Source organism: Vigna unguiculata, chromosome 2 (assembly GCF_037176805.1).
Source record: "Vigna unguiculata cultivar grain cowpea cultivar isolate G323 ecotype 2 chromosome 2, ASM3717680v1, whole genome shotgun sequence".
Taxonomy (NCBI): domain Eukaryota; kingdom Viridiplantae; phylum Streptophyta; class Magnoliopsida; order Fabales; family Fabaceae; genus Vigna; species Vigna unguiculata.
Window position 1 is genome coordinate 32,750,576 of NC_140793.1, and position 131,894 is coordinate 32,882,469.

Below are 131,894 nucleotides of genomic sequence, written 5' to 3' on the forward strand. Positions count from 1 at the left end.
AATATTACACTTCTTTCATTTTTCTTTACTTTTCACTATTTTTTTCTCAAGATAAACAATTCTAAGTTTTACCATTACTCCACATTTAAAAGAATATTATTGTCTGTTATTTTATGAAAAATACAAGTGTTTAATATATATATATATATATATATATATATATATATATATATATATATTATGGAAAAATAAGACAATAAGTAAGAAGTAATTAATATATTTCTGATTAATGGGTGGTTTGATATTTTTAATTTATTACTTCTAAGTATTTATGAGTATTCGTAGGGATTCATTTAAGAAAATTTGTAAACATTGTGTATTTAGTTTTAGTGATATATGATCATTTGTAAGGAAAGTTTTGTAAAAGAAGATGGAGTGTGAAATAAGAAAAAAGTAATAAATTTATGGATTTTCTTTTAATTACTAATTTATCTTTGTGTCTTGCATTTAATTTAAAATAATATATTATAGAATCTCTGTCTCCGTATATATATATATATATATATATATATATATATATATATATATATTTTACGCATATTAAATAAAACATATATTTCCTGATACTAACATTTAATTTTTAATATACCTACAACACAATTCTTGACATGGGAGTTAAATTTTTGTTTTCTTTTCATAATGGGCCAACAATGTTCTAGTCGACACAGCAAACTGTAAAAGGCCCGTTCATTACTTTAAACTTATCTCCTTAGTTTATTCAGAATTGCATTGCTTACACCTTCCGAATTTATTAGTACACCCCCTTTTTTTTTATTCATCTATCCTCTTTTGGAAATTGAACCCTTCAAGGATTATTCGAATGCAGAAACAGGCACGGACAGGACGTTTCCTAAACGAAAACAAGGATTTTTAAAATTTTTTTAGGCACGATAGGCTATGCCATGAACAAAAATATTTTAATATCCATGCATATAACGGCTTTGAAATCAAATTTCTTTTATATATTTTAATTGTTATGCATTAAGTTATAACTTTATTTTAATTCAAAAAACATATAAAAACAATAAATAAATTAGTAAACAAACTTAAGAGCCGGCAATACTAGAAATACAGGAGAAAAAAATATTTTTATCTTGTTGCAATCTTGTGAATTTATTTTAATATAAAATTAGAATCGAAATGTTTGTGAATGCAGGAGAATGAAATTTAATTCTGACAATCGTAAATATTCTATGTTAAATTTTTTATCCACAAAAACTATTTGATAAAAATATCAATTTTTTTTTTTGTGTTTCTGTAAACTTTATTTTCTAATTGAATAATGAATTGCGAAAGTTGTCATATGTTGCGTAATTTTATATGTAAAGAACGATATTTATTACTTGTTATGTGCGATCAGTGCACTTACTATTTTTCACTAACATCTTAACCGGTAGAATTGTATTATATAAGTGCTTCTTAATATTTCTCTTTACTAATTCTAGTTGTATTGGAATTGACGGTAAACTCTTAATCATCTTCTCTTACATTGTCTTGTCGAGATACTTGGATATTTTTATCTTGCATCGCCTATGTGGGCTTTTAAAATTTGACATTTTCCTTACTTGAGTAAGCAACTTACATGTTGTTACTACGCTTTTTTTTAGGCTTGTAAATGTAAAATTAGAAGCTTTTTGTATTTGATTTCCATCTTTCCTGGCATATGTTTTGAATTCACAATTTTCTTATTCCTACACATTCTCTTTATCTTTTATATATATTTGCTAACTTTGACTTGCAATAATCATGACTTGCAATAATCAATCAATATTTTCATTAATGAGTCATCTTAATGAAACATATATTTTTCAAGATTACTGCGCACTTAAAAAATCTACATGAAGTGGACTAAAGATTAATTTGGTTAAAAAAATTATATGGTCACTTGTTTGTCTTATAGAAATTTACTAAGTTTTATGTAGTTGATTTTTCTTTTATTAACTTTGATAAGGAAATAGCTGAAGTTAAAGCACTACTTTTGTCAAATCTAGTTCCCAGTACAATCAATAAGAGGACAACGGACAACTAGAAGACGACCAAGAACAACCACAACACAATCAAGATCAACATTTGCCTCATCAGTACAATATTATTAGTTTCTTTAGGATTTTTTTGTATCAATACTTATATCTTTAACTTTGATATTGTTATTTGGATTTGTTAAATATGGTGAAATTTCTTTTATTACGTTTTTCTATATTATCTTTATACTTTTATTTAATTGTTGTCCATCCATTATTTAAATTATTTACTTTAATGACCGATTCTTTTATATATATATATATATATATATATATATATATATATTTTATATAAATTCTCTGTAATGTAGTAAGATTTTAAACTTTTATCATAAACTTCAATTTTTAAGAATGCATAAGTATTGTAAACTTTTATAATAAATTTCAATGTTTAAGAATGCATAAGTATTGCAGAAAAAAAAATATTATTATCAAAGTAGACAAACACATTACTTACAGATTATTTATAGTAATTACTTATGAACAAATTATAAATTTGTATATAATTACATACTTACGGATTCATATGTAAGTAATTACTTACTAATAAAATTGTAGTTATGATTTTTTTTTTAGGTTAAACTTTACTTACGAATTTTTGGAAGTTACCTACAAAATTTCGATAGATAATAGTAATTTTTTTTTTTGTAGTGAAAAGGTGGATAAGAAAGAGTTTGAGTGTTAATTTTGAGAAGAATGTTGTACTCAAGAGTTCCATGGCATGTTTTCAGTTAGGATTAGCAAGAGCAACTTAATTGACCACTAATAGGGATAGAATCACTAACAATAACATTCGAAACTTTATTAGTTTTTAAGATTCCAGGTTCGTAAATTAAATTTGTGAAAAAATCAACATGTTTTTTCACATATTTATTTGATCACTAGTAACAACAACACAAAACAACCAAAAATATTAAAAATATTTCTTCCAAACTTGTAAGAAACAACAACATAACAACTAAATACGTCAAAATATAAAGCTAAAATAATTTTTCATACTTTCAAAAATTATGAGAAGCAACAATAAATATAAAATGATAGTACAAAAGATAAACAATATTTTTAATGTGAAAATTTTTTGTAAATGTGAGAAGTAAAAACTTATGTACAACTAATCAGTCAAATTCAATAGGATCAAATAACCAGAGAATTAAATCAAAAAGTACAAGTGAGAACAACCACTGAATATTCAAAATAATATTATTTTCAAAATTTATTTCTCTAACCATAAATCTTAAATTGACAGTCCCAAAATGGTCGAAATAAAAAATCATGTTTCATGAACCTATTGTCAAAATTTAGTCTTACCGTAGAGTTGTCAAAACGGATCACTCGACCTAATCTGGTTCGGCTCGCGACGGGTTGGTCATTTAGTGGGTCAATCCAATCCGGCTCAGTTATTAGCAACCCAACAAAATTAGAAACCGACCCAACCCACCACGGATTGACGGGTTAAACGGGTTGGCTCACTTAATTAAAAAAAAAAAAACACAATTTTTTTTCTTCAATCTCAAGAAAACTAAATTATAATTTCGATTAAAATCTAAATAAGATTCAATACAATCTAAATAAAATCCCAAATTATGTTAAACTCCAAATACAAACCAAAATCACAAAAAAATTACTATCTAACATCAAATCATTATTGTCACTTATCAAACTATAGTATTAAAATCTTGAATAAATAAATCAACAACATTTTCATCTCTTGAAACATCTTCTTTATCCCCATCTACAATATATATATATATATATATATATATATATATATATATATATATATTAAATATTTAAAATTTATTGGCGGGTTGGTGAGGCAACCCGGCTCATCACGGGTTCAATCCAAATGAGCCGGGTTCTTAGTGAGTTTGGTTCATTTTTAACTCGTACTGAAATTTATAATTTTTTTTCAACCCAACTCGACCCGAACCCGTGATGAACCGGGTTGGATCGCAGGTTATAACCCATTTTGACGGCTATAGTCTTACCAAATGATAAATAAAACGAAAATGACAATGGACAAATCGGTAAATGTGTCAACAATTATTTTAAAGACTTCAACTTTTTCACATTCTCCTCACCTAGAGGATCTTTTCCACTTAAATTAAACTAGATGAAATAGACTTAACTAATTTAAACTTTTTAAATACATAATTACAAATATATACTATACTACTACCACGATAAAACTATAGACGAAGATAAATACTAACATTTTAAATCTCTTGTACATAATTTCGCACCACCGATCTTTTGTACAGAGAGACACCTCGATTACGATAACCAAATAGAAAGATAGAAAGAAGAGAGGAAATTATATACTTTTAAGAACAAAATATTGGACAAAGTGAGCAGGAAAAGAAAATCATGCAGCTAGAATCTATGAAGTCAACATTTTCTCTACGCCACTCAGACTCAATCAAATCCGAATTTTGTTTCTATTTCCTTTCACTGTATATTGACCCTGGATCTTATTATTCAGCAAAATTTTCAAATCTAAGTCCAGATACTTTTTTTTTTCTTTTTTTCCCTAACAGCAACTTGTTATTTCGTCAAATTAAATGTCTTAATCATAGCAAAAACAACTAAATTCTATAATGATTTATAAACCCCACCTTTCCTCACAAGAAATATGATCATCCTCATAAATTTCATGTTTATTTATATTTTACATTTTTACTTTCTTCTATTAAAACTGTCACAAAATATAATAGTTGGACCAGATTTCATTAATTTAAAATACATGTTACCGAGACATTTGGATTTAAGAGACTAAGATAGATAAGAAAAATTTGTTCAAGTAATATTTAAGTTAAGTAAAAGTTATATCCAAAGGCTTGTATAGTTTGTAAAGTAAAAACATAGGTGGTATATATTCTGATATTTCTGGTGTCTCATAATGAATACATGGGAATTCAATCATTGTTCCTCCATCATTTATTCCTTCTTATTCTCTATCACCTGCATGTACTTTTTCACCAACAACTGTTACTCCATTATCATGCTCGTGACATCTGAATTACATCTGCGCAGTTAATATTAGGTCAAATATATATAACCCGATAAAGAACACTTCAACATAACGCAAAGCTTTTTAAAATAATTTCAATTTTGAAAAAGATGTACTCTTTTTAAATTTGAGAGTTGTAACAGGGTAATTTTTCATTTTAATTATACTCTGCTATTCTATCACTATTAAGCATACCATTATGAAGTTCAACAACTGGTCGCTGTCATAGAGAATAAAATAATATAATATCCAAATGGATAGATAGATAGATAAGGAAATAAATGCTGCAGTCCCTGTCTCTGAAATTTCCTTGCGTTTTTCACCATTGTTCACCACAGTTGGCTACAAATTTTGAATGTATTCTCACTGGCCTTTTCTTTTCCTTTTTTTTCTTCTGTTTTTACGTGTTTTTTGACCAATAAATACAAGAACGTATTCAGTGCAATGTCGGTGCAGATATGAGAAATGATGAATGAAGCTTATCCCATTTTCCATCGATCTAGGGCAATATCTGCAGGTGAAATATTAGAGATAGGGCTAGTGTAAGTTTGTGAAACAATTATTGATTAAGTGATTAAAATATTATTAAAAGGAAATATGCAGAATGGTGTATAAAAAACAAAAGAAAAGTGAAAGAAAAGATGAAAGAATACGATAAGGAATGTGTCAGAGGAGGATACAATGCACTATAGAGAAGGTGGGAAGGTGCAGAGATAATGCATATGCTGATAGCAAGGTGCCCCCTGGTGCTTTAGTTCTTATTCACCAACACATAACAAAAATAATAATTAAAAACCCTATCTCGTTGCTTGCATGGGACCCTATTAGTCTATTTCACATGGCCTCATTTCACTATATTTTTCTCACCTTTTCTTTTTCTTTCACTTCCATTTTTTTTTTTGTAATGCAGACTTTGATCGCATATATAGGGTGAGAAAAAAAAAAGACATTTGTGAAGCATGATCCTTGAGACACGAACAACCAAATTATTCGACCTTGCCGTGGGGGGCAACCTACTTCGTTTAACCCTAGGGGCCCTTTCTTCTTCTAGAATACCTGAAATGGATGATTAGGTATAGACAAATTATTAGCTGTTCCATGAAGGTCTATTCATATCTATATAATATATGTAGTTAAGTCTTCAAATGTTATTAGGGCATAATTTTTTAATAAAAAAAACTTCTTCATTAAATGTAAAATTTTTCTTTGCTCCACTATCTGACATTTTTATTGTGTCTTCTTGATGGATAAAAATAATATATCATTAATAATTTTATGTATGGTTCCAACGTAAAATAGGTTAATATATCTGATTTAGTCGCACGAACTTCACAATTTGTTATTAAATTAAACAATGTTTTACTGCATTAAGAAAAATATTCACAAATTATCTTTAGTTTCAACTATAAGTAAAATATAATAAAATATTCATGGGCATTAAATATTCTCGGCACTCATGATTGTGAACTAAACTTTAATTCCAACAACAATATTTTAAACCTAAATCTGTTATTGCCACTTACAATAGTAATTTTTCTCGAGACACCTTAAAGAAATCACACTGTTTCCTTTAGAGAAATTGTATGTATAAGAAAAAAAAGTGTTGCAACTAAAAAATAAATTGAAAGATGAGAAAGAAGTGCATGTGAAATACGAGTGTCAATGTGATTAAGATTAGGAAAAAGCTATTTGACACCACTGTTTATAAATAACAACCATGACAGTTTTTCTTTTAGTAAAATATTTTATTTAAGTGTAGGATGGGAGTAGAAAAAACTGAGTGTCAACGTATCTATGCTCTTCAAATTATTAGAAACTGTATTGGTTAAATCGATAAAATTAATACAACTCTTTTCTTTGATATCCATGGTTTCTTTCTTTCATTGCGACAGCTTTTCACGTAGTTTTCCCTATATTCACAATAAAACAAAATACAGTGAGGTCATTTTATTCTATAATGAGAAATTAGATTTAAAAAAAAATGTACATTTTTTTGTGTAACAAAGAAACAAGGAAAAAGAAGAAATAAGATGAGTCATATAATAGAATAATATAGAGATATGAAAAATAATATCATAAAATCTATTTTAATAATTACTATGAGAAATAAACAATAATTATGCATGCATGCATGCATGCTGGTTGCGCCGTGTATTGAAGTGTCGTGGATCAGCACGGTTAATCTAAACCGCTATATATGCCATTGCATGTGACCCCTCATAAAGATACACATAGATGGCCAAAAAACCGAAAATGGCCCATTAGAGTTGGGCATTTAGAAGACCAAAACAAGATCGGTCAAACTTTTGTTTTATATATTTATATTATATTATATTATATTTTATATCTCAGTGATTGCCGCAAGAGTCTAGATCATTCGTAAGATTTGCTTGTTATTATTCAAACATTTTTCTGACATTCATTCTTATTAGATAGAAACGAAATTAACTAAGGAGATTGATTATAAAAACATAAAAATGAACAATGAAGAAAATGATATTCATTCATATCAGTTTTATTGATTGCTTTCCCCGTTTAGGTATGAAAAGAGAAAAAGAAATTCTTGAAAACAACGACAATTACACTGGCGAACACTGTCTTTATAACCATGCACCATCGATGACAAAAAAACCTATCATGAAGATCAATATACAGCTCATATATAATTCATTGATTTTCCTTTTTCATGCATGTATGAAGCAAACACTTCTTCTGAACTAAACTCAATTCAACTCAACTCAGCATGTGTTTAGAAGGTGCAGAACCCAGCATATGACACGGTTGGCAACTCTTCATGAAGGAAGCATAATTAACGTTATTGGTGGCGTTTGACACAGTACCAGGGAAGCCAAAAACACTCAAGGGTCTGGTTGCTCCGGCTTGTTCCAGCGTCTGCACTTGTTTCTTCAAGAACTTTACGTAGTGTATGGCTTCATCCAACATAGAAGCCGTGTCCATTTTGGTCCCACCAGGAACTAATCTCTGGAGGATCCTTATTCGCTCGCTAATCCTTTCCCTTCTGTGCCTCGCCGCCACACTCTGCGGATCCTTCGAAATCTTCACGTTCCTTCTCTTCGGGGGCTTGATAGATTCAGGGTCTATATGAATAGGTTGCATGACCGCTACGCGGAAAATCATCTCCCTCATGGCCGCCACGGAATTCTTCTTCTCCGGGTTGGGTTCAAGAGGAGGTGTCATGGGTGGTTGGATAACGAAATTAGAGGAAGGTGGAGGCGGTGGATTGATCAGAGTGGGTGGTGGGGTTATGACGTTTTGGTTAACGTTGGAGAAGACAGGTAGTGTGGTGTTGGTGGTGGAGGTTAAGAACTCGTTTTCCGGGTAGAGAGGAGTGGTGGTGGTGTTGTTATAAAAAGGTTCACATAACTCAGGGAACTTTTCCATTTGCATCATCATGATCATGTCCATGCTGGTATCACTCGTGGGGGTTTTGAGTATGTCCACGTCCATGAGTTTGAAACTGCGAGAGACACGGAGGAATGGAAGAAAGGGGAGAAGGGAGAAAAGTTGGGAGCAGAGTATGGGAAGGGAGAGAGAGAGAGAAAGAGAGAGGAAGAAGTAGGGTTTGCACTTTGCAGAAGAGAGATAGAGAATAATATAAAAGAGCGCAGAGATTGCAGAAAGTGGTGCAGGATTATTATCTCTGTAACCGACCAATGCAGCAGGTAATGGAAGGGCTTTTTATAGCAAGTTGAGAGCAATGTGTTTTTAAATTGATCTAAGAATGGAAAGGGAAGAAAATCTATGATGGACTTGACATTTTTATTAATTGGAGACCGCCCATGATGTGTGGGGCTGGCTTTAGGAATAAGGGTTGATTTCTGGAGAGCCGTTGATGTTTATCTTTGTGAATTGTCAAAGGTGGAGGCATTTAAGATCAAGGGTTGACGATGAGAGGGTGAGGGACCACAGGCATTGCGGTAGGGTTGGGGTGGAGGATATAATGGTTGAAGGTGCATGAACCAGTGCTTGAAATATGCCATGGATGCATCCTTTTTACTGAAATGTAGGTTGGTGTTGTTTGGGTTGAATATTAATATAATTGTATTTTAGCAGTTAGTGAGATAATAAAGGCAGGGATTGGTAGCCCCACTGTCACATGACAGTGGTCAGAAGAACATTGGGAGATAAAATTTAGGGTTAATCTCAGAGTGGCGAATTGATGAAGGAGATAAGAGCGTGGGGATAGTGGTCCCAGGTATATATAGAGTGAGAGATATGCTTTATTGGTTCGCGGAAAGATAGGGTTAATGGAAAGAAAAGGAAAAACAGTGGAAAAAGAAACGATGGAATTATGAACTCAACTCAACTCATTTATCTTTGGGAACGCCTTTCGAGGTGGATTCAGAAGGGTAGTAACTCCTCTGCTTGATGCTTCTCCACTTCATCACTCAACTCACTCAAAGGTTGCATTGCATGCTCTGTTTATCTTTTTCTCTTTAACCATTTCAGCTGTCGTTTTCCAATACATGAACTGTTCTTGCCCAGTGGCAGGTGCTGTTCTATATTTACTTTTGTTGATATTTGTTTTTATGTCAGGTAATTTGTGTTTATTGTAAAAATATGCTGCTACACAGCAAATTCATTAACCTGTTTAATGTTGGACTAAACATGCGTGAATTAACTGCACAATATAAAATCATGTAAAGGGTACCTCATCAGACTGACTTCAGTATGTAGCTCTTCAAATATCTAATTTTGTTTTTTGGATTTACACTTGTACTAGTTTTTCTTTGATCACATACATTGTTAATTTAGTCGAGTTTAGATAGACATGATGAGGAAGATAATTGTTCAATGCAAGAAGCAATAAAGATAGTTTAAGAGTGGAACTAAATTCAATCCACAAAATTTGAGAAAGGCAAAAATAAGAGAGGAAATTGTCTCATTAGTGTAATTCAAGCCGAACCAGAAATAATTGAATACGAAGTCTTATATCGATTAAAGATAAAATAAATTTATAGTGTATAAGTGAATACAAACATTACATTTTTATTTAACTAATCGAATTTTGTAAGATTGAGTTATGCTTAAAATTCATTTCTTAATATAAAATCTGAAGATATATTAAATCTTACCTCGATCAAAAATAATATCAATTTATAATATATATATATATATATATATATATATATATATATATATATAAAAGTGAGTATAAATTTATTATTTAATTTTATAAGGTTGAGTTATAATTACACTTTAATATCATGACTTCGTGCCCTTCTCTCCAATTTAATATTTGAACTTAATAACATTAAACCGTGTTCAGATTTCAGATTATATAATTTGAACTTAATAACATTAAACCGTGTTCAGATTTTAGATTATATAAGAATTATACGAGGATTAAATTTTGGTTCAATAATTATAAACTAAATTAAAATGAATGATATTTGATTTGATTCAAAATTTTGGTTGAATGACGTTTTTCAATTGAATTAATTGATTGAACTAATTAATTGTTTAAAGGTTTTTCTTTCTTTCAATAACTATTATGATAAATTATACAAATCTTCATGAGAATTTAACTCTCTTTTCGTTTTCAATTTTTAATTGGGTTTTATATCTAAATCTCTAAATTCATAGTATAAAAAATAATATTAAACATTGAATATAATATACATGTCTGAAGATAAAAAAATGTTTTATTTAATAATCAATTTAAGTTGGGTTTTATGTTACAGAATTTTATATAAAAAATAAATGTTTCCATTTCACTTATGACAATGAAAATCATAATGTTTTGGAGCTTATTAGAATTAAGCTCTTATTTATTTATTACGGGGTGATATATTTATTTTCATTGACTAAGTTTTTATTCCAAGAAGGAATTTATTTTTAACAAGACGAATTTTCAAAACAATTCGGCTTCTAATGTTGGATAAAAGCTTTGGACTTGTTTATATTGGCTAAAAATCCCATACAATAAAAGGTCAAATAAAATGTTTTGACCAATCCAAATTGGCTAAGAGTTCCAAATAAAATTTACTTAAGTCAAACCAATATGTTTGGCTACATTACAAGGTTGGATAATAGTTTTTGAACTACGAGTTTTCAATTGAATTAGTAGACTATACCATAAGGTCAAATAGTTTTCAATCTAAAATTGTCTAAATCATACAACATTGAATAATAATTTTCAATCTAAAATTATTTAAGTCATGCAAAATTGTTCCATCACATTACAATATGTTTGATTTATTTATTTATTATTATTAAATATCATATTGTAATATAGTATGATGCAACCCAAACAGTGTTACTAAAGCCATAAGACCTAGCTTTCATAAGATTCGCGTATCAAATGATACTGTGTAGAAAAAACAATAATCTCAGCTTGTGTTTCAGGGACCCATTTCATAGTGGGAGACGTATATTGCTGGGAAAGGAAATTTTGGAAACTCAAAAAAGAGAACCTGCTAAAATTTATCAGATTGTAGCAGCATGTTACGTATAAAAATATAAAAAATAAATAAATAACAGATAAGAAGATAAGATGTATATAACTAAATTCCACGGAAAAATGTGGTCCTTTTTATCATATTTGCATGGATTTTTTAATGATGTCTAACTATGTCACGTGGTAGGTTTATAGAGGGAGTTTCACTAAGAGATACAATTCAATGAGACATGAGCTCAATCACATAAGTCATTGACACTACTCTCAATCCAAAACTTTAAAACAATGAGTTTATGAATATTTATCCTTAATATAGTACTTTACTTTCTCATTTATAGTAACGTGAAACTTAGATTCACACTTAAATTCCTAATCACGTTCATCATTTGGTTCATCATTTGGTTGTAGAGTTAGAACAGGTTTTTATTTCAGAAAAAGTTTACCCTTTCTAAGATTTCCAAATAACCAGAACATTTTGCTTATATGCATTGGAAGAATCTGTTTATTTCTAAACCCTAAACAATTCTATACACAGATAACCTCGACTAATGAAAGACGAGTACACGTGGCAAAAAATATTGTAACTCTCAGAATACTAAATATGAATGTTTTAGATGGATATTCTAATGAATAATAGATAAAAATATTTAATTATTTGTTTGTTGATATAATATTATGATATTGTGGATCCTCGATATCTATTAACAATTATTATTAATTTTTATATGATTAATTATTTTTCAACGTGTGATGTTTATGGATAAAATTTGTTATATTTTTTAGAATAAATCTTCACAAATAAAATGAAAGGATAGGTTATGACTTGTGGTAAACATTTTATAGTCTTATATTTTTAAAATGAAAAAAATGATACATTAATATTAAACTCTCAGTATTTTATATTTCTCTTAATTAAAAAAATACCGTTTCCTTGTTGTATTGAATTTAAGATTCATTTTGAGATATTATCTTATTTTTTAAGCAAACATGTGTATTTTAAAATCGTATAAGCTTGTGAGGCAAAATATGAACAGAAGAAAAGTTCATGATTCTGACAAGGATTTTTGTATCACAAAAACATGGATTCCATGTTTTATTTTGACTATTGTAGTTTCAGGACCCCCAATTTGTTTCATGTTGAACGTGCGTGCTTGAATAGTTGGTACTTATAGGTTGGGCTTTTCTAAGTACAATTAAATATTTTCCATGAATAGTGCTTTCAACAAAAACAACTACTATGGGCCTTCTTTCAACAATTAAAGGGTTGCTATTTGGGCTTCAGGAATGAAGTGTTTGTGTATGCAAATTGGCAAAACACTAATTTTAACAGTCCTCTTTTCCTTATATTTAGAATTGTCCATTTTTGTATTTTCAATCCATGATCCACTTTTTCATAAGGAGTAATGTCTCAACCCAAAAATGTATTTTTGTGTTTCTGAAACAAATATTTTCTCACATATTCTGTTTAGTAAGAAACAAGAAATAGGGGGAGTGTAAAGAAAATAACAAAGGTAAAAGGTGAGAGAAATATAAGTCTTTTGTTGAAAAGAATATTTTTTTTATTAATATTGTTTTTAACTATTTGTTATTATTGCAATAACAGAGAAAAAAATACATTTTATTAATGATCAAGAAATTTAAAAAGAGGAAGAAATTGGACTGAAGTGTGAAATTGCTAAATTTAAATTCTTTTTGCTTTAATATTTATAATTAAATTTGTTTGTTTTTGACGAGTGTGACTATAATTTAGTAGGAGTTATGATGCACCGTCGTAGTTTTTTTAGGTTAGGCATTGCAGGTGATTGAGCTACCCAGATTTAGTTAAGAACAATGGAGCAGGTGATCCACATTTAATTCAAAATCACCGTTCGTCGGCACCACCGCATCGCCTTTACTACGTACCGTTGCACAGTGTAACACGACACGACAAGACACATATTCTAGCGTGCTTTTGATTAAAAGCTCATCAACACGTTCCCCACCGTCAGATGGAATCTAACGCATCGCATCGAAGCAAAACGAGGTGGGGGCGCACGATAATAGAGGAGGGACACGCGTAAATTGAGGCATTGATGAGGAACAGCTGTAAACCAGTAAGGTACCAGCTTTGGCGCTTACACCATGTGACTCTGTGTCTTCTGTCCCCTCTCTAACACCAAATTATAACTCTTTCTTCACTCTCCACACTTCACTCTCCCTTCTCTCTTCTCTCTTCCCATGGCTTCTTCTCTTCCTCTTCTCACCCTCTCATTCTCCCTCGCTCTCTTCCTATGCTTTCTCTTCACCCACCACGGTGCCGTCCACGCGCAGATCGACGACACTGGCCTCAACCTCATGTCCGACGCCTTGGACTGGCCGACCACAATGTCACTCTACGATGATCTTGACGAAGACGAGGAAGAAGATGTCGAGAGTGGTTTTAGCCGGAGATCATTATTCTGGCGTCGAATGAAGTACTACATCTCCTACGGTGCTCTTTCTGCTAACAGAATCCCGTGTCCTCCTCGTTCTGGAAGATCTTACTACACTCACAACTGCTACAAGGCGCGTGGACCCGTCCATCCCTACTCCAGAGGCTGCTCTGTCATCACGCGCTGCCGGAGATGACTTCGGATCTCATCACACGCGCCTCAGATCGCAAATAAAAACCGCTCTTTAGGATGCTCTTTGTTTAGTCTAGTAAGCTTGGTTAGTTGTGTAAGCAAGTCATTTGTTGTCGTGTTTGAGTAACGGTTGGGATTTTGGGGTTTTGCATCATCTCGTTGCGTCGCGCTAAAGGATCTGCTTGCATTGCATGCTCTTTTTATTGCTTCTTTCTATTTATTCGTTTGTATAAACCCTAAAGTAATGAGAATATTGCTACTCTACACGTGGTGGATCCCCAATTGTGTTTTCCTTTTATTTCTATCTTTTTTATTTATCCCATCGTTAATCAAACTCCATTGCGTTGCCAATTCTGTATCCTGTTTCCCTTTCTCCTTGTTGCTTTTGTTTAATTTAATTTTAGAAATTTGTTGTATTTTGATTTCTTTTAATTCATTGCTTTTAATAAACATTATTCAGGCACTAGAAAGTTAACTGTTTTAAAACAGTTTTAGAAATGATCCCAAAGTTTGATATTGTAATTTAATCCTAATGACACGTACCAACTCTACCATTTATTAAACTTAATTGATATTTATAATTTTATAATTAATATTCAATTACATATATATTTTTTTGTATTCGAGTCTGGAAAAATAAATATATTAAAAGAAAACACATTATTGTTTTTTGTCTTGCAATAATTCATTGGATAGTGGATAACAACAGTAGTGTAGTGTGGATAAAGAAAGTGTAATGAAGAGGATGATTGAAGTCTATCCAATAGCAATCTGGTACAGTTGGTCACTTTTCTAGAATTGCAGTTAAGGGACCAAGAAATTTAAATTCTTTGGCAACAGCTTCCCTAACATTTATCAATTCACCGGAATTGTCCATAACCCCACTAGTCCTCATAAATGCCACATTTTTTTTTCCCTTCATTTAACTGTCTGACCACTCTTTTTGGTGTTAGTTAGGTCTAATCTAAGAGTATGGTCTGCTTCATTTAACAAATCAAGAAAATAAATGTAGTTTATATAATTATTTAAAAGGTTCACTGGGTAGTGTCTTGATACAGCGTTTCAATTTCACAATTAAAAGCATATTTATTTGAAGACATTAATCGATGAATGGATAATTAAAAAAGGGGAATCAAACTTCTATAAGTAACATTTTTTTTTCTTTCATAATTTTGATTTTGTAAGACTCAAATCACGTAAATGTTATGTTGAAAGGATGATTGTTACATCCCAATAGAGTAGTCTACTAAAAATTAAGCATCACGTAATTATAATGTAAAAGAGTACATATCATGAAGCATACATGTACTGACTATTACAGTTATCCATAGTATACTTAGAATAAAAGATTAGGCACACCACAATTGCCATAAAAAGGACACAAGGGTACTATTGTTTTACAAAAGATTGCTCATAGAGCAAGGAATCTAAATAAACAAGAGATCTTCAAAAAGTGGCTCAATAGTGAGCCATAACCCAGACTAAGGGGACCATTCTACACAGCAGCATCTTCACCATCCTGAGTTCTACCAAGGATTTCCACATCTGCTCACACCAATAAATTGGTGATCATTGAAAAGAGAAAGCAAAGCAAGGAATAGACAAAAGTGAAACGGTAAGCTAGAGTAAAATATTTTAACATGTTATCAAGCAACCAAATGATAAAACAGGTTATAATCAAACAAAGCAGTAGGCACCCAAATCATGTGAAAGCAAACAATTGCAAGACTCTATGACTCAATATCCGGATCATACTCTTGATATAGAATTCTAAAGGAAGTATGCACCTGTGTTGGTTTCTAAACTCTGCAGAGTTTAGACGCAAGGGATTATCACCCAACCACACACAGGGTTAATCCTCTAATGTCTTAGGCCCAATATGTCCCAAGACTAGGACCTCCTACCACTCTCACCACATAAATCATTATGCTCTATGTGAGTGTGAACGATTATTAGAGTTCAGGATACCTTCCTTTATCTAGACATCTCCTATATCAAGGTATACACTAACTACCATTACTAGAGATGGCAAATAAACCCGTGCCCATGGGTATCACCCGAACCCGTCCCCGTTTTGACGGGGAATCCCCGCTTTGACTGGGTATGGGTATGGGTATGGGTAATACCCGAAATTTTCAACTGGGGATGGGGATGAGGATGGGGATATATATATACCCGCCCAAATACCCGTTCCCGCTTAAATTACTAAACTATTTATAATTTATTAAATAATCTAAAAAATATACATAAATAAATAATATATTTACACATAAAATATAATATAATATAATATAATATAGTATATATACATATAAATAAAATATACTTATATATATATATATATATATATATATATATATATATATATTTACACATATACATGTAATATAATATAATATAATATAATATAATATACATATAATATATATACATAATAATATAATATAATATATATAATATATACGTATAAAACAAATTAATCATTTAACTAGTGAGATCTTTTATAAACAAATTTATAACATTACAAATTTATAAAAATTTAAAAGAAATATATATATATATATATATATATATATATATATATATATATATATATATATATATATATAAAAGCATAAAATATCTACGCATATACATATAATATATATACATAATAATATAATATATATTATTATATTTATATTATTATATAATATAATATAATATATACTTAAAATAAATATATATCTATAAAAATATATATATATATATATATATATATATATATATATAAACATAACATATCCACACATATAATATATATACATAGTAATAATAATATAATATATAATATAATATAATATATATAAATAATTATATATATATATATAAACATAAGATATCCACACATATAATATATATACATAGTAATATAATATATAATATAATATAATATAATATATATATATATATATATATATATATATATAACATATTTCTCATTCTCTTTGTTTTTTGTTATACACTTTGTTTACTCTCTCAATTGTCTGGTTTGTTTTTCAAGATTTAATTTTGAAGGTAATTTTTCTTCTTCTTATTACATAATTTTTACTCTCTGTACATAGTTATGTTCAAATAGGTGTTCCTCAATTTCATTCTATGAAATAATTTTTAGGTTACACATTTGATTATCTTTATTTATTTATTTATTTTCATGAAAATGTTTGACTCTTATTTTGTACCTCTTCTTTTTGTTACTTTGGTTATACACTTTTTTACTCTCTTTTAATTGTTTGGCTTGTTCTTTAAGGTTTAAGCAGATCTTCAAGGTACTTTTCCTTTTATCATAATCTTAATTATACATTTTTTTTTCCGTTATGTTATGTTCAAATGGATATTCTCAAATTTGGGTTACACATTTAATTATCTTTACTCATTTATGATAATTTTATTTATTATTTATTTTTTGTTTCATGATAATGTTTAATTCTCAATTTTAAGTGCTCAATTGCATAAATCCTTAATTTAATTCAAGATCAAAAGATGAAGAATCTATGTTTAAATTTGAATTATTATTAATTTAATTTTGTTATTTGTGCTATTTCGTTTAAGTGGTATAATATAAATTTTTAATAGTATAAAAAATATTTGAAATATTTTTAAACTTGATTATTGGTTTTCCTTTTATATTTTGTTAAAAAAGAAATTAACCTTTTTACTTTGTTTGATTTTTTTTTGTTACGTATGTTAGTTTCTAGAGAAAATGAGCACAAGAGATCAAGATTTGCAGGTACCAAGTCCACCACAGTGTTCACAACAACCAACTCCCTTTCAAAGTTCCAATAATGACAGTCAATCTCCATTGAATCCATCTACGCAAACACCTTCAGAAGTTCATGATGAAATACATTCAACAACACAAGTAGAGCCTGAGAAAGGGAAATTGAAAAGTGTTGTGTGGGAACACTTTGAAAAGATAAAAGTTGATGGAAAATACAAAGCTAAATGTAACTATTGCAAGAAACTGCTTGGTGGAGAAACAAAGAATGGAACAAAGCACTTGCACCATCATACAAACATATGTATTCAAAAGAAGGCTTTAGCAAAAGGAAAAGGGGGACAAAAAACACTTTTTTCTAAGATTTCAAGTGGCAAAAAGGAATTGGCTTGTGGAGCTTATAATGAAGAAAATGCCAAGAGGGAACTTGCAACAATGATTATATTGCATGAATATCCATTGTCAATAGTGGACCATATTGGTTTTATTAGATTCGTGATAACAATTCAACCATTATTTCAACTTCCTTCACGAAATACGATAAAGAAAGAGATACTCGGCATCTATGAACATGAAAAACAAGTTGTTATGAAGTTGATAGATACAAATAAAGGAAGAATAGCAATTACATCGGATATGTGGACTGCAAGCAATCAAAAGAAAGGGTATATGTCTATCACAGCTCACTATATTGATGACAATTGGACATTGCAAAATATAATTTTGAGGTACACCTTTTTTAATTTATAAATTTTCCAGTAATTTTTTTTATGCACCTCTAGAAAGATTATATGTCTTACAAAATATTGCTTAATTTATAGGTATGTTCCCGCACCTCACACAGCTGATCGACTTTGCAATGTATTAGTTGATTGTTTGTTCGATTAGAATATTGATACAAAATTGTCTACTATCACTTTAGACAACTGCAGCACAAATGATAGCATGATTGAAAAAATTAAGGATAAGTTGAAGTTGGACACACTCATTAAGAAATGGTCTTTGCTTCATATGCGTTGTTCAGCACATATCCTTAATTTGATTGTGAAAGAAGGGTTAGCCGTCCTAAAAGAAGGGGTGGAAAAAATTCGAGAAAGTGTAGCATATTGGACAGCAACTCCTAAAAGAATGGAAAAATTTGAGGAAACAGCTAGACAATTGCGAATTTCTTTCACTAAAAAGTTAAGTTTGAATTGCCCAACTAGATGGAATTCTACTTACAAGATGCTTGATATTGCCATATGTTATAAGGATGTGTTTTTTAGGTTAAAGCAACGTGAAGCTCAATACACTTCTTTGCCAACTGATATGCAGTGAGAATTTGCAAAGGATGTTTGTCGAAGGCTAAAATTATTTAATGACATCACAAAAATCATTTCTGGCTCCAAATACCCAACTGCCAACATCTTTTTCCCAAAGATTTGTGAGATCAAGATTGCAATAAATGATTGGGTTAAATCTCCTGAGATAACCATTCAAAATATGGCAATACAAATGTTAAAGAAATTTGAAAGTTACTGGAGTGTTATTCATGATATATTGGCAATTGCTTCAGTTTTAGATCCAAGGTACAAGATGGACATGTTAGAATATTATTTTTATAAATTGTATGGTAATGATTTTGATCTGAAACTTAGTAGGATTCGTCAAATGTGCTATGATTTGGTTTTGGAATATCAATCAAAAAAGAATGAAACTTCTTCTTATAGAGCTACATCATTGGAGTTGGGAAAGGATGTTGATAATGATGCGAATGAATTTTTAGAGTTTATGGCAAAAAAGAAAAAATCTAGAACTACAGTTATGAAAACAGAGTTGGATTATTACTTGGAAGAAGATAATTTGCCGGTTACACAAGAATTTGATATCCTATCATGGTGGAAAACAAATGGGTTAAAGTTTCCAACCCTTCAAGCAATTGCAAGGGATGTTTTAGCTATTTCAATAACAACTGTAGCTTCTGAATCTGCTTTTAGTACTGGTGGTCAGATATTAACTTCTCACCGTAGTCGACTTCATCATATTACTATAGAGGCTTTGATGTGTACAAGAAGTTGGATATGGAACTCAAACCATCTAGGTAAGTTACTCAAATTTATTAATATTTTTTGTTAGTATTTTTTGTGAATTCTCATCTAATATTCTACATTTGGTGTTTGTAGGTGTTAAAAAATTAAAAGGAAAAGATGTTCTCATGAGTGAAAATGAATCTGATGAAGAAGGTACATTATATTCTAGTAATTAAAATTTTCAATTTCAATTATTATATCATATCTAATTTTTCATTTTTTTTCTATGTGTAGGTGGATCGAATGCAAATGAAACCACTGATCATTTGTAAAATTAATAAATATTTTGGTTATTATAAAATTTTAGTAATGTGTAATTTTTTAGCTTTTATATAATTATTTGAATTTTATTTAGTTGTTATTTGATACTTTAATTTGAGATTTATACTATTATAATATTTTTCTTAATATTTGACATCATGAAAATCAAAAAGAGTATGTTATTTTAATATTGAATATTTTGATAGTATCATGATTCCGTTGGTGTGATTTTTAAATTTTTTTTATAAAAAATATTTAATTGATATATGGAACAATAAAAAAATGGGTATGGGTATGGGTATAAGAAAATACCCGTTACCCGGTGGGGATGGGGATGGGTCAAAAGTTGTATACCTGTTGGGTTTGGGGATGGGGATGTGGATGAATTTTTATTATGGGGATGGGGATGGGATCATGATACCCGTACCCGCCCCGCCCCGTTGCCATCCCTAACCATTACCAAGAGTTTCCCTTAAAACTCTTTTACCAACAAATTTTCACATGCCATCTCAAGAATTCAATTTTCATGCCATTCCACCACCAACCACAAAACAAGTCATGCTTTCCATACCAACATTTTCATTATCAATCTCATTAAAGCATACAAACAGGCATGATCATCTATATTGAGTAAGGGAAAATTAAAGAAAACCACCATGAAACAAACAACAGTCAACACAGCGTCTCCTACCTGAGTTTCATAGGAATGACTTAAAAAAAACATGTATTATCATTGAAAATCTCACATTTGTTTTAAACTTACAAATATATAAATAGTTTTAATAATATTTGACAGTAGCATATAAAATTAAAACCCATTGTTAAACTTGCATGTGAAAGACTTTGAACAAATTATGTTAAATTGGTAATTGGTAATTAATGCATTTAAAAATAAACATTTTTCTTTTATAATAATGAGAATAAAAATTATTGTCATTTATTCTTATACACGGATCAAAGATATTGGTATTCTAAAATGTAACAAAATGATTAAAATTTTATCAGAAAACTAAAAGAATATTTATTATTTATTATATATATATATATATTGACCTTTACTAGGAGAGGAAAGACATTACTAATTATGAGATGAAGGAAAAAGTAACAGGTCTGAAAATCAATACATGTATGGATGCATGATAACACTTGCAACAAAATAATGTCTTTTACAATAGTATATTATGTTCTCATCAAACTAGTTTACTCTGGTGAAAATAGTTACATATATAATAATTTAAAATTTTTTTAACCAAAATATAATTTACCCAGAAGGGAATACTCCTCACATTTATACTTTTATCTAGATTTTTAATTTTTACAAAATATAAAATGTACTCGATGCAATATGAAAATTGTCAAGGGACATGCCATTTTTAATGTAACCATCAATACCTTAAATTATTTTCTACAAATCCTGCACAGGGGAAATTTTCAATAAAGAATAATTTAAACAAGATATCAATCCACAAATGTTTTTTTAAAAAAACAATTTTACTTTCATACTTCAACATAAACCCAAGTCTTCAGAGATTGAGACCAAAGGCAAACTATTTTCATGAATAAAATCTTAACAAATAAATAAAAGTATCTAATGCCAATGATTCAATGCGGGCAACAATCAACATCTAAAATTTCAACCAAGGAAACTATGTACAGAAAACAACATACCCTTAAAAGGATAAATATTAAATACAGTCAGATACTATACCAATAAAAGTACAGAAATGATGCACCTTGTCCAGCAACAGTTAAATTACAAGGTGCTTTCTGTCACATAAATCTGATGCCTATATAGAAAGCATAATAACTTTAAAAAAAAACTTAAACTCTAACTTCCCTTACCTCGAATGGAGCTAAACGTTCTTAAAGGACTCTTGGTGGAAGAGAACCAGGACCAAGAACAGCTTAATGAGCTGAAAACAAACGCACGAGCACGAAAAAAAGCTTAGATTTGATAGAGATTAAGGTAAGACCAGAACTTAGGAGCTGAAAACAAAAGGAAGCAAGGGAAGGAATCAACTTACGTGGTAGAAAGATGTTTCAGCTATGGAAATCAAGGAACTTGTTCAAGCCCTAGCAGAGCTTTCTGCTTCAGCACCATAGACACAAAGAGGACTATTTTCTGTAAAAGTGGCAGAATGAAGGGTAAGTGACTATGATGGGGGTCTTGGAGGTCCAAAGTGAGCTGAACTTGAATCCTTAAATGGCTAGGCCCAACCCTCTTTAGGACAGAGTTTAAAATAGAGAAAGGGATCTCACAATGATAAATAACCAATTTAAAAATCGGAATTCCTTTTGGCCAATTCACTATTTTCAAATGAAAAAAAAAATGTGTAATAGACATAACAGACATTTGACAACAGAAAAATATTTAATTTTTAAAAATCTAAATATCTCACGATTTGTATTTCATATGTATTTTACTTTTCAAATCAGAAAACACTGTTAAAAACAATATTTTTTTGGAAATATTTTTATTAATGGTTTTACAAAAATGTATTTATGTGGCGGTGAGAATTCTGAAGCTAGAGAAAAATTACCGCCTAAAATAACCCGTTATGCTTATTAAATAGTTCAATATAATAAATGATTAAATTTTTCAATAAAAGCCTCGTTACTTTTTATTTTAAGAAAGTAATATAAATACTTTTGTAATTATTTATGACTAAGCACACAGAGTGATGGAGCTTCTTAGTGTAGAAGTGAAAGGAGATATAATGAGAATGCAAAGAAAGAGTTGAATCAAAATGAAGGAATGAAGTGCAACAAGCTCTCGGCAATGGAGGTTTGATAAAGACGAAGTGTATAACTGGTGTTATCTTATAGAAGGTGGTTAGAAGAAATGTTGGAAAATCCTAACCTAGTGTGTTCTCAAATAAGCATAGAAGAAATTGAGTGCTTTCAACAACTATGCTTCTACAATGCAAATTCAAAAGTAACCCTTACATGTGCATAAGAATCTATCATTTATAGTAGATTAGCTTCCTTAATGCATTTCAAATTAAGCACAAATGAAATGGAGATGTAGTTTGAAGAGCAAGTTTTATTGGAGGTCATGTGATGTAGGAGATGATATATGGTGGCGCCAAGTGGCATGTCACACTCTCCTTGCTTTAGTCATGCTTTGCTTGCTTGTCTCCAATGTAGCACATGTCAGGATTCTTGATAAAGAACTATGGTCTTCCATGCATCAACTCATATTTTAGAGATTTCTTTAGCCTATTTGAATAAAGTGAAAAACCCATAATTGACTTGATCATCTTGTGAGAGGTCAATTTGAATATTCTTCATCATGTTTCTAGTTATTGGACCTCTAGATGAACTTGGACTTATTGATGGTGGGCTTATTGATGCATTGGGGCTTAGGCCCGGGATCACATCACAAAGTATATATTTCTAAAAGTCATGATTTTTAGGAGATATATTTTCTGAATATGAATTTTTGTTCTCTTGAAACAAACAGTGTACACAGGTAGTTTTGTGCAATCATATTTGCTGTGTAAACTTTTACAGGCCGAAGAGGTTTTTATTTTATTTTATTATGATCAGAGTTTTTCCTGGGCTATGCAGTCCAGCTAAACAAACACAAGTCAGTTTTTCACTTCCTGCACCTTCACAATTTTTTCGCCCAACACCTATAATTTTCAAAACGATAATGTTACCCTCCATTGAATTTTGGAATACATATTTTGAAAACTTTATGAAACAAGCATTTCAAACTTTTCGAAACAAGATTTTCGGAACATATTTTTGGAATAAAATTTCTAAAATGTAATTTTCGGAAGAAAAAAAATCCAAAACGTATAAAAAATATGTTCTAGGAATTAGTTTTTTTTTGAAATAGGATTTATGGAATAAATTTTTCGAAACGTATACGAGTTTTCATAATATTCCTACATGAAATATGTTCCGGAATTTTACTTTTATTTGAAACATGAAATTTATTCATAAAAAACTTTTGAAACGAGTTTTTATTTTACAAAAGATAACCTTTTGACAAACATTTTAATTTTTTATTTTTTTATAAAAGTTACAAAAATAAAATAGAGTATTTTTTTATTAAAAATTTTCATTTATCAAAATTTACCAAATAAAATTTTGTCAAAGCATCATTTTCTTTCTTTTTATTATCTTCTTCCTTTGAAACAAAGTGGTGGTGGTTGCGACATCAAAAATGTGTGTTTCAGTCTTTTCATAATATTATAGAGGTGCAGTAAATAATTGACGGGTGTAGAAAATAATAGTCTCAAAGTAAACACGTTGACCCAATACTATCAAACCTAATTGTAAAAACAAAAAAACATAGGAACTGGTTTCAGCCGTTCTCTATATATGATGAGCATGGATAGATAAATCCATATCAAATTCATTCCTCGTTGATTATATGATTAAATATTTGTAGTCTTTAAACTGAAATTGGAATTCATTTAATTTTTAAAACTTTTATATATTTTAATTATCAAATATAAAAAATAATAAATATACTTTTTTAACTTAATTAAGTTAAATTTTTTGACATATCAGATCTATTATAATTGAAATTAAAGTAAAAATATATTAAAGGATATAAACAATTTAACTGGTAATATAAGATATGTTTGACACATCAATCAAATTTAACATAATAAAATTAAAATTATTATATTCATTTATTTCTAAAATATATCAAAATTCGGACAAGTTTTAATTTTACATTAAAATTGAGATAAAAAAAATATTTAATCCTTATATATCATTTTCATGTCATATATAATCCATATATTTTAAGCCATACGCTTTCTTTACAAAACATTTTGAACTGTGTGTTAATTCAATAGTCTTAAACATATGTTCTTTTACAGAAAATATCACTGCTAAAATTGTTACTACCTGTGATGGCTAGTGAAAAATTTTTCCTATTGACGTTAATTTTATTTTATATTTATGAATATTTTAATTTCATATCCTTAACTTTTTTTATAAAAAATATTAACTTCCTCACCCTGTTGTAAAAAATATTACAAAAATAAAAGTTCAGAAAACTGACATTTTTTTAAATTCTCTCATCCTCACACTATATATATATATATATATATATATATATATATATATATATATATATATATATATATATATATATATATATATTACGAGTTATGTTTTTTATACATTTTTTATATTTTTTAAATGATAAAAAAATGAAAACTTAAACAATTAATTACAATAAAAAATTTAAACAAAATAGAAAATCTAGTATTTTTCTAAACATGTAAGCTTTCTATAAATAAACATGAATTGACCTTTTTAAAGAAATTATAAAAAATAGGCACTACATTGTTTAAAAACAGAGTCCTTACTATTTTCACAGTTTTATCACTACCCAACTTTAAAACCTGAAAAAAATGAGAAGAAGAACGCGTTTTCACTTTCTCTTTTCTAGACATAATTAGGTTTTGTTCTTTGATTAATCTATTCTCCAGACATTAAAAAACTTGTTGATTTAATTTCTATGCTCTAAAAAATATTATTTATTATATCTTTAAACTATATTTTTAAGTTCGTTAAGCTTTGTGGAGAAAAGTATTCGAAAAATTCAACAACAATGAGTAATAAACTGAAAATAAAATAATTTATGGTCTATTCAAGTCAAACTGAAAATTGAATATTAAAACTGGTTGTGCTGTGGGATCCAAAAACAACGACAGTTCTCTGCATCTGTCCGCAATACTGATTCACTGTTTCTCTTCTGCAAATATTCAAAACCCCGTTTGAAGAGTGTTGACATTTTCTGAATCAAGTGTGAACATTGAATTCAACAACGACCTTTCTCACATTAAACCAAGAATTTTCCTAACTTCCTCGTGCACTTTTATTTGAACTCAACTAATCAACCCATATGAAAAATAATTATGTCAAAAACACCAACCCTTCAATTAGTCGTAAGCCATGACAACATTTTCTAAAACATCATAATTTTCTTCACTGTTGTTGTAGTAACATGTGTGCAAATCTTTGTGTGGAAATTGGTTTTTAACATGTGCACAAAGAAAAAAAAAACAGTGATTTGTTTGATCTAACGAAATGTATAAATAATAAATAAAGTCTAAATGTTTATTGTTTATTTCATTCAAAATGTTCTTTCTCCAAATGTCATTTTATTTTAAGTTTTTCTAAGATGGGAATAATTAAAACTGTGTTATTTTTCTTTATTATGATGGTGATCAGAAAGTAACATGAAGGTATAATTACTTGTTTGATATCCCAACTTTTTGGTTAAGTTCAGTTTCGTATTCATACTTTTAGTTTGTTCAATTTAGTACTTCAATTATATAAAGAGATTCATTTGGTTCTCTCCGTTAAGTTGGGGTTAACACCGTGTCTGTACAGGACACGTGTCAAGTCATGAAATTTTTATTTTTTATTATTATTTTTTAAAATACTTTTTAAAAACAATTAAAAACTGTCACATGTCAGTTTATCATTGTGTCACGTGGCAACTTACAATCATGACACGGTAGTAGTTTTTCCAATTTAGTATCCCAATTTTTTAAAATGATTCAATTTCGTCATCTCCAATTTGAGACCAAATTAGTAAAAAAGCTTAATTCTAACTTATATATACATGTTACAATATTTTTTTATAATATATATATATATATATATATATATATATATATATATATATATATATATATCAAATCATTTCACCTAAATACTTAAATTATTTTATTTTTTACATTTAACCTTTGTAATTTTTTACACATGAAATTTTTACACCTCTAAAAAATAAAATAATTTGAATATTTAGGTGTAGTGATTTGATATATAAATTCAAAACAATTATTTTAACATGTATATATAAGTTATAATTAAACTTAATTACTAATTTGGTCTCAAATTGGAAATGACGAAATTTGATCATTTTAAAAAATTGGGTACTAAATTGAACCAAAAATTTAAATTGAGTACTAAATTGAAAACAACTATTATCACTGTCACGTGTGATTGTAAGCTGTTACGTGACACAATGATAAATTGACACGTGGCAGTTTTTAAATTTTTTGAAAAAAAAAATTAAAAATATATTTTTTAAATTAAAAAATTCTTGTTTAACACGTGTCCCTGTACGGACCCGATGTTAACTCCAACTTAACAGGGAGGACAGAATTGACTCTTTTTAGATAATTGGGTATTAAATTGAACAAACAAAAAGTATGGACACCAAATTAAACTTAACAAAAAAGTTGGAGTACCAAATTAATAATTATACCTAACATTAAAATAGATTGCGATCCAATCAAACAGTTCAGTCTCTTAATATTATAGTTGCTAGTATAATAAGTTATAAACTAGTTTATTGATCATTCTTTAAAATAAAATTTTTTATTTTAAATCATTAGATAAAAATTAAGGAATAAATATTTAAAAAAGAAACATGTTAGGTAAGATCTAAGATCAAAACTGAATTTCTAACGTTATTTCAAATTTAAAGTTTTCCTGATTTCAAAAAACATAGGTGTAAGACATAAGAAAATCTCATTTTCAAGGAATATTTTTATTTTTAAAAATTGTAGTCTTAAAAACATGATAACATCTTCAATTTAAAACCTCAAAATTTATATATATTTTTTTTTGGATTTTTTTTATGGTAATCAAATTTTGTACACTTTTCATTCATATTTTAATTCTCAATCGTCTATCTCACGTATGAATTGGATTTTATCACAATAAAATATACTTATCACACCAATTTATTTAAGAATGTTTCCTCTTGTCTTAATCTTAATATTGATTTATTATCTTCATCTAAATCTAAATCTTGACTTTTTATATATTAAATCGGGAAGTTCTTGTTTTCTTATAAATTATCAACTTTCGTGCCAAGTAAAAACTATTTTAGAAGATATTATAAAAATATTCACCATAAATAAATTACAGAACACTTACATCCTAACCATTTAGTAAAAGAAAAATCATTACAGATATTTTATAAAATTTTGACATCTCAGTCCATTAAATCACTACAAAGTGACAAAATAATATCACAACAACCATTCACTTTTACACATTATCTTTTAAATAGAAAAAAAAACATTAAACTATAATTATAATACAATAACTATAATGAGTATTATTTAATATATGCATTACAAAAATAGTTGTAAAGTTGTGGTATGAGATAATGAATTGTGAATACATCGAAACTTAAAAAAAAAATTATAGTAGAGAGAAAAATATCATAAAATCCGATGATATATTCATGCAGTTTTCTATATTTATTTTCTTCAAATCTAACATTTAACATATGATAGAAGTTAAATCAAACAACATTAAAGTATAAATTGTAAACTTTTCCCAATGGAATTACATGTGAGGGCAGTCACGTAATTAACACGGTTATTAACGAAGTGAATCATTAATCTTTATTCTGTGATATCAATTCATATTATCACAAAATCCAAACAGTGATAAATTCTATAGCGATTCGATAAAATAAAATCTAATAGATTGAAGAAAATATCAATAGAAGTAATCATATAAAAATTTGTATATCTTATATAATATTTCGCTAACTTTATCGAATTATATATCCTGCGTGTTATTCTTAAAAAAAGGAAAATTACCTTTTGACAAGAAAATAAAATAGTACAATATATAGCTAAATTAAAGAAATGTCATTTTCAAAAACTTTTCAATATTTTGAAGAATATCATATTATAAGATAAGATAATTGAAGAAGATAAAAAGATTATATGAGAGTATCTCTTGATAAGAAGAAATACGAAGATTTTATACATGGGTATTTCCACTATTAAAAAAAATATTTAGGTCCTTTCACGGATTTATTTGGGATAAATTGAATTAAGAAAAATATAGATTTTAACTTTCAAAGCGAGTCAAATGATAGGTTAGTGTCCAATCTATAATATATTGTGATCTATTATAATTTATAATTTATAGTAAATATGATAATGATAATGATAATTATTTCATTATCATATTTAGATATCTATCTAAATTTTGGTTTATAAAAGAAAGCATGTGTAGCCTGAAGCAGTGAGATCAGGAAAACGCTCAGAAAATTTCCTCAATTATCACGTGTTTCAAATGTTTTCATGCCGCCAATTTCACTCCCTCCGATGATTTCAGTATTTGACGCTTCAACGAGTTCTCGTTCTTTATAAAGGAACGCAAGACATTTGTTTTCTTCGTGCTTCAAAACTGAATTCATCGTACACTGTTCTACCAAACATGAATTGGGTTCGCGGCGACTCACTCGGCAGTGGAACCTTCGCCACCGTCAACATCGCCGTGCCGGCAAACTGTTCCACTCGCTTCCCTTCTCCCGCCGCCGTCAAATCCTCTGATTCCCTCAACGCGGGTTCGCTCGAACACGAAAAGGAGATACTCGATCGCCTTGGCTCTTCCCCTTACATCATCAACTGTTTCGGCCACGATCGCACCGTCGAGAACGGCGAGGAGTTCTACAACGTCTTCCTCGAACACGCCGCCGGAGGGTCCCTCGCCGACCAGGTCAAGAAACACGGCGGAAGCCTCCCAGAGCCTTTAGTGCGGCGATGCGCTAGGTCCATCGTGGAAGGACTCAAACATATTCACCACCACGGTTTCGTTCACTGCGACGTGAAGCTCCAGAACGTTCTCGTTTTCGACAACGGCGAGGTGAAAATCGCGGACTTCGGGCTCGCCAAGGAGAAGGGGGAGAAACAGGGGAAGTGCGAGTTCAGGGGAACGCCGTTGTTTATGTCGCCGGAATCGGTGAACGACAATGAGTACGAGCCGCCGGCGGATATCTGGGCCCTGGGATGTGCCGTCGTGGAGATGGTGACCGGAAAACCCGCGTGGGACGTTAGCAACGGGTCGAGTATTTGGTCATTGTTGATTCGGATTGGTATGGGAGAAGAATTGCCAAAGATTCCAGAAGAATTGTCGCAAGAGGGAAAGGACTTTTTGGAAAAGTGCTTTGTTAAGGATCCCAAGAACAGGTGGAGCGCTGAGATGCTTCTGAAGCACCCTTTCATCAAAGTTGACTCATTTTCATTCGAGAAAGTTCATGAGCCATTGCCGTCACCGGCGCCGTCACCAAGGACCCATTTCGATTTTCCTGACTGGACTTCCACCGCAACGGCTTCGCTCCCGTCTTCCGTGGATTCCGACGAGCGGCCCGGATGGTCGTGTTCTCCGGAGAGTCGTCTCCGGCGGCTTGTCACCGATAAGAGACCGGAGAATTGGTCAGAATCGGATGGCTGGATCAGTGTTAGGTGAAGTTCTTGGAAGTGTTGCTGGTTCTGTGTTTACAAACAAAAACCATCACATTCGTTCATTCTTTTTAATTCATTAGTTTGTGAATTAAGCAGGCACATGATACCATTACTTTCGTCACCTTTGGCAAAATGTACATATATAATTTTGTTCTGAACTCCTTCAAGTCGATTTTGGATCGTTATGAATGATACATTTTTCATTAGATGATAATCTAAAAGTGCAAATATATAAATAAATAAACATTTGCATTAAAATATTTAATACCCATAATAAAAATCAATTGAATGTCGCAAACTTATTTAAACAAAAATAATTTGATTTTCTCAAAATTGTAGATTCATGAATTTTGATTCACGTAAATTTAATTCTTTAACTTCAACAATCATAAGGTACCCATATAAACCAACTAGGAGCACTACACCAACATGTTTAAAAACCATTATTTAGAGATTCACCTCCTAGGAGAAACCTAGCTTTTCCGACATCTCCCACAAATATTTTTGTGAAAACCATATATATTTGGTTTTTATCAACAACAACATATGGTAGTTGTAATATTGCAAAAGATATTAATTCTTTTTAACTCCTGAACTCTCACTATTGTACAAATATTACATTACCATGTAATACAACATTCTTACCATATAATGCAACATTTTTATCTGTACACGTAAATGTATAGTTCATATTTCAATTACATATATAACAAAAGTCCTGATTGATTTGTTATTGTTGTGTCATTTAGCTTGTGCTTCTCGACGTCAACCGGTACTGTATCAGTTAATAAAAAAATGTTATTTTTACAATTGTTTAAATAATCAAATATAGGTATAAAGAACAAATTAGTGAAGACAAAAGGTTATATCTAAAGAACTAAATCTTATATCAGTCTCTTTCTATAACGACTCGGGAAGGATTCAATTTATCCATGTTAAAATAAATCATCATTTTTGGCACATGAGTAAATTTAAGAAGCACATGATTAAAATAATTTCTCGTTTTTTGTGCTTAAATTTTTTAATATGCGTGATTTTATTTATGAAGGTAATAATATAACAAGTTACATGTGATAGTTGGCTTAAATTGAATACTGTGGGTCGTCTTTGTTTAGTTCCATGTATCGGTAATTTTAGAGATAATAGGAGTGAATAATGAGTAGTTTTTCAACTATTTTAGGAGTGTAAAATTTTATTTATACTATATTTATAATAATCATTTATACTTTAGAACATGTTTTTAAGGAATTTTTTAAATATTTTAGTCGGAGAATGATTTTACTTTAATTTATTATGTTTATTAAATAAAAAAGTGTTTATATTTTTGTAAATATACGTAGTTTAAAAATTTTCATATTCTTTTATTCTTTTGTGAGAGAAATCATGCTAATAAATTAATTAATTTAACTTTTATTCATAAGAAATCATACAAATGATTTATTTTTGTGTACTTATTTAGATAGTTTCATAATAAATATAATTTGTATATGTTTAGTGAGGTGTAATTTTTATCATGTGTGTAGTGTGATCTCTACATTTTCTGTTATTTTATCTATTTTTTTAATAAATTTTTATGTGGTGAAAAATAATTAATAGGTTTTGGTTTGTTAATATATCTAACATGTTATAGTTTATAATAATATCAAACCTTATTAAAAATTTAAGTGTGATATGATATGCAGATAAAATAGTTGAGACGATAGAAAAAAAAGTTAAATGTTTTTATATATTTAAAGGATTTAATACTATCTAATATTATGATTCAAAGATGAAAATCTTAATATATTTTAATTTCAAATTAAAATTTATATTCCTAGATCAAAATTTAAGAGAATTTACCGTAAGTGGAAGGATGTAATTAATGTTTCGAAATAAGAGTTTATAAATGGATGAAAATTTATCTACTTCGAAAACGAGGATATTTAATTAACTTTTAAAATGTGAGAATTGCAATATTTATTTGAAGAAATTATCAAAAACTAAAAATTATCTTATATTATAATTTAAAATGTGTATTACAATTATAAAATAGATATTTTTTATATATGTAAGGTTATTTTAATAGCACGTGTATCGTAAAAATATATATCATTTATTATAAATCTAATAATTATTTATTTTATATAAAGATAAACATTTCTCTTTGTGCCTTATGTATGTTTCTTTCAAAATTGATCTATTGATATCTTTTTCAAAAGGTGATGGAATTAAATTCATTTAAAATAAATAAAATATAAATGTAGGAAATTATTTTTTATTAAGTACAGCATAATTTTACACACTATCATAATAAAATAATTTTAAGCATATTTTTAAAGTAATGATTATAAAGGAATGACAACAAGACCATATATGTGTAATTTTGATTATATTTTGAAAAAAAATATGTGTATCATCCTTGTTCTTGTATCGGACGAGTAGTCGTAGCAGCACTCATATTTTAGTTTACACGATTTCAAATATTAATTAAATACTTTTTATAAACATAAAAAACTATATTAATAAAACATGATATTTAAAATTTCAAAATAATTACAATACTTTTTATTTAATTTAATGTTGTTAAAAAATACTTTGAAGATTTAGTGAATATTAATCAAGTTTAATTATTTATTCTCGAAGAAAGAATGAAAAATTATGTGTAGCAAAAGAAAAAAAAATCTTTAAATAAAACAAAATTAAAGAAAAAATAAATAATTTTTTTAGGCTTTTTAATAAATTAAAAAATTGCACTATTACTCGAAATTGATAACGAGATACTTTCACGTGAAAATAAATAAAAAACATAAAAAAATCAACAAAAATTACTAAAGATGTTTGTTAAAAATAATATAATTCAATAAATTCATATTATATTTTAAAAATACAATATTATTTTAAAAATACTCAATAATTTAAGAATATTTTAATAATTTAAACTGTAAAAAAATCAAGGAGAAATATAAAAATAAAACAAATATCTAAATATTTTATTGTCCTGCAAAATGTTAAAATTTGAATATCATTAATATTCACTAGCGAACACACAAGCGCTATCGCGCCTCTATACGATTTTTTAAATATAAATAATCATATGTTAGTAGGTGATAATGATACAATGTAATTAAGTTAATATATAAAATATATTTATATTTATTAAAAATAAAGTGAAATGAATAGAGAAATTAATTGTTGATGAATAAAAAGAAAGATAAACAATTTTATAAAAAATATGTAAAAATAACCATTAATTTAAAAAAAGTTAAATAAATAATTATATTAAAAATGATAGAATTGATATTATGAAATATGAACACAAAATAAGGAATCCTCTTTATATATTGTTATAGATATCAATATCCATATCGTACTAATTTAATAAAAAAATCATCTATAAAAGTTATCATATATATATATATATATAATAGAATATATTTATTTGACATATATGTAATACTTTATAATTTCATCATAAAACTAAAACTTATGGTCATTACACGGTAACTGTACTCTATTTCAAATACATGGGGCTGAACTCACTTTTCTTAATCGTTGCTATGTACTTTTTATAAAGTGTGTAATAAGCCACCCATCGTATCAATGGAAGACTATTTGAAGTAGTTTTTCTAAGTTTTAAATTTAAACTTTAGTATCGATATTATAAATTAAAGTATTTGGACCATCTAACAAATTAGTTATGGATGGAAACAAATTTATTCTTCTGTAGTTTTACTCTCTCAATTATTGACCTCCTCACATATGGATTGCTCTTAACAACTGCAAGACCATTGAATTTTTGGGTTAGAGAAGACCAATTGAAAGTGGAAATTAGTTAGGTGGGCTTAAATAGGTTTGTTAGATAAAACAGGAAAGCAAAACAGTAAAAAATGAACACGTTTTATTAATTTTTATTTATTTTCCTGAACAAAAACATTTTTAACTTTATTTTGTTTTTTATTCACTTTCTCTTACTATTTTAATTTTCACCTTCTTTTCATGAAATCAATTAGTTGTACTTCCAATTTCGATCCTATAATTCATAGAATTTGTAATTTTGATCTCCAAATCTGTTTTTCATAGTTTTTAGTCTCTAAATTAATTAGTTAATTGTACTTATATTATCTCAATTTCTTAGATGTTAATTAATTCTGACGAGGCTATGGACGAATGAATTATAATATATTTTTTTTAATTTAATTATGTGTGAAGGTTTTATATGATGTGTTCTTTTGTGAAGGATGAAGGATGAATTTAAGAACGAGTGTATCGGTGAATTTGAATGAATTTAAAAATTAATTTTATGTTATTTCTTTTAAATGATTTGAAAGTGAAAATGGATGAATGGAATGAAGTTTATAAATGATTTGACTATTGTTATAGATAAAAAAAAATAGATAACAAAAAAATATTAATAGACATCAAATACTTTATATGACACTTTCTATTTAACACAAAATCTATAACACTATTTATTGAATTCAAATATTGTTCAATATATTTTAATGCATACGCAACCATGCGTAACATTACCTGTGCAACTAATATTATGCACAATTATAATTTTCGGTATAAGTGTGTAATTATATTAAAATCATCAACTACAACTTCAGCTTCAAAATATAACATATCTAATTCTTTTTCCATTTAAATTACCTTAAACAAATACAAACATTATTACATAAAAAAAATAAAGACGATGCTACATTCGTTTATAATTTATATGCAGTTACCCTTAGTCATAAATATAATTATCCTTGGCCACGAATACAATTTTTTATACCATAAAAAAATTATTTCAATTCCTTAACAAAGTCATTCAAAATTTCCAAAAACTACACTACAAATTTAGAACAACTATTTCCAATAATTTCAAATTTTGTCTCACTCATGCAACTCAATAATGTACATAAAATATACAATTTCATTGAAAAATCAAAATTTAATTACTATCCATTACTAATACACAATTTTAACAAATTATATAATGGTTCGATTTGTAACGTCCTATTTAATTTATAAACGCAATTAAAGGAAATGCCACATATATGCAGTCCTGGGGTTCTCAACATCACCCCTACAAAACTGGGCACACCACGATGCCAACAAAAACAGGATAACTGTTTAACTAAAAGTTTACAATCTAATAACCACGAATACAGGGGCATAGCCCTAAAGAAAGCATGAAGGAAGGAAGTATAAGATCCATCCCAGCTGACTAAGTAGCGGAATCGCCATTCCCTTGTTGACCACGAGAACCTCGCCCATCTGCTCCCATCAATCAAATTGATGATCATCGCAAGGAAGAACAGCCACATACAACACAACCATGCAACGAAACGGGTAAGCTAGAGCCAACAACATAATCATCATACAGTCAAATGTATTTTCATCATCTCATATCCATATAACAACCAAGCATGTTATGACTCTTCATTCAATACACTACGACTCGACTCGACTCATCCGGATATGTATAACTTGGTCGGATTCAGCGGATGCTTGCACTTGTGGTGGATATCTCTGCTCGACCCTGAGCTGCTCGATCCTGAGCCATGTGTTACAAGTGTTACGATGAATCAAATCTCCCTCACCACAAGGTTAGCCCTTACTGGATTTCAGGCCTCCTGCTACTCTCACCACAGGGGTCAGTCCGCTCTAGGTGAGACTAATTGGCTCCTCAGAGTGTCAGGATGCAACCTTACATTGAATCCTTACCTAGTTATACAGATGGGGCACCACCATGGACACCCACTAACAGGGGCCATGGAATTACGTCCCGACCACTGAAGCGTAGCCCGGAGGTCTCACCTAGAGACCCCAAGGAATTACACGCTGACACGGACCAACATTTATAGAACAACAGTAGGAGAACAGCAAAATCATGTTTACAATTCCATACCCATCCATGAGATTTATTCCTCATACGCATCACATTTTGAATCCATACATCAGATCATCACCATCCCATGAGTCTAGGGTCTCATATCATGTCAATACCATGTTCCTTTAGTTTCAAACCACACATGCATCTCACATGCCAAGTTCCCACAACACTCATCATTCATCATTTATGAATCATGTCACGCATACATAGCAATCCATCATATATATAGGCACACACACCTCGACATACAAGCATACCCGAGCAATTTCCACTCACACCATCACATAGTAGTACAATAGAATACACTTCAGCCACCAAAAGACATAAAAACCCCAAACTAATCGCATCCTCGCTCAGACCGTCGCTCAGGCTGAGGAGTCTCGCCCAGGCGAGAGTCTCTCGCTCAGGCGAGTCCTATCCGCCTAGGCGAGAGTTCGCGAATTTGGAACAGGGGCCTCCACACGTTCTCGCTTAGGCGAGACGCTCGCTTGCTCGAAATTGAGCGAGTCGCCTAGGCGACCATCTGTGTGAGAAGGCCAAGGCGAGCCTCTGCTCGCCTCGCCTGGGCGAGACGTGCTCGCCTGGGCGAGTTTAACAGTCCTCGATATTGCCATGCCTGTAAAAGACGTATTTTGCACAAACCAACAACACACCAACCATTTTAAGCGATCTCCACAACATACAGGTCAAGAATCATAAGGTGTACCGCAAAACAGTTTATAACCACAGCCATAGTGAGGTTCTAGCTTCCCGTACCTGGACAAGCTAGCTGAAACCTCGACACCCTAAACTGTGGAGGACGAACAACTTTTAGGAATGGACTCGAAGCTGGAAAACGAAGTGAGAATGGGTCAGTTTAGAACCCTAACAACAACTTACGAAAAACAGACCAAGGAAAGGAAACTACGAGTCCGAGAGCACTTACGTGAGCTAAGAACGGCCAAACGGAAGGTGGACTGTCAACACGGTGGAACCCTAACGGAGAGAGTGCGACTGCGGCTCTAAGCACCAAGGTAGGTGAAATCTGAAAAGTGGGGAACTAGGTCAGACTCGGGTGGCTTTATCTTTTGGGCCAGCCCTAAGGCCCAATAGCTAAAGGGCAGCCCTTAAAGCTTTAGGACATGAAAAGTAAGGTGGATTTTCATGGGTCTTACACGATTTACATTAAAAAAAACACAATAAAATAAAAAAAAACATGTATAATAATAAGGAATAAAAATATTTTAAAAATAGTGATACAATATAAAATTATAAAAGTAATTGTAGCTATTTCTCATAAACTAATGATAAACTAATGATGAATGAAACTTAAAGTGTTTCTAACAATGCATATTCATTTTTTTTTCACATTTTAAATAGTATGGCATTCACATTATTTTTCTAAAATATATAATTCAATTTTTTGTTTAGAAAATTTTCATTTTTTTTTAATTTCATCATTTTTAAATTTGTTTGGTCAATATGTTATTTTTTATTTTTAAGTATTAAATAAAAAAGAAATTATCATTTAATCTATAACAATATAGAAAGAAAATACCCTATTTTGTGTCCATATTTCGTTATTCCAAATTTACCCTTAATTATTATTTTAAAAATTAATTATTTTATAAATAGTTTACTTTTAACTATCTGAAAATTTCTTTTGCCTTCAACAATTGTTTTAAAAACTTCGTACATATTTTATTTTTCTAATTTTACATTTAAAAACTATTTTTAAAATTCATTATATATTCTTTATTGAACGGAATTGAACTGAACTAAATCAAATTGAACCGAATCGAATTGAATCGAATCGAATAAAGACCGAACCAAACCAAACCATGTCCAACCAAACTGGATTGAACCGAACCAGACTGGACCGAATCGAACCGCACTGAACCGAACCGGACTAGATCAAACTGAACCGAACCAAATCGTATCGGACCGAACCGAACCGAACTGAACCGAACTAAACCACATTGAACTGAACCTAATTGCACTGAACCAAACCAAACCAGATCGATTCGAACAGAACCTAATCAAACCGAACCAAATTGAAACTAACTGAATTGAACCGAATTGAACTGAACTGAACATAAACACTCTTTACTTTTGCTGAATTTTTAAACCCTTTCAAAAAAATAGGAAAAAATTTAAGGAAAAACTTTACACTTTCATAATTAATTAATATAAAGCAAAATGAGAGTCGCTTTGTAATGTACGTAAAAAATGTCACACCCAAAAGTTTTTCAGGACCAACACCACAATCGTAGGTCCTTCTTAAATAATTGAAACATAATGCTTATCCCAAATTAAATATAGCAAATGTATAAAAAATAACATAAACAAACTATATACTTTCAATAAAAACAACACTCAAAGGACAAACTTAGATTGGTTTGTATTCACCTTTCATGAAAATAACTATTTTGTCAGAGTGAATAACATAGAGTTCTGAAATTGGTAAAAGCCTAAATATTTAAGAAAAATATTATAAGATGATGAAACAAAATTATTATTTTTTTCTTTCACATTTAATTTTTATTATAAATAGTTTAGTTTTTTTTTTGTTACTTTAATATAATACAAATAATCATAGTTAAGTTTAGTTAGACAAATTTTTTTCATCTATAACAATATATAAATAGATACCCTCTTTTGTGTCTATATTTCATTATTTCAATTTTACCTTTAATTATTATTTTAAAAATTAATTATTTTATAAATAGTATACTTCTAAACGTTAGCCTATAAACCTCTTTTGTCTTTAACAGTTGTTTTAAAAAAATTTCATATGTACGTATTTTATTTTTTTAATTTTACATTTAACAACTATTTTAAAAATTCATTATATATTCTTTATTGAACTGAACTGAACCAAACCGAATCGGACCAGACCGAACTAAACCGAACTGAACTGGACTGAACCAAATCGAACCGCATTGAACCTAACCGCACTAAATCAAACCGGATCAAACAAAACCGGACCAAATCGAATTGAATTGAACCTAACCGAATTGAATTGAATCGAATTGAACGAAACTGAACTTAAATACTCTTTAGTTTTGTTGAATTTTAAAACACCTTCAACAAAGGATGGGAAAATTTAAGGGAAAATTTTACACTTTCATAATTAAATAATATAGAGCAAAATGAGAGTCATTTTTGTAATGTGCGTAAAAAATGTCACACCCAAAAGTTTTTTTAACACCAACACCACAATCGTGAGGTCTCTCTTAAATAATTGAAACATAATGTTTTTCTTCTTCAAATTAGATATAACAAGTGTGTAAACAATAACATAAACAAATTGTATACTTTCAATAAAAAAAAAACATTAAAAGGACAAACTTAAATTGGTTTGTATTCACCTTTCACACAAATAACTTAATTATTTTGTCAAAGTGAATAACATAAAGTTCCAAAATTGGTAAAAGCCTAGATATTTAAGAAAAATATATTATAAGACCATGAAAAAAAAAGTTGGAATGGGAGTAGTGAAACAACGAGTATAAAAAATGAGAAAAATGTAAAAGACATATAAGAGAATGATAAAATGTTAGTTAGAGTTAAGGTTCAAACAAAAACATACCAATTGGGTGGAGTGTGAGGTGTTAGAATTGCAATGGAGGTGGTAGAGCGGGATGACGAGAACAAGATGGCATGACCTTATATAGTAGTGATGGGGATGAGAAGCTCACGACCATTGTCTCAATGGTGGTGATTGAATTAAAAAATGGAGTGTGCGCGGTATTTAAGATAAGAGGTCATTGAATAAAAATGAGAAAATAAAATACATAATTCAATTAGTGATCAGTTAACCGATAGAAGTTCATTTTTTCAAAAATAAAAGATAAAACAATACTGTTTAATTTTTATTATTTGTTTACTTTAATATTTAATTTTTTTGATAACTCATATTTTTTATTTCACATATTTTCACAGTTCAAATTCATGTTGATTTAAAAGTATGAAAAAATAATATTCAAACACATGCATCAATTTTTTTTTCTATTAAATTATAATTTATGTAAATTAAAGTATGATTTGTGCTGTATATATTTAAGTTTGTCAAGAAAATAATTTATATACATTGAAAAAAAAAATCTAGATGTTACATTATTTAAGAGAACATTATTTATACATAGAGAAATATAATTAGTTTTGACCGACTTTTATGTCCACTTTTGTATTCTATTCAATATATAAAGAGAATTTTATCTTTTCTGTCCACATTTTATTTTCTAATTTTATCATTAATTATTATTTAAAAAATTTATTATTTTATAATTAATTTATCTTTAATCATTTATTTTAAATCTCTTTTATTTTGATGGTTATTTGAATTTCTTTTCATATAATTATTTTATTTAATAACTATTTTAAAATTTATTATATATATTTTAAAAATAAATATTATTGATCTTAACTTTAAGAGATAAATATAAAACAGGTAAATATTTAGAAAAAAATGGGATTATTTTATTAAAAAATATTAAAACAACAAGAAAATTTTGTATCAGAATGGATAACTTAAAATGACTCTGAATACTGGTTCGAGAAAGCGCGCCAAAATTGGATCAATTTCCCGCGTTCTCTTCAAAACCCTTAAGGTAGCCGTCGTCTTCTCCATCAGTAAATCACACAATCACTTCACACCAGTCAGAGATCGAGAAAGATAGAGATGGCGGACGAAGAGCCAGTAAGCGGGAGGCGAAGGCCGAGGGGACCGGAGTCCACCGCTCGCAGCGAAGCGTTGGAACGTCTCAAGGCCCGCCTCCGAGGTGGTCGTCGATCCGATGGCACTGGGCCCCAAATCAGGTTAGAAAACCCTGTCTACGACACTGTCCCTGAGGACGAGTACAACGCACTCGTCGCCAAGCGCCGCGAGCAGGCGCGCTCCTTCATAGTCGACGATGAAGGAATCGGTTACGGCGATGAGGGCGAGGAAGAGGACTGGTCTCAGGCTGGATTCACTCTCTCCTCCGATGAATCCGAAGGCGAATCGGAGAGGCCAAAGCGGAAGAAGGTCGAGAAGAAGGATCCTCAGCCGAAACGGCCTTCTTCGTCGCTCTCCGCCGCTGCGGCCATGATGGGAGGGCAGAGGTTGTCCTCTATGTTCACTTCCTCCGTTTTCAAGAAGAGCAGAGACGACAAAGCCTGTGAGAGCATCGTCGACGATGTTATCGCGGAGTTCGCTGCGGACGAGACTGATAGACTGAGGCGTAGAAGGGCGCAAGGGAATTCCTCTTCCACTTCTGTTGCAAACAATGCTTTGCGTGTTAATAACACGGTTAGGGATAATAATTCTGTTGGTATGATGGGAGATTTTTCTTCATTGCCGGGAAATGGTAACGCTGAGTCTGTTAAGATAGTTGTTGAGAGTGATGGTTTTGACTCGGGGTTTGCGCCAAAGAGCGCAGTGGTTAGTGAAATCCAAGATTTCGGGCGCGATAATTCTGAGAATGGGCAGGGACCGGCCGTGGGAGCTGAGGATTCTCAAATTAATGAATGTATGATTGAGGAGGAAGAGGTGAAGAGTTTTGAAATTGAAGTGAAAGCGGATGCAAAGAAGGAGGTGTTCACTTTGAACGCGAAGGTAAAAGAAGCGGACGACCCTGCATTATCTGCGACTGCTGGTTGGAAGGAAGCAATACGCGATGCTGGCGGGGTTGATGTTTCTGATTCGAAGGATGCTTGGCAGAACCAACATTCAGAGTTTGATCTGGAGGAAGATGGGTCACTGCCTTTCTACATATTAGATGCCTACGAAGAGTTTTATGGGGAAAATAGGGGCACCCTTTATCTCTTTGGGAAGGTACTTTTACACGACATATTATCTTATTTCAATAGTTTTTTTGACGTTTTCATCCACGGTACAAAATGTTACTTTTTATTTCTTAAGGCCGTAATATTTTAGCCGTAGAATGGAGGTCCTGTGAAGTATCCTGTTATTATTATTATTTTTGTCATCATTGAAACTTAGTTTGCTTTTTTTGGACTTGACCAATGGAGGGTTGAGTTGTGCAACAGTAGGTTGCTCATTCCTGCTAGCGAGTATTACTCTGATGATTTGCATTCTCGATTCTGGTTTCCAATTCAGGTTAAGACTGGGGATTTGTATCAGAGTTGTTGTGTTATTGTTAAGGGCATGCAAAGGTGCGTCTATGCAGTTCCTACCCGACCTCTGCTTCGCACTGAAGAGATGACGAGTCTCGAGAGAGATGTCCGGGAGTCTCGAATTTCTTCTGCGGATTTCTTTAAAAAGCTGCAAGTAAGTTTGTAGATTGACTCTGATATACATGTATTTACTATTTGATTTGATTTTTATTTATTTTTAATTTCTACCCTATTTTTGTCATATCCCGTGGTTGATGGGTCTATCTTGTCACAAATTGTAGGATGCTGCAGCTGATGTTAAGAATGAGGTAGCACAGCATCTGGTGAATTTGGATGTTTCGAACTTTAGCATGGCACCTGTTAAGGTTTGCTAGCTACATAATTTGTCGTGTCTCGGAGTTATGGGATGCTTTCTGTGCCAATTGAATTTATATATTTATTTATCTTTTTTATTCTGATTTCTTGGTGTTTTTTGCAGAGGAAATATGCATTTGATCGATTTGAAATCCCTGCAGGGGAAAATTATGTGGTGAAAATAAATTATTCATTCAAGGTACACTATTAGATCCATGTACATCCTGAAGAAAAAAAACGAAGGATGTGTATACTCAAGTTATTTTAGAGACAATTATAAACTCCAAATTTGCCCCTTCTCTTTATATATATATATATATATGTTTATGACACGCATATATATTTTAATTTTTTCAATATTTTTACCACTGCAGGATCCTGTACTTCCAGTAGATCTCAAAGGAGAAAGTTTCTGTGCTCTCTTAGGAACTGGTTGCAGGTATTATAAGTATTTGAAGACTATCCTATGTGCCATTTTGATAGAACCCAAACCGCCAAAGTAATATATATATATATATATATATATATATATATATATATATATATATATATATATATATATATATATATATATATATATAGCATAGAACGTTGTAATCACACACACAACAACGCACTTGCTCACCCAGAGACAAAAGTCTCCTACTGAGAGTATTCTCTGTCCTCAATAACTTCACATTCCTCAGTTACACAGCCTTCTGTCGGATGTATTCTTCTAACCCATAACTGCCAGCAGTTATTTTCTACAAATAACTTTTGTCCCGCAATCTGTAACAAAGAACTGTTTTCTAAGCAGGCTCTTTTAACAAATATCTGGTGTTTTCGATATAATAAGAACATGTAACTTTTAGGTTGATCATTGAATGGGTTTCTTAAACTTAGGAACATTGGGAAATGATACTTGGGAGAGTAGTCTGGCAGAAACTTGGAGATTTCTTTTTGTGAAGATAAATTATTTTCTCCGTAACTATGCATTTCAGAAACGTGCTGGGTCTCTAAAATAGAATATTACATTTTAATTCTTATTTTGATGTGATGTGAGGACTGAGTAGCTGCCTTAACTCTAGAGACTAAAAGCCTATTCTTTGTTAACATAAATATGAACTCTGTTATTTGAAGTTAGTATCATGCAAAGGCTTTTACACTGATATTCCCCACTCTTGTCGTGAGTGTCCATAAATTGAACAATTTGACTTGTTAGACAAACAGTTGAACCAACTATTACTATTTGCAGTGCCCTTGAGCTTTTTCTGATTAAACGGAAGATAAAGGGGCCTTCATGGCTACAGGTTTCAAGGTTTGCTACGAGCTCATCTTCCCGAAGGGTGAGATTTTAAGTTGTGCATCAAGTTGAAGTAATTTATATTTCTTGTCCTTTATTCCATATACAGGTTGCCTTGTTTTAATCCAAGTATCTTGTTTGTGCTTACAGGTTAGCTGGTGCAAATTTGAAGTAACTGTTGGCTCTCCTAAACTCATAAGGACATCACCTCCTTCGAAAATCACTTCTAATATTCCTCCGGTGGTTGTTGCAGCAATAAACTTGAAAACCACCATAAATGAAAAGCAGAACATAAATGAGATTGTATCAGCATCCGTTGTCTGTTGTAACATGGTTAAGGTTGTTTATGGTTCTTTTTTTAGTGTTTGCTTATCATTACTGTGGTTTCGTTATGCATTGAGTGTTTAAATAACTGTCACCAATTATCTGTTCCTATTAGTATATCCTCATTGACTGTTTAAACATTACTATCAAAGTTTAAGATATTTGCTGTTTAACATTTTAGATTGACGCGCCTATGATGGCTTCAGAATGGAGGAGACCTGGAAGGCTGACCCATTTTACTGTTGTTCGTAAACTTGATGGGAGTATATTTCCAATGGGATTCAACAAAGAGGTCACGGACAGAAACTTAAAAGCTGGTTCAAATATTCTGTGTGCTGAAAGCAGGTAGAGACATTACAAGATGGTGTTTACGTATTTGCTATGTGTTTTTTTTTAGTTTGAATATGATCTAAAAACTGTGAAACTTTTCTTCGAAATTATGATTGCTTCTAGGATTGACCTATCTAATAACACTTTGTTTTCAGTGAGAGAGCTTTATTGAACCGCTTGATGTTAGAATTGCACAAGTTGGATAGCGATGTTCTGGTTGGACATAATATATCTGGATTTGACCTGGATGTTCTTCTCCACAGATGTCAGGTGGGAATTTTGGCTTTTCCTCTGATAATTTTATGTCAATTATTTGACTTTTCACAAAGTTAATAGAATTTGGCACATTCCTTTCTCATTATTTCTCATTGTCAAATGGATGATATATACTGAAAAACAATGGACGATATGTGGATGAGAAATAATTGATTTAGGTGGTTTGAACAATTCATTCAATGAGGTAGAAATTCATTCTTAAGGGGGTAAAATAGTATAAAATTTTCACAAAGATCAAAATTACTTTGTCAGAATTGGTTATGAAGAGGTTATATTGGGAAGATAGTTAGTTGAGAGGGTTTCATTCAGTGTTTAATGGAAAATTAAAATTCATTTTGGAAGTCTGAATTTGTCCTGAAGAAAGTGTTGCAATTCTGCAGTTTTTTAACCCGTCATCGTTCTCTAGGTATATTTGTTTAAGAGGTTGTTGTCTCTGTCTAACTGTTGAATAGACAAAGTTCCTGATATTTTTTTCTATGAAACTCATTAGCTGATGCCCCAGTTCATGTTGCCCAAAACACTATTATCAAGAAAGCTATATTTTCAGTCAGTTGTTTTCAGTTTATTGTTTGTGTTTTCGAGCTTAAGGTTTTCTACTGAATTTCTATATACAGTTTTTTTATTTATTTTTTATTTATTTTTTTTATTTTCATCATTTGTGCAAGTGATTTTCATTTTCCCTCAATGGCCCATACTATAATTTAAACCCATTAGGCTTTTTAAAGCAAAAATCTGCTGCTGCTTTCCTTCTGACTTGCATTTTACACTTGGTGCTACACCTAAAAACATCTAATAAAAAATATGCAGGCCTGCAAAGTGGCAAGCAGCATGTGGTCTAAACTAGGACGCCTCAACCGATCGACTATGCCTAAACTTGGAAGAAGAAGTAAGGTTTTTGGTTCTGGAGCAGATCCTGGTATCATGTCATGCATTGCTGGCAGGCTTCTTTGTGATACATATTTGTGTTCCCGTGACCTATTAAAGGAGGTGAAATAGTTGTTAAGAACCCGCTCTGAGCAGTAATTGTGGTTTTTACTTCTTAGTAACCATCATTATTGGTTCTTCCAGGTTAGTTACTCTTTAAGTCACCTTGCAAAATCACACCTGAACAAGTTTCGGAAGGAAGTTGCTCCACATGAAGTTCCAAAAATGTTCCAATCCGCGGAATCGCTAATGGAGCTTGTAGGTTCCAATATACTCAAACAGCTCTGTATTTTTTTTGTTGTGGAGAACTATTTGAAGTGCTTGTTATATAATGTTCACTGTGGATTATCTTTTTTAAATGATAAACACTTCATTATCGAAGGATTTTGTTTCAATTCATTGCATCACTATTTTGGGGCTGATCTTGTGAGTGCTAATGGGAATTTAGATACATTCAGCAATAGTTGACATCCACAAATATTGAACTACAATGCTTGTATGGTTAATGATATTAACAAATTATATTCCATACTTGATATTTTTTGATAATACCACTGGATTGGAGTTAAACTTGACTGGTTTTGGGCTGAATTGTTGAAACTTAAATATTTTGTAGTACGGAATATTTTAATGCTATAATGAATAACCGCGCTGAATTTGAGGACTTTATAGTCTTAGTTGATAAGCTATGGGATCTTATCAACTTACATGATCTTGCTAAATATTAGGGTGTCAAAGATTTTACCTTTTTCATTTGGAATATTCGAATGATTGAAAAAATATTTAGCTTATTTGCTTCTATGCTGACTGTTATGGTGTTCTTGACTTGTTCAGATTGAATACGGTGAAACAGATGCATGGTTGTCTATGGAACTGATGTTTTATTTAAGTATTCTTCCACTCACACGTCAGCTAACTAATATAAGTGGTAATCTGTGGGGGAAAACTCTTCAGGTGAGATTCCGATGTATTTACTTTTTATCTTGATTTGATATTGGGCTTAACCTACCAGGCAGCGGCCAACAGCTAATATTTTTTAGTTTATTATTTCAGGGTGCTCGAGCACAGAGAGTTGAATATCTTTTGCTGCATACTTTCCATGCAATGAAATATATGGTGCCAGACAAGTTCTCAAACTATTCTAAAGAAACGAAATTGACGAAACGTAGAGTAACTCATGATGTTGAAGATAGCAACTACGATGTAGATGTTGACGATGTAAACTATGACAATGATGCTTCTGAACCTAATAATAAGAAAAGCAAAAAGGGTCCTTCTTACGCCGGGGGACTGGTTTTGGAGCCAAAGAAGGGTCTATATGACAAATATATACTCCTTTTGGATTTCAACAGTCTTTATCCTTCTATTATTCAGGTTAACGCCGCTGTCTTCAAATTAAGCTTGGTTTACTTTGTCTAATTCGTTACAAGTGGCAAATTGTTACAGTTTCTACTGTTTGCAACTTACTGAATTGAATTACAGGAATACAATATTTGCTTTACAACTGTTGAAAGATCTTTGGACGGATCTTTTCCACGTCTACCATCTAGTAAAATAACTGGAGTCTTGCCAGAGGTAAAAGATGCACACACATACAAATATTTTATCTTTTAATCAATTTGAACTTGAAGTTTTGTACCATTTGCTTGTTTCCTAGTTGGGTATGATTTAGATATGGAGCCCGACCAAATTTTATTCCCTAATTTAGGAGAATTACATCTTTTTAATAAGTTAGTTGCCTTTTCTCTGTATTTGAGTTGTTCCAATTAAAAAATTAAATTTGTTGTCAGTGATGCATTTATACTGAAGTGGTTTATATATTCTTAACAGTACTAGAGGAGGCTGTGGCTTCTATTTTGTTGCTTATGGATAGGGTGTTTTTAAGGTTTCTAGATTGTTTGTCTTGATAAATTAAATTTGTTGTCAGTGATGCATTTATACTGAAGTGGTTTATATATTATTTACTATACTGGACGAGGCTGTGGCTTCTATTTTGTTGCGTATGGATAGGGTGTTTAAGATTTCTTTACAATACTGCATTGTAACTGGATTTTCTAGAGTTGTCTCCATCTGGTTTGTTTGTGCCTTGGGTGCTATTCTTACTTACGTGAAAAACCAGTGTTTGAAAATGAGGATTCAACAGTATTTTTGGTGTTTAAAAAACTATAAAATTAGTAATGGATGCCCAATCATGTTGGCATGGTTGTTTCAGTGGAAAGTGATGTAAAACGTGGCAACAAATGGACTGAACTAGAGAAAGCAATGCTCTTTTTTTCTAATTTCATACATCACAGTCGACAATTTTCTGCATCCAAATAAGATCTGATCAATGATCAGGAATGATATGATATATCCTTTGCTATTACCGAATGAGGTACAAAACTGTAAAAGAAAATCATTGCAAGTACGTAAAGCAGTAGCACAGTAAGGACAGGCCAGGGCTGTTTTTTTCCCTACAAAGCATATTTATTTGAAAACAGCATTTCATAACGATTCATTTTAAATTGCCTCAAACTAAATAATCTTGTCTTACAATTCCTTATACAAGGTCCTTGAATACTTAGTTGTTTTTGTTCTCGTAAGTGGCACGTCTGTTTTTCATGCAGTTTATCAATATATCTTAATTTATATAACTTCTTTAATGTACAAGGCTATTTTCATGTTCTTTCGTGTAGACTACAGAGTTTAGATGTGTGTGTAATTGAGTATGTTGTGCTAGGTGCTGAAAAATCTGGTAGATAGGAGGAAGAAGGTAAAGTCGTGGATAAAGAATGAAAAAAAGAAGAATGAAAAAGCTGATCCTTTAAGGGTTCAGCAACTGGATATTCAGCAGCAAGCACTTAAGCTTACTGCTAACAGGTGATATTTCTTTTCCCTTTTCTTGCATCTTTCAAAATTAAATGCTGTTGTTCCTTCTGTGTTAAATTTAATGGTGTGTTATGCAGTATGTATGGGTGCCTGGGATTTTCCAATTCCAGATTTTATGCTAAGCCTTTGGCTGAGCTTATTACTTTACAAGTAAGAATACACTTGCTTATTCAGCGTAACAAGTGATTACTGTACTCTGAAACATATTTTCAAATGCTCACATTTTCAGTTGCATGTCTATTGGCCATACAGGGAAGGGAGATACTGCAGAGTACTGTTGATTTAGTTCAGAATGCCTTGAATTTAGAGGTTATTTGTAGTACTCTTCATCTTGAAGTATTAGAGTTTGGTATATTAGTTATATTTATTTGATGTAACTGGTGGTCAATATTAGCTCTTAATTTGTGCAATGTTTTTTTTCTTTATAGGTGATCTATGGTGACACCGATTCAATAATGATTTACAGTGGGCTAGATGATATTGAGGAAGCTAATAAAATTGCTGTAAAAGTTATTCAAGAGGTAAGATTTGACTATTAGCTGTGAAAATCTCTTAATTCTTGGTGGTTTAGATTTGCATATCGTTTCCTCTGTTCTTATGCCGTGCAACATGGTGTTTTAGAGCTAACACCATAGTTTTTCAGCATTGTTATCCCCCGGTAAAATATATTTCAAGATTCTTTTCTTAGAGTTGATTTAAAAGATAATGTGAAGTTATGTCAATAGTTTTTTGTTTTTTGTCATTAATCAGTTGCTTAGGTGATTTAAGTTGGACACGACTGCAACATTGTTTTAGCATGTTTAGTTTGCACTGTTTACAACTACAGATAATTCTGGCATATTTCCATATTTCAAGAATAAATGGCAGTTTTCCCTCCTTTTTTTTCATCTATCTTCTCGTGATGTGTTTTCTGCTTAATTTGTCATCAGGTCAATAAGAAATATAAATGCTTGGAAATTGATCTTGATGGTTTATATAAAAGAATGCTGCTTCTCAAGAAAAAGAAGTATGCAGCTGTAAAGTTGCTGTTTAAAGATGGCACCCCATATGAGGTATGCTTGTGATAACTTATTCTTTTACATTACCAAACATATTTAAAAGATCATACAGTGAGGTTATTGCATGGTGCAGGTTATTGAACGTAAAGGTCTTGACATTGTTCGTCGTGACTGGAGCTTATTAGCTAAAGAATTAGGAGATTTTTGCTTGACTCAAATTTTGTCTGGAGGGTATGTTACTTTTTTTGCCAATTTGTCCTCCTAGATGCATGTTTTTACTAACGAGTTATATTATGGTTCCCAGGTCATGTGAAGATGTAGTGGAGTCAATCCACAACTCGCTCATGAAGGTAAATTGTGATTTCTTGAAGTATTAGACATTTGTTTGTAATAACCTACCATGTGATTAGAGAAAAGCTTCCTGGAGTTTTGGGCTCACTACTTTCTGCCCGAAGATTGGAATGTTATTTATAGGGTGGTCCAAAATCTTGAGTGCTTGGGTGTATAACTCGCATTTGATGGGATTAATTGATGATGTGGAATAGTTTTTTTTGTTGATCTAGTTATCAATCGTTTGTGAAGGAATTGGAGTTCATTGGGGGGTTTTGTTCATGTAAATTTTGCCTTTCACTTTAATTAATGATTTTTATATTGTAGTTGAGGTTTGTTTTCCCTGCAAACTGATCGATGTTAATCTTAATACAGGTACAAGAAGAAATGAGGAACGGACAAGTACCATTAGAGAAATATGTCATTACGAAGACATTGACTAAACCACCTGAAGCTTATCCTGATGCCAAGAACCAGCCACATGTTCTTGTTAGTCCAAGCTATTTTCATTTGTTACTTCAAATAGTCTGATCTATGTTCTTTTGCTACTACCTACTTGATTCTGACTTCTGAGGATGCTTTTCTTGATCACAACGTATAGGTGGCACAAAGATTGAAGCAACAGGGTTACTCTTCTGGCTGTTCTGTTGGTGATACAATCCCTTATATAATTTGTTATGAGCAGGTTTGTCATTTAGTAATTCACTTCCTATCAAAGGACACATAGTGTAACCCTGGGAAATGTTTTTTCATGAAGTACTCGACGTATGTTTTGTTCTGTCTCACCTTTGTATTTTTAATATTATGTTCTGCTTTGATTAGGGTGGCAGTTCAGGCAGTGCAGGTGGCATTGCTCAACGTGCTAGACATCCTGAAGAACTTAAACGGGAACAAGGGACATGGCTGATTGACATTGATTACTATTTATCACAACAGGTTTTAGAATGCAATGGCTAATTTTATGAATAACAATGGTTACCGAGTAATGTACCCTGATTGAGTATTTTATGTTTTGCTCTTGTAGATCCATCCCGTAGTATCACGCCTTTGTGCATCAATTCAGGGGACAAGCCCAGAAAGACTGGCTGATTGCTTAGGGCTTGATTCCTCAAAGGTAAAATATACTTCCTAGTTTGTCTCAGCATTCAGATCCAGGTATTTACATTTATTTTTTGTATAAGTTATCTAAATTGGAAAACTATATTGTTTCAGTTTCATCATAAATCAAGTGAAGCTTTTAATGATGATTCTAGCAGTTCACTCTTGTGTGCTGCTAATGATGAGGAGAGGTATGTCTTGGTTTTTAAATTTAGATCCCACCAATTGTCAAAAATCTCATAAATGCAGATATGCACTACCAGTGTTAATATAGATACTTGTTAGGAATGACAATGGGTTATTCTTGAATGGTTAATATTCTTGATTTTTTTAAAAATATTCAAATAAATTTACTAATAACTTTGTTTTTATTTCTTGATTTTTTTAAAAATATTGAAATAAAATTTACCAATAATAAACCAGTAGCGGGTATCTGGTAGTTTGTATGGTTTGTATATCTTGATACTCTTATCCTCTCATCAATAAGTAAGTAATTAAAATATTCGTGTACATAACCTGCATGTATCCATCGTGGATATCATATAAATTTTACATGTAGATATCCTGAGTATGGATTTTTTTATCCTGATTACTGCTAGAGCCTTTCTGTTTCAATTCTGAGATTTAGTATACTCTGCAGAGATTTGAACAAGCTATACATTTTTTGACAGTATTTTATCTATTTAGGCTTTGGTGGATTCTTGCTAAAGCTGTGATATGATCAATGGATTTTACTGATGATTTGCCTATCCATAATTATTAATTCATGGATTGGATGTGATAAATTAATTGCAGGTATCGGGGATGTGAGCCGTTGGTCTTGTCATGCCCCAGCTGCTCTGGTACATTTGACTGCCCACCCGTCTCTAAATCTATTTGCTGTTTGTTGGGAAGTGAAATGACAACCAGCGTATCTACCGAGGAATCTGACTTCAATTTCTGGCGTAAGCTGTGTTGTCCTAAATGCCCCGATGATGTCAAAATTTCTCCAGCGATGATAGCGAATCAGGTTTGACTAATTTAAGATTCAAGGCATCTCTACAAGTATTGTTGTTTAAGTGCGCTTCATCTAGGAGAGTTTTGACACCAGTTTCAGCTCTGGAATGGACTTCAAAATAGAACATTTAGTAACACCTATCATCATTGTTGATTTGATTTAGCACAGAATATTATTCCCGAGAATATACTTACAGTTCATTATACTTCATAGGTCAAAAGGCAAGCAGAGATGTTTGTTTTGATGTACTATAAAGGTTTACTAACGGTAAGTCACCTCTCTAAATATATTATGAAAATTAATAGCCAGTGAAAATTTGGTGTCATTATTATCCTTGGCTGTTTTTGCATCCAGTGTGATGATGAAACGTGCAAGCATACAACGCGGAGTATCAGCCTGCGGTTGGTTGGTGATTCCGAGAGAGGAACTGTTTGTCCAAATTATCCTCGTTGCAATGGCCGTCTGCTTAGAAAGGTTTCACTCCAAGAACTTGTTGAATTTTAATAATTGCTTTAATACGCGTATTCTAATATACTAAATGTTTATGTGATTTTTCAGTATACTGAAGCAGACTTGTACAAGCAGCTCTCGTATTTTTGCCACGTGTTTGACGCTGTTTCTTGTATAGAAAAGGTACTCACTAAATGATGAGGATAATTTGTTGAAAGCTTATGCAAACCACTCGGATTTTTAGGATAATTTGTTAACTGTGATGTCTTGAGTTAAATAAATGAATAATGATTAACTAACTATACAACTTGGTTCATCATTATTAATCATACTGTTTTTGGACGTGACTCTTCCAGATGGAGGGCAAATCTAGAATAACTATAGAGAAAGAGGTGATGAAAATTAGGCCTATGATTGATCCAGCAGCTTCAACAGCGCAGAAGATCAGGGACCGTTGTGCTTATGGCTGGGTGAGACTGGAGGATCTGGTGATAACAGTTTAATTTGCAGGTTTAGTGTCCACCCGAATCCTACTTAAGCAAGGGTTTTTTTAGCAGAGTGATTAAGAATTATAAATAGATTATCAAGTATGATTGAGCAAATCACGCTGGCAGAACTGGGCTCTGATGAAAACTCTTAGCAATCTTCTATACTAATCTGTACTAGATTGTGTAGCTGTGTAGATGTTCATAGAACAACTTCACATGTTCTGTAAATATGTTTACGTTTGTCTTTATTATTTTCAAAGCTCCTCAATGGATTAGAGTGTGCCTACTGTAATTTTACACTTTAGGGTGAATTTTTTATTATAAAAAAATTAATAATTGATTCTTTTTAAGAATGTTGATTAGTTTTATGATTAAGTGATGTATCTTTCTAAACGAGACAATGCCACAACGTTTGGATCGAAAGGAAAAGGGAGGTATAAGTAAAACATATCGTACATTTTTATTGTTAAATATACAAGATAATGATTTTAAGATTGAACTATTAAATTTTTAAAAAATAATTAAATACAAAATAGAAGCATAAAATAGGTATACAGCCTAGAAAAATGTATACACATCCACATGATTACAGATATATATATATATATATATATATATATATATATATATATATATATATATATATATATATATATATATTAAGAATTAATCACAAGAACGCAAATGCTATTACAATTTCTTTAGCCTCCATAATCAGGTGCATCTCCATTTATTTATCTTGTTATCGCAGCTCTCCAACAGGTGCCTCATTGAGCCACAAGAAGTGAATGAAGTCATATAACTTTGCACTCACACTAACCTGACCAAAATTTGAAGTAAAAGTGTTAAAAGCATTTCAAAATGAAGATTGTAAAATAATAAAGAATTGCACCTTATACGGAGTTGGATTGAGTCTCCTCATGTGGTCAGGTCGCATTTGCTCAAGTTGCTGGATGCATCGCTCTCTAATGTCCTTTAAAGGAGGCAGAATTTCTTCGTTTTTATCTTCAACAAATAACAGAGCATATTATATGACATTATTTAAACCCTAATGTCATGAGATGCCCTCAAAAGTGTTAAAGTATGTCAAAGGTCCTATTTTTCTGTGACAACTGAATTTTGATATAGTTCATACCTGAATTCCCAGCACAGTAACACCTTAGAAGCTCCTCAATTTTCTGAGGCACCACATATGCTCTTTTGGATTCTCGAAAGGGATGGCGGCACAGGATTCTTTCTCCCACCTATCATTAAATTTTCTTAAAAAATATATATGATTACATTTGTAAATTACACTTGGATGATAAGACTACTGTAGTCTTATTTTGTCTAACACGTGACCATGTTTTATTTATTTTTTTCTCATGAATTAAAATCTTAATTAGATGTGATGGGAACATTAATCGTGACTTAAGAAAATGTGACGGTTCTGAACCATGTAATAAATTCTAGTAACCGACAGAGAAGAAAATACCTTTGGAGGGGGTTCATTTTCTCCTGTCATTATGTCTACCAAAGCATAACCTTCTTTCCCATACAATCTATATATTCGCTTCTTACATGGAATAGTGACCTAAAAACAGATCAAATAGCAAAAGGATGATAAGATTATAATTAATTAAATGCAAATAAATGGTCCCAGTTATATATTCTGTCTAGTATTCAAACCTTTGAGACAGCTTCAGAAAGTTTGATCCGAGGTTTATTATTAATCTCAACCAGCTTGAAAACAACTCCTAAAGCAGCTTGAGCATAACACGTAACCAGGTATGTACCAATTCCATAGGCATCAATCTGATGACCCTGCAGAAAGAGATGCAATCCAATGAAAGAACTAGGATAAAAAAACTATGAATTCAGGTATAGATTGTTGTTTTAGCAACATTGTGCTTCAATCTAAACCGTCATATTTTCCTTGAACCAACAGCATATAATCTACAATTCCAGTTTGTAAACGAATTTACCTGTTTGTTTAAAGCATCTATTGTTTCTTCATTAAGGTCATTACTGGCTGTGATATTCATCTTCCCGAAACCGGGCAATCCAAATTCCTTCTCAATGGAGCAAAACAACTTCCTGATCTCACAAGACAAATATGCAAGGTCACCAGAATCCAGCCTAATGCCAATTGCTTTGTATCTGCTCAGAACATCACCTAAACTCAGTAATGAATAACTATTACATGATCAAGTGATTATGATAAGCATGCACGGAAAACATCTTGACGTACCCTAAGTCATTGAGAGCTAATGCAACTGCACAAAAATTAGGCACTCCACTTCTCATCACCTGTGAACACATGTAAGTGTCACCATGTGAAAAAATAGTTAAACTAAACCTGAACTAATTTGTTCGCAAAGGACATAAAATAAGGATAGGATAAACAAGATTTACTCAACCATTGAACACTGATGATCAAAATGGTGCTAAAATTATCTACTGTTATGAGGGCCAATAGAGATAATTAATATCCTTATATCTGTCTTTTAATTCTAATATTTAATATCTGATTTTAGCAGGTTCATACGAATTTGTTTGACGTGTTTGTTAAATATATTTTTGTATCCCTCTGTCATTATTAATAAAGAATCTGAATTGTTAATTTTTATTTCTTTTAGTTGTAGAATTAGGAATAGTGGTATAATAATTATCATTCTCCTTATCAATGGTGCTTTCATTAGCCTACTATTCTCTCATACACACTCCACCATTTGTCATGGACGTTCATATGCCTAACATAATGTGTAATATCAAGAAATGTATGTATAAGAAAATATTATACACTTACATCGTAAGTGTCTACTAGGGCAAGAAAGTTATCAGGAAATGCTAATGCATAAGATGTCAATGCTGCCAGCTCACTTTTATTGGTCTCAGCAGAATTGCTACGAAGAGAATCCGACCGCTGCACAGTGACAAATCAGTATAGATTATTGTTGTTGCAAAAGCATAAATATATGCTATAACAATGTTCATGTGGAGAAATGGAAGAAACTGAGGATGTTGGAGTATAACAAGAGAAAGAATACATCTAAAAGATATAGAAAACTGAAAATGTGTAGTCAATTAAAAATCAAGTCACCTCAATTTTTCTCAGCCAGTCTCGAACTAGGCTAACAAAATCTTGACATGTACTTGAACCATCTTTTTTACGAAGCGCTTTGTCTTTAATCTCGTCGAGGTTCTGCTTCAAACAAATGAAATACATCAGAAAATGACTAAGGTTATAACAAAGCATAAAAGTGCTGATAACAGAAATCATAAAGGCCGTGATAAAGAGAGGACTGTTGACTGAAAGTCTGTTAATATAAAGTGAGAGGATCTTCCTCATCTTTTCCTTTCTATGATTTTGTAATATCAGTCTCATTTCTATCACTCAATGCCACTCTCATATCTTGATCTTACAAGAAATTTGATCTTTGCAGTTTTGGAATCTTTTATTAATAAAAGCTACATATTAACAATTATCATTTGCAGATAAAAAAAAGAGTAGGATATATTCTCACCAAACAGGGACTCATCAGAAACACCATCAGAATATGTCAAGAATTTCAATGAAATGTTCACATACCATATAGGAGCTAACAAATGCATGGGAATGAGTACCACGAAGGGGAATCCCAAATAACATTCCTGCTGCAACGTTGCTATTGATGTGCCATACGAAAAAGCAAAGTAACAAAATACCAAAGGTCAGATACAAAAAATCACTAAACCCAAACAACTTGCTCAGAGTGGAATGCCGTTTTAACTTGAGTATGAGCAAACATAACTAGAACTGAAGTTAGTTGATAGATAGTACCTTGTTGCATCAAATCCCCCAATGTAACTGTACTTTGATGCACCAATTCCACCATCAGGCCCCTACATTAAAAATAATATTATCGTTAAGAAAGGAAATTATTTATAATTTTTTTCATCAACTATTTTTTCAGAAGGACTTAGAAACCTGAGCCCTTCGTAGTCCAAACTCAAGCAGAGTTTTTGATTTTCCAGCAACAAAACGATGCCTTGCAGCATTAGTAGAAACTAATGATGCAAAATTAATGAGATTGATAAAAGGTGTTTCTAGCAATTGAACAACCTGAAGAGTAGAAAGTCAAGTTAATGCAAGAAACAAGAATTGGAAAGTGACGTAAACTGAAAGAGAGAATTTAATAGTAGAAGATACTCACTGCAATCGGACCTTCAACTCTCAACAGGGGTACCTTAGCAAAAACAACCGATCCTTCGGGAATAGCATACACCTCAACATCAGAACAGTCAATTCCTCTGAGATAGTCAAGGAAGCCTTCCTATGATTTAATCAATAATTACCAAAGTTGCAATTTATTTTGAAGGAAAAATATACCAGAAAAATCACAGAAGCGTCAAAAGAGACTTGTGTATTTAGTAAGACTTATAAGAAGATCACTCCATATAAGAGACTCTGCCAGAAAAAGGTCTTAGAATGTGTTGCTAAGGAAAAAAAAAATGTTTGGAAGACCTATCTTGGCTAAGTAGTTTATTCCAGACAATTGTAATCTATCTGTTCAACTTATACATGCTCTCTTTATGTCCTGTTATTGATAAATTTTAGAGTAAAACGATCAAACACTGAAACGAAAGTGTCGCAGCCATGATGAAAATCAGACACGCTATACCTCACATGAAACAGACAAATTATTTCTGATATAATCTATTTGTTCCTCGGTGAGCTTGAAATTAGCAATGAATCTCACGCATTCTTCCAAACCAGCGAAGACAGTGTACTCCCCTCCAAAGGGGTTCTTCCGAAAATACAAATCAAACCTAAAACAAAAATCATCATAAACAAACGTATACATCAAACTGCACCCATCTAAACCAAAAAAAAAATAAAAATCATGACGAGGATTTAGTATAGGGTTGAATGACGTACACAGCACGTTCTCGATGCTTGCCAGATTTCCAGTAGGCATAAGCCATGGTGAATTGGTATTGATCCGTCAACAAAGGCGTCACCATCGGGTTTGTGGGTCCGGGTATTTTCCGACCCGAATTTTTCTTCTTGGACTCTTTCGATGCCATGGTTGATCTTGTGTTGTTCAATAAACTAAGCTTTTTCTATATATAATCAAGAAAAAAACTTCTTAAGTTGAAGCAAGCGTGAGTGAGAACCCATTGAATCAAAATGCATATATATATATATATATATATATATATATATATATATATATATATATATATATATATATATATATATATATATATATATATATATATAGCGGTGTGGTTATGGCTTTCCCTTACATGCATGCAAAACGTGAATGTTTTGATGCGTTTTGGAGAGAAGTGACAATTCTAACAACAAATAGTCCCAAATCAAAGACAAAAGGGTTACGTCAAGTTTCCATGTTTCTTTTCAACAATTTGACATTAAATTAAATATTTTGTGAAAATATCATTTCTCATCTCGCACACATGGCAGCTTCTCAACGTTTTCATGAGTCTAATTTCCAACACTGAAAGAAGCTGAATCAGGTTCAAGAAAACCAGTGTATGTGTGATTCCATAAAATGTGGCTAACGAATTTCAAAGCAAGTAAAAGTAAAAATGAAAGATGGAAGTATTCACTGAACGCCAACGGAAAAAGGATCTGCTGCAGTTCAAGCATAAACTTCCTGCATCATATGCTCTTCTCATTTCATTTTTATTCTTTACAACTTTTCATACATACATGATCAAAAACTAGGGTTTCATGTTCCTCACAAAAGATAAGATGTTAGATTTTTAATAAAAATCAACCGTTGATAAATTTTTTTTTTCCAACCAATAGCATAATTATCCATGACAAGTCAGTAAACCAGTTCAATAATCAAGCTCAATACTTACTTCCGCGGAAAATGACTCTATAATAAATGAAAGGGAAATTATTTTTTCAACCCAGCGACTCTTTTGACAACCTATTATTAAAGGTACAATAATAATTTAAAGTGTAAATATTTTATGAGTATAGAAAAAAAGAAATTGAAAAATAGTGTGGTATGAAATAAAAAAAATTTAGATATGAAAATATCGTTGTCCTGAATTAAATGAGTTCAAACCAAACAAATAGGATGTAATTAAAGACTCTTTCTTAAAGGATTAATTCCTTTTGTGTTTTTTCTTTCTTGCAAAACTAAACTAATTATCGAAGTCTTCTTCTAATCAATTAGATCGCAGCTTTATGTTATCATGATCATATTCTTTTCACATGGAATTTTTTTTCCTTTTAATTCCAAATTTGTTTTACAATACTTTCATTTTAATAAAGGGGATTATGAGATTTAAATTAGGAATTTTGTCTCATGAATAGTATTGAATTCGAATATTTCCCCATAGCAGTGTAACTTTGGATGCATCTATAATAGGACTCCACTAAAAGATTTTATTTTGTTTTTTCCTGAATTCAATTCAACTTATTTTTAATTGAGTTGGATTAGATTTGATCACAGAATTTGATTTTTTTTAACTTGTAAATTTTAAACAATTATTAAGATTTTTAAAATATACTATATTAAGTAAAATTAAAAAATATATATATAACTAAAATTAGCTATTAAAATTAAAAAAAACAAATGAACTGAGGTAATAATGAATCCGCTTACTCAAGAATAAAGGAAAAAAGAATACAAAGTATATCTAGTAATGGAAGAAAAAGCTTAAGCTTGGAGTTAAGTCATTGAGTTGAGTTATGGATAGTTTAATAATGGAATCATGGTAAATTTTGGAGTTTCATCATGTTTTAAAGATAACTTATTAAAGGGATAAAAATGAAATGGTTAATTAAAAAAGAGTGTGGGAAAGCATGTTATTATTTATATTCGTTTATTCGAAAATTTTCTTTTAAAAGGATTTTTTATTTCTGATTTTATTCCATCAGTTAATTAATTGTTGATTATATTAATAATTATCGTAATTTGATTATTCTTAGACATTTTACTTGAATTTGGATCATGTTATTCACTTAGATTGGCTCGTGAATGAACTTTTACTTGTATTTGATTTTTTCTTAATTATAGAGAAATTTTACTTGATTATCTGTTTCATCTTTATTTGTGATCATAAATAAAGACAAAGGTATGGATATGTTTCTTTACTAGTAAAGACAAGGAAACCTCATACTTTGTTCCAATCCTTACTTATATTTTGTCGATCACGTGATTTAATATAACACATAAACGATAAAACTGTTCCACATATTCCTCTAGTATAGGAAGTTCTAACACCAGTTGCAGCTGTTGTTCCAATGAATTAAAATACACAAACTTTTTAAAAATCATTGAAAGTTTTACATCAACTAAAAATAAGACAATTTTATAAAATAAGACAATTTTATAATATATAAATAGATGTAAATTTCACCTTACAAATCAGTTCTGTACAGTTAAATTAGACTTAAAACCCGAATCTTGTTTGTATTTATGAAATGTAGAGTGATTAAAGTATTAAACTTTAATAATATTCATTGGAAACTCTTCAAACGCACTCTTAACCATCCTTGTATTTAATTGTATATCAATGACATGCAGACATTGCGACAGAAACACCCTCTAGCGACCAGCAGTCCCATAATACTATCATTTTCATCACACTGCACACTCGATTTGCTAAACGATTTGACATCCTAAAATACTAATCAAACTCTTGTCTCGTGAAAGAACTCCTTTTTGCAATCTGTTTCTTAAAAAAGATGTATTTTCATAATTAATTTCCACAAATGAAGTTGAAAATTTGTGGAGTAAGTAATGGCTGAACTGTTTTATGACCTGATAAAGTGTAGATTAGATGAAGATATGCGAGATCCAGAATGAGCAATGGTGGGGCTTTGTGTTGTACACACAAGACAAAGTAGTTCAATTATGTTGGCCAGCTCCTTAGAAACGTGACTCCATTAATGGAACCATCCAAGCCTCTCAAAATCAGATACCCACTTGACAAAATATGGAACTCATGGACCAGTCTGTTGAAGGGGAAATCATTTGTCATCTACTCTACTCTAATGCGAACTACTTGTAGTCACTCTAACTAGTGTTTCAGAGTGTATAATGAATGACCTCACAGATCCAAAAACAGGAAAAGAAACCTAGTGTACATCTAAACTCCCTTTTATAGTGTTGGAGCAGATTAAAACATGATATCCAACGATGCATAATAATGGTTTATTAGGTGAATAGAACAATATGGCTAGAATTTACATTGGCATCATCTCTTAGAATGCTGAGGTATAGAAGGAGCAAACAATGTAGAGGAATGTATCAAGCAATGACAGGTTGTAAAGGGAGCCACAAGTTTAAGGGTCATTAAAGACACAGCTAAGCAAATTTATTGCTTTTCTATTTGAGGGCTCGTTCTTGTCTCATTGACAACCATCCCATTTTCAACCTTGCCATCATCAACTGATACACCTGCTTCCTCTTTCAGTCCATCACCTACTCTGTCATTGGGTGATTGTCCTGCATCCCTTCTAGCTCTGCGATCCTATTATAAATAAATACAAATTTATATTAAGACTTCAAATGAACTATCACACCAAATTACAAATCCATTTTCTGCTGCATATGGAAACTTCATATTAAGACAAGGGATTGGTTGTTATTTAGTTTTTTGATTGAATATTAAATATTGTTCCTTTTAAGTGTGACATCTTAATTATCCTCTCAATTAACGAAAGAACAAACACATGTTATACTTCGCTGATTATACTGAGGTTGAATTAACTTCAGAAGAAGTAAATGTTACCTCTTTGTAAGGGGAATCTTCAGCTTCAAGCATGTGTATCACATGCCCCATTTTAGGTCGCTTCTGTGCATTAGGATCAGTGCAACGTAAGGCTACAAGAAGGGCTCGTTTTAGTGCCCTTGAAGTTGGTTTCTCGGGAAGCTTCGGATCCAGCACCCCCTCTGGATTCCTGTTACTGACCATCTTCTTGAGCCAGTCTACCAAATTCACCTGAAAATTTAGAGTTTTCCGTTACAAACAAATGAAGAAAATGCACAGCACTGAAATGTATCGAACAAACCTCCTCTGGAGGCCGACTATAATCAACAGGGTTCCTTCCTGTAAGAACTTCCATAATCAGAATTCCAAAACTATAAACATCACTTCGTTCATTCAACATGCCAGTACTTGCATATTCAGGAGCAACATATCTGCGAATAGAAGGCTAAGTAAAATTGCTGCCACAAAACTCGTTATGAACAATACTTAAAGGAAGGAATGGAGCAACGAAAAGGAAGATTATACAAACCCAAAAGTACCCATGACACGGGTGGTGATATAACTGTTGTCAGAGCCAAGGAGTTTGGCGAGGCCAAAGTCTGAGACCTTTGCATTCCACTGCTTACTGAGCAGAATGTTGCTTGATTTAATATCACGGTGAACAACTTTTGGTTCCAAACCCTCATGTAAATAAGTTAGCCTGTTGAAAAACAAACAGTTATAACCCTGGAAAAGCATTTTCGCCTACGGCATAACAATAATCGGAAACTGAGAAAGATTGGATGAAAATGGAAGAAATTTGAAAAGAACGAATTTTTCTGTTTACCCTTTGGCAGTTCCCAGAATAATGTTCATCCGAATTTCCCATGTTAGAGGACTGTAAGGCCCAACATCCCCATGAAGCCACTGCTCCAAGTTACCATTGTCGACGTACTCATAAACAAGCATTCTGGGAGGGAAAAAAGTTGTCACTTCATAATTATCGCACAGGAACAACGATAAAAAAGGAAAAACGGTGGTAGCGAATTAAGGAGGAAGCTGAAAAATGAAGAGAAAAGAATACCTATGAGCTCCTTCAGCACAATAACCAAGCAACCTCACTAAATTCTTGTGGCGAACCCGTCCTATAGCTTCCACTTCAACCTTGAACTCCTTCTCAGCTTGCCCCCTGCGATTATCAATCTTTATTATTAGGTTGATGATGCAAAAGAGGAATACTAAAAACAGAAAAGAAAAGAAAAGAAAAGGAAGAGACCTATTATTGAGCAAATTCTTGATGGCAACATGAGTATTGTCGTTCAAGATACCATGATAAACAATTCCATAACCTCCTTCGCCAATAACATTCTCAGGGGCGAAGGCGTTGGTGGAATCCTCAAGCTCCCGGAGAGTGTACCAGTGGCCCCAGCCCAAGTGAGAAACTTCGGGAATGACGGTGGGAACCTGATCGAGGAGGCGAGGCTCAGCACCGGCAGGGTCGTTGGAAGAAGAGCGAAGCAGGGCACGTTCGGGGTAGGAGATTCGGTGGTTCTTCCCAATCTCGAACTGGATTCTGTGGTAGCCGAGAGGGTTGGATTCTTCGTCGGTGGGCGGAAGTGGGTCAGGTTCGGGAAAAGGGTCGGGTTGGTGGGTCGGGTTGGGGGTGGGGGCGTGGTCGACCCTTATTTCTTGGATCTCCTTGGAGACGTCGGGGATGGAAACGGGGTTGGCTTTGGAGCGCTTGAAGGCGACCCAGACGGAGATGAGGAAGAGGATGAGGACGATGGCGGCGCCGACACAGACGCCGAGCACCACCCAGAGACGGAGGCCGAAGATGGAGGTGGGGTTGGAGAGCTGGTCGTTCATTGCGCCGCTGTCGGGCATTGCTGTTCACTCATTCATTCCTTCTTTCCTTCCTCAGCGAAGATGAAAGCAGAGAGTGAAAAAAAAGTAGAATAAGAAGAAGCAGAAGAAGGAGAAGGTGAAGAAAGGAAAGGGGTGAGGAATGGAGGCAGTGGCAGCTGGCATGGTGGGACCCAGAGAAAACGCAGGATGCTGGATGCAATCAATTGCAGTGTTGTCACTGTGTTGTGTTGTGTTCTCTTGTGTTGTGTCTCTGTGTGCTGTGTGGGAACTACGCACTTTATTCGGAGAATGCTACGTGTGTGTCGTCGTTAACTCAAACTCTAGTTTTTGCATACTCTAATTCTAGATATATGTAAACAAATACTCGCTTTAACTTTTGAGTAACACACTCATTTATATCAACGGTGCAAATAATGATTGCAAGTCAAAATATTATTAGTCTTGTAAATGTGAATTTCACTAATGATTAATCAGCTTTGGTCAATTTTCTATTCACAATTCCTAAATCTTGAACTTTAAGTCTAGAAAAATGTATTGGTGTTGTTTTGCGAATTTTGAAATGTTTAATGGAGTTATTGGCGTTTTAATTAAAATTGTTGGAACATTTAAGATGCATGGGGAAAGTATAATTGGATTAGGTAAGTTAATTGTTGTTGGGTGGACATAATTCTTAGCAACCCAACATAGGGTCCACAGATATTAATTAGTTTGATTTGTATATATGGAATGCTTACTATGACTAAAGTTGAAAGTGAATATAGAAAGAGGCAAATGGCTATGCTATTCTATTCTATCTTAAACGACTTCGAATCTCAACTTACATGTTTCGTGGGTTGATTTTGTAAGCATAGATTCTTGGATCGTGTAATTATTAAGATTTAACAATGTTAGATAATGTGTTTTTCATATCTATTGTACTACTACATCAAATCTTACAAAAATAAATAAGATTTATTTGGATTAACAACACATTTTAGAAAGTTTTAAATGAGTATTTTGAAAATGATTCTTTTCCTTTACCTTTTTTTTTTCCTTTGTCTTTATGATGGTACGGAAATTCTTATGAAAATTTGTCTCTTTTCTATTTTTCTTTTCTCTCTCTTTTAATGAGTAAGAATTGAGATAATATTAAAAAACAGAAATGAGTTGCCTCTTTTTAAAATCACATTTTTATGAAAAATTCTCTTTGAATCCTTTATGACAAAAGTTGTCCTTATTATAATTAGAAGAAGAATAAAAAATATTTTAATAACTTCGTAATAACATTGAATAAGTGTAATATAATTTTACATTTTAATCGTCCTTATACTAGACATATTTTTATTAAATTCATTTTATAATTGCATAAGTAAATTTTAGATTAAAATAATTTAAGATGTTCTTGTTTGCTTATGTGAAAATTTTAAGGTTTATTATTTAATTATAAACATGTAAATTTAAATTATCAAATTACCATCCTTAATTGAATAAAAATGATTAGATTATGGAAGTTGTTATCATCAGATCAACTTAGCTCCCTAATCACAAAACATATAATTGATATTAAATAAATTTATTTAATGGTATATATTATGTCCATTATGTCATTTCAAATATATGTTGCACCATTTCACAAAAACAATAATGTATACGAACTATTATTTCATAATTGGTGAAATCTAACTATTATTAAATTTGTAAGCATCATACAATACAAGCAATATAATTAAGATGTATACATATATTTGTAACATCATTAATAATGTCTTGTCAATACTCATTCTTTCAACATAATTAATGAATATTTTTTATAGTAAACCCTTAGCTAATGAATTCATTATCATTAAGTTTGAAACAATATACTTACATACTTTATCTTTAATTCACAATCACTTTTAATCCACGTGTTTTGTTTCCTTTGAGTGATAGTCATTTGAATTGGAGAAGAATGAATCATCAATATTGTATATAATACAAGCCCTTGAAGTAGTTATGAAATCACAATGCTTGAACTATAAACTCAAAGCATGTCACAAACTCATTCTTGATAGTAGAAGAAAGAATCATAAATTTTTTTTTCACTGACATTCATGTGGATCCACTTATCAATCTTAAAAATCACATGACATATGATATTATTGAATTTAAGATACCATTGTCTAGAAATGGTTTGGATTGAAATTAATCTCTGCATAATATGTAATATGAGTAATTGCTTCATAATAAAGCCTATTTTTATTACGTGACTAATATTTAACACACACTTCTTCTATTTACGAGCTCCCTTTTCATTAATGTCTTTATCTTATCTTTCGTACATGACTTGCTTTCATTACTACTTTAATGATACATAATGATTATTTTGAATATATTTATATTTATAGTTTCAAAAACAATTATTTCCTTGAGAAAGTCATTTTTCATTCTAAGCAAGTAAAAGTATGCAAGGACATTTATATTCAATTATATATGCTAATTGCACCGCGCATGAACACCAGGTGCAGGGAAACGAAATGGGCTGCACTTAAAAGCATGCAAATTACTTTTCTGTGAAAAGAAAATCACTCTCAGTGATCGAAATGCGAACATGCTAAAACAATTTCTTAATTTAACCATTAGTCTCTTAAGACAGCATCTTATATTAAAATATTATTATTAAGGTGAATCCTTCAAATCGAATTTGATATTAAACAATTAAGGAAAGAAAATATATAAATTGTCGTTATTATTGACTATATGGGAAGAGATCTTATCCATGAAGATAATTTTTTGGTGGCCAAATACAGTATCCAAAACCTGTCTCTGATAATATATTTGTATTCAATTTCTCCCTCAGCAGACCGACAATATCAATACCATTTTACCCATTGTCAGATTCTTCACCATTGTTGTCTTCCAACCACCTCATCTCTAACATCATATCCCAACCTAGTTTTATATCTCGTTTTCATGAATTACAAATCTACTGTCTTTAGATTTTAAATTGTAAGAGATGTTCTGATCTTTTATATAACCAGTTTTACAGTGAAGTGAATGAAATCAACGTAGGAGTATATTTCACGGTCATGAGTTTATAGATACTCCGTACAACTAGTGGCTGTTTTTTGTGCATACAATAATAATAATAATAATATTATACATTGCATAATGTAACAACTGGAGAAGCTACAAATAATTTGTATATGTCACGTAGGCCAGAGCCATAGGCTTTTTGAGAACATTACAAAATGCTCAACTCAAAGGATTGGGATTCCTACTTTTACGCGGAAACCAAAATTCAAAAAGCATTGCAAGACTAGACTTGTAAACTTCAAAAATCTCGGTCTTCGAGTTCTCACTGCCACCAACTTTCCTCTCTGCACTGCATTGCAGTCTCGTGTGCTGAAAAGCTTTTCAACACATTTTGTCGCATGCATCAACATACATACATACATATCATCACATATGCCATATGCATATATATTTATATATATCCTTAACCATCATCATATACCTAGCGCTATATATACCAGTTACCTACTTAACTGCGATGTAACAACAATGTTGGCCTCACTATTTCTTATGATCACTCCTGACTGATCTCTCGCGCCAATGCATGGTTCACATGTTTGCGTGTCAAAAGAGAGTGATACTGTTGTGCCTGACTCGAATTCTTTCACCACTGGGGTTTCAGAAAACATATTATTTGAGCATGGGATATTGTATATATATAGTAATGGAATATTTAGTTTATTCTATAATTGCACTTACCTTGAGAACCACCTAATGTATTATTAGCATCTGAATGGATAGCACTTGGTTGCTGGTAATGCAAAATGTCTTCTCCTCGTATTGGCTTCACAATTCAAGGGAAACATGTAATTACAATGACCATAATGTTTTTAACAACATTTGACACACTAGAAAGTTGGTGAGCTTACCCCAGACGATCCTCCTTTGTGTTGAAGAGGTTTTGTTTCTGGTTGGATTCGGGATTCCAGCCCAAAAGAAGTTTCTGGGTTGTTAATAAATGAAGGATATGGTGCAGATGGCTGATTTGGCAGAATGTGTTTGCTTTGTAGATTGGATGTGTAGTGCAAGGGGTTGTTCTCTTGGTGGAGAGGCAGAGTAGCTGTTATGTTTAAAGGGGTAGACCTGTTTCTTTCACTTAGTTCCATGCCCATCTCAGACAACTGCACTGCTTGTAAGCCTTCTGGAAAGCACATAGGATGCAAAGTCAACCCATTTCTCATTGACAGCATCTGAAATTTTATCATAAAATCTCATCAACTTCAGTACTACTCTTTTCAGTATGTAGAAAAAAAAAAACACATCTCAGGAGGACCAAACTATTTGGAACATGTTTTCTTTGATGGGACCTGTCTATGTCGTCCTTTTTCACAATCAAACTAAGCTTAATTCTAGAAAGGTTTCCTTTTACTCTACCAACTAGAGGCTTACCATGTCAAAATTCAATATTCAATACCATTTCAACTCAGAAAGAAGATTTATATAAGCTATTCTCAAACTCACAACTTTCAAACAAGAAGCTACTGGCAAGTTCACTGGATTATCACAGCATCAACGAAAATCTATGACACTTCAAATGATAAAATTTTGATACTTAAACTCTTTATTAGATGTATCAACGTCGAATTGTTTACAATTCATATTTTAGCAGAAGACAACAATTTCCAGCTAGGATTTTTTCAAATTCTCCGATATTGTGCAGTTTCCCATACATATACTGTTCACATAAAAAGACTTTCAGTCAAGACGGTAAACAGTAACTAGAACATCAAAAATCACAGACCAACAATTATGTTTATTTAAATTGCAACTTGAGTTAGAAAGTACTGAAGAAAATGAAGCTTTCAGCCCCCTCAAATACGACAAAGTTTGCAGCAAATAAAAAGAGATACTGACCTGTACTTGCAGCTGAAGTTGTTTAAGGTATTCAATAGCTTCATCGAGCATTGAAGCCTTGTCCGTCTGCCACACACATAAAGCAATTAATTACCGAGACCAACTAATAACAAAGAACTATGCACCTGTCGTAAGAACCAAGGTTGAAGAAACTTGCGTACCTTGTTAGAATTCGGAATTAGATTTTGCAAGGCCTTCATTTTCTCGTTGATTCTACTCCTTCTTCGCTGCTCAACAAGTTCAAGGCCGAACAAAAGCCCACAAGGAAAATTACACAAGCATGATTAAAATAAAACCAAACCAAGTACAACAAACAGCCATCATCAGAAATTCACAAACCTTCTCAGACAAATTATGAACTTCTGCAGCTCTTGATCTCTTAGATGAACTCCTTGAAGGAACGGGCTTTGTCGGAAGTTCTTCGGCCAAAGCTTCGACACCCTCCTACGTTCAGAAATCACGAAGCAATTGTAAAGAAGCAGTGCAATCTCCACTTCAAAATTCAAAGGCCCCTCCCCAAAAGCAACGAATTTTTCCCACCCCAACCAAAACATTTTCAAAGATCCACCCTAAAAACAGTCCAGGAAACAAATTTCTATTTTTTTTGCTATACTCACAGTTATCGGGATATCATCATCAACAAGATAATAACCCATAATACCCAAAAGAAAAAAAAAAATAAAAGAGTTACACACGTTGGTGTTACAGTGTTAACTAGGAACCGACAGTATTACGATAAAAAAAATAAAAAAAAATTGTGCAGAAGCTAAACTGCCAAGAGAACCTCAAACTTAAAGAGTGAAAATAATAATAATAATAAAAATAAAGTGTGATGTGTACCTCACTTTCACAATCATAGTCATCATTCTCGTTCTCGCTGACTAAAAGGGAAGAAGAAGACACATTTGGCGCAGAAGCAGGGTGGGGCTTGAAGGAAGCGGAAGTGGCAGAAGCGGAGAGAAAAGAGGCGGTGGAACCAAGGTTGGAGATCTTGGCGTGTTGGAGGTGCGAGGGCGAGAAAGAAGCGTGAGAATTGACGTTTTGGTGAGAGACGTTGGAGTTGCAGGATCCGGGGACGGAGTGGGGTGAAGAAGAAGAAGAAGGAGATGAACGGAGGAGAATCTGACGAAGAAAAAGTGAGATTTCGTCCTGCGAAGAGAGATTCTTGTCAAAGTGGTACATGTCGCCCATTCCTACAGGTGTGTGAGCAGAAAAGAAGAAGAATGCAGAAGAGAGGGATTGAGTTGGGGTGGTTTTGTTAATTTTGTTTCCGTGCGTTGAGAAAGAAAGTAGTAAATGGTAATGCAACCAACCACTTTCAGAAACTTGTGGAAAAGGAAAAGGAAAAGGAAAAGGAAGAAGGGCATGAACACGACATGATATGGGGAATTGTGGGCGGGTTTTGGATCAGACTTGTGTTCTTGTGTTATTATGCCTATCTCTCTCTCTCTCTCTCTCACTCACACACTCCCACTCACACTCACGCGCTTTCACCTTTTCACTATGCCTCACTTTCCACTTAAACATGTCAAAAATAAAAATAATCTCCCTTCTCATCCTCTCTCCTTCACTTCTGCTATTGAATCAAATATTAAATAAAGATGCTGTTACAAAAGTTATCGGTACAGTTTCTTAACTATTTCGCCCTATGTTTTTAAATTAATACTTACATTTTAAAATATTCAGTTACAAAAATTCTTTTCATTATTTTATTTCAATTTAAATATTTTGTCCTTTCTGTTTGGTTTAACATTTTCAATTCTTAATACAATTTTAAACCTTTTATTACTAATTCATATGAAACTATTGCTATCTTTTTTCATTTAATGTTAATAATAAATAAATGGAATTAAAAATTATGTCTCAAAATAAAGAAATATTAAATTAAAGAGATGAGGAACTAAAGTAAATGTTTGAAAAGATATGAAAATGGAGTTTTTAGTAAGAAGATGTTGAAATAATGATTAATAAGTATCTTAAAAAATATTAAAAGAGTGGAATGAAGACGATAACATGTGTGATGTGAGATGAGAATATGTTATTAACCTTAATGACCACAAATACGAGGCCTGCGGTTGCTGGTGTTGTTCTTGTTTCTGTTTTTGGTATGTCAGAAAGTGGAGTGGAAGTCCCGTGGTTGCACGCTCCACTACATGTGCCAGTGGCACGTGACCCACATTAACCCCTTTCCTACTATTTTTACTCTCCCTCTTAAATATTATATTCTTTCGTTATAATAAATTATTATTATTATTATTATCTATAATAATATATAAAAGAGATTTTTTTAATTTTATTATTTTAGTTTTATTTTTAGTTATTTTTTAATTGTTATTTTAACAATTTTTTTTTGTCTTTAATTATTTATAAAAAGTTACATATTTTTTTTTAATTTTATATTTAATAACTATTTTAAAAAATAATTATATATTACTAATTGATTTTAATTTAAATTTTTGTGAAAATTAATATTATTATGATAAAATAAAATAAGTTCCTTTCTTCTGGTATAAACATCACTTCATTTCTAAATCTTTTGAATCTCGTCTTTTTATGTCTTAATTTATTCACACTCTATAAAAAACTTAGATTATGTGTTGAGTTTTTTTCTTTTTTTCTCTATTATGTTTTCAAAACATTCTGATAGTTATTGATTTTGAAATTTTAAAATATATTAAAAAAATATTTAAAATATTTTTTTTAAATACTCAATAAATGACAACATCAAGAAATTCAATAAAAAATCTAGACTCATACATATTTATTCATATTTTTCATTTGTGTTAGGTTAAACACTTATTAATTTCCAATTTAATTTTTATATATACATATATTGTCAATCATGTATATTTTTTCGTAGTGCATCTAAAATCCTTTATTCTCTTTTATTACTTTTAATATTGTCTTTCTATTATGTCTATTTTTATTTCGATTGTTATATGTTGTGTACTGATTATACGGATCAAATTAATAATATATTAAAATTAGTTATCATATATATAAATGTCATATAAATAATACAGTCTCTAAATATCAAATTAATAATACATAAGTAAGTTACACGCCAATGCAAAATTATCTAGACATCATAACTGTAAAAAAAAAAAATCATTCGTATAAAAATTAATTTAGTAATTTTTATATTAGCAACTAAATTAAGGGTAACAATACTTGTCTGTCTGTGAATCAAATAATGTATTTAACTTGAAAATTTGACTTTAATTGATAGAATATTTATTAATGGAAAGAAGTTGTAAATGTTATACTTAATTCTTGGTGTATGAGTGAAAATAAGAAATAGAGAAATGAATATTATAAATAATGTGATACGAAATAAATAATGATAATTAAAAAATAAAGTAAACATAAAAAATGAAAACTCGTTAATCACATTTTCTTTATTAATTCATGTGTGGGTTGTATGTTTTGCCACGAGGATTTCTATTCATGGAAGATGACGAATGGCCTTTGAATAGCAGTAAAATTATGTTGACTGGACTTTCATGTTTATTTTCCTAACACTTTGTTAAAACGTTTTTTTTTTTTTTATTACATCCTGTCGCATTTATTAGTTATCATACCTTTTTTTTTTTATATCTTAATTGACCTAAATTGTCAGATACAAAATTCACCCCTAACAACATAAAATCAATTGAGTATAACTCTAATTTGCTCCAAATTTTAATAAACTAAAACAATATATAAATTAACAAGTTTATAAAAAAAGTTAAATTTAATAAAATACAAAATATAAGTAATCAATAATAATCAATAGGATTTAAGTATGACAAAAAATATACATTATATAATAATGTGACGAATAAAAAATTGAATTTTTATTAGATGAATTTTTTTTATAGATTGTAGTTAAGTATATTTTAAACAACACTGTGTCATGTTCCATTTTGGATAATTGAGTATAAATCCAATCTTTCATACAATAATCAGATCTAAAAGGAACAATATTTTTTAATTTGAAGTATATGTTGAACCAAACCAAATACACCCTAGCTACCAAGAGATACTTAAATAAAGATGATTGTGAAAGTTAGGTTTAATAAAATTTATATTTTTTTTGGTGAGTTTAAATGATAAGGAGTGAAACATATTAAAATTATTTTGTATAGACATGAAAAAAAATAATAGAGAAAAGGGTTTACGAAATTAACACATGACTAGATTGATGGAGAAATATACATGTCTTGGGTTCATTAATAAAGAGTAATATATATATATATATATATATATATATATATATATATATATATATATATATATATATATATATATATATTATTTTATATTTTCTTATTCATTGTATTTATACACATTATATTTATCGTTTTTCGTGATTGAATATCCTGTATATTTATAGAGTCACGTTGTGTCACCCAACCACCACCAATATTACATATATGTATTGATTTCTTTGTTATAAAGTCCACTCCTTCTGATTACGAAGAAAATAACGAATTTGGATTTTATATTGAGTTTTTTATACTATTTTTCTATTATATTTTTAATATTTTAAAAAATATTTAAAATATTAATATAATATATTTTTAATGCTCAGTCAAAAATAAAAAATAAATCAATAAAAAATCTGAACTCGACAACAAAACATTCCCACTCAACATTCGAAATTCATAATCTGAGGACCTTATTAGTCTACTAATATGTACATTGCTAGTGAATTGTGTGGTTATAGATCCGTCCCTTATCGATATATTCAATCAAATTAGATAATAGAAATCATATAATTTTCAAATAGTCATAACAAAATTTCGATGTCAGCGTCTAATTAATAAAATCATTAAAAAGTGAGTTCCAATCATTAATGCTTGTAGGGACAATATTAATTATCATTTTATCTATTAAATCAGGAAGACTACTATTTAGTCAATACGAATTAATTTTTTTATTAATTGTTTGAAAAAAGAGTGTCATTAATTAAATTTTTTTACATTTAAATATATCTATACATTTAATGATAATTAAAATATTCTAACCAAACAAGAATGTTAAGTTTTGATGATTACCAAAGACACCCTATTTATACCATTGACATTTTGATGATTCTTAGAGTTGGAAGTCTACTGAACCAAACTAAAATCTAAAATGCACTTTTATTTATTAAGCGCTGTTAAAGTAAAAGTTAAAGCTTTTCTAAAAAATAAAATTATTTGAATTAAGAAAAAATAGATGAAAATTTGTAGTAAATTTAATTAATATAATAGTAAATAAATAAATTAGATAATGCAATGAATTGTTAGAATTCTTTTAATTAAAATTCAATAAAAAAGTATAAACAAAATACTAACAAATATCATATATATTTTTCAATTTAATTATTGTTTATTTTAATCAGTTATGTAATATATAAGTGTTGATAATTTTTTTGTCACATAACTAACTAATCATTGATTATGTGTAACTTTTTCATTATTTTTTCAATAAAAAACATTTGTTAACATTTTTCATGTGTTGTTTCTCGTTCATTTTTCAAGTTTCTTTTGTATTTTTCTATTTTTTGTAAGTTTCCGTCGCTAGAAAGTAAAACTTTAGTGCAAGTCTAAACGTTGCATACAGATGACTAATAATATTAGACAAGTTCTTTAACGAAAAGATAAATTATAAAACAATTGAAGTAACAATTAAACATAATTTGATATGAACCAAATAAATATAATAAAGATAAAGTAAAAATACGTAACACTTTTTATGATTAACATAAATAGATTTTAGTGAATTTATTCATATACATTTCTTTCCTTCAATTTTTATTTCATTAGTAGGAGAATACAAATATAATTCAACCGGAAAAGTATAATAACATAAGTTTTAATTTTTAAATGAGAAAAAGATATAAATAAACAGAACGATATTTAATATTGAATTGTTTAAAATTAAAAAAAATTAAGAACTGATTAAAAAATAAAAATAGAAATTGGTTTTAGTTAAAAAGAATAGGTGGAAGAAGCATAGCTTAAAATGATGTATATGATTACTTGATCAGACGTCTGAGTCTCTACCGCTATATCATTGTCTTGTCTGACTCAACGTCACCTTAACCCGACATATAACTATGTGACAAATATTTATTAATATCTTTCCGCAAACCTTATTTATTCGTACCACTACGTGTCAACTTATGATTGGGCAAGAGAATCTCGAATCCAGCGCTGCAAAGTTGTCCTGCGGGAGGGACCACCACAGTATCTGCGTCAATGTCATCCAACGTCACACAAACAGTGCAAGATTGATCAACCATCATACACGGCAAGTAACACCTACCATCACCAATGTAATCAAACACTCTTCCCTCTCACCCTCTCGTCTTTGCAATCCTAACTCAGTAAGAAACCAAAACTACAAAATCATTATTTCTTATTTTCATTTCAGGAATGTCGCAATACAATAAATAAACAAAGGATACATATATTAAAAAATAATATTTATTTTTGTGTGTATTAATATCATAGTTTAAAGAAAAAAAAAATCTGATTCTGTTAATTCCAACCGCTTCATTGACCTATGTCTTTAGAAAGAAATTAGATTTGGGTGATGGACGGTGATACGATGGTTAAACCAAATGTTCTGTTTCATTTGGTAGCTTAAGTTGCACGTGGCGTGTTCTTATTGGGCATATGGGTGTGAAAAGTGGGTGTTATGATTTAGAATAAGGATCCAATGGTAGAAAGAGAAGGAGGATAGGATAATAGTGAAGCGTGTTTGGTTTGTGATTGAACAAGACTATATTCGCGTCAAAACAGAAGAAACAGTTGGTATTAGTTTGTTCGTCATTTTGTAATTTGACCTGGAATTGATTGATGTGGATCCAAACAAGGAATAGTCCGTGAGTTTCACGTTAGGAGAGAAGCGCGTTTGTTGTATAGTATTGTGTTGTTGGACTAAAGATGAGGATTGAAGAGACAATTGCCTAACAACATGGGAACGTTACAGCCTTATTCAAAGGTTAGATAGTAAGATGCCTTCAAAACCACGGTTTTTAAAACTAACAATTAATACGGCAAAACACATACAGTAGTTTAAGACATGATTCATAATTTTTTATACTCTCAAATTTTATTTTTAAATTCATTAGTTGTCTGATTGTTTTGACCTAATTTGGTCATTCACTAAGATACATATAGTACAGTATGGGATTATAATTTGTGTGTAATACGTATTTGTATATGTATGTTTTGAAGTACATATGTTGAAGCTAAGAAAGATGCATAAACCAACCTCTTTTCTTAAGAATAATATATTTCTTCAGTTATATACTTGATTGTCACATAAATGTTTTAATCCGATATATAGTTTTATGTACATGCTTAATTTACTTGTAAAAATACGAATTAGATTCTCATTTACGTTTAACATTTTATGGTACGAGGAAATTATTTATCTAGTATCAAGTTTTTTAGTAAAGTTTCAATGTAGAGATTTACTACAACGAGATGCAGTTCTTATTACCATACATAGATTTTTTTTACTAACTTTGAAGTTACATAAATGAGTTTATTAGAGATGAAAGTGCACCTTTATTTATCATATAGCAAATTACTTTGAATTCTTATTAACTATCCTGCGTTCAAGTTTCTTTCCATTTTAGAGATTGATTGTTGAGATGATCGAGTAGAAATAAAAATATAATTGTTTTTATACTAATACATTATTGTAATTTTGAATTTCTGTATTCCGTTGGGTAATTATAAATGTAACACGTGAGGAAATCTCAGATCTTCTATTACACCACACTAGATTGAAATTTACTAATTAGATTTCTGTCGAAAAATTAATATATATATATATATATATATATATATATATATATATATATATATATATATATATATTAAAGTTAATATTACATTTGCAAAAATAAATCTTCCATTTAAGTGAAAGCATAAGAGGCGGGATTAAAATTTTTCATGCTAAAGCATTATGCAGTTTTTTTTCCCTTAAAAGAAGAGGAAGAATAAGAAAAAGAAAAAAATAGAAAAAAACTCAGTAAGTCGATAAGGAATATTTAGACATTGGTTATTATGTATAGATTTTCGATCATTGATATTTATTGATAAATTTTTTGATCAATCCTCGATGAATTTTTTATTGTTTGTAAATGCAAATTATTAACAAGTTTTTACCATTACTTAAAAAATAAGTCGATAACTAACAATTTTTTAATGTATGTTATTTACCACTATTTATGTAAACAAGGATTTGTATTATACATAAATTTTTTAGTGTTTGTCGATAATTTTATATTTTAAAATACATAATTTAGAATACAAATTTATATATTTTTTAAATGTAAAATTTAAAATACAAATTTGTATTACATATTGTATTCTCAATTATACATGCAAATTTGTATTCCAAATTATACAATCTGAAATATATTAATCCAATCTATAACTAAAATTTATATTCTAGATTGTTCATTTTGAAATAAAAAATAAAATATGTATTCCAAAGTATACAAATCAAAATAGGTAAAGTTTTGAAAGAAAACAACACTACAATGGAGGATGAACTGTTTGTTAACTTTAACGGAATCTGTAAAAACACTTGGAAAAGGGAAAACCACTACAGAGAATTCTATTCACCAAATTATAAAAAGGGTGTACAGCTTATGCAAGAAGAAGAAGAAGATAAAAGGGAGGAAATAAGAATAAATGGGTTATTTCACCGCTCCACTTGTGGTGCAAGTTGAAATTTGGGGGTGTAAAAAGAAAGGCCTTTCATTTGATTATATTTTTTATGACATTTTTGTCCATTTGATCAGATAAACTAAATTGTTATGATTTAAAAAAAAAATAAAAATAGAACAATACTGAAATCAATTAAAAAAAACAAGTGAATTATTGGATCCTGAAATTAAAAAGAATGTGACTTGATTTTACAACAAATATAATGTCATTTTAGAAAATACATTTAATAAACATCCACTTTGATATTTTATTTGTAAAATAACTCTATTTTAGTGTTTCAACCACTAGGGGCTGTTTGGTTCATTCATGGGACAATTTTGCATTCACAAGAATCATATTTATAAGAATTACGTAAACATAGGCGTGATATGTATGCATTTTTTAAATATGCGTAATATTATAATATTGTAATGTTATTAAGTTAATATATAAACTAAAATTATATTTATTAAAATAAAGTGAAATATATCAAAACAGATGAAAGAATAGTCATTGATAAATAAATAAGAAGAGAATAAGCAAAGATAGCCGATTTTATAAAAAGCTTCTAGAAGTAACGGTCAATTTTTAAAAATTTAATAAATTATTATATTTAAAGGTTAAAATTGGTATTTTAAAATGTGAACACAAAAACGGGAATTCCCTTTATATATTGTTATAGATATTGTATTGTTATAGATATTGTATGTATAAATATAAGTTAAAATTAATTTATGTACCAGTTAATAATGTTTTCTATTTACTTTTATTCGTATAAAATCTAGTTTTGACTAATATATTTTTATTTTAAATATTTATTAAAATCTTGGTTCCAATAGATGTTTAGTAACACAAATAAACGTAAATGAATTTATTTAATTAAAAAATAAAGGTGAAAATGTAATATGGATAAATATTATGATAAACATTCATATTTTGATGTTAATATAAAATTATGGAAAAGTAACTACTTTAAAAGTATATTTTCATAGTACCTTAATTAATATAAGCATATTCGTTTTTCATCCTCGTACAGAAAATAAAAGAAAATGTTATAATTTTTAAATATAAGTTCCTAAAATAAAACCAATTGGATCGTGTGATTATTTAATTTTTAACTTTTTTTTTTCTCAGGTCAACAACACTTTGATTTCAAAGTCTCCCCATACATGTCATCTACAAAACCTTATCACTATTGTGCTTTTATTATTATTCATTCTTGACAAAAAAAAATAGTGTAAAACTTTGCTTATTGGTCATACAATTGCAAACTACCTACATCAGTTGTGTCATCTTTTTTGTTATATTTTTCTTATTTAAATTAGAGAAAATTGGGCAATATAAATGCATGTCATTAATTAATGCTATACGTATAAATTACAAATTACAAGTTTGACGAAAAATTCTGTTGAAACATTGAGTTCTAGAACTTGTAAACCAAAGTCTTTTTTTTTTATGACCAAAGTCCATGTTTTTTGGAGGATGTACACAAAAGTCTTTGAAACTGAGAGGTACACTATGTATAGAAATAGTCAAGTTCTGATTGATTTATGAAAGTTATAGGACTCAATAATTGGTTTTTGAATAATCCTTTTTATATGGGGTCTTTAAATAATATTTTGATTCACAAGTCAATCATTTTGTTAAAACGACTTTGTTTCTTATTATGTTCATGTAAAACGGATTTGTTTTTTTTTTAACACTTTTCTGAAGTAAAGGTCATTGTCCTTAGAATGATTCAATGTTAGAATTATTTTGTCATAGTTTGAACTCTGAAATAAGTATCTATCTTCTGATAGAATGGTATATATATCTACTATTAATAACCATAAAATTTTATAAGCACAAAATCAGAAAGATGTGTTACAATTAATGGTGATGTTATACTCTCCTTTTTCATTCTTATTTCCCTCCTTTTCTAAGTTTAGTGATGTTTAGTTTATGTTTGATAATGAGCACGCAAAATCTTACCAAAAATTAAATAATGAAAGTCATTGAACATGTGGACTGTATCATATAATATATGGATTTAATAATTGTGGAAAAACTTGTGTCTAGCAGCGTCGTATTTTTTTTACTGAAATGGTTGGAACATATTTGTATATTTTCAAACTTTGATATAGGGATTTAATATATACAGATCCCTTATACATGGAGAGGTGATGTATTTTGATTGAATTGAGAAAAATAAGTTAATATTTGTTTATGGCATAGTGAATAAGGTTTTCAAAACACTTAAAGACAATGGTGTGTTAGTTATCTAAAGAATCCTAATAATAACTATAATTAATGAATAATCGAGTCGATCACATTATTATGTAAATTATAGGATTTGTTTAAGGTCTTTCAAATATATTATTTTATACTCTAGAAGGAATCCTGCACAATCCCAAACGGAAGCTTCAATTTACCAACCCCATAACAACCCTTTGACATTTTTTCTTCAAACAAAAGAGCTACAGCACTTACACTCAGCTTCTATATATACCAGTTTTTGGCCATTGTTTACCTTCAGCAAATATTCAGAGAATAAATCCCATACCCAGATATCAATCATGACTATCATCAACGAAGACCAACAACAAAATCAAATACCTGGCCACAAACAACTCCATCATAAGAGTCTCCTTCAGAGTGATGCACTCTATCAGGTTCATTCCATTACTAACACTTTCTTCTTCTTTTTTTCCATAGTAACAAACAACACCAACATATACATAATACAATTACTGGTGTTGCAGTATATACTTGAAACCAGCGTGTACCCAAGAGAACACGAGAGCTTGAAGGAGCTTCGCGAGTTGACGGAAAAACACCCTTGGTAATCAAGATCATCATTATGTGGGTTTTCAAATCAAAACCTTAATTTGTGACAATATTATACCTATGTTGTTGTAAAACAGGAACCTCTTAGCTACACCACCTGACGAAGGACAACTTCTGAGTATGCTACTGAAGGTCGTCAATGCGAAGAACACCATGGAGATTGGCGTCTACACTGGTTACTCCTTGCTTTCCACTGCCCTCGCTCTTCCATCTGATGGAAAGGTGCTTAATTCATACATATACCTTATCATATCAGAAATCTTACGTAGATGCATATGGGTGATGAAATTAAGGTTTTCTTGTATTAGCTTAGCAGTATGTTCTTCTTAATATACATACAAATAATAAAAGTTCAGTTTTTTTTTTTTTTTTTCTACTTGTTTTGATCTGTTAAAATGAAACAGATCTTGGCAATGGATATCAACAGGGAATATTATGAACTGGGGTTGCCTGTGATTGAAAAAGCAGGAGTGGCTCACAAGATTGACTTCAGAGAAGGGCCAGCACTTCCTCTTCTTGATCAACTCATCAAAGACGTGAGTTCAATCAATCCATGCAAATTATTTTCAGGAAAAACAAAGAATCAGTGTGTATATAAGTTTATGGTGTTCGTTGATGAGTGTGTATTGTATTGCATGAACAGGAAAAGAACAAGGGAAGCTTCGATTTCATCTTCGTTGATGCTGATAAAGATAACTACTTGAACTATCATAATAGGGTGATTGAGCTTGTGAAGGTCGGGGGAATGATCGCCTACGATAACACCCTGTGGAACGGCTCTGTGGTCGCCCCACCCGATGCTCCTCTCTTGGATTATATTAAATATTATCGTGATTTTGTGATGGAGCTGAATCAGGCACTTGCACTTGATTCAAGGGTCGAGATTTGCCAGCTTCCCGTTGGTGACGGCATTACCCTGTGCCGCCGCATCATTTGATCACTCTGCTCCTTTTACCCGCAACTTGCGGGAAAACACGAGTTTCTACTATGTTACCTAATCCATGAATAAAATAATGTGTACCTGCTTGGATGAATTTGAATTTTTGTCTTCTTTGCGAATACATTCATAACGTGTCTCTTCCTCAACACAAAACACATGTATTCATTCCCAATCATATTTACAACATATTTATATGGAAAATGGTATGTTAACAGAGTTTTTCTTACAAACTTTTTGACAAACTACTAATTTGGGTAAAAAAATATTATTTTATTACTTTATTTTAGTTAAAAAATAAAAAATAATATATTTTAATTCTATTTAATTGGAGTAATAATAAGCTCAATTAATTATATAATATGGTGACAAGGATCTTTTTTCAGCACTCTTTTTTCTTCCTGCACCCCCATAAAGGTTGTAATACCTCAAATACCCTTGTTGGAGATGCACGAATTGGGTATGAAGAATCGGAGAATCATGATTTGGAGACGAAAAAAGGTTCAAGGTTTAAGTGCTCCAGAATGGACGAAAAGAAAAGAAAGTAAAAATGGTAATTTGGAGACGAAAGAAATGGAGGTCATTTGGATATTTGGATATGGTGATTTGGAGAAGAAAAATGAATGATTTTTCAATAATTTTTTTTTGATAAAGTTGACAAAAGTACTAAATATAATATTTTTTTATTCTTTTATGAAATTACAAAAATAAAATAATAAAACTTTAAGATTTTTTTATTAAAAAATAATTTCTTTATCAAAATTTATGAAACTAAATTTTGTTAAAGTATCATTTACTTTTTGGAAAAGGGAGAGGTGCGGCGCTCATTGAAGAAGAAAAAAGATAGTTAGAGTTTTTAATATAATTTAATTGAGAGATAGAACGAAAATAAAAAATTTTGTGTAGATGTACAAAGAAAATAAATGGAGTTCAACAAGTAGCAATCAATCGGGAAGTGATATTAAAATTAATTCTTTTAACCAAGTTTTCAATTAGAACCTTTTTCCGATGAAAAAAATCGTATTAAAGTGAATAAAACGAAGGTAATGTCATATGACGTAAAAATCATTAACATTTATAAAGTGAATAAAATTACAATCAGATTTGAAATTTTAATGATGTTATTTTAAATATGAAATAAATTATTTTGAAAGATAAATACTTTAAAATGTTTTGGTTTTGGTTTTAAGAATTTTAGATTGCATGTTTTGCAAGCCCTTTTAACTAACGAAATTCAAAATTTCCTTTCGCTTTTTTTTTCCCTTCTCGCTGCACTCTCATAATTTTTAAAATAACATTTTATTTTTTATAAAAATTATTTATAGATTACTTGTTTCGGAAAATTTTCAGAACAAATTTTAAAATTTGTGTAACATGATTTTCGAAACAGAAATTTTCAAAGCATATTTCTGGAATAAGATTATTTAGAATAAGTTTTATGGAACACGTGAAATTATTATGCAATAAGCTTTTCAGAACAAGTTTTCGTAATACTTTTCTGACTGAATTTTTGTGAATGAGTCTGCATGGAATGAGTTCCAGAATTAATGAGTTTTATAAAAAGAGATTTTTTTACAGTGTTTCCTCTCTTTTTCTTCCTTAGTCGTGGTAGTAGTGGTGATATGGTGTAGCAAAAAAGAATATTTTAATATTTTTTTCTCTGAGAATGGGGTGACAATTAGTAATAATGAGGTGCAGGAATGAAAAACCCTTTCCTATAATCAAGGGAACTATAACAGTATTTTGGTTTTGGGTTATAAGGGAACTCTAACGGTATTTTGGTTTTGGGCTATATTTGATATTCGAAGAAAATTTCTTCCAACATAATAATTATACAATCTAAAATATAATTTTGTATTATAGAATAATTCAAAATATTTATGAATTGTGAAATTCAAAATTATAGTTACAGCATAAATATAATTGAAATTTTAGAAAATACGAAGGTACCAGAAAAAAAAATTATGAGGGTGCTGAAAGAAATTTTTCTGCCGGATATTTTTTTTCTTCACAAATAAATATCGGGTGCATAATTAAAAAAACAAAAAACAAAAAGTCGATATATTTTCTTTCCGTGTTCTAAAATTAGCCAACATCTCATTGGTAGAAAATAAGATATTTATTTTGAATTAATATCTCTGTATAAAAGGAAGCACCTCGCTGTGAAATCCCAAAAAGTAACCCAAAATCTAGAATCTTCTTTAACTTTTTCTGATTAAAAAAATATAAACTGATTTTATAAGGTTCAGAAAAAAAAAACTAAAAGATTACCACTGGACCCAAACCATCTATTTAGCCTCTCTACCCAGGAAAAACAAAATTATACCGTGGAACAAAAAATAGTGATCTTTCTCTAATAAATAACAAACAAAATTTTGTGAAAAATATCATACAATATTTTGCAATACAAAACAATAATACTAAAATAATGACGACATATTGGTGAAAAATGAAGATGAAACATGTGCATTTAGCTCTAGCTTTTAATATATCTACAGTTAAAGTCAACGGAGAAACGTGAATGAAAAAAAAGTACCAGCGAGGAAACTTACACAAGCAAAATCCATAAGCTTTTAAAAAATGTATAAAATTGACCAAAAAAAAAACATAAAACTAGCCAAACATAATTGGGACAATCCACCGAAGATATTTCGAGATTAGTGAGTCAGATGCACCTCACAAAAAAGAAAAACAAATGCTTATCATAATTTATATATATATATATATATATATATATATATATATATATATATATATATATATATATATATATATATATATGCAAAAACTACTTCAACCTTTTAAAAGTAAAAGATTAATTCAAACATGCCGGTGGTTTTCTTTTAATCAACAATACACGTAACAAATAATATAATAAAAATAAGTCATCATACAAATTTTACACGATTCCGGAATGAGCCATTATTTGTCATTCCACACCTCAAATTTTTTTCTAACCAGATTCTATTTTTCATAATAAATACAAAGAATTTAAAGCAGCTAATTAAAACTCAACAACTCAACTAACTCCTTATCGTTTAAAAATTCCATTTATTTAATTATGCATTAAAATGAAAAAAAAAAGTTGGATATTACAAAAAGGAAATGACTCATTGATGGGAACTATGATGCACATATCCATATAAATCCTCAATTAAACAGAACAGAGAATCTAGAATCTGAATCTATGTAACACAGATAGGTATTCCTTATTATGTGTGTGAATAAAAACAGTATATTCCACCGTTTTTTAACTAATTAAACTAATAAAGGTGTTTTTTAACTAATATAACTAATAAAGGTCCATCCATCCATCCGCACCTGAATTAACTGGCATTCATGCTAATTAGTTATTTCGAATTTGGACTCTGATGTGTAATGGTCTAAATATTTTAAAACATAGAATAGTTTATTGTATATAAAGAGATTTTAACTCGAAAACAAAATGAAGAGAAAAGTTGCGTGAACACAGTAACGAAGGACGTGACAATATAAAGGGATGACGAAAACATGAGGACACTTTTCAGTTTCCTTGTTGGGTGTATTATTATATATTTCTGACAGAAAACACTTTTCATCACAGAGTTTAAGGTTATTTTGGGGTGAAGGTTCTGTGGTGTTTGTGAAGATTATTTTGGGTTGTGATTTATCAGTGAGAGGATCAAATGGAAGTTGAGTCAGAGATTGATCGTTTGCCCGTTGACTTGTTGGCTAATATTTTTGTTCTCTTCAGTTCCTTCACTGATTTGGCCCAGTAAGTTTTTTATGTTGTCTGCATCAGTGTTTCATTGGTTTAACAATTGATTCACCAATCACCATGACTCTGGTTTTTGTGATGTGGTTTTGCTTTGAAAGGGCGAGCGAGGTTTGCAAGAAATGGAAACAAGGGGTGGATGAGTCTCTGGCATGCAGAGAGAATCTGAGCTTTGCAGGTTGGAAAATGGATGATGAATCCACTGCTCGCCTTGTCTGTCATGCCTACAATCTCACAAAACTTCATATGTGTGTACCTTTCTTTTCTTTCATACCCTCACTTCTGTTCTTTTACTGTTCTTCGGTTATGTACTTTTGCTTTTCCTGATCATAAATTTATAACTCTATACCCCTTTGTTGATTCCAAGGATGGTGTTTCTGATATCTTCCCTTTGATGGTCTTTCTCAAACATCGAAATGATTTGTGTTGGATTATAAATTATATGTGCTATTTTAGGTTTAGGAGGAAAAGTTTTATTGTGTTTTGTATTTTCAGACCGAGAAGCCGCTGGGGTTGTCAAATAACTGATGCAGGACTTGTGAGAATATCTTTTGCTAAGTGTGCAAGCAATCTCACATCTATATCATTGTGGGGTTTGACTGGAATCACAGATGAAGGTGTTGTTCAACTGGTATGTCATTGTTTTGATTTTGTAACTCTTATGTTTGGGGGTGACATATTACTTGGAATGGTGTTAGAAAATAGGAGGGGATTCATTTTGTGCAGACTATTGCAGTTGGAATGAAATTAGGTTAATTTTGAGAATTTGAGGTTATCATATGACTAGATTGTGCTTATAGTATTCTGACATTTATCAGGTTAAGGAATTGTTGTTTTGGGTGTTTCTATGTAAGTCTATGTAAGTGTTGTTTTATTTTTGTTTCCTTTTGCTTCTCTAACGACAACTATGGACAGATATCCAGAACTAGATCTCTACAAAATCTGAATGTTGGTGGTACATTTATCACGGATGAATCTCTGTTTGCCATTGCAAGAAGTTGTCCAAAGTTGGAGGTAAGTTATAAGAAATTGAATGTTAGGTTTGTGTTCAATTATTTTCTATGAAGCTCAGAACAGAGCAAAGGGTTTAATATTGGATGTTTGTGATTTTCCATTGTATGATAAGTGAAATGATGAGTTATTGTTTTTGTTCAGACCATTGTTCTTTGGAGCTGTCGCCATGTAACTGAGAATGGACTTTTTGCCTTAGTTGAGAAATGCCTGGAGCTAAAATCAATGAATGTATGGGGAACAAGAGTTCCTGTGGACAACCTCAACAATTTAGTTATTTTGAGACCAGACCTTAAGATCAAAGTGTGAAACTAGACTAAATGTATAGAAATGGTGTCCCTGGTTGTTTTTTGCTGCTGTTTTTATGTACAGATTGTTTCGTTTTTGAGTTCATAGATTCAACATGCCTCAAAAGCTGAATCTGTCAAAATCCATTTCTGCAAGTACCTATTGCTGTAAAGGTTCAATTCACAAAACAAAGTCATCAATAAAGAAAGATTATTCAACTGTATCTATTCGTTTACCGACTTAATTGTTAATTGTTACATTGTACTGAGCTGAATTCAAAGTGTAGAAATGTACTGAGCTGAGACCAAGTTTAGAAAAATTGCTTTAAGCAACAAGTATTTATAAGAAAAAAAAAATTAAGATAAAATGATAAATATTTTAAAAGTAATTATTTTAAAAGATCTCTATATCTTATAAAATAAGTCATGTCATGAGAGAAAAAAAAATAAAGAACACCTGACTTAAACAAAGCTGTTTAAGCTAATAATTTCATTAGTTATTATCATAATTTTTTATATTTGATATATTTTTAAGAATATTTTATTATTTATGGACTTTTTTTTTTAACAAATGTGAAATTACCTGAGATTTTATTATTTGTATCTCAAAATTTAGTTTTATAATATTATATTAAGGTGTTGTTTTTATTCCATACTTGTATTCATATAATTTCTAATCCAAAAGAACAAAAACCCACCTGAAATCTGATAGCTGATAGAGATGCAGCCCTAACAGGTGGAATGGATCAGGTTTTGAGTTGGAAACTCAACTTCTAGATGGTAAGTAGCGTACAAAATTAAAATTATTTGTTTCACGCAAATTTTATTTGTCTAAATATATTCACGTCAATGTTATATTCTTCCAAATTAGGAATTGCCAGTTAGGTCAGAAAGAGAATGAAAGAAAGCAGATAAAGGCATTATTAATAGGAAGAAATAAGTGATTAATGTTTGCTAACTGCATAATTAATGTTGCAAAAGTGAGAATTGTCAGAATACAATCGGAAGAAACCGTAACAAAGACCAAGAGCTTCTTCACATCCGGATCCTATGTTGCAAATTTCCTATTCTGTCTTCATTAATGATACCTTGGTACAAATGCTGAAAAGCGATAAGGGGAAACATTACAAATATAATAAGGGTGTCGTTAAAATCTATGGAACCACACACAACAACAATGTAACAATGGAGACATGAACTAGGTAAACATACCTGAACTGCTATGGATGCATCTTAGTCTTTCTTGGTTGGTTACCATCTACCTTAGATGACCTCACAGATCCGTGTTATGGCCTCAGCAATTCCAAAATTTTGTTTTACCTAATTTCTAACCTATAAGCAGTTCCATGGCATTTCAGAGTTTGAGGAAGTAGCACATATTAAATCACAGAAGTCCCTCTTTAAAGACTAGCTCATTCATGATAGACAAATATAAGCTTCTCTTGTTAGACTTGGGTTGTGTACTAATAATCACAATCCCAATGAAAGAGAAATAAGGAGGAAATAAAAGAAGAGGAAAAGGCAGGAATTTGGAGAAAGAGAAGGTGAAGCTGATCTAGAGAACTGAACAGATCCTGTAAAGCTTCCTGCAGTGTTGGTCACTGGACTTGTATAAGGTACAGCAATATTCTTGCAAGATCCAAAAGGTGCTCCCTCCTGCATAATTGCAGCAATTATCTAATTCTCCTTCTCATATAGCATCAACTCATCATACACACAAATGTTCTTACTATTCAGATATGTAGAAGCTTATTTCCCTCCATATTTTGCCACAATGAAATTGAGGATACAGTCAATGTCAACCATAACATGATCTTACATTTTTGCTATTTTCAACAATAACTAAAATAAACCTTTCTCTCCTCCATTTCAAAATTAATTATCTCTTGCATTAGGGTTGATTTCAAGGAATAATTAACAAAGACACATAGAGAATTACATCTAGGGATACTTTAAATTTAAAGCTCAAATTCAGACAAAATCTTTGAAACAAACTCATTAATGTAAATTGGTCTTATATGTCTCAAACGTGATACTAGATATTAATAGATGGTCTAATAGTAGATGAAACAATAAATCTAACAAATAATAAACTTCTCTAGCATTGATTCTATCCCTCAATTCTAATAATATGTTAAGAAGTGAATTTTAAACCTAATTTAATTTCACAAAATCGGCTTATAAATAAGGTTTACACCCTCTTATATACTATAAATTAGTTTTAACTCTAGTTGATGTATGACTTCCAACGAAATAGAGAACAGTTTAACTTTGAATCTAAGATGAATTTCGGAAAGTTTGACTGAAGTTATTCTAAATCAGGTTTCCACTGACCGTAGGAATGTAAGATATGAAATTATCAAAAGAAAGTTCAGAAACAAATGGCATTAAGGCAATACGTTTCTGGACAAGAAATGCAAGCAAACCTGGCATGCAGAGACTGTATTGCAGCCGCACAGCGAGTGGCCGTTCATTCTATCGACGATATCGAAAATGCCCCCACCGTCACTCCTCTACATGAAATTCACTTAGAATTATAAAATGGTTGAGCTATTTTCCACATTATTGAATGGGAATCAAAAATCCAGAAGAAGGAATACCATGTAAAAATTAACTGCTATAAAATTAGGCAACACATTTCCTGCAGCTTTGTAACATGTGTTCACCATATCAGCAAGTGGAGCCGAATGCTCTTTGCACGAGTCAGCTTCAACCGGATATGTTGGAAAGTAATTCTGTAAGAAAAGCGATGCAGTTCTAGAAGTTAGCGCCTTCGATTCTTTTCTGTGTGGACAAGAACCCCCTTGAACTCCAGGATCTCCAGCTGCAAGGTAGCAAATTTATGATGTTGTCATTTCATTTCATTTCACAAAAATTTATCTGTGCTGCAATGACACACACTGCACTTACACTCATTTTCAATCATGTAAGTCCACTGATAAGCGATTCCTTCTTCAGCTTCCTTAGAAGAATCCGAAGTGAAAACAAGTAGACGACGATTTGCTTGAACCATCTCCGTTACAGTGGGCCAATCTTCACCCTTCTTAGGCATGTCAGACACCGGGAACCAATATTTATCTAGTCCAGCATTTGAGAACAGATTAGTCAACCCCTTTGGAGCACGCACATAATCCTCAATTACAATGGTCACAATCTCTGTCGGATTTGCAGTTAAGAATGCCTCCACTTCTCTCAAAGTATTTATTGCAGGTTGCTGAAAAAATGTTCAGCTTCCCACATTAGACAACACCAGCAAAATTATATATAGTAAACGAATATCAGAGAGGAGTTTATAGTTAGATTACAAAGGCCGTGAAGTTGAAGCACTGCTCTCGGAATGAATGACAGAGCCAGATATCGTTCTCAAAGTCGTACATATCCAACATCAATCCTCTCACTCCATTCTAAACACCACCCATAAAAAAAAATGTGTAAGAATCACTAAACAAACAAGTAAAACACAAATCACTCACTTAACCCCTTCATCCTGAAGCTAGGTAAAAGAATCACTAAAAAATAAGTAAGCTATGTACATTCAAAATTAAAACAGACATTCCCTTCAGCATGAAGGTAAACCAGAATCTAGAAAATGCAAATTGAAGAAGGAAACGATGTGACGTTTTGTGTGTCCAAGGAATCCCGCTTAGAAGACAAGGAGGAACAACAATACATACCCTCAACTGGTTAGTAACAGTGTCTTCTTGATTGTAAAAGGTGAGTCTTTGAACTCCAGCCAAAAGTGGTGCATCCACGATGCTGAATGAATTATGGGTCATGATCCACGTGTACTTGTTGAAGGGCAAATCATTCACCTGCATGTGTATCCCAAAAAAGAGACAGTTAATGTTGTTGTGTTACATAGATATGTTATGTTGTCGGTTATGTGAGATATGTCTTTGGAGGTTACGAGAGATGTAACGATGGTGGCTTGGCCTCTGGTGCAAACGGGCCGAGTCCGGCCTAAAGCAGCGCAATTGCCGCAATAGAGGCCCGGCCCACAATCGGTAGCGGCTGTACATGCTTCCAGAAGCTGCGAAAGTTCATGAATTTTTCAGGTGAATCTCTAAAACTGAAACCAGTTTGCATGGATCATAACTGAGTGTGAAGGGGGAGAGAGAAAAGGAAGTAAACCTGGCAATTCCCGTTGAAGCATGCGGCGGAAGAGGTGAGGAAGAGGGAGAAGAAGAGTGACGCAAAGATGGTTGGGGTTCTGCATTTGGTTCGGGAATCCAAGAAACGCGAGCACATGGCACCACAGCACCAGAGAGAGAGAGAGAGGAAAGGTTGAAAGTTGAAAGGAAAAGAAAGAGATTTTACTGTGCAAGATGAGAGAGAGAGAGAGGGGTTGATCAAAGTTTTGGTTTTGTCACCTTTATAGTTTTTCTCTTATTTTGAGGCAATTATACTTAACGTTTATGTATTGTATATGTAATGATGTAATGATGCACTTTAATATATTATTTGAATTAAGAATAAAAATTGTGAAGATAAATGTTTATTTAGTAGAAGACTGATAAAATGGGTTAAGGTGGACAGAAAAGGCACTAGCCTCTTCTAAATGCAATGTGATATTGAGAGTATCTTTTTGAGTTTTCCCCACTTTGTCCAAGTTACCTCTTCTTCATCTTCCACTCTGCTTCAAGCACTCTCTGGGATCTCTTTATTTATGCTTTTCACGTGGTGGGGTATTCTGCTTCTGCCCAGAAATTACTGGTAATGGTGAATTGCAGACACAGTTTTATGATAGGCAACAAAACATGCAATTTGATGACCATATTCATGTCTTTCAGCCAAAGGATTTTTAGTGAAAGTTTTGGATTCAAGAAAGGATCTAAATTATAATGATGGTTTAATTATAAGGGCTGGATAAAAAGAAATTCGCTATGATAAGTTGGAAAGGTGTTTAAAAGATTAATCAATTCAATAATATTCTTAGGAATGAGTATTCAATTTATTAATTAAAGTGATCCTATTGTAACGGTCTTACTGTTTGTAAATCACTTGACCATGGAGAAATAGCGAAATGTAAAAAACTTTAATAAATGTATCATTAGTCAAAGCAAAAAACCTTACAGAATAAATTATCGAAGGATTTATTAGATTATTGCGCTAACGAAAATTAATATACTCCTTGCTGTGTCGTGAAATTTGCGGCATGAATATATGATTTATTTTTAATTTAAAAATGGATGTATTCATGTTTTGTAAACTAGATTGTATTATGAAAATATATTCTGATGCTTTCAAAACAAGGTATTATTTATAAATAAATTGTTTATCAAAATTTAAAAATACAACTTTCATGAATAAAAACAATTTACAAGTACATTAACTAGTAAATATTTATTAACAAACTAATAATCCAATGAATCAGCTTTTATATGGTACCAAAAACAATTCAATAATTTAATATTATTTCAGTCTACTCGTATCGCACCACTGTAAATCAATAATGATTATTCACCAATGAAAGCATGAAAATAGCCTAACATTCATATTATAAAATTAAACTTAATTGAGTTTTAAATTAATTTGAATATTTTTTAGCTAAGTCCACATCATTTAATCTTATTGTGAACTGAAAGATGTACGTGTGTGTTGTACTTATTGTAAACTAAAGTTACCTTCCAAAACTTTTTTCTTGTGTCTAAAGTCATTTTATCATAGAACATTTATACCATTAGAGATTGAACTAGTAAAATTTAAATAATATTTTGCTAATTTCAACGACTGAATCTATCAGTAGTAGTAAGAACTGTAAATGATAAATAAACTTGAGGTGTTCTGCTTTGCATTGGCACATTCCGCTTCGGGAAAGAATAGCATGAAATTTTGATTAAGCTGATAATTTCCGTTAGGAATGGCGAATACAGCAGGTTGAAACTAAAATGAATTGTTTAAATGTTACCTATGCAGCAACAATTGCATGTCCTTGCTACGAACAAAAAGCTCAAAAAAATACTTCTTTCCGCTACCAATGAGATTGCTTTCCCCTACGTGTGAAAGAATGACAAAGAATTGATTTTTAAACAACATTAAGCAAGCTTCTTTGCACGACCACTTGAAGGAGCCCCGTCCTCTTTTTTGGATCCAGATGCCTCAGGCTTCCGAGCCCAGGCAGGGGCCCTATCAGGCTCATAACGATAATCATAGAACAGTTCCTCCCCTGCGCAAATCCGTTCCTTCGCAAAAATGCCTACCCTATGGTCTCCAGCAACCATAATAACCTGCCAGTTTAAGCATTTATACAGATTGTGAATGACACTGTAACCCTAGAGCTCCATAATCAACACAATAAATAAGAGTCAGAACTAAGAAATACCTTTGCATAGCAATTTGGATCGGGCGAATGGTTCGCAAACTTCAATTTATCACCCTTTCGGTAAGCATCAAGAACGAACTGCATAAAACAATATGTGGTTCATCCTATGTTTGATACAGGCATGATTAATGTAAGATGGAGAACTTGTCATCACAACAGATAGATATATGTAAAAGCTTGCCTGGTCATTCAAATTAAAGAGAAAAGATGAATTTTCACGGTCATATATCTTTCCTCGCTTGTCTGCTTCCCGATGAGAAATCAACTCTCCTGTATACTCTCCAAGGTATTCATGTTTACCAACACTATTCTGGAGAGTGAAAAGATGAGTTAGGAAAAGGAAAACTACAAGTGCTCAAACAAGATAATTTATTTACAGATGAATACCTTTAAGAAGGCTCCCCAGCCTGATACATCAGACCTTCCAAGAAGAACCTATGAGCATATTACATATTAGTTGCAATCACAGCAAATGTAAAAAAAAAAAAATAGAGTATAATTAGCAAAACAAAATAACAGGCACGAAATTGATTGAGAACAAAGAATACTATATGGGATAGACCAATGTTCATGCAAAATCACTCTAGTAATCTAAGATTAATGTCTACTATAAATATGATTCCATCCACTTCTCTCAATCTTGATAAATAAGACCCTGTTATTTTGATAGAAGAATATGCAGCAAAGAGAGCAAACAAATCTTAATACATGTGTAAAATTTAAAATAGAAAAAGGCAGTGAGTGAAAGAAAATTACCCTTTGCTGCTGTTTGAGAAGAAGCTTCATGTTTCTACATTCATAATTGTCCCCTCTTTGGCTAGGAATCCCAAGAGTACCATCTCCACAACTGCAACCATAATTGACCCACATAGCAAAAGGAATGGTGACAATCAAATCATGTAGTAGTATATATTATAAGTACTTAAGAAAGGCAGAGAAGCCATGAAAACAGAACCAAATCTTTTCCTAAAAGCCAGATAATTTATTCAGATCCTTCATTGTGTGAGAACTAAAACAGACATCTGTTTGAACATTGCTGATGAAACAATCAAATCAATGGGTCAAATTATGACCAAGTTTACAATGATGAGGCAGCTCCAAGAAATCTCAGGAGTTATTTGTTTCTTGGATTAAATTTGATTTTCCATGGAATACTATTACCATAAAAAATATTAGATAAATACTTATCATTCCTTGGAATATTTTTAAATTTATTTATTTCAAAAATGAAAATGTTAAAATAAAAAAGAAGGGGACAGGTTTTATTCCCATGCGAATAAGGATTCTCGCCCTTTTACATGGAAAAGGGAGGAGAAACTTGTAATATAGATTTCTAGGAATACTAAGCAGCATATGTATATATCTTGTACTAAACCTGGAATATTACATTCTTAAATATGCACATAAAGTCATTCTCATGGATCAACACACAATCAAATAAATATTAGGAAGGAAGCTAACAGATACAGGGGCACATCACCTCAAAATTCTTTCTATAAAAATCAAACTTAAGGATTGATATATCCATTATATATGTGTGCGCGTGTGAGAATATTACCACACACTGCTCTTTTTTAACCACGATAACAAAGTTAATAATAAAAAGCATATATCATATTTGAATCATCCCAATCATCAATAATCATCCCAACTTATTTTCTTTTTTTCATACCCTTAAGTCAATAATTACATTTTTTTGAAAAAGAATAATTACTTTCAATGAATATGAGAAATCATACCATCCACCTCAAATATGATAAGACCTATTATCATTTAAAAGAAAAAGGTATGAATCTTACAGATGACACAGGGCAATGCTACACATACACAACCATGAACAAGTAAATCTCACCTGACCCAACAATTCCTACAGACATCTGGATCACATTCCCTATCAGCGGCAAAGCATGGACATTGACGACTTCGGCATTGACTCTTAGCACAATGACAACCACGAAACCGGTTCTTGCAGCTCTTGGGGCACCTTGATATAAAAACGAGAAGAAAAAAGGAATCATCAAAGAAATTAACGTGTTGGGCACACATGCTGGCAGGTAGGAATGTTAGAATAAAATATCCATATAAACTATAAGTACAATAACTCCTAGGTGGATTTTGTTTCACAGTATCATTCTGTATTCACAAGAACCATATTCCATGAACATTAAAAAATAAAATTTATTTTATTTGAAGATTAAAAATAAAAAAGAGAGAAGAATCTAGTGGAAACAGGTAGTCATTATAGGCAATAACTTTCATTCTCATGGAAATATCAAATAGCCACCTCCTAACAGAATAGAAACATTTCAAAATGGGGAAAGGTCATTTTCATGGAAATAAAGATACTGGGGAATATATTTCCATAACAACCTAACAAACCTTCTAAGAAGTTGTTTAGCTGGTGAGAAATGCCAAAATTAAGCAAAACATTACAACTCTGCACGCCTGTCTTTAATCAAGGTTATATGCAGCAAAGTCAAAAGCTTACCCACAGTACTTCTCACAGCAGGTTCCATTAAGAAGACAGGGACACTGCTTTCCACAAGCTGATTGGCAGCCGCATGGATTATACTGTCGGCAGGGTTGATCCTTTCTCTCTGTAATCCTTTTCCTGATGGAATGATAAGCAGCGGATTTCCATGTGTACTTCAATCGACGAACTCTTCCTCTTCTACGTAAAAACCTAGATCTTCTTCTCACTTCATTATTACCCTTAATTTTACAACAACAAAAGGCTTCGTTAAGCACTGTTTGAAAGTTAAAAAGACCAAAGAAAAAAGTACAATATAATTGCACTATAAATCAACCTTGGAATAGCCCTCCAAAAGGGAATTTGCAACATCCCCAGGAGGACCGGACATCTTTCCTTCTTCACAATTTATGTATTGGAAAACATCCCAACAAGTCCTTAGACCATTTAAGAGATTCCTAGCTATTAAGCAACTGCAGTAAAAAGCAAAAATTGTAACTTAGTGGGCCATTGACAGTATATATGCCTAAAAATAATCACAAATTCAAACAAGAGCAAGGATCAAACAAGACACGAGTGGGCAAAGTGATACAATTGAAACTGCATTCACTAAAATAAAGTAGACCCTAACCACATTCTCTAAATAAGAAGTTTGATCTTGATTTGAAACCATATCTACTCTTTAAACATCATTTTGTCATTAGCTTATGTCACAACTAGTTTCCACTTATTTTTATCTTCCAAGTTTTAATAAATTTAATTGTACATTAAAAACAAATTTAGAACAGTTGCAAACAAATTTGTAGGTTCTACCAGAACTTTTGTTTCAAAATTCGATGGAAGGTTTTAGGTGCATGACGAAACTAGAGGTTTCTTTAACATACAAACAACATATTGAGGAATGAGATTTATTTACAAATTATTAATGAATAGTTTGGTCAGTGTAACAACTAGGTAATATTAGAATACGCAAAAAAGATGGTAATATAATAAATATATAAATTTTAATGATAATTACTTAAAATAGTTTCTCACTGATACTTGACATTTACACATAAAAGATGCTGACAACGTTATTTTGAATACACTATATAGATCAGTGGCTTACAACAGAGCTAAAGGGAAGAGAGAGAAAAATATGAGTTACATATAAATACAACACAAAAGCATCTTTCACTCAAAAAGTAATATAAACTACATTATTCTTACACGAACACTTAATACTACTTCAATCCTTATGCGCAAGATGACACTTTAAAAATTTGTTAGTTTGCTTTTACAAGATTATTTCCAAGTTGTCTCTTGCATTAATTATTTTTACCAAAATACTCCTAATTACTTTACAATAAATACTATAAATTAGTAATAAGCCAAATCATTCTCTCTCCTAGGAGGATTGGAGGAGATTACTAGTGCAATTTAATTAATTACACAGAATACAAATATTACAATTTTTTTAATTTTGGACAAATACAAATTTAATGTTACTAAATTAACAACATCCTTTACATGTGGAAACAAGTTATGTGTTTTATATTTAGAAACAGAGGTAGTACATTATCCTTTGTTACCACTTCTGAGTATGTTTTTTAGGAAACCAAATGACATTGCTATTGTTGCATTTTTTGTTATTACTTCACTCTTTATAAACAACATTTCAAACCTTTTGGTAGATAGTATTATTTCTAAGTTTCTTTATATTAACACCATATTCCAATAAATACCAAGCACAAAGGATATTGATTATACGCTTGATAAACTTTATGATATCAAACTCTCATTAAGCAAAATTTCTAGACTTAAAAAATCCAGATTCAAAATATCTTCTACAAAAAAAAAAATTAAGCATTAGATAAGGGATTTTTCTATTTTTACTTGATGTTTTAATGGATATAAGCCTTTAGCCTAACACAATCCTAAATCATAACATGTTTTAAAAACATGTTGGCCATGAATATGAACCTGAGTCTTTGTTTTTCATAATAGGTGTCTATATGTGAACTATTTATAATTCATAATAATTAAGTTCCCTCATAAAAGCTGTTCCCCATACATCGTGTGGGTTTAGTTAAGTAGTAAGCCTCAAACAACCTTGTGGATCATTCAGTTTTCGTTTTAAAATCTATGGCTTTGATAGTTGATAAATAAAAATATATTACTAAGAGGCTTATGTATGTTTCAAGTAGCCAAGGAATGACATCGAGATTTGTTTCAAAAATAAAATTAAAAAAAATATAAAACCTACCGACCAAGTGAATTGCACATTTTGAGCCCGACCAAATAAACAATTTGACGCAATACTACAAAATTGAACCAACCTATTCCCCATGAAGTTGACTGAAAACAAGATTAATTTCATTTCCACAATTGAAAAAGAGGTCATACTCTTATATTCATATTAGCACTAATAACAGCATTCATGCTTTGCATCATATTATATATTTATATTTAATAAAGAAAAATTAAGACAAGCATCCCTAATCCAAACATATGCTGACCTGTTTCTACCAAAAATCTCCATGCCTTTCTCTAAAAGCCCCTTTTCAAGAGCTTTCCAAGATTTATTGTCTGTGATTTCTTGTTTACAAACATTGTCGTCTACAGAATCTTCTTTCCTTGTGTTGTCTTCACTGCTCATAGCATGTTGATCAGCGACCATATCATTTGATGAGCGCTCAAGAGCTTCACTCTGCGTTATTTACAGCTTATTATGAGTACATTCTTCCTAGATCTTGCCATGCAAAAGTAATTTGACACATTTATGTGATAAATAATTGTTTCTTCTTTATATTGGTTATAAATAAAGTAGCATAAGCAACAAACACCACTTACAATGGAATCGGAATCAGAAACTATTGGTTTCTTCTGCCTTTTCTGCATGCATACTAAGACTCGTTCTGCCACTCGCTTACTGTTCCTCTTACCAATTCCAGCTTTCCCCACAGGTTTAGATTTAGGAGGAGCTGAGTGAGATGCTGAAGCAGCATCTCGTCCAGGACCATTTTCTGAGTCACTACTCTCAGATATGTTCTTTGCGTTAGATGAAGCACTTTCACTTTGGCTTCCTTTTAACCGCTTTTTAGCAGAAGACTTTTTCCGAGATAAAACACCACCAGAGCACTTATCTTCACCATCAGCCTGGGCAGAAGATGTTTTGGCAAATCTTTCTGACTTAAGCACCTAAATCAAGGTTTAAGCAGATTTAGTTGCTAAATAAATTATAAACAGATCCCTAAGAACTAAAATGCATACCGATCGGAAACAATTTGGCCCACAGGGTGCATTTTCACTATCAGGAGGGATCCATATAGGTTGCTTCTCAGCCTGTTAAAGTACCCGGTCATAACTCAAATAGAAACTGTACACAACTTCATCAAAGTAGCCAATAAATAGAACTTACAGGGAAGACAAGATCCTGTGAACATCCATGTAATCTACAATCAAAAACCTGCAAAGAAGAATGCAGCAACCAATGAGATATTTAGAGAAAGATGATGCAACTATACAGTGCCTTCATGGGAAAAATAACTCACGAGACATCGTCGACAAAAGAGGTTGTCAAAAGAGTCAAGAGCGGCTTCAAGATCCTTTTCCAGAAAAGAATTGCCACTCTGAGAATTCTCTCCAGAATCTACAGCCTTGGAAGACCCATCAGCATTGTCTTGAATACTAAGAGCTTCATACCTTGCCTGTATAAGATGTTTGATGGTGTTTCATATCTCTGTAAAGCCAGCACAAAGCAAATGGGAAACAGCCTGGACGAAAGCTTACACTACGACCAGTTTTCAACGAATGATAAAAATATACCTTAATTTCATTAGTGTTTCTAGAAAAGCACTGAGCCAATGACTCCATAACGATGTCAGTTAAACCGAATTCTTTGACAGTCATGCTGTAAAATCAAATCAGACACTATGAAATCCACAAAACTGTGTCATGCAACACAAGAAAAACAATATCTAAATATTACATATGCAACATGAAATTCAAGCAGCATGCAAACATGACCAAAAAAGGCTTCACCAAAAACAAAATCACAGCAGAAGGGTGGCAAAGTAACTGCAGAGTTTATTAGCTTAGTGGGATTAACAAGTTTATTTGACAGGTTAAGCAAGCATATAATTTTTCTGTCAATACAAAAAGTGTATGCACTAGTTTCTTAGTTTCTTTTTTCCACTGAAGAATTAAGTTATACATTTAACCAAATATCTTCTTTGATTTTATTCTCTGTACGTAGGAAATATAATAATAAGAAAATAACTGAAAGATATTGCCACCAATGCTCCAATGAAAAATACTCACAAAAGAGTAAACCTATGTAACACAGACAGTCAACAGATGACAACATAAAACAATAACTTCTGAATTACACTAAAAGACAGAAATAAAAAAGCGAGGGGGAGAGACAACAAAATGGACACACTACTTCCTACTCTAAAAACTTAACCTGGTGAACTTGATACAACACAGTCAGGCACACATTGAAACTTTATTACATCCAAACAGAAAATATCTACCAGGAAAAAAAGACAGTGAAAGCAAGCAACCAATTATAGTTTACTAAGCTATACCAACCGAAGTATATAATCTTCTGATTCTATGAATTCTCTTTTCTCCTCTTCATCCTCCATAATTTCTTCCTCACTGTCACTGCATATAAGTGCTTCTCCGCCATTTTGATCATAATAAATTCGTCTTCGGCCTACAACTGATTGATCCTCAGTCATTCTTTGATTTCTGTACCAGAAGGGACACAAGTAAAATATATCTTCAAAAGATCCCATTTTAACATCAATAACAGAAAAAAAAAAGTTATATAGAAATTAAATTACTTAAAAAGGAGAAAACTGATACAGAAACAGGAAAAATTAGGGACTACATGAAAAGATAAACAAAAAAAATGACCGTTTTTTCTCTGCCTTTTATTTCTTTCAGTTATTATGATACGTTCACCTAAGACATGGATTAGATTTGCAAACAGGTGGCAATGAGTCATAATTCAGGTTATCCCAGAACTAACCATTAGTTAAAAATCACAACAATGACAGGTAAACAGCGAAGTAACAACCAAAGCTTTTATCCACTTGGTGAAGTCAGCTATATGAATTCAACGAAAGCAATATTTCTTATCATGAACCAAATTCCCAGAAAGTACATTTAGATCTAGGACCTTTTCAATGATTTCTTTTACCTATAGTTTTCCTTGGCTCTCCTCTACTATAGAACTATACTTCATCCAATCTACTATTCTTAATGGGGTTTTTTTTCGCACAACACAACTCATTCATGATCCTAATTTGTTTTTTGTTGAATCGTCAACTGCAACATCCTAATCTTTGCAACACTGAACCTATGATAATAGTGGGTAGTGCAACCTAACATAAAGCGACATACAGCACTGGAGGTGTTATAAACAAGAAAGAAAAACAGAGATTAAGACAAAACAAACCTATCCAGAAAGATCCATGTAGTATAAGGAGGCAATTTTTTTATTTCAGGTAATTTGATAGGACGAACAGCATTCTTAACAGCAACGTTAGAGCCTAGAAGAACTGCTGTAGAACCGTGGCTATCCTCATGATAGCCATTGCTCTCTACATCACCATTACTTGCATGAACACCATTGTGCATGTCAATTGCATCTTTTTGCCTCTTTGTAAGCAGGTCTAGACTTTTGTTAGAATCAGCAACGCTGCCGTTCCTTCTCTCGATTGCCATTTTGCAGACATGATTTGTGACACCAACCAGCTTCTGTCTGTTTTCCTCTATTCTATTCTGATATGCAAACGCACATTATGAGAAAAAAGAACAAGGTTTAATCAAAATCACAACTAATTACAGCCATAAGCTCAGCTATTACACCTTTACATAAACAATCCGTTCCACAGCAACTTGTTTCTTTAAAGAATCAATAACCGGCAACACATCTTTAACAGTCTGACTCACAGCGTCCACTTTCTCACCCTGCATTGAAACGATAACACCATATAACACTTACAGCTACGTTACAAAAGAAAAATCAAAATAAATTCCCCAGTCAAAGCCAGCGTGTAGTTATTGCAGGGAATAATTCATCTGACATAACACAACCAATGCACACAGACTCCAGCTCAAAACAACCATAATCTCCGGTAACCAAAAGAACCGGGAAAGTCATAAATGCTCGATAAGCTTCCCTAAATGCTGGAAAACCAAAGTGCATCTCGAATAGCCTATTAAATATATAATGCAGTTACATCTCCAGTTTCAGTCTACTTTAGGAAGCATTTACCCCAAAAGTTATGTAGCATAGTTGCTTTATATTGAAACGACATCAATAGGTTAAAAACGAAACGATAGGGAGACACAAATTAAAAACATAATTAAAACCAGATCGAAGCAAAACTGGAAATAAAATAAATAAAATAATCGGAAGCGGAATCAAGTCAACAAGCACGAGTTTGGGCAAGGACGAGTTAATGAATGCATTGTAAGAGATAGAGAAAGAGTACGGAAGGATCGATGATAAGCTCCGATCTGGAAGACGAGGGCGAAGGCGAAGGCTTCGACGCCATTGACGGAGGCAATGGTGGCGAAGCTTATCGGAGCCGATTCGGAAATGGGAATCGGATCGAGATCCGAATCATGCAGGAGGGATTGCCGATGGTTAAGGATTTTGAGTTTGAGGACTGGAATTGGCGGGGCGAGTTGAAAGTTGAAACCCTAAGTCATGCTCAAAATCCTTTAAAAAACAAAATTAGGGAAATGCTTTCAGTTTTTTTCCGTCGCTTTTCACGACACCTTTTCTTATTTGTTTTTAGTTTTATTTTTTTCCGTATTTTGTTTGTTGGGGAAGTGACTGGAATGGGGGGAACGCGATTTTGAATTTATATGCACTGTGGAAATCAACAAACCACGCTCTTATCCCTGCGCTAATTTCCTTCCCTAGATTTCTTTTCTTCGGTTGTTGTTGCTACTAACAACTTAAAATATTCTTATCCTTGTTTCCCGTTTTCAAAGTTCAGTTGCGAATATTAAGGTTTAAGGAAATACTTTTTATTAACGGTTGAAGATAAAATTCAGTACTTTAAAAATGAATTTATTGAATAAATAAATCTCAATATCTTGAAGGAAAATAATCTCTGACCTCTAATAATGTTTTGAGTTTACCAAAACAAATAAAAAATATTATATTATATCTATTTAAATATTTCTTTATATTAAGAATAACTGAAAAAAATGACATTCTTAATATTATGTTTATTTCAATCAGTTTATTACTTAAACATATAGAATGGAGTATTTTATGTGCTCCTTGGGTGGATTTGTATATGTTTCAAAGAGTTGATTTGAGAAATGAGTTATATTAGTTGTGGGAGGGGATGTCAGGATAAATAAATGGTGAGTGTTTTTACTAAGGTGTCTTATATTTTTTATGTTCAGACTTGTTTCTGATTTGTAGGTGATAATGAAAGTGGAGATGGAAAATGATGTTGAGGGACTAATACACTGATAGAACATTGGTGAAATCAATTTTTCATTTCAATATATTCATTTCTATCTCTTTATTCCTCAAAATAAACATTAATATAATTTTTTCTACATCCTCTTAAATAAATTATTTAATTCTTCCTCAAATTTATCATCGAAAATAAACAAAATCAAATAAATTACACAAAATTTTCACAAGAAAGTTGTGAAAGCTGTGCGCCCGTATTATTAACAAAAATGAACATGTTATCAAGTTAATGAAATTGCCTACTAATAATTTGTATTTGAAATTATTGATTAAAAACAAATCAGTTTAAAAAAAAGTATTTTTCATATTTGATAATAAAAATATATGGACAAAACTTATACTTAATATTATTTTAAGCTGTTAGTTAATTAGATATATAATGTTATCTCGATATTACGTTTTGATGCTTGATAAAAATAATCTAGTATTCAATTTTTTTTTCTGCGTATTAAAACAACAATAGCAATATTAATGATACAATTATTTTTATAATTATTAGTCATAAAAGTTAATAATATTTATTTGATTAAAATTGAATAAACAATAAACGATTTTGTAATAATAAATAAAATAATGTCAATAACAAATAATATCGTAGCTATTTTTTTTCATTTTTATCCATCAAACAAACAATTTAATTCCCATTCTTTTTTTTCCCTGTAATTGGAAACGTCAATTGATGTCCAATGAACCAGTGATGCCATTTGTTGTATCTCAGAATCTGTGCAACAAAGATTAAGTTTATCTCGAATACTGAAAACTATTGAATCAACTTTATTCTTCTTGAATCCTATTCTTTTGTTTAGTTATATTATTCTATTTTGCATTTTCTATTATTAGTTATAGGCAGGTATATTTTATCTTCATTTAATTCTCTCTCTCTCTATATATATATATATCCCAAGTGATGTCACTTATTTAAAACATGTTTAGATAATTTTTTCACAAGCTTCTTTAAATGGATTTCTGTATGAATTAAAGTTAATTTATACAAATTAAAAATAAAAATTCAAAAACATATATAAAAAATATTACAAAATAGTTTATAAAAACTAATTTTAGTTCATACATTTTATTTTTCTTATTTTCAGCATTTATAATGAAAATTTAGACCAAATAGTTCATTACATCTTTTCTGTTTCATTTTTTCATCCTTTGATTTTCTTTCTTTCTCCAAAAGTACATCATTTGATTCAGGGTCATGTTATCATGGTAACCACTTTCATTATTTTGTCGCTACCATTTCTGTATCACATCCTTTCCTTGTCCTCTCTCAACAACCATGAGTCACCTTCTTTGTTCTGCCATTGTAGGAAACAGAAGCACTATCATCATTCTTCACTCTCACAAAACAAAGTCAATTTCATCATTAACTTTTTTTTTTTATTTATTTGGGAACAGACATTTGAACCGTGAAACCAATAGTTACTTTACCTGATCTATAATTATTACTAGTTTATATATTTTTTACACAATTTTTGGGTTTTCGTATATCATGTTAAGATAATTACTATAAAACTTGCAAATTAATTATTGTAAAAAAAAATACTATTTTACATTATTAATAATATTATTATCGCGTAAGATAATTGTGGTTTTGTTTTGGATGAAAGACCATAACTTACCTTTCCTTTTATGTGGCAATGTTTTTTCCGAGATTAAAAAAAAAGAAAAATAGATAAAAGGAGGGAGAGTGGGAGCAAATGAGGCGAATAGATAATGAAGATCGGCGGCGTGGTTTTATACGGCGGAGCTCCACGTGGCAGCGTCGTGCCTCTGCTTCTCCGCCGCCGCAGAGTTTCCCTCCGCGTTTGTTCTTCTTCCTCCTACTCCTCCATTTCTGGTAATGCATTTATCTTCTTATCCTTTAAACCGTTTTTTGCTCTTTATTTTTCATTTATCATTTTCATTCTTCCTCCGTAGACCACGTTTCTTTCGTGAAGGATGTGGCTGCGACTCAGCCTCCTCAACATCTTTCACATCTCCTAAATATTTTGAAAACCAGAGGTAAATGAATTCCTTCATGAATCTGAAGTTTAGGATAATCGTTAGTCTTTATTTTGTGTCGTTGTACTTGAACCTGTAGCACATTAATAATTTGGTAGACATGTGGTTTGAATTTCTTTCTCTGAGGAATGATTTTAGTAATTGAATTAGGTTTTATTTTTGTTATGCTTTTGTATTTAACAGGTGAAACTATTGTCTCACCCGGTGCCAGGCAAGGATTAATACCTCTTGCTATTCCACTGACAAAAAATAATTCTGGTATGGGTTTAGGGTTAACCAGTTATCTACTGTGACAAATTTTCAAGTTCAGCACTGTTTGTGACTACTTTCTTGGTAGGTAATGTGACTGCACTGCTGCGGTGGCCCACGGCTCCACCCGAGTAAGGCTTCATGACTGTTCTCTGCCGTTGTTTACTTAGCACTGTTCGAATCATCTAATGGTTATGAACAAACACCTGCAGGATGGAAATGCCAGTGGTGGAAGTAAGAAAACATGGAGTATGGCTTTTGGCTAAGACTGTAAGTGGGGTGTGCTTGGTCATTTCACTGCATCACCATGTTTTGTTTTACTACACTGTTATGTTGATTAAATGGGAATCAATTTCAATTGTCTATTTTCAATTTACAGGTAGACCAATTTATACACCGAGTGATAGTTGAGGAAGATGCAAAGAACAGTCAAGAGAGAAATGAAGCCGTATTTAATGCTTCGGGTGATGCTGGGAAGAAACTTTACAGAACGGGTGATTTTTCGGAGTCTGGAATTTCTAACCTTGATGTCTATCTTTTGAAAAAGGTATTTACAAGATTTTAGACAGTGGTTTTGACCTTTCTTGGAAAATCATGCTTGACCCTAACTTGTTTTCAGGTCGGCATATTTCCAGATATCATAGAGCGCAAAGTGATGCGGCATTTTGAGGAAGGAGATCATGTAAGACTCCTTTCCATTTTGGTGTGCCACTCAATTATTAGCCATTCATATAAGTTTATACATGTTGAGTATGTCTTTGTGTGGGAAGGTTTCAGCATTAGTAACTGGAGAATTTTATACCAAGAAGGAGCATTTTCCAGGATTTGCACGACCTTTTGCGTTCAATGCGGAGGTTTTGCTGAGGTTGGTGTAAACATTTTCTGATACTTCTTCCAGTTGGTCAAGATGGGAAAACTGAGCTTACTGCTGCCTTTATTTTACTAATTTTCTACAGGGTTGGGCGTAAAGTAGAAGCTAAAGATGCTGCTAGGGGAGCTTTGAAATCACCGTGGTGGACTCTGGGTTGCAAGTATGAGGTATGAAATGATCATCAATTTGGTTTTCTGGTTTAACTGTAAGTTTGTGCCATATCTCTTTTCTTTCTTTACGTACTTTTCTGTGTTACCCTTTTGTGTTTCGTTTATCGTATTCATTTTTGTTTAGGACGTAGCTAATATAGCACAATGGGATGATGAGCAAATTGAGTACATTAAGGAGAAGGTGACTGAAGAGGGAAGGCAAGAAGATCTTAAAAAAGGAAAGGCCCCGGCACAGGTGCAATATAGTGCGAATATTTATTAATTTAATTCGAATATCTAATTAAAGTCTATAGCATCAAACATTCTTGGTTGGGGTGTTTGCTGGTATTCATCTTCATCTTGCTTTTATCTTCAAATCAACTGCAGGTTGTGCTAGACGAAGCCGCTTTCTTGTTGGATTTAGCTTCTGTAGAGGGAGAATGGGATGGCTACTTAGAGCGGATAGCCAAATGTTACGAGGAAGCAGGACTTCCAGATGTTGCCAAATTTATACTTTATAGAGATTGATTTAATTAACTGATTTTCTTTCTTACATGCATCAGTGCATGTCCATTATGGCATGTCCAGTGCTTCGTATGAAGTTTTGAAAATAATTAGAGGAAAATTATACGATTTATTCCGCAGGTTTTGATATTGTTTCCTTAAGTTTCGTTGCAGTCAGTCCATTTAACCTGAATTCCTAAGATGGTTGTTTGTTTTTGTTTCATTCTATACATGCAAAAATAGATGACATTTTTACATTCCTAATCCACTTGGCTCAGCCTTTGTTCTCTCTCGCAAACATATACGTATATCGTTTGATTATTTGCACTCCCTACTCCTACAATCAATATACTCCTACAATCAATACTCATCATGTTATTGCAGATTGGCCAAGCAAATTAGTGTTGAAGCTAATCAAGGCCTACATCAGTGCCAGTAGTAACTTGTAATTCATGTGATTACTCGCTTGAACTTTATTTTCATCTTCTGGTCCAAGCTAAACAGCACACGATTTATGCATATGGGTATAAGATAATGTATTTGTATTGAAGTATCGGAGGAAAGTACAGAAGTTTTAATTTATCCTTGTTATGAATAGTAACAGGAATAAATTGTTAGTGTAAATAGTCTTTATTTCTTTTAATAATTCATTAATTTATAATATTATGAATAAAATTAATATAAAAATATTAAGTGTTCAATTATAAGAGATTGGATGGATACCTTTTAAATTTAACTTTTACGTCTTGATACACATCTCTTCTATGCCAAAAGACATGAAACACGAGTTTAGTTAAAATAGGTAATGTATGTTTTAAGAATGGTGTTTAGTAAAAGGTGCATCAACATGAAGTCAAAAAAACTATATTAAAGCATCTTTAATTTAAGATTTTATTTTATAAATTTGGTACTATTTTTGGTAAGTTTTTCAATGCCAAGTAAAATATAAAATCTCTTAAATTTCTTTCAATTTTTCTCTAATGGTAGATATATTTTTAAGATCTTAAATAATTTCTTGTTGATCCCACGACTTTTTTTTTGTTGTTGTTGTAGATCATTTCAAATGAGTTTCTTACTATTTTGAAAATATTGAGAGTTTTTATTAAAAAAAAAAAACTCATTCTCAATGGAATATTTTTGTTGATCCAATTGTAAGTTGAATTTTATCTTAAACTCAGCTTCAAATTGAAGAAAATCAATAGCTACTTTTGCAAATTCAATTTACGAAATAAAATTCATTCGAACTTAAATTTGATACAAACTCGTCCTAGACGAGTATACCCGTGCTTGTACAAACCAGATGGACACTAAGGAACTTGTCTTCCATACATGATTTTGGTAATTATTTCATCCATAAAATTTACATACAACACCCAATTTGTTACAACTCACTCTAGCCCAACACGTAAAAGAAAAAGTTACACAAAACTAGCATGGTTGACACGAGCCCACAAAACCTGGTAAGTGTATATGCCACAACAACTGTTTCATGCATCCAATAACTTGAAACCTTCAGCAGTTAATTTTCAGTCGTATAAACAAAAGAGCCAAGAACAAAGACAACAAACATCACTCCATTAGAAATATCGCAAAGATGTAATTGTTCCCCTGTCTCAGGAATTACTATAACAGCACTACAAATGTTTTTCATGTGTTCAACGAAAACTGTGTCTTCTTTTTGGATTTTTTTCTCCCAAATAGCCTTCTCCAAAAACTTCGACCACCAGATTTCTTGGTAGGTACGATGGCCAAAGAATTAACACTAGCACTGTCTTCCTGGCCTTTAAGTCCATTCAAAAGTAAAATCTTTTCCAGGGGCTGTTTGAAACTAGGAATGCTGGTGGGACTGGAGCTTCTTTCACTTGCTGTGATAGCATTTACATTTGATTTAGTATCATCATCTGCCACCATCTGATCAAACAGAGAAGATCGATTTTTCACTTTCATTTCTTTCGGGGGGACAGAATTCGTGTTTGTGACTGTACGACGTTGGGAGGCAATGGCATTGTCAAAAAGAGAGACATCCTTTGGTGCAGCTAATGCCTTCAACTGCTTCCCAAGGTTAAGAATGGTTTCTTGACACTCTGCCAACTTTTCCGACGCGGCGGTAATCTCCCAGTCCTGCAGGTGCCGGATAGATATAAAAACAAATCAATGAACTGAAGAAGTAAGCTGTTCATCATCCTCCAATTTGGGAACTTCCAATTTAGCTTTAAAATCCAAGTTAGGTCAAATCTTCCATATTTTGAAGAACTATATATTATTCAATATCAAATCTATATCTGGATGATAGTGCTTCAAATTTATTAAATCTTCCATAATACCATATAAGATAGTGATCTAATTAATGTATGAGCCATTGAGTGTAGGTCAAACAGGAATAAAATGTGATTGAGAAGAGCTTACAGTTTGTAGTGGCTCATCCTTCTGATTAATGTCCTTGTCTTTCTTTGTCATGCTGTGATGATAAATTTGATATGTGAGTGAGCCAATCTTCAAATAAGAGATTAAAAACTAAATGTTTGAAAATCATACATATAGTAACAAACAAGTATTGTAAGATTAGATCATGAATACCTTTCAAACTGGAGCTGAAGTTCAACACATTTGGTCTCTAATTCTTCACAATATTGGTTTTTGCTCTCCAGTTCCACTTCTAATGCTAAAACCCTGTGATTAGCCTCTTGTAGTTCTGTTTCTGTAAGCTGGGTCTCAAGATCTTCATTTATGAATGCATGATTTTGTACTTGATCTTCTAGCATTCGATTCAATTCTTTCACAGTTTCTAACTCCAATCTCAAGCTGCCAACAGTCTTCTCTGATTCCTGAAGTTGATTTGTAGCTGATTGGAGCATCCCTTCCAAGGCTTCCTTCTCAGATTCAGAACTGATTACTTTATCTTCAATATTTTTAATTTCTTCCTTGTCAACATATGGCATCTCTTCAGTTGGAACACCATGACAATCTGAATTAGTTAGAGGAGGCAAACATGATAACTGTTCCCTAGTAAGATGCAACTTAAATGCATCTGCAGACATCCCTGTTTCAGCTTCGATTTCACTTAGTGTCTCATCCCAATCAAATTGTTTTTTAATGTCATCCCTCATACTAGAAACATCCTGAATTGAAAAGCAGTGATTCATAATCCAATCCAAAGCTGTGGTCAGTTCTGTGGCAAATTTTTCATGATCGGCCCTGTTATTGAGTAAATCGTAACACACATGGAGAAATTGCTGTAGGACACTACTAAGTTCAGATGTTTTCCACTGGAAAACACGGACCATGTAGCCAGTAGGCATTCCTTGACTCTTGCGTGTACATATATTTTCTCTTTGGTACAAAGAATCTGAATTATCAAAATCCTCAGCAGGCATGCTAATCCCTTCAATAAGCTCAATTATCTTACCTATTGACTGGCCCATATCCCTTTGAGATTGCTGTTTAGTTCCCTTTATTGATAAAATCTGAGCATCAGTACCACACAGATCTTCTTGCCCAGAATTATTCAAAGGTTCCCATGAAGTGTGCTTACTAAAATGGAGAGGCTTAGATCCATCAAAGTGACCTGAGCCTTTGCTTGAATCAAACGTATATTGATCTGTACTTTTTAGATAGCTCAAAGCCAGTCTAATATCCTCACGTATGTCATCGAGGTTCTTATGAGTGGCACAGTTTTGATCCATTATCATTTTAACTACTTCCAGAAGCCAGCCAGGAATATCACCCTTTAACATGTCATTAGAACATGATTCCTGATTTGAAATGGAGAACTCTGACAAATGATCAGACACAGGAATAATCTCCTTACCTTTTACTCCAGAGCTAATCTCGTTCGGTCTAGTCTCTGAGAAGCCATCTATTTCATTATTTTCTTCTACAGAAGCTTGTGAAATTTCAGTGGCATTTTCAACAGAGACCACTGCTAATTTTTCCATTTCAAGGAAGTCATCCATAAGGCTTAAATCTGAGGGTCCAACATTTTTGCATGATAATGATTCCTTCTGCCGTATACTTCTAAAGTGCTCCAATTCCGAAATCAATGCAGAAGCCCAGGAGTCAGCACAGCTAACCTTGTCATCACTGCCAATATCAGACATTGATGACAAAGATAAATCTCGAATTGCAAGATTACTTCTAGTCTGCTCCAAGGTTACATGGCCTCTAGATTCAATCTCCGACTCAAGTCGCATCAGTTTAGAAGCCGTGCGAGCAAGCATTGCTCTTGAGAATTTGACTTCATTTATTTTCCTATTTAGTGATTCTTTCAATGCCTTGTTTTCTTCTTCCACTGCATTCAGTTGCTCGGTCAATGCAGTGGTTCTTCTAATGGCAGTCTCAGAACTTTCAAGTGCAGATTCAACCACTAAACTGGTTGAGTTCAAGTTTTTCCTTCTCATTTCAAGTGAATCCTGTTCCAACATTTCAAATTCGTTTTTCATTTTTGCCAAGGAAGCTTGACTTGGCAATCGTTTTTGAACCAGAACACGCAGCCTCTGACATTCTGATTCTAACTTGGCAATTTTTTTAACACTCTGTAAATGCTGCTTATGAGAAGCATCAGCTGTTCTACGATTAAATTCTCTTTCCTCATTCCGGATATCAAGTTCCTTTTCAAGTACTTGAGTTTCGTACTTCAGGGAAGCATTATCTCTCTCCATGGACTCTAATCTAATCATCAATGCATTATGATCATCCTCTGCATGAGCCAATTCTCTTTTCAAATCTTCAATCAATTTTTCTTTAGCCACAATAGATTTACTAAGACGAGAATTTTCAACCCCAAATTTAGCAAGCCCTTTACTGCTCTCTGATAGCTTCTCCTCCAAAACTGTGTGTGCTACTTCAAATTCTTTAGAAACTTTCATTACAGCATCATGCATCCTTTGCTCTTTCTCTTCTCTAACAAAACGTAACTGTTGCATACATTCCTTCAGAGCACCATCCAACTGTGCCGCTCTTTCTTCATAAACTAATTGCTGCCGTATAGATTCATCAAGATGTTGCTTCATAGATAATATTTCAGCTTCCGCCTTCTCCCATCCTTCAAATTTAATGAGAGACTGGTAAAATTATTCTAAGAAATAATCTATCATTATTGTTGTTCAAATGCATCAACATTACCTGCCACTGCTTCTTGAACAATTTTTGTTTGTTTCTTCAGCTGCTCATCTTTAGCAGCACATTCAGAAAGTGTAAAAGCAAGCTTATCATTTAATCTTTTTAAGTCTTTCTCCAATTTTTCTTTATCACTTACAGGTTCCTGTACCTAAAATCGCAAGGCAAAAATACTAATTAAGTTATATTTCACAAAATTATAGGGAGGAAAAACCTAGGTTTCTAACAAATGCATATATAAACAATTATTTGTCCATTTTGCAATTACAAAATATTTCAAGATCAAGGGCACAGGAAAAAAGCCCTTCTGGATTAATACTTTTACTAACTAGTACTCTTAAGATGTGAGACATTGAAGGGGAAGGAAAACTATAGCAGCCGTCTTAATGTATACATGAACATAAATTTTCGATGGCATTTATGAGAACTGCAAAATATATGTGTGTGTGTGTGTAGAATGAGAACTGAAACATTTGATGTGAGACAACTAAATTACCTCTCCATTCTCTTTTGAGGTGAGATTTGTTTTGTCAGTTGCTATTGTCTTCTGTGTGGATTTTTTCCCCCAAAGCCAAGACTTATGCTCCATAACGATAAGAAGGCTTCGAATGTGAGAAGCCTGAATGAAGATTTCGGTTAGGGGAAGTATGCTACTTTAGTCAAACTGGAAGGATGAGCTAACAAGAAATAAATCACAACAATGTAACTTATGATGCACACTTTTCACTATTTTTCGATAATAGCTCGCGTTCATTCACAAACACTATTTCAATATTTCATCACTGATGCCATGCTATAAAAGGATGCAAGAATGGCTCAGCCATAGCCAGGATTGGAAATCATATGAGCTAAGCCTATCAAGGTAAATGCAACAATTAACTGAGCTTTAACTTAAAGCTCAATCATTTGGGTTAAAAACTGTATAACGCTAATTAAAAATGATTTAGTGATTCTTTAGAATGATATCTGAGACGCAATTAATCGGCAAGTCATAATATCCAAATGTGCAAATGATGCAGAAGCAACAGAACAGCTTCACATTGACGCAAGTTAACATCTGAGAGACCTCAAACCGAACATCCCCTTGATGAGACCAAAAAGAAAAAGGAATGCTAATATATACTAAATAAAAAACATTGCAATTAACATATTCATTTGTCTGAGACACTACATTACTATATATGAATCAGCCTATGGACTAATGAGCCAATTGTAAAAGCTTAAACTAGGTTGATTTCACAAATAACTCAAAATTCTGAGCTAATTGAAGCACTGTTAATAAACTGATTCACGAACTGGTTGATGGGCTGTTCATTTCATTTCTAACCTAAGCAGAATATATCCATCAAGTATACAACAGAAATTAACCATGAGAGAGTACTGTCATCGCGTGTCTGCAGAGGATGCAATGGCCGTTACCACAAAAGAGGTATATTACATACATCACTAAATAAATATAAATCTCCACGCATCAATATTTATATATATAAAAAAACACTATAAACCTCTTTCAGCAGAAAGCCCGAAAGCTAAAAAATTATTCCTCTTAAATTTAAGTAAAAAAAAAAAAGGTTCTTTAAAAGAACAGAATCAAATGATGGTACAATATAAGAAGAACATAATGATGAAAGGTGTGAGCTTTGGTTTCTGACCTCTTAAGAATGAAGTGCGAGGCTTTGCTGGTACGTGGATCATCCAAGACAAAAGAAGAACATCTGAGACCCAATGGCGAGGAGATTCAACTCTGGCACGGACAATTCACGGGACAGGAAAAATGGATAGAAGTGGAGATTAAGGAAATGGGAGTTGAGAAGGTTAAAGGAACAGACACAAACATCATATGATAACGTGCAATGTTTGATTTTTCACCGACGAGAGGGTACCACGGTTCCAACCTTAAAGAGAGAAAAAAGAGGGGAGTTTGGTTGCAGGAAAGGGAAAAGAAAGAAGTGAAAAGACAGTAAAGTGTTCCTTGCTGGACTAAAAGTCAAACTGAAAAAAGACACTGCCAATGCCATGGATGCAAATTTTGATTGTAAAAATTATTGGAAACATGTGTTTTAAGATTAACCCATTTCAGAACGAAAGAAAAATCAAATTACATGCATGTCAAAATTAAAAATTTTTCTTCTCTATAAAAAATGCACCAATGTGATTAATTTTGCTCCACTTAAACAATCTTGTTTTACACGTATTGCTAATTTTGATCCATCAATTAATTTGATGTGTAATATTTGATAAAAAAAAATACGGGTATGATAATACAAAAGAGTTATATTAACATTTTGTTAGCATCACAACATAGAAGAAAAAAACACATTATGTTTACTATTGCATGTTAATTTTTGGTAAGGATAAAGCAAAATTTCATAATTTAAATGTAGGCTTGGTACGTGGAATAGATTTAAGTTATTTGATGTACTCTTTTCTCCATCCTTACAAGTTTCAACTTCCTCCTATTATTGTTCATTTTGTCCCCTCTTTGCTTCCTCTAAACTTAATTTCATCAACCCTACTTTTTTTTTTCTCTTGTTACTTAATTTAAGTGTGCTCTATTTTATCTCCTCATTATTTTTCTATAATGAAGTAGGAAAAACTTCGTGTTATGTTCACCATTTTCTGTATGTTCATGTTGTTGCGTTAAATGCAAACAAATAAAGAAATATATTTTTTTTTATTTTGGATTATTTACTGACTTCTTGTTTATGTTATTTCTTTACTGAGTTGATAAATATTGATTTTGACGTTTTTTCCTAACCTTTTCATTGGTGTCTTTTTCTAATTGAAAAAATGGTCACGGGGAAATGAAACAAAAATAGGTGCATGGTTGTTTCCTTAGGTGATAAGTGTGATCCTCGCAAATGACAAAAACCAAAACCTTGCTCGTGACCACCTTGGAAGAAGATTAAGAATTCAGGTACCTGAAATTCCCCAAAAAATATTTAATTAATGTCATCTTGAAAATTGTTCTTATATGTTAATAGACAACAAAAATTGGATATGTTAAACACAAGAAAGAAAGTACTTTGAAACCATCTTTCACCAACTTCGCAGACAACAGCCATGAAAGTACTTCAAGACTTTGATTATCTAACTGAAAAAGAAAATACATATTCAATGTCACAATTAAACTTCGATATTCAAATTTAAATTTTTCTCCGTTGCAAACACTCTCTCTAACGACTATTTTTTTTCTTTTCTTTTCAAAATTTTAACTTTCAAGAGGATTATTTACATCCATTGCCATTGTTATTAATCATATAGGTTTTGATTACCTTTCCTCTGCATGTTATAATTATCGGTGAGTGTTTAGTAAAGTCTAAAAAAAATAAAGAAAAATGATATTATGATTTCTATTTTTCTTTTTATATTATTTAACGTGAATCATTGATTTTTTTAAATAAAAAAAAGAGTAATGCATTGATCAATGATTTATACCAAGTTAAGAGTAAATGATAAAAGTCAAAAAATAGAACTCATAACGTCATTTTTCAAAAATAAAATACTTAGATTAATGTTTATAAAGAATATTTAGTTGTGAAAACTCAGTATTGTAACCTGTCTGGTTTGTAAAATATTACTTAAGGTTTTATGGCCAAACAGCTTTACATGGTTGGTGTGTTTTCTCTGTGTTTTCTCTGTTTCTATTCAGTTTTCTTTGAGGTTAAGAAAAACCATTTTCAATTTGCGACATGTTTCCTTTATCACCAAAATCATCACGAGGACAAAAGAGTTCTTATATGTATTTTCTAACTCATTGCTGATATCTTACTTTTGAATTTGCATGAAATACCAACTTTTTTGGAAGTTCTTTAACTAACCATTTTTGGTTCTCAATAACTAACCTTTTATTTTCTTGGAAGTTCTTTTATAAACTAAATTTATAAACTAAATAACTGGTGAGTAGGATTCAATTAACTCGATCGAACTTCTCTTTATATCACAATTATTATATATTTTACAAAAAGCAAACAGTAAAGTAGCATCTGTTTCCATATCTTTTTCTGGTGTAACATATAAAGGTGTGTGAAATAATTCATAAAAGTTAATATAAACTTTTGAGTGATATTATCATATGCTGAGAAGTAAAGTTATATGATTAACTTAATATTATAAAATAAAATCATTTGTTTAATAAATATTATTAAATTAAGTTTCATACTGAGAATTGAACTTTAAGTGTAATTTAAGTTTACAAAACTCATTTATAAAATTATGGTTATACCTATTATAATTTTTTCTGAAGAATTATGAAGTTCATTTGTGGTCCTAAACTACATCTGGGGCCAAAAGAAAAAGAGAATGTGCCACCATGTTTTCTTCAGGAACAGATCCTCTTCTGCAGAAATTCAGAACATTGAAAACTTAGAGCAAGTTATAGAATCATGCTTCTTATCGTGTGTATTTCACATTCAATTAACTAACTATATACATTAATATTTTTTTTCCATTTCTAATCACTATATAAATTATGGATTGCATTTACTTTTATAATTTTAAAAATATTGTGCAGATTCCTTGAATCAAATCTGAGTTATTTACAAACTTTATTTTCTAAAAATCTTCAAACCAAAAAATCACAGTTTTAATTTTATTTTTTTTCTAAAAAAAAGTTACAATACCTGAACTATTATTTTGTTTATTTTTGGGTTATACTCTGCAGCAATAATACAGAATAGTTGAATGACGTTGTTGCAACTTTAAATTAATGTAGTTCAGTAGTTTTCTTATTTAATACAGGTGTCAGAAAAATTGGGCTCTAGAGAGGCCCACACTTTTGTTGAATAAAGCTTTGCCATAGCCCACAATTCGTTGTTTTTTTCTGTCTCATTATTGTCTATGTTAATGGATTCATTTATTGATTCTTTTTTGGACGTATAGTGTTGTTTTAACTCTTCAAATTTAAATGCGAATTTTGATTCTAAAATAACATATTTTTTTCCCTTAAATATCATGTGTCAAATAATTATCCACATAGCATGGTTTATTTTAGTAGTTAAGAATTTGATTATTAAAAATTCAAATTCTGAACTGTTTCAATTATTTTTTATTTAAAATTGAAAGAAAAGAAATCTATGATTTACAAAACAACATTTAAAAATCTTAAGCTAAATGTTTGATATTTTAGAAAATATGTATCAAAATTATTAAAAAACATTAAACTTAGATTTAATAGTATATTTTCTTTTACTAATTTAATTTTTTTTAATTAAGTATTATTTTTTCTTTTAAAAGCTGTAATTTAGCTTTGTTATCAAATTGACAAACAGGTGTGGGTAAGAAAATTGAAAACGTGGCAAGTACGTGGTTGTACACACTTCATATCACTTGAAGGTTTATTCAAAGCACAATCAATAGAATAGAATCCTTCATACGTGACTTCAAGTTTTATATAAAATAAGTATTTATAAGGACAAGAATATACAATCAAAAAAATCCTTACAAAATTATTATCCTAACCTTTTAGGTTAAAATTTTCATGATAATTTATTATAAGTTTCTTCATAGTATATTGTTGCCGAGATTTTCTTGTATCTCCCTAAAAAACTAGCATCATGTTTTATTATTAAGACTTTAAAAAATTTTATATATTTTAATTGAGCTAAATATTCTTTTACACAATTGAATATTCGTTTATTACACACTAAGCAAGTTGTTTTTTTTTTACCTAAAACAATACTGATTTATTAAAAAAAAAGTTAAATTTACCGGGCTTTAGGGCCAATTTGGGCCTAGGTTAACTTTTGGGCCTCTTTTTGTTGACAAATTTTCTTACAATTCCATACTTTTTCCATCTCCGCTCTCATGAATATTTTTGTTCAAAATAATTGTGTAATCTGAAAATAAAAATTAGGCATAAAATTGTGGTCACTATTTTGGCTGAGCCTTGCACTCATCATGCTTAGCTTAGCAAAAAGAACACGACCGTGACAACCGACACCACAATTCAATAATCGGTAAAAAGTTTGAGTTGGAACACCAACTTGTTGCAAACCCAATCGAGAGAAAACTTGGTGACAACAAACACAATATAGATTTATTCATTCACCACAATTTTTTTTCCTTGTTTTGGAAAAAGTAGGTTCCCATTTCCCTCTCCTTTTGCTTCCCCACTCACCAAAAGTGTCAAACACCAATGATTGATCACAAACCCTCTTCAAATTAGGATATTTTTTTCTCTTCAAATTACCATTATTGGTGAAAGCATTTACGTAATCACCGAGCTCAAACGGAATGCGATGAGAAATCATAATCATATAGACATATGTTAACGTATTCATATCATCAATCAAACCTTAACCATCTCACTTTATGCGGTTGAAGTTAGTTCACATCGTTAAAACTGTCACAATTACTTATAGCTGTGAAAATGGATTAGAATCTGCGAATCAAACTGGTTCATCACGGGTTCAGATCGAATTGGGTTGAAATGTTTTTACAAATTTCAATATGGGTTGATTTTCAACTCGGCTCACCAACCCGCAAATAAAGTATCACACAAATATTTTTTTGCTAAGTTGGACTTTGTATTTGGGTTATGTTAGGTTTTTTTTTTTACCAACACATATAATTTGTATTTTTTTTATTTTGGTTTGTATTTTGATTGTATTAAAAATTATTAAAGATTTTAATTTAAATTATAATCTAGTTTTGACTAAAAAATAAATAAATAAAAAAATTTAATTAAGTGAACCCGTGAGCCAACCATTTTAACCCACCAACTCACAGTGGGCCAGCTTGGATTAAAATTTTATTGACTCATTAATAAATAAATCGGGTTAAGTTGGCTCACTAAATGATCAACCCGTAATAAATCGAACTGAATCGGACCAAATTATCCATTTTTACAACTTTACAATTACTATAGTTTTTTTAGTGATATTACAATTTAGTTGCACAATGGGTTAAAAAGAATTCGCAAGACTCTAACTATTTGAAGTTAAACTTAAATAAACTAGCGTAATTTAAAGGTTGATAGCACTGGATGAGATACTTGTATTTGGTCGTATTTGTGTGAAAAGTTTTTAGACAATAACTTAATTTTATAAGAAAATAGAATGATGTAGTATGAAATATTTTTTCATCATAGATCCTTTTAAAGAAATTAAAATTTTATAATTTTTTTAGAAAAAATTTACTATTTTATTTTCATATTTTTGTTGGATTTTGATTCGAATATTATTAACTCGATTTTGATCAAAATCTTTACAAAACAATTCGAAAAAATATAGTAATACACATTTCCAACGCGGAACTATAATATTGGATAAATGATATAGTGGATATTTTATTTTATTTTATTTTGTAAAGTATTGATCCTAATAGCATAATCACAGTACTAATTATATAATTGGCAAGGGATATTAAGCTCCAAAGGAATGAGGTTTGGCTTTAATCCACTCAAAATTTGTAAATTTATTTATTATCACTGGTATAATTAAATTGAATACATCATTTAGTATATTTATAATTATAAAAAAAATCACGTATATATAAATGATTGTCTTTCTTTCTTTATATCCTTGAACTATCATTGTTTGAATCATAACTAAAATATTCAATTACTTTTTTTAATATAAATAATTATATTATTAACAAACAATTCATCTTTCATAATTATATTATTAACAAAAAATTCATCTTTCATAGCAAAAATTTATATTTGTGTTACTTTTTTTAATATAAATAATTATATTATTAACAAAAAATTCATCTTTCATAATTATATTATTAACAAAAAATTTATCTTTCATGGCAAAAATTTATATTTGTGTTACGTAGAAAGAATTAGAATAAAATAAATTATACGATCAAGTCAAATGTAATTGACTTTTTCTTTTTTGTCAAAGATTGACATAGTGTATAAAATCCATTATAAAAAAATACATAATATAATATTTTTTCTTTTATATTAAAAAAATTAATATACTAAAAAATTTATGAGATAATAAAAATAATAATTATTAAACTAAATTTTTATTATAAACCGAGATAAAAAAGAAATATATTTTTTCTTAAAAAGTGGAAGAGAATATATAATAAATAAAAATAAAAATAATAATATTTTTCTATTAAAAAAAATACGTGAGAAGAAATGAGTATAATATATTAAAATTTTAAAAATCAATAAAAAATGAAAAAATAAATATATATATTTTTATTCTTTTTTATATTTAATTTTATATTTTATTATTTATTAATATTTAAGGTTTTAATTTATAAAATAATTAAAAAGATGTTTAATTTAATTTTTATCAATTCTCACTATCAAAAATAATTTAAAAAATTTGTCCAATATATCATATGTAATTTAAAAAGATTTGAGAGTAACCACGGTTCCCTCGTGTCCCTTGTACGTCCTCTGCTTAGCATGTTGTCATTTCGTAATAAACTTTTAGCATGACTGTGAACAGGGATGAATAAAGCAGAAACAACAACTTCACATGCATATAAGGATAAAACAGTCAAACAATTCTAAATAATATAATTTATTCTTTCAAACATACATTTAATATTTGTAAAGTTGGATATATATTTTTATTTTTATTTAATTATTTTTAAGAATATCAGTCCGGACCAGATTTTTACTTAACAAAATATCAATTTTTTCTTAAAAATAAAAAAATAACAAAATTTATTTCTATTAAATACTTTGTTGTTAGTTATAACACTACTTTAATATAGTATATAACTAAATTTAAATCCCATTATCTTTTACACTTCATAAAAAATACATGGACAATAAAATAATTACGTCCCATAATAAATTATTTATTAATCAATTTAGACATTATTTCTCTTGATAATGTTGTTACTTAACGTTAGATCAATTTACGTATCAGTTATAGTTTTTGTTTGATTTTTATTTATAATAAAATATATTTTAAATATAAATAATTTTTAATTTATAAATTGATATTTAAATTAACGAGCGATTAAATATTTTTTTATAAAATTAATTGTTATTTAAATTTAAAAAAAGAATTCTCTAAACTTTTAAAATCTCACCCTTTCTTGTGTATCTTTTTCTTCACACCTCAACTTCTTCTTCATTGCTTTGAACATCCATGCTTTCCTTTTTTCCATTCAATGATCCCTGAATGACAATTAAATTCCAATGTGGCACTATACCTAACCCTATTTTGACTTCACCAAAAAAGAAAATTGTTTTGATTGATTTTAGGTTTTTCATCCAACTCATGAAAATAGGGTCCGGTATGTAACCCCACGTAGTACCCCCTCAAGCTTGCTTCAACGTAAAGTTAAGATATTTTATAAATATTTAAAATAGAAATTATAAATATAAATATTCTTATTCTTATTATATTACCTAATGACAAAGTTTTATTTATATATTAAATTAAAATAAAAAATTATAGCAATTTTATTTAATTTTTTAAAAGCATTATGTTTCACTCCAAAATGACGACAACAATTTTGATAGGTGGTCCTTGATTTGATGCATCCTTTGTTCATCTTTCTGACACAACCCAATGGGTTGGTGCCCATAAACACTGTCCATGTTCAAATCCTCAATTCCTAAAATTTGTAAAATGTCAGAAATCAGAGAAATCAAATGCAACCTACATCGACCACTAACACGTATTCACACGTGATATATATTAAAATGAGTCAAAGAAAAAGAATCTTAGTTTTTATTTCAATTTTTATGTTACATGAAAAAACAAATGACCTTGGAGCGAAAATATTTCAGTTTTAATAGTGCTACAAGTATGAAAATGATTTGTTTCTCAAAATCTCTTTAAACAGTTGCTTTTATCTTTTGTTTGATTTATTTCACGAATTACTTTTCATTTTCAATCACTATTAACCACAATTTCTTCTCTAAAATCTTACTTTTTATTTTTATTTCATCTATTCTTGAAACTCAATCCTCTTACTTTGTTTTGATGTTTCACATTTTGTATACATTGCTTCTCACGCAGCTTGTGCATGCAAATTTCAGAGTGGTAAGTGTGAGAAAAGAGAAAAGATAGTGGTGGAGTTGCGCATGGGTGGAGGATCTAGATTCTTGAACTTCTTGAACTCAGAATTAGGATTTAAATCTGCGGCAAAGGATAGATAAGAAAAAAAAGGAAAAATATACTATAAACTCAATTTCTTGACTCTCATCCTAATTTAATATGCGTTATTGATTCTTTTAAAATAAAAGATACTGATACATTAATCAATGAATCACACCAAATCACATCAGATAATAAAAAATGAAAATCATAGCATTATTGATCTGGAAAAAATTCATAGGGATGCAACTGAAGGCCAAAACATGCCGGATAAGGAAAGTATATATATAAGCAACGTTATAGATAGAAAAGGCAGAGAGAGGGAAAAACGTACATACACACATTAGATAGAGGGTGGCAAGGTAGGACCGATGCTTCTTCTTCACTCCCACACACCATCACCCTTCCGTATATAACTCTATGTGCCTACATTTATTATCATTCAATCAAACACAAACCCAAACGCATACCACACTACCCACTTTCTATAAGGAAATCCAACAAGTTCACATATTTTTCCTACCCTTTTGCTAAATTACTTCAATTTACCACTTTTGATTTCATTCTTTTATATCTCATCAGAGGTTGCATTGCTTTGCCACCATGCATCCTGGGACAAAACCAAGGAGAAAAACGATAGGGAGGGAGATACATGAATCTATGTCACGTGGACCCGACGCAAAGCAAAAGAATAGAGACCCGGCTTTAATTTAACCTACTGAACAGTGAATAACATAGTCCCACTTTGTACTCCACTCTGCAATTTACTAGTTTTTTCCCCCTTCGTTTAGAGTAACAGACCTGCTGTGACATCAATTTTCTGGACCACAGAACTTGTTGTCGTTAACCTACTTCTTCTCTCATTGCTGTCATCAAACACTACTATTTCATAAGCTTACTTTTGGTAGCTTTTTTCCTCTTCACGTAAACGTTGCTCATCCTCGTTTTACGTTCTTGCTTTTTTCCTAATATGTTGGCAGTAATTAGTGAAAGTGAAAAACCCAGCAGCATATAAAACTTCAACATGTTCTACCCCGAAACAACTTCAACGTGTCATTTCAATTCTATCTATGGCATGAATTTGGGCCCACTTTTCCTAAAATATCTAAGATGACGCTCGTGATGACGCAACAGCGCACGTTTCTCATCTTTTAAGTCATCCCATAAACAAATGGATTGGAAGGATGATTATTCTAACATTATTCTACTATTATTGCAAACAACCAGATACCAAAGTTTTGGATCTGGTTCGTCGAAAAATGAAATCTGTTGTGCTGCATACTATTTTCTATTCAAATTGCAAGTAGAGACTGCATAAGAATATTTTAAACAAAATCCATCCACTCATACAAGGCAATTTTTTTAAGTCTCTGGTTCATTAACCATTCAGATGCTGTTCCCTCTCATACTCACAAGTCTATAATCATTGAAAACACAACTGTTGCACAAACCAATTACTCCTCTGCTCTGTTCCCATAAAGTTACATCCCATAAATAAATGGCCCCATACCTGTTTTTCCCCAGTTAATTAACATGGGTATTAGTACGTAGTACTCATCAATTTTTCTTTCTCCTAAAAGTTAAAACTGACAGAGGCTTTAAACCCCCAAGCAAGCCAACCCCTTCACCATTTATACCCTTTTGGTAGCTTCCTTATCTCTCCCTCTCACCCAATGCATCATTGTCCTTTCGAAGCTTTAAACGAAAAATGATAGGTCCTTCTCGTCATAATAGCCTTTGTCTCACTGCTTTTGGCCAAGAGAACTGACTCAAAGGACACCATTGATTGAGACCATTCATAACCATCCGGTGATTTTTCCAAGACACCAAATAAATAACCCTCTCTCTAACTATAACTGTCTCTCTTAGCGTAGGAGTAAAAAATGTTTCCCAGCTAATACGAAACTAAAATCTGTCTCAGTGTTTAATGTCAAAAGCTAAACAAAACCTGCACTGTTAAGGAAGGAACCCAAGCTAGCATCTTTCCTTTGCTAAGTTTTCAAGGCCAATACCGATCCCAGCAGAAATAAGGAACAAATTGACAACCATGTGTGAGTGATGGATATGCATCCCAAATTAAGAAATGAATATGTGCTGTCATAAATACTATAGCGCAGCAGAAATGCAATCATATAGCTATATAAGATCAGAAAATTTTAGTCAGTTCAAGATTTCGTCAGTTGGTTAGCTTTGACTGACCTATTGTACAAAAACCAGCGAGTTCCCAATTTGGGTTTCCCCTTTTTTTTCATCCCTTCTTTCACCCCATTAGTAAAGTTACACTCATGTATAAATAATCTTGAAGGGTCATGAATTGAGGGAGTGGAACCCATTTTTCTGCTACCAACTTAGGGAGGGTGTAATCTGAGGTGGGAATCCTGATGATGCTGCAGCAGTTGCTAACAAATGTGGATGCCCGGCTTGCCATTGCTGTTCATCAGACATTGATAACGAAAGATCGCTTCCAATACGGCCTCCGTTGTTGCTGCTGCTGGGAACCTGCATGTTCTGGGGACAAAAATTAAACTCAGTTGGACGTTATAATAAGTACACCCTCACCCAATGCCATTTTCTGTCATTAAAACTGAACGCATGAGCCAAAACCAGGATATTAATTAATGAAGGGGTACCCACATGAAAAATTGGTGGGTGAAGACGTGCAAAATTATGAGACAGTTGAGGCTCAGCAGGTGACCTATATGGACCATATCTATGCATTTCTTTGGTCGTTGGAGATTGAAGGTGAGTTTGGCTTAGCAGTCTCAAGGTTTCACTCTCCCCGAGCCAATCTCTTGCATAGGCTTCCATGTTGCTCCTATCACATGGTTTTGGTAGTATATTTACAAGCTGAATCAAATATAAACAAGAGTCAAAAGGGGTGATTAAGGTACAACTCAACGGGAAATTAATCTAACATAAGAGTGAATCAGCCAGTAAATAACGAATTTTATGAAATATATTACATGAATCTTAGGATTAGTTCCTCCATTCCTCCAACTAGATGCAGGTGGCAGGTGTTGATCGGACGCAGAATTTGGGAAGTGATTCCCCGATATTTGACCATTGCCAGGCCTAGAGCTCAAATTGCCCAAACTCAAATCCAGATTGTGATCTGCAGCTACACCTGAGGAATCTGCCACCCAATATTTCATTTGACTAAAGAGAATTGCAGATGCGAATAACAAAATACATAAACTTCGAGGAGAAACATTAGTGAGTTACATAAACCCGCAGTTCATTCCTTGATTACCAGAATTAAGTTCATTATCATATACGCTGGGATCAAAATTGGTGACGGCCTCTTTGCCGTTGCATTTTATTGCCGCTTTGTCATATGCCCTATTTACAAAATGCGCAAAAAAGTTTCAAAACCCTAGCATGCGTCGATGTACTTGGCAACTTTCTAAAAGGTGGGGCAATCGTGGAATTGGGAGGGAGAAACATCAAATTGACATGTAAACAAAATAGGTACCTTGCAGCTTCAATCTCGGTGTCAAACAGACCCAGATAAACGTACCTGGGGAATCAAATCAAATCAAATTAATTTTGTCACCGCATGAATAAACCATACACACATGATGTACAAAACACATAAGATATTATAGAATATAATAGCAGATAAGGTCCTACTTTTTTCCCAAAAATTGGCCCATTCGAGCCTCCCATCGTCCACACTTGTGCAAAGTTACACCTCTATATTTGGAGCTTCCTCTCGGAAATCCAGTGCTTTGTCGGCGAAGTACGTGCACAAACTCTTCCTTGGTTAAATTGTTCATCTATCATAACAAAACATTAATTAGACAACTCACCGTAACAAATCAAGACAGACAAAATAGTACTATAAAGCGGTGTAGGAGATAAGAATCCCGCGACTGTTCGAGATAAGATAAATAACTTTCCACGACCCACCTGCTTCAAATCTTCTTCATAGTCTTCTATGTTGAAGTTTATATCTGCCTCCACTCCCCGGAACTTAATGGCCGCTCTATCATAAGCACTGGCACAGATACATAAATAAAAGCATTATTTTTAATTTCAACCTTGTATGATTTTTTAAGAAACGAAGTTTTACATGGATTGGGTTTGAGGTATAGAAAGTATGTTAAAAACTGGGTAAACAATAGATAGAGAAGGAGCAAGTGCTCACCGAGCAGCTGCATGTGCTGTGTCAAATCCACCTACACAATTTTACCCAGACAAAACTATCTCGTCAGTCATCCCTTAAAATTTCCCCCACAATACACTCTTGTCTGCCTCCCAATTCGTATCCACAACAAAACATTATTAAAAAACAAAAACAAAAATCAAATATGCACAAACTGTACATCAAAAACTACCACATACGCAATCCTTCCCTTCGTAATACTTACCCAAATACACTTGCTTTCCACAATCCCTGCACCACAGCCACAATCAAAGGAATCAATATCACACAAACGTTGAGAAATTGTTAGAAATTCTTCGAATAAATTCATGCAGCACCAACCATATATGAGACTCCCATCTACCAGTTCTTCTGTAAAAGGTAACTCCGCGATACTGTGAGCTTCGTGACCGTGGTCCTCGCCGACTTTTCTTCATCGGCTCCGACACTTTCACTGATTTTCCGGCGCTAAGAGTTTCCGATTGACGGAATTTCACATCTACCCAGTGAGCTCGAGGGAAGGAGCTTCCGCGGGCGACGGCAGCTGCTTCGGAGACAGGAAGATCGGAATCCACCGAAAAAAACTGCTGGGTGACGGGTGGGTGGTCACTGTCATTGTGTGTAACTGAAAAGCCGAATATTTTACTACTTTTTCTCTCCAATGTTCTGCTTCCACCCCTGTCACTGTCTTCTTCTTCCAATCCATCTTCGAGGACCACAGCAGAGGAACTTGAATTTGAAACATATCCCACTCTCCTGCCTTTATCATCATCCAACGAAGAGCAACCTTCAGATTCATAGTCCTTCCTCTGATGGGGAGAGTCATTCAGATCCCACATTCTTGAAGAATGACCTGTGTTACTTTTCTGAGGCAGACGTATAGCTAGGCAGAGGAAAAAGAAAAGGTGTAAAAAAAAAAAGACCAAGTAACCAACCAACCAACCCAGGGTGTGCTTTGGTGTTGGCTTGGTGCAGAGAATAAAATAATGGAGATAAGGAATAAGGGTATGGGGAGAAGGAAGAAAAATCAAACCTAGGACTAGTGTGAGAGAGAAAGAGGTAGGTGTTGGAAAAAGGCAATAAAGAAGGTGGTGTTCAAAGATCTTTGTATTCCCCTAACTGCCCAATACAGCATAGACGAGGCCAGTTTCAGCAAGCTTAGCCGAAAGCTTTCCACACTCTCCTCTCCTCTCTCTCTCTCTCTTTTATATTACTAAAAAACACAATCTATTTTTATCATTAAAAAAACTAGTGTACTGTTACCTATTTCCGCTTTGACGGGATTAATGAGACGCAAGTGGTGAAAAAAAAAAAAGAGAGTGAAGCATCCCTTTCTTAAAAACTTTCCCACGTTAACAAAATCGAAAAGGAATCTGTGTGTGTGTGTGGTGGAAATTACTTCGGCAGTAATGGAAATAGACAGCGGAAGGAGTGGAAAAGAGAGATAATTACTGAGAAACAGATTTTGTTAGGTTGTAATGGTTAATGATGAGGTTAGGAGAGGAAGGTCCATGGCTCCGCATTTTTATCTTATTAGGATTATGACTAAGTTTTAGCATGTGGGAAGACACAGAGGGTGAAAAGAGGAAAGTAAATAGAGGTTTGAAGGAGGGTGTTATGGGGAAGAAGGTAGAATATTAGTTATGGTGATGTATGTTAGTTTTGTGAGTTTGGCATGAGAGAAGGGAAACGAGAATAATAAAGAAGTAAGAGGAAAGTTTTTCCAGAAAAGTCCGATCCAAGAATACGGGAAGAAAGCCACGTTTGCCTCTTTGGTTCACCAAGGGTCCAATACCCTTACAACGCTCTACCTCGTATTTATGACCAATTTCCTCTTCTTTACGCGCCTCTTCTGCGCGTTTTCTCTTAACCTTCACTTCTATATATTCTTCTATTTCTTTTTCATCAACTCAACTTTTTTTTCTTCCATATAAATAAATATCACAAAATCATTTATATAAATAAGGTTAAATCATTTCATAGGTCCCCATTTTTGTAGCAAAATCTCAAGTAGGTCCCCCTTCTTATTTGACTCAATTGAGTTCTTATTTTTGAAAATTTGTTGCAATTGGTTCCTTTCCGTTAGTTGACGGTGTTAATTATGTGCCACGTGTCAGTACGTGGTTTTTTTGACTTTATTTTTAATTTTTTTTAATTTTTTTTAATTTTTTTTAATTTTTAATTTTTTTTTATAATTTTTTTTTTAAAAATTAAAATTGCCACATGTCAATCTGATATTGTGCCACGTGGCAGAGACAGTGTGATGTGACAGTGACAGTGCCACGTGTCAATATTGGATGTGAAAAGTCTCAATGTAGTCCCTGTATTTATTATTTTGTCTCAATTTGGTCCCAATTTTTTTAAAACTGAATCAATTTTATCCCTATATCAGATTTAATTTTTATATAAATTTAAAATGATATTTTTATTATAATTGATATTTTTAACAAAATTAAGTTTATTTAAATGTATATTTTGCATTGAACTTTATTTAAATATTGTTTCAAATATTTATATATCCATAATTTATAGACAAATGTTAGAATTGTTATAATTTTTTTTAATTTTACATTTGAATTTATAAAGTTTTTATTTTTAAAGCAACTCTAACATTTATCTATGGATATATAAATATTTAAAATAAATGTTAGAGTTGCTTTAAAAATAAAAACTTTATAAATTCAAATATAAAATTAAAAAAAAAATTATAACAATTCTAACATTTGTCTATAAATTATGGATATATAAATATTTGAAACAATATTTAAATAAAGTTCAATACAAAATATACATTTAAATAAACTTAATTTTGTTAAAAATATCAATTATAATAAAAATACCATTGTAAATTTATATAAAAATTAAATCTGATATAGGGATAAAATTGATTCAGTTTTAAAAAAATTGGGACCAAATTGAGACAAAATAATAAATACAGGGACTACATTGAGACTTTTCACATCCAATATTGACACGTGGCACTGCAATTGCCACATCACACTGTCTCTGCCACGTGGCACAATGTCAGTTTGACACGTGACAATTTTAATTTTTTTAAAAAAAATTATAAAAAAAAATAAAAAAAAAATAAAAAAAAGTCAAAAAAACCACGTGCTGACACGTGGCACATAATTAACACCATTACTGGTCAACTAACGGAAAGGAACCAATTGCAACGAATTTTCAAAAATAGAAACTCAATTGGGTCAAATAAAAATGGGGGACCTACTTGAGATTTCGCTACAAAAATGGAACCTATGGAATGATTTAACCTATAAATAATTATCATTGAAATTTTAACTGCATTTTCTATTCTCTCCTTTTTACCCTCTTAGTCTTAACCGATTTTATTACTCATAGTAGGGAGTATGTTTGTCTTGAAACACACTTGCAAAATTTGACAAAACTAAAAAAATGTCATGATAAATTATCATACCAATTTTATTTAATAAAAATTTTAAAAAATTATTTTATTTTACTGGACGGGTATCTCAATTTATTTTCTATTAGAAAACTACTAATTTGTAATTATATTGATTTTTTGGAAAATATTTTACCGAACTTTATGTTTAATGTATTTGTAAATTATCAATTTTTTTTGTGACACCCACGTCATATTATTACTGAGCATTGAAGTTTACTCGTTAAAATACATATTTATTTCTAATAAAAAAGTTAAATATATTTTTTATTTTTTAACTTTTAGTATAAGTTATAGTTAGTCTCTCATGAAAATTTCAAACTAATTTAGTCTTTTATTTTTAGAAATGTGTGGATTTAATCTTTTAAATTTAAATTTTTTTAAGGTTAATTAATATCTCAAACGCATTTCTCAGTTAACATTGAAACAAACATGTGTCAAATAATGTAAACGAACTCAAATAGTATAATAAAATGTGTTTGACACATCAAATAAATTTAAAAAGATTTGGTTAAAATAACTAAATTCACGCATTTACAGGATTAAGAAACTAAATTAGTTTAAGATTGTCAAAAAGAACTAATTTTAATATTCAGTATAAGTTAAAAGATTAAAATCATACTCAATCCTTTATAAAATAAAGAGAGAGAAAAAGAAATACAGATTTATTTTCTGTGTATCAATTAAGATGAAAAGTAATTTTTTATAAATACAAAAGTCAACCAAAATATACAACTTAACCCAAATAAATTTATTGAGTTTTTTCTTCACTATTGGGACATGCTTATATTACAGACTTTACGATATTTTGGCTGGAATGTAATTCCCCTTTAGTTTAAATTTGAAAAGTGCTTTAAACTTTCAATGGCAAATGGCAAATGGCTTGGATGTCTACATGTTTACGATAAAATTTAGTTTAAAGTTACCCATATTTTTATGAAGAAAATAATTATGCGAATAAATTGACGAATTTGAGTATGAAAAATAGATAATAATAATGTAATGTCCTACCTACGTAATTTGGATTTATTATTTTTCATAATAGTCATCTTCTGTTTCTAAAATTCTTTTATTTTGCATTTTTTTTGTTTTTACACTCTTTATCAAAATAATTGGTAGGGTTCCCGTCTTTTAAATTCTTTATTTATTTTATTTTTTATTTTAATAACTTTTTCATGTGATATACAATGATAAATGTATTTTGAGACGTGGATGTGATTAAAATGTCAATGCACGTAATAATGCTTAAAAAGTGTAAAATTTGATTAAATGCTTTGAAAAAATAGTCAAATTCTTTATCAGTTTTCTTTTACTACCGTTTAACATTAAAAAAAATATTATATTGATATTTTAGATATTTTTTTAATATATTTTAAAATATTAAAATTAGTGATAATTAATATATTATAAAATACGATACAAAGAAATAATAAAAAATAATAAAAAAAAATTCAAATTCTAAAAAAATAAAGTTATCCAAATCCAGGTGTCAAGACAAATCTCGTTAAGACACGTAAAAACTAACTCGTTCTTAATCACATTATCTTGATCTAATCTAAGTATACATACATGTTGTTTTTATTCAATATCTATCTATCCTAATCTAATTTAAGAGCTATATTAAGTATTGCTTCACAGTAAGGTTTACTAATTTCATGAGCCTCTAAGTCCATATTGGTCATCATGATATTAATTATGTTATAAAAAAGAAAAAAAACTATTCAAGTGAAAGTAGTCTAAAAAATATTAATAACTCGCTTCAATTTTGTTGATGATGTAAAATTCAATTTAGAAGTTCTTTTCGGGTAATATTGCAGAAATTATAATTTTTTGTTTACTGAATTATAAAAGAATGTTGAATTTCATCATGAGTTACATGTGAAATAAATACATTTATTTAATTATATTATCAGATACTAAAATAATAAAAATATAATTTAATAGAAGATATTTTTTTTAACAAAAAATCAAATCAGTTACGTTCACTCATCATTAAAGTTGGCGCAATGGTAAACATTTTGATAATTTCATGATGTTTTGGTTCAGACATAATTAGTGTCACTATATTAAGAAACTAATAGAAAAAAGCTGGTAACTAATAAAAATAACCTCAGTTTTTTTAAATAAGTTAAATTTTGGGCGAGTCAAGCTGATAAAAGAACTGACACACATATAAATTAGAGTCTTGATGGTACCGTAGTATATCAATACAGAGATGAAATTAATAAACACTAGCGTAAAATATCTGTATTATATTATATTAGTAATATTATAATGTTATTAAATTAATATATATATATATATATATATATATTAAAATTATATTTATTAAAAATTAAAAATAAAGTGAAATATATTATAATAAATAAAAAAATAATCATTAAAATATAAAGAAAAAAAATATCTAATTTTATAAAAAAATTGTAAAAATAATTGGACTGAAGTTATGTTGGCAACGGGGTTGAATAGAAAGAAGAAAAACGCAACGCAAGCGTGTATTTTAGCAAATAGGTTGGTGCGCGTGGGTCTATGAATGTCTGACATTTTCAACTGCATTATAGACCGAGACTAGATCAATTTCAGGTTCAAAATAATATTATTATTTTTTTATTTTTTCATAAATAATTATCAAAATTAATCATCCAAAATAATATACTGATTTCTTAAGTTTTTCAATATAAATTTCAAATATTTGCATAATCACTTTCATCGTATTCAACTTAGTATAACTTATCAAAAGAATGAATCACATTATTTAAGTTTTCTATCACTTATTTAACTGTACTATTGAAATCGAAAATAATGGTGAAATAAATAGTTTATCTTCTATTGTACATCATTCCTCTTTCGTTCGTTTAAGACTTATATTTTACAAAACTTTGTTATGTAAATAAACGGGGAATAATGTAATAATACATGAATCATATACTTAATACCAATTTTGAAATATTTTAATTAATTAAGTAATTCTGTTATTATTTTAATTATATAAAATGAGTAGAGTAAATCTACTAAAAGTTATATTAAACTAAAATCTTTAAAAACCTATTTAAACTTATGACAATTAAAATAA

At 31.3% G+C, this 131,894-nt stretch overlaps 14 protein-coding genes and 1 long non-coding RNA gene across 16 annotated transcripts; 6 read left to right on the forward strand and 9 right to left on the reverse strand.

Annotated features, from left to right (window-relative positions):
- Positions 1–7,516: 7,516 nt before the first annotated feature.
- Positions 7,517–8,745, reverse strand: HEC1 (basic helix-loop-helix (bHLH) DNA-binding superfamily protein). The gene has a single exon (XM_028059090.2). The coding sequence runs from the start codon at positions 8,497–8,499 to the stop codon at positions 7,765–7,767; it is 735 nt and encodes a 244-aa protein (XP_027914891.1). The 5' UTR covers positions 8,500–8,745; the 3' UTR covers positions 7,517–7,764.
- Positions 8,746–13,544: 4,799 nt separating this feature from the next.
- Positions 13,545–14,337, forward strand: RALFL34 (ralf-like 34). Its single transcript, XM_028055989.2, has one exon. The coding sequence runs from the start codon at positions 13,670–13,672 to the stop codon at positions 14,057–14,059; it is 390 nt and encodes a 129-aa protein (XP_027911790.1). The 5' UTR covers positions 13,545–13,669; the 3' UTR covers positions 14,060–14,337.
- A 1,036-nt stretch (positions 14,338–15,373) lies between these two features.
- LOC146888520 (uncharacterized) lies at positions 15,374–22,266 on the reverse strand. The gene is made up of 3 exons (XR_014992591.1): positions 22,167–22,266; positions 21,985–22,055; positions 15,374–15,600 (listed from the first exon to the last, which is right to left on the reverse strand). It is a non-coding gene; the product is annotated as an uncharacterized LOC146888520 (long non-coding RNA).
- Positions 22,267–29,299: 7,033 nt separating this feature from the next.
- LOC114173158 (mitogen-activated protein kinase kinase kinase 20-like) lies at positions 29,300–30,615 on the forward strand. The gene has a single exon (XM_028057404.2). The coding sequence runs from the start codon at positions 29,374–29,376 to the stop codon at positions 30,403–30,405; it is 1,032 nt and encodes a 343-aa protein (XP_027913205.1). The 5' UTR covers positions 29,300–29,373; the 3' UTR covers positions 30,406–30,615.
- A 10,216-nt stretch (positions 30,616–40,831) lies between these two features.
- Positions 40,832–53,435, forward strand: ICU2 (DNA-directed DNA polymerase). The gene is made up of 31 exons (XM_028058892.2): positions 40,832–42,061; positions 42,347–42,517; positions 42,645–42,728; positions 42,842–42,916; positions 43,092–43,156; positions 43,952–44,042; positions 44,150–44,338; positions 44,505–44,668; positions 44,809–44,923; positions 45,737–45,916; positions 45,998–46,111; positions 46,688–46,807; positions 46,907–47,227; positions 47,336–47,428; positions 48,573–48,712; positions 48,799–48,871; positions 48,974–49,030; positions 49,150–49,242; positions 49,651–49,773; positions 49,853–49,950; positions 50,024–50,069; positions 50,425–50,538; positions 50,651–50,734; positions 50,872–50,985; positions 51,074–51,163; positions 51,262–51,338; positions 51,943–52,156; positions 52,358–52,411; positions 52,499–52,618; positions 52,703–52,777; positions 52,951–53,435. The coding sequence occupies exons 1-31, from the start codon at positions 40,928–40,930 to the stop codon at positions 53,095–53,097; spliced, it is 4,635 nt and encodes a 1,544-aa protein (XP_027914693.1). The 5' UTR covers positions 40,832–40,927; the 3' UTR covers positions 53,098–53,435.
- Positions 53,436–53,718: 283 nt separating this feature from the next.
- LOC114172459 (nicotinate phosphoribosyltransferase 2-like) lies at positions 53,719–58,216 on the reverse strand. Its single transcript, XM_028056928.2, has 15 exons — positions 57,983–58,216; positions 57,726–57,873; positions 57,258–57,377; positions 57,032–57,166; positions 56,885–56,946; positions 56,654–56,729; positions 56,165–56,266; positions 55,871–55,987; positions 55,313–55,371; positions 55,047–55,221; positions 54,751–54,885; positions 54,557–54,655; positions 54,218–54,326; positions 53,975–54,087; positions 53,719–53,902 (listed from the first exon to the last, which is right to left on the reverse strand). The coding sequence occupies exons 1-15, from the start codon at positions 58,129–58,131 to the stop codon at positions 53,825–53,827; spliced, it is 1,677 nt and encodes a 558-aa protein (XP_027912729.1). The 5' UTR covers positions 58,132–58,216; the 3' UTR covers positions 53,719–53,824.
- Positions 58,217–61,222: 3,006 nt separating this feature from the next.
- Positions 61,223–63,804, reverse strand: LOC114173751 (Protein kinase superfamily protein). The gene is made up of 7 exons (XM_028058332.2): positions 63,059–63,804; positions 62,867–62,971; positions 62,630–62,752; positions 62,333–62,503; positions 62,105–62,234; positions 61,825–62,034; positions 61,223–61,563 (listed from the first exon to the last, which is right to left on the reverse strand). Exons 1-7 carry the CDS (start codon positions 63,664–63,666, stop codon positions 61,408–61,410), a joined length of 1,503 nt encoding a protein of 500 aa, XP_027914133.1. The 5' UTR covers positions 63,667–63,804; the 3' UTR covers positions 61,223–61,407.
- Positions 63,805–66,743: 2,939 nt separating this feature from the next.
- On the reverse strand, positions 66,744–69,972 carry LOC114167287 (transcription factor SPATULA-like). The gene is made up of 7 exons (XM_028052336.2): positions 69,373–69,972; positions 68,872–68,976; positions 68,694–68,759; positions 68,533–68,598; positions 67,548–67,868; positions 67,378–67,462; positions 66,744–67,288 (listed from the first exon to the last, which is right to left on the reverse strand). The coding sequence occupies exons 1-7, from the start codon at positions 69,721–69,723 to the stop codon at positions 67,140–67,142; spliced, it is 1,143 nt and encodes a 380-aa protein (XP_027908137.1). The 5' UTR covers positions 69,724–69,972; the 3' UTR covers positions 66,744–67,139.
- Positions 69,973–79,659: 9,687 nt separating this feature from the next.
- LOC114173033 (caffeoyl-CoA O-methyltransferase-like) lies at positions 79,660–81,118 on the forward strand. The gene is made up of 5 exons (XM_028057228.2): positions 79,660–79,882; positions 79,973–80,052; positions 80,135–80,279; positions 80,462–80,593; positions 80,701–81,118. The coding sequence occupies exons 1-5, from the start codon at positions 79,787–79,789 to the stop codon at positions 80,992–80,994; spliced, it is 747 nt and encodes a 248-aa protein (XP_027913029.1). The 5' UTR covers positions 79,660–79,786; the 3' UTR covers positions 80,995–81,118.
- A 3,341-nt stretch (positions 81,119–84,459) lies between these two features.
- On the forward strand, positions 84,460–86,270 carry LOC114173011 (F-box/RNI-like superfamily protein). Its single transcript, XM_028057198.2, has 5 exons — positions 84,460–84,748; positions 84,850–84,996; positions 85,244–85,379; positions 85,664–85,762; positions 85,904–86,270. Exons 1-5 carry the CDS (start codon positions 84,660–84,662, stop codon positions 86,066–86,068), a joined length of 636 nt encoding a protein of 211 aa, XP_027912999.1. The 5' UTR covers positions 84,460–84,659; the 3' UTR covers positions 86,069–86,270.
- Positions 86,271–86,944: 674 nt separating this feature from the next.
- LOC114170984 (PI-PLC X domain-containing protein At5g67130-like) lies at positions 86,945–90,430 on the reverse strand. The gene is made up of 9 exons (XM_028056323.2): positions 90,178–90,430; positions 89,954–90,076; positions 89,721–89,858; positions 89,352–89,450; positions 88,957–89,260; positions 88,647–88,870; positions 88,473–88,559; positions 87,259–87,702; positions 86,945–87,147 (listed from the first exon to the last, which is right to left on the reverse strand). Exons 1-8 carry the CDS (start codon positions 90,292–90,294, stop codon positions 87,517–87,519), a joined length of 1,278 nt encoding a protein of 425 aa, XP_027912124.1. The 5' UTR covers positions 90,295–90,430; the 3' UTR covers positions 86,945–87,147; positions 87,259–87,516.
- A 1,424-nt stretch (positions 90,431–91,854) lies between these two features.
- Positions 91,855–101,680, reverse strand: CLF (SET domain-containing protein). Its single transcript, XM_028058649.2, has 18 exons — positions 101,330–101,680; positions 100,701–100,802; positions 100,288–100,613; positions 99,414–99,575; positions 98,646–98,730; positions 98,372–98,527; positions 98,239–98,286; positions 98,091–98,162; positions 97,671–98,018; positions 97,337–97,527; positions 95,176–95,311; positions 94,857–95,080; positions 94,221–94,352; positions 93,125–93,215; positions 92,756–92,803; positions 92,550–92,678; positions 92,369–92,446; positions 91,855–92,273 (listed from the first exon to the last, which is right to left on the reverse strand). Exons 1-18 carry the CDS (start codon positions 101,390–101,392, stop codon positions 92,082–92,084), a joined length of 2,583 nt encoding a protein of 860 aa, XP_027914450.1. The 5' UTR covers positions 101,393–101,680; the 3' UTR covers positions 91,855–92,081.
- Positions 101,681–104,001: 2,321 nt separating this feature from the next.
- LOC114173086 (protein IN CHLOROPLAST ATPASE BIOGENESIS, chloroplastic-like) lies at positions 104,002–106,380 on the forward strand. The gene is made up of 11 exons (XM_028057308.2): positions 104,002–104,179; positions 104,260–104,343; positions 104,527–104,601; positions 104,681–104,723; positions 104,805–104,862; positions 104,972–105,139; positions 105,212–105,274; positions 105,363–105,457; positions 105,549–105,630; positions 105,758–105,868; positions 106,000–106,380. Exons 1-11 carry the CDS (start codon positions 104,056–104,058, stop codon positions 106,138–106,140), a joined length of 1,044 nt encoding a protein of 347 aa, XP_027913109.1. The 5' UTR covers positions 104,002–104,055; the 3' UTR covers positions 106,141–106,380.
- Positions 106,381–107,672: 1,292 nt separating this feature from the next.
- On the reverse strand, positions 107,673–113,187 carry LOC114173576 (filament-like plant protein 7). The gene is made up of 6 exons (XM_028058061.2): positions 112,884–113,187; positions 111,728–111,850; positions 111,238–111,382; positions 108,694–111,157; positions 108,523–108,574; positions 107,673–108,237 (listed from the first exon to the last, which is right to left on the reverse strand). The coding sequence occupies exons 2-6, from the start codon at positions 111,818–111,820 to the stop codon at positions 107,764–107,766; spliced, it is 3,228 nt and encodes a 1,075-aa protein (XP_027913862.2). The 5' UTR covers positions 111,821–111,850; positions 112,884–113,187; the 3' UTR covers positions 107,673–107,763.
- Positions 113,188–123,369: 10,182 nt separating this feature from the next.
- Positions 123,370–127,023, reverse strand: LOC114173855 (floral homeotic protein APETALA 2-like). Of its 2 annotated transcripts, none has more exons than XM_085670205.1 (10): positions 125,743–127,023; positions 125,627–125,652; positions 125,404–125,434; positions 125,166–125,253; positions 124,887–125,032; positions 124,729–124,773; positions 124,507–124,595; positions 124,220–124,389; positions 123,891–124,103; positions 123,370–123,755 (listed from the first exon to the last, which is right to left on the reverse strand). In XM_085670205.1, the coding sequence occupies exons 1-10, from the start codon at positions 126,237–126,239 to the stop codon at positions 123,597–123,599; spliced, it is 1,464 nt and encodes a 487-aa protein (XP_085526331.1). In that variant the 5' UTR covers positions 126,240–127,023; the 3' UTR covers positions 123,370–123,596. The 2 variants fall into 2 exon arrangements, with proteins under 2 accessions (XP_085526331.1, XP_085526330.1); XM_085670204.1 differs by having other exon boundaries at positions 123,370–123,764; positions 125,743–127,000.
- Between the last annotated feature and the right edge of the window lie 4,871 nt (positions 127,024–131,894).

Excerpts from the sequence above, each read along its gene's own strand:
- LOC114173855 (XM_085670204.1), bottom strand. The coding sequence starts at position 126,239 with ATGTGGGATCTGAATGACTCTCCCCATCAGAGGAAGGACTATGAATCT. Across the intron at positions 125,653-125,742 it reads AGATGGGAGTCTCATATATG|GGATTGTGGAAAGCAAGTGT; the intron begins GTTGGTGCTGCA and ends GCTGTGGTGCAG. Across the intron at positions 124,774-124,886 it reads GGCCAATTTTTGGGAAAAAA|GTACGTTTATCTGGGTCTGT; the intron begins GTAGGACCTTAT and ends TTGATTCCCCAG.
- CLF (XM_028058649.2), bottom strand. The coding sequence starts at position 101,392 with ATGGCGTCGAAGCCTTCGCCTTCGCCCTCGTCTTCCAGATCGGAGCTT. Across the intron at positions 98,528-98,645 it reads GAAACACTAATGAAATTAAG|GCAAGGTATGAAGCTCTTAG; the intron begins GTATATTTTTAT and ends CATCTTATACAG. Across the intron at positions 95,312-97,336 it reads GAGATTTTTGGTAGAAACAG|TTGCTTAATAGCTAGGAATC; the intron begins GTCAGCATATGT and ends TTTTTACTGCAG.
- LOC114173011 (XM_028057198.2), top strand. The coding sequence starts at position 84,660 with ATGGAAGTTGAGTCAGAGATTGATCGTTTGCCCGTTGACTTGTTGGCT. Across the intron at positions 84,749-84,849 it reads TCCTTCACTGATTTGGCCCA|GGCGAGCGAGGTTTGCAAGA; the intron begins GTAAGTTTTTTA and ends TTGCTTTGAAAG. Across the intron at positions 84,997-85,243 it reads AATCTCACAAAACTTCATAT|ACCGAGAAGCCGCTGGGGTT; the intron begins GTGTGTACCTTT and ends TTGTATTTTCAG.
- LOC114173576 (XM_028058061.2), bottom strand. The coding sequence starts at position 111,820 with ATGGAGCATAAGTCTTGGCTTTGGGGGAAAAAATCCACACAGAAGACA. Across the intron at positions 111,158-111,237 it reads TGTTCAAGAAGCAGTGGCAG|GATGGGAGAAGGCGGAAGCT; the intron begins GTAATGTTGATG and ends TTAAATTTGAAG. Across the intron at positions 108,575-108,693 it reads CTTCAGCTCCAGTTTGAAAG|CATGACAAAGAAAGACAAGG; the intron begins GTATTCATGATC and ends TTATCATCACAG.
- LOC114173158 (XM_028057404.2), top strand. The coding sequence starts at position 29,374 with ATGAATTGGGTTCGCGGCGACTCACTCGGCAGTGGAACCTTCGCCACC.
- LOC114172459 (XM_028056928.2), bottom strand. The coding sequence starts at position 58,131 with ATGGCATCGAAAGAGTCCAAGAAGAAAAATTCGGGTCGGAAAATACCC. Across the intron at positions 56,947-57,031 it reads TTGGACTACGAAGGGCTCAG|GGGCCTGATGGTGGAATTGG; the intron begins GTTTCTAAGTCC and ends TTTTTAATGTAG. Across the intron at positions 54,886-55,046 it reads TAGATGCTTTAAACAAACAG|GGTCATCAGATTGATGCCTA; the intron begins GTAAATTCGTTT and ends CTCTTTCTGCAG.
- HEC1 (XM_028059090.2), bottom strand. The coding sequence starts at position 8,499 with ATGGACGTGGACATACTCAAAACCCCCACGAGTGATACCAGCATGGAC.
- LOC114173751 (XM_028058332.2), bottom strand. The coding sequence starts at position 63,666 with ATGCCCGACAGCGGCGCAATGAACGACCAGCTCTCCAACCCCACCTCC. Across the intron at positions 62,504-62,629 it reads ATTCTGGGAACTGCCAAAGG|GCTAACTTATTTACATGAGG; the intron begins GTAAACAGAAAA and ends GTTTTTCAACAG. Across the intron at positions 62,035-62,104 it reads ATAGTCGGCCTCCAGAGGAG|GTGAATTTGGTAGACTGGCT; the intron begins GTTTGTTCGATA and ends CTAAATTTTCAG.
- RALFL34 (XM_028055989.2), top strand. The coding sequence starts at position 13,670 with ATGGCTTCTTCTCTTCCTCTTCTCACCCTCTCATTCTCCCTCGCTCTC.
- LOC114173033 (XM_028057228.2), top strand. The coding sequence starts at position 79,787 with ATGACTATCATCAACGAAGACCAACAACAAAATCAAATACCTGGCCAC. Across the intron at positions 80,280-80,461 it reads CTCTTCCATCTGATGGAAAG|ATCTTGGCAATGGATATCAA; the intron begins GTGCTTAATTCA and ends AAAATGAAACAG. Across the intron at positions 80,594-80,700 it reads TTGATCAACTCATCAAAGAC|GAAAAGAACAAGGGAAGCTT; the intron begins GTGAGTTCAATC and ends TTGCATGAACAG.
- LOC114170984 (XM_028056323.2), bottom strand. The coding sequence starts at position 90,294 with ATGTGCTCGCGTTTCTTGGATTCCCGAACCAAATGCAGAACCCCAACC. Across the intron at positions 89,859-89,953 it reads CCACCATCGTTACATCTCTC|GTGAATGATTTGCCCTTCAA; the intron begins GTAACCTCCAAA and ends ATACACATGCAG. Across the intron at positions 88,560-88,646 it reads TAGCAGTTAATTTTTACATG|AGGAGTGACGGTGGGGGCAT; the intron begins GTATTCCTTCTT and ends AATTTCATGTAG.
- ICU2 (XM_028058892.2), top strand. The coding sequence starts at position 40,928 with ATGGCGGACGAAGAGCCAGTAAGCGGGAGGCGAAGGCCGAGGGGACCG. Across the intron at positions 47,429-48,572 it reads TAACTGGAGTCTTGCCAGAG|GTGCTGAAAAATCTGGTAGA; the intron begins GTAAAAGATGCA and ends ATGTTGTGCTAG. Across the intron at positions 50,986-51,073 it reads ATTACTATTTATCACAACAG|ATCCATCCCGTAGTATCACG; the intron begins GTTTTAGAATGC and ends TTGCTCTTGTAG.
- LOC114167287 (XM_028052336.2), bottom strand. The coding sequence starts at position 69,723 with ATGGGCGACATGTACCACTTTGACAAGAATCTCTCTTCGCAGGACGAA. Across the intron at positions 68,977-69,372 it reads ACTATGATTGTGAAAGTGAG|GAGGGTGTCGAAGCTTTGGC; the intron begins GTACACATCACA and ends TTCTGAACGTAG. Across the intron at positions 68,599-68,693 it reads TAATTCCGAATTCTAACAAG|ACGGACAAGGCTTCAATGCT; the intron begins GTACGCAAGTTT and ends TGTGTGTGGCAG.
- LOC114173086 (XM_028057308.2), top strand. The coding sequence starts at position 104,056 with ATGAAGATCGGCGGCGTGGTTTTATACGGCGGAGCTCCACGTGGCAGC. Across the intron at positions 104,863-104,971 it reads TATGGCTTTTGGCTAAGACT|GTAGACCAATTTATACACCG; the intron begins GTAAGTGGGGTG and ends TTCAATTTACAG. Across the intron at positions 105,869-105,999 it reads AAGGAAAGGCCCCGGCACAG|GTTGTGCTAGACGAAGCCGC; the intron begins GTGCAATATAGT and ends AATCAACTGCAG.